Raw genomic sequence first — 110,073 nt, forward strand, 5'->3', positions numbered from 1 at the left:
AATATTTAGGAAATCTAGACACTTCCACATTTTTTTCCATGCTTCATTTAAACTTTGATCAGCAAGAGTCTGCTTTTATAAATTACCTACTGACATATTCATGAACTGGCTTGGGAAAAACGTACGGGTTTTGTTACAATGTATTTTAGGATCTTACATCCACCTCGGAGTCTGGAGCTATGGCATTTCTCCAAAATAGTTCACAGTTCCCGCAGTTAATACAGTACTGCAAAATGGCACTAAAGTGCATAAGTATCTGAATGTTTGTTGGGCTAAAAGGTGCTGTGCAAGCTTAAGCTACTGCTTTGCCATTATATACAAGATCATTTTTCTTTGGGGAGGGGCTACTAGTTCTGGAATGCCACTGATTTTAATTTTAATGGAGGATTGTCTACCTTTCAGCTTTCTAGAAGATGTAAATGCCCCCTTTCTGACTCTTCTGTTTGTCAAGAACACTAAAAGAGAAAATAGTACACTCTAAAAATGTGTTTCAAGATAATTTACGAGAAATTGTATTTAAAAAAAAAAAAAAGGAAGAATACAAGGTAATCCAGATGAAAAGTGGACGTGCTCTTTGTAACTAGCTATGGATCTTCTGCTCAAATGAACATGCTGTTCATTTTTATCAAAACATGAGTACTAAACTACCATAAATAAAATACATACAGTACAGAACAATTAAAACTTTTTTGTACAGTAGTCGTTACTTTTACATTAAACTTACCATCTTTTCAGATATGTTGAAAATTAGGACTCTTAAACATGATTATTTCAAAGTATCATTTTTAACAATCTTGCACAGGCCCGACAATCAAAACCACGAAGCTTTGATTTCAGATAGCTTGGCAGGTTTCACATACGTTGATAGGTAGGCTACTTTGAAATATGTTGGGTGTGTTTTTTACTTACGTGTTTTATTTTTATCAAAAGACAGTTTGATTATTTTTATTTAAATCTTTACATGAACTGGTTTTGTGCAATACCACTGCCAGTGTAGCTTGAGAAAACAAAATGCGTCTGGAACATTGACTATAGTCCAAGTGTTGTCTACCTCTTAAAAAAGTAAGATTCTAGGAAATCCAATGTGAGTGCATTGTAATACAGTAAGTCAGTCCTAGAATAATTTTAATATTAAACAGGTACCGTTTCTACCACTGGTGATTTGATGCACTCTTCGTGCAGTCTGCTCTTTTCTGGGAGGTTTAGTGAATTCTCAGCAGGGTGCTCTTGTACACGACCGTCGCCGTTCAAAGCTGAAACAAAGCCATCTTGAGAAGGACCTTTCAAGTATGAGTGAAATTCCACTTGAGGGTGACTTGGCCTACGCTCAGTGTATAAACTGTTACATGGAGCACTGCTATCACCTTCAGAAGATGAGCAGCAAACAATCACTGAGGGGTTTGCAGAAGGGTAATGAGGGCTGCTAAAAGTTTCCTCTGATTGCCGTGTGTAGTCAACAAACTGTTCTGAAGTCATGTTGTAAGGCACCAGAGAAAGACTACCGTTCTTGACAGCATCCCTTTCTGAATAAGTCTCACCGATCTGGTTAGCAGTGCCAGCAACGTGGTTCTCTATTTGGTAATACAGGTTTGAAGAGTTAGTATAGTATGAGGCATTTTTAGAGTGGTTTTCATGCACAGCAGTTCCATCAGAGTAGCAAAGGACAGAAGGAAGAGGCACCATATCAGCATGGGAGCCCATGCCTTCTACAAAATCATCTGCTTTTTCTTCCTCCTCATCTTCCTCCTCATCTTCCTCTTCTTCTTCATCATCATCTGATTCACTAGGGGCTAAACTCTGTGTGCTAGAATCTGTAACTCCACTACAGAAGCTACTCCCATCTTCCTCTTCCTCCTCTTCCCCTGGGCAGTCCAAGTCCTCGGCTGACTGAGAATGCATAACCGCAGCCGGAGGTTCTGTTTCAATCTCAAAATTTTCTGCAATTGAATATTCAACCGGATGGGGTCCTGGACTCACGGAACTAGTGTGTGCACTGATCTCACTGTGGCAGCCATTTAGTGCCGGAACTTGCTGCTCTCTGTTTTTCTCCAATTCAAGTTTCATTATTGTGTGCAAAAAGTGAGTCCGTACACGGATAGGGTTAAATTCAATTCTACCTGCTGTATTGCTACACCCTTCTTTAGTGCAACCGCATGGAAAAGACATACGATCCACCTTTTAAAAAAAAGAATACAGATTAACACTACGTAGCATAAGCCTGGCGATATGACAGAACCTAGACAGCCTAGAGAAATACAGTAGTGAGCTGGGGTTCACCTTGAGAAGTACTTGTAAGACTAGTCGAGGCTAACAATAATTCAGGGAGTTAGCCCTGGAATTGAGCACTACTGATAGGAACAGTAAGGGACGCATACATGCAACAACGCTGCCGAGTGGGAAAAGTATCTTTCTGTTCCACAGGTGAAAGCATTACGCAGTAGAACAAAAAATAGGTCGTTTTTCTATTTATGGATCTGCTACAGCTTTACTTCATGTTGTGCTCAAATCCAGGCAAAAGCATTACCAGAAAGAGTCTTAAAATTTGGTAAAAATAATGGAAACTAGAAACCTATTGAAACAAAATGAACTATATCTAAAAACCTTTATGAAGTTGCCAATGGGGACACCTGACCACAGAAAGTAGGAATAAAAACTCAAATACATTTTAAAAGATATTCCAGTCAATTGTAGATGCAATATTGTAGGCTCAACAGACTGTGGGCAGAACTTATATATCTAATAATAGCCATCTTAAATTTCTAAAAATGTGACTGAATCCACATGTCAGATAGTTCGATTAGATAGCTTAAGGTCTATGATTTTCATCTACACTATAATACCTAAACATCAAATATGAAGCAGAGGAGAACCATATAACACAATCTAGTACATTTTCCCCACATGTGAAGAGGAAAACAGGAACAGCAAAGAGAATATATTATTTAAAATAGCAGAGAAAGCTTAGCTTGGATTTAAGAGATGATGAAAAACACCTGCAGGAAGAAATCAACTCAGCTGTGTAACAGCGACTCAGGAGAATTAGTGGAAACATCTTTTAGGGAGCATTTTGGGACGTTTACAGCTGTACATAAGACACTATGTAAATGTACAATATGAAATACCTTTTCAGTCTGCAGAGGAAAAACTACCTGCTATATTAGCAGCTGTATTTTTTATTGCCTACATGCAAATTTATTACGCGTGCATTTTAAGTATCATGCATGTTAAATAAAGGACGGTACCAAAAAGTGTCATTTATTATTTCTCGTTGACTTTGGACTATAATTCACATTTGGACAGTATGTGAATTGTCTCTAAAATACACGATAACATCCCTTCTGAAATCTGCAGGCTACTGATTCTTCTGTTGTTAGCATCCGCATATTCAGATAGAGGCCAAAGAGGAATATGAGGAGCAGAACATTTGTGTAAGAACAACAAAAAAACCCTAAACAATGTATGTGCCTAAACCAATCATAAAATAAATAAAGATGTTTAAGGAGATTGTTTGTAATGCACACTATATACTCTTAAATCTGGGCCTTAAAAAACTGGTTTTGAGATCCACAAGTGTTATCATCTAATAATTAACTTAATTAATTTCCAGTAGTTATAACTTTAAGAACAAGAAGTACACGTGTGTGCATGCACATCCCCCTCCCCCTCCCCTTGAGAGTTAAATAACGACAATCATATAGACATTTACCTGACATTTTATGCCTGCAAGACTGCAAGTGCAAGTTTCTGGATCACAGAACACACGGCAGTCACAGCCACAATCCTCTCTGGACAGGCGGATGGCCCGCAGCTCGTGTTTTTCTTCCACATCAATCTTCTTCACTCCAGAAGCTCGCAGCAATGCCCTTCGCTTTTTTGTCGGCAGGGGTTGTAGAAAGAAGTACTCATCTACTTCAGTGTTGTCTAGATCAATATCATCGTCAGAAATGTCATCCAGTGTCAGCGTATTAGCTTCTTCAGATTCCACTGTACCATTCTTTGTCATCTGTTGCATAGAACAATTAACAAAGTCCTTAAACTATACTCACACCTATGTATGTATGTTATAGATGTAAATATGGGTCATGCATTATGAATGTGGAAAGCTGTATGTAAAAATGCTGCATGACTGCCGGTAAGTTCCAGAATATGATTACAGATGGGGTGAAAAGGCAGTTCTTTGACATTTAACATGCAAATTAAATACACATTTTTAGTTTTATGTTTGTCATGAAGCTAGTTTTTTCCCTGAGTTTCTAATTTCTTATCTGTTCCTTTTGTCCTTTACCGTTTGTAGGTTTGCCAGATCTCGTGCCTTTCTAAAATTCTAGTCTTTTCTATATTGTTTCATAAGATAATTTTTGAGCCCTTAATTGATTCTACTTCCTGTCTCTGGGCTCTTTGAAATTCTTCAATATCCCTTTTGAGATAGTAGTTATACTACCAACACTGTTTCAGATTACGATGCATCACAGATTTGTGAAATGGTGTATTTGATGTACTATTCGCTATCCTGTTCCTCTTTAGCCTGACAAGTTGTTTGACGTTTGTACAGCTGAGGTCACAAAGCAGCATTTCCACTTAATTGTTTGGGCAGACGCCTGCATTTGCTTCTTGAGTTGACAATTTTAAGCCTGGAAGTCACTTAATTTTGCCCCTTTCTACCTACATTACTTCATGTTTATTTGCAATGTATTTCACAGCACTGATGCATGTAGCTCTTCTGAAGTTCTTTCTAGTCCTCTTTGGTCCTGAAAATAACCCATTTAGCTTTGTGTTGTCATAGATTTTAGTACTTCACTAACCAGTCCAGATTATTCTTAAGTAGTTAATGAATGAATAAACTTAGAAAAAAGGAAATAAGTTGTTAACCTCTTGTGGAGGATCTTGAGAAAAGTTTTTAGAGGATTCGTGCTCCTTTCCTAGAGATATGAATTGTTGAGCCTCTGTAGATACAGGTATCCCAGCACTATATTATTACCTATGTATAGTCTAGCGCTCAAACCTTTCAAAAATTGTTTCAAAATTAAATGGCCACGAGCATCAAGCACAAACATCCAGTGCCACTTTCGTAAGAGCACACTTCTGTACCATACTCCTGTAACTCCTCTCATATAGAAAGGGGTGTCTATATTCAAGGAGAAAAGAAAAAAAATTTACTGCACTGAAGGAAGGTTAATTTTCCCATCCATGGTAGAGCTCACTGGTTATATCTGCCAGATAACACAACTACAGAGTTTATAAAAATTCTTCTACAGAGAAAATTGCTTGAGAATCAAAAGAATAGCAAATGTTAAAACAAAGTTCAGAGAGATGATGACATTCACTACAAAAAATGTATTTTCTCAATCTGAAGTTACTCAGACTGAGCATCATACTACATAGCAAACGTGAAGGAAGTGCATTTATATGATTTATTTTGTCATAATAAATCCTTTTTATTACTGTTCTATGAAATAATTTTGCTTAAAATGGAAAAACAAACAAACAAAAAAACCAGATTCCCAATGTTCACCCCGCTCTACATAATGTTCTCAATTGATGAGGTTGCTGATTTACACTAGCCGAGCACCTGGTCTCATACTTTTGTGAAAAAAACATGGTGCAGCCATGTGATAATTACACACCGGTGAAGTCTCAAGTCTCATTTGCATTAACAGTTTCATCATGGGCATCACCATGTCCTCAGAGAAATGGCCCCCAGTGAATGTTATTTGAATGTTTCTTACTTATAGAAAAATAGCCATTCAAATTCTTTCTCTGTTTTGCCTTATTTACTTGCAGAAAATTTCAGCTTGGCCTGTTATCCCAAATAAATTTTTAGACACCAGTTTTAAATACAGAGAAAATATTGAAGTGATAACTACCATTGCCTGTTTCTTGTGCGTTTCAACGTTTAGACATTTAACAACTACCACTGTAAAGGTAACTCCCCGTTTTTCTGCTACTAAATCCTGTCATCTCCATCTAGCTATGCTTCTTATGTGTAAGAAAGCCGTCCTGAATCTTACCCACCCCCCTATCTCTGCTTTTGTTACATTCCCAACTGTTTCATTTTCCCATTTATATTAACAGTTTGTCCTTTCCACAATCTTTTGGCTTGTAACTGTCACGGCATTACTGAATTACTCGACGGTGAACTCCTACTGACTGCTTCCTCTTTTTTGTAATTGCAGTTTTGTGTTTGTAACAACTGTGTAAGACAGTCACAGAAGAAAACACCCTACTTATTCCTGCCTTGTAAGGTCAGGTTAAAAGCAATACTCTTCCCTTTGAAGAAGAAGAGTCTCGGTGTCATGACTGGTAGTCCTTACATACAGTGTACGTGTACACATGACATTGCACAAAGAAGAATTCTCCTGAGATCAGTCATCATCCTTTCTTAGCAATTCAGCACCGTACTTAGTTCACACAGAGGTGTTCTGCCCCTTCCACAACTCCGCTTTATAGGCATTATTGTCTCCTTCTCTTTTCAATGTATTCTCAATCCTTCTCCATAACAGCAGCCTTCAGAGTTTAGTGCCTTCATTTTATTTCATGTTTCAGTTTATTTACCATGTCTGTTATCCCTGTAACATTCAAATCCCTTTACGTGCATATACTTCTAAGCTCTTTCTTCATCTTAAATGCAGGCATTTTCAAAATGTCCTCTCAAACTTCCTTCAGATTGTTTTCTTACTCTATTTTCTATTATTCATTTCACTTTACAGGGGCTAGGCAAAGGGGGGGTAATAGCTCCCTGATCAGTTCTGCCTGGCCCTGAGACAATGGAGCGATTATTTACACCAGGTATTTCAATGTATTAGTTCAGTAAGGTAGGAAAGAACACATTAGAAGTCATCCTTTTTCTGTATAATCTACAGTGAGAGACAGGTAAATCCAGAGAGTAATTAAATGCATCTTGAATTAGCTGACTGAAGCTAGTGGGAGGGAATACTCCACTGTACACGCAACTCAGCCTGAATGTTCAAATCCACAATGGCATCCCTGATTTTTTTTCTGTTTTTCATTTTTTCTTAGCTAGGTACAACTAAGCACAGTGTACTTATGTTTCTTTGTTTGCTTTTTTTTTGTATAATAGGAGAATGACCTACCTAAGAATTCTGATTTCTCTAGTTTTAAATACTAAAACCACTCCTTAAGCAGATCACCGTTATTTAATTGCCTATCAGAATGTAAGTGCGAAACAGGGGAAGGGGAAGAATTCTAATCCCTGCTTCTGTAATTATTTTAGTATTTTATTCAATTACTATTTAATAAAAATTAAGTTTCAGGGCTCTTACCCATGAGGTGAATGCTGTAACTGCTCAGCTTACAAAGGCACCTATAGGACCATACCAAACCTGTCATATATTTCTCCTCCTCCCCCTGCCAAGCTTAACTGCTTTGCTACGCAGCGGGAGAGCATTAAGGAATGGACTCCAGTCACGTGCTGAATACTGTATGCATCCAGCAGGCTGTAAAGCCAAGTGCCCGGGCATCACGTGGGATTAGACAGCAGTTTGCTTCTTCAAAGCACCTTAGCTCCCGCCTCCTTTGCTGGATGACTTCCTTGTTGTCTCCTCTGATTTCTTCCTCAATTTTGTCACACAAAGAACAAATGAATTAATGAAATGAAAGATCTGAACATTTCTCAAACAAGTAATTGGGTAACTACAAAGGCAGGAAGATTATCAAGAACCTTCAAATACATTTTCCAATACAAAACTTCAGGGGAACATTAAGTTCTCTTGATTGTCATAATATTGCTCATCTGAATTAAACTTGACACGTAGATGGGTAAAATTTCTCTCATAAAGCTAAAGGTTAATGTCATAGCAACAGAACAAGGCAAGAGCCAATGAATACGTGAAGCCTTTGGGTGAAATTCACTTCAACTCTGTAAAACGTGAAAAATTTAGATAAGACGCCTATGCCTGCCCTAGCTGGAAATTATTCCTTGGGATTTCCCACAAAGGAAACCAACTGTGTCCACAGACCCCGGAGCCCTAACATCATTAGGGTCATGCTCATCATTTTAATAGATCTTAATTTGAGGAGACATTACGAGTAAGCAATAAGGACTATTCCAGCTAATGTACTGTGCTTACTCATAATGTTTTCTCAAATTACAACGTATTAAAGTAAAGCCTACCTTGTACCTTTCATCTTGACAAGACGGCTTTTATGTCCAGATTGCCATTAGAATTTTCACACTCTGCTGCTAACAAGTGTTTATGTCACTGTCAGCAGTGTTTACACCAAAGTGCTGGTGCTAAATGGCTGAAGTGACTTGAAGATGATTTTAAAGTCTTTATCTGCTTTTAATTAAGAGAAGTTTCTTATCTGGCTCTTCACTTTTAGCAAGTAAAATAATAAACAGTACCTAATATTATGGAGAGTCAATTTCAATATATTCCTGTATTTCTATTTTTTTTTTAACAAATTCTACATGAGAGAATGCTTTCTACCTACAGACTTGCATATTTTAATCCAATGTGAAAAATTAAAAAGCCAGGGAAACTGAAATTAAAAACCACACTGAAAATGCTACTTTCTGTTTGCATAATGGTTTTCAAAAAGAAAAACCTTTTTGAGCAAACTTTGCGCTACTTCATTTTCTCATTTCTTCATTTTTCTGTGGAGATGTACAGTAATTTTGGTGCAAATCCGGATTAGTACATTTTCATTAAAGATCATAATTGCTGACATTGTCACCTTAGAACGCTACAGCGTTTCCTTTTTGTGTCCATTTAGAAACCATGGGAATGACCAAGCAGCTCTTCCATCTCTATAATGGGAAATCAGCAAGGCCCAGTTGTCTCAAGCAAATAAAACATGCTCAGTTCTTTACAGTGACTCTTCACTAATTCAAGGAGTCCTGGATTTGCTTTTGGGAGGGAAAGTTTTGTTTTTGTTTTTTACCCCAAGTGTATAATCAGGGATGCAACTAAGCTGAGTTTAATGGACTAGTTCAAAAAGGAAGTTTTCTGTTCCCTATGTTTTTATACGTGCTCTAGAGTGAAGAGAAATATTTTACTCTAGTAGAAGATTTAACACTAGTAAGATGTTACCATTTTTAAGCCACTCTCAGGATTCTGAAGACCTAACCACAATTTCTTAATATTTGAATTGAAACTTTGGAGTCAGCTTACCAGTCTCAGAACATGCTAGTAAACTATTCCCACATCAACTGCTGAGGATCAATGAAGAAAGAATCCCACCACTGCTGAATTAAGTGTAGGGGAAAGGACTTTTCTATTTGGTAAAAGGAAACAATTAAAATTTGGACAGAGGGAGGAATGCAAATCAGGCTTTCCTTATTCACTGAATACTTATGAAGAGATTTTGCAGGAGCTTAACAGTCACAGTAAAGATTATCATCCACTCAAACAATTGACTGGGGAGATGGAAGAACACACTGTATTTAGAAGAGGAGCAGAAAGTAGAGTCTATGTCCCAAAAAAAGAGTGGGCTGGAGTGAAGTAAGTTAATGAAGAAAGGAGATCCATCCCAGCCAAGAGGAGAATTATGAAAGCACAGAGTGCCACGCTCTGCTCCATACAGATGAAGGCTAAAAGGCCTCATCCAGTCTTTAGAGGTAAATAGGATCCGTGATTTTTCTTGATTTACTTTCTAGCTATAAAAAGAAAAGGAAAAGTGAAATATTTGCATGCCTTACTATTCTTTACTCACTCCACTGGGGATTCTTCTCTTTGAGCTGATTCCTGGAAGTCAGCCAAGGGATCTACACAGAGTCATTGGTTACACTGACACAGCTCAATTCACACTTGATGCTCTGAAGATCCTGTGATGCGAGACGTTTAGAGGCATAATCTCTACCTAGTCACTAACACTCCAGCCTTTGGCTTCCAACCTGTCCAAATATCTGTCTTTCATTCGTCTTTGTCCTGAGTGGTTTTATGTTTGTTTGTTTTCATTATGACAGTTCAAATTTTATGAACTATTTGAGAATCCATTTAGCTAGCCAAATAAAAAAACAATTAGGAGACTGAAAAAAGTAATTACAATAGTAAGGGTCATACACACTTCTTCAGGAGTTCAGACATAGAACTCATGAACATAGTTCATTTTATGGGAAAAATGCTGAAAGGCATTTCTTAAACTTGGAGGGTGCCAGTTTACTCTGGGCAACTGGAGTAGTATCTGAAACAGAGACAGAATATCACACAAGAATGGGCTATGGAGCATAGCAGTTCGGTTACAATTCTAAATATTGTTCACTTTTAATTACAGGATTCGCCTGAAAAAAGAGCCCCAAATACCTATAACACAAGCCATTACACAGGAAGTGTTTCATCCACTACAAAAACATAACAAAACCAGAAGTTTTGCCACCAGCTTTAAAGAGGCAGAAGGCACGCTTCCAAGAACACAATCCCCTTCTCCATTCTCCTCTACTCAAATACAGTTTCTTTCCTCTCCTATGCTACACTTAAAAAGACAGCTGTAAAACTGTAGCCAAGATTTGTTCTGACTAACTAAACTGATCTAGCCGGTTAATTTGTCTGACACATTTCTTCTTTAACACACACATCCTTTGGTGAAATATTAAAGACACACAATCATATAAATTGGTACACTGAAAAAAGAAAACATTTTTAGTATTACTGTTTCTTACTTTTTGCCAAATTTGCTCAAGTTGGCCAAGAAAATAAGCTGTTTCACTTTCTCTTAGGATGTTACCGTTCCCTTGTCTAATAGGGCACTGTGCAAGGGCTCACAAGACTCATTCTCTTCCTGGCACTTCCAGACTCCTGCTGGACACCCTGTTCAAGGCTAACTTCTACCACTCTCTGCCTTTGTTTTCCTCTCTGCAGACAACAGGGAGTAAACAACAACCTCCCTGTAAAGCACTCTGAGGTACACATCAATAAGAGCTACAACAGCACTTGGTAATACCGAACAAAAATATGTCTTCAGTAAAATAAAAAAGAAAAATGCCATTGTTTCGATTGAAAATGGAGTTGATAGAAAGGAAATGGTTTTGTTTAACAGACACATTGGGCCCATATAGCTCTGACACTCCTCATTTAAGTAAATACGGCAGGGATCAAAGTCTTGAAAAATTTTTACCTTTAATTTTAGCGAATTGAGTTTTTCCTCCCTTAGATGCTCTCTTAACATCTCTCGGTGAAGCCTCTCCTGTTCCATTGCAAACTCTCCAAGCGTGTATTGGCGCACACTGTTGTGGCGAGTAGACATTCCCAGCGTGCTTCCCCCTTGGCTGGGCACACTGGTGAAGCCTTGCCTTCTCGTGAAGTAATACACAGTAACACAGTTAAAATGGACATTTTTTGTTCTCTTCCGCTTCTCTCTTTTCAGGATTGAAGAAGCTAAAACAGATGCAGATGACAGTATGAATGATAACTTGCAGTCATACAGCAAATTTGTCAGTTGTGTAGTTCCATTTACCTTACAATACCTGACTACGTACCCACTAATGTTCCGAGGTGTGCAGTCTAAATGAGGACCTAACATTAGAAATATTTACCATATATGCAAACCTAGAAGCCATTACAAATTGCTACAATCATGAACACCATTGTCTACTTTAGAACAGAAATTCTTGGCCAGGACAGTTGTGTTTTCCCATAGCATTGTAAAAATGTTTTATCCTTTTACCAAGGAAGCAAATAAATCCCAGCAAAAGGAACTCCTTTCACAGTGTCACCTCAAAGGCAGTGATCCACTGACTTACTCCTCTTCAAACCCCTGTGAACAAAACAACGTTGCATATGACAGCAGTGAGGAGAACAGTGGACCCAGTCTCTCACAGTCTATATGCACTGTTACTATTCTGTCAGCAAGGCTTAGCTGTAGAGATCTGTAACTACATCGTTAAAGCACTGGATCACATTGGCAGAAAAGATTCCTCTCTCTTATAATCTAAAATATTAGTGTTAGAAAAACTATAAAGGCAATATGTTTAGTGTTTCAGACCGTCTTAGAAATTCATACCATCATCAACATCACAGAATAATATAGGAATCATGCCGATTAACAATCAGATCCACTTCCTTTTTCTTCACCTTCATCCTTCTTTCTGCTGCCATCCACTGAATACACGTGTGTGTATATATATGCTAATGCGTCAGATTTTGACAAAAAATTAAATCTAGTCTTTTCTAATTCTTTTCTGATTCCCCTCACACTCGTGCTCAGTTTTTCTTATACACATATGCAGCATCATATGAAATGGACTTGTTTAAAAACAAATGCCAAATTTTAACTGTTAAATATTGTTCTTTTTTCTACAAACATTTAGTAACTCCTTCCAATGATACTGATCTATTGTTTCTCACTGGTAACAGTGGTGAGCCTCTAGAGAAAAAAAAGACACACAAACAGAGAAAGATAAGAGACAGTCCTTAATTTTTAAAATGAGCAGCCTCATTTATTTAATTTATTGCAAAATGGCAAGAGGATGTTGAGAATGTAGATAAGAAGTCACTGCTTTGCGGTTTACAGGCAACAACTGGCCAGGTGTGAATGAGACACCTAACTGCCAGAATTCAGGCAGTAAAATGATTTAAAAGGTGCCTGACCACTCTTGAAAGACTTGGAACCATTCTATAAAAGCAGAGCAACATGATGTACACTGCTAATCTAAAATTGCACCGTCTCTAGAGATTGGAAGCACTTGGCCTTCAGCCTTGATTTCGTAACAGGTCTGGTTTATTGTCGCAGTTAAAACATAGTTCATTCTCTAATATTACTATGTAGTGAAATGTTAATCACCACAAACATAAAAACCCCAAACTTTTACATGAAGTAGTTCAGTCCAAAAAATAGCATAATCTACTTAATTATATGAAAAACAAGTATATTGGAAAATATAGTCCTGTAACCAAATTACAGACAGTATGCCCTACTGACATAATCATAAAACTATTTGGGGCTCAGTAAAACATTGAAATAGTATTATTTTTCCTAAATACTGATAAGCAACTAAAAGTATGGTTTATTATATAAATAACATGCACTTCTTCAGATATGCTGTAGGTATGTTAGATTATAAATATAAAACAGATAAATAAGCTTCAGGTCCTATATTCACTTACATGCTCTCAGTGAAGGGTGTTCCAAAAAAGGTGTAGGATGTACACAAAGGAATCAAAAGACAAATTCTGTTACATTAAGCATGTTTAAACTTACATCCAAGTTTAAGCAAATCTCATATAAACAGAGCCTGCCAAAAATATTTATAGGAAGCTTTTAGTGGGGGAAGAGGGTTATTTTGTTAGAAGAGACTAGTTGATAGGGGTGTGTCAATTTTGCATGATAATAAATATTGTTTTTATGTACTGTTCTTTTTCATATATGCCACAGTTTCAAAACAAAACTACCTTTAATAAAACCAAATTTTTAGAGTTTGGAAGACGGGGTAATTTTGATATTGTGACATTCTCTTTCAATTCAGCATGAAAGCAAATACTCTGAGTCAGAACCTTCACTGCCTATATGCTCTTACACACAGGAAAGTGCATATTAAAAATCCTGCTTCTGCTGAAGGAGGTATCTAAAACCATTCTGGGATGTATCCAATTTCTGATATGACAGTATTGATGTTATTTGGATCTCAACTGGATCTTGCCTCTATTTGGGAAGAAATATTGACAGCTACTGAAGGGCAAGCAGCTTTTTTACCAAGTAAGAGAACCAGCCACAAATGGAATGAGAGATAAAACTACAGTAAAATATTGAAGGAAAGAAAAGATAGAAGGTTAATCTTAAAAATATATATATATGCTTCATGAGGAAATAGAAAGTAATTGTGCCTGTAAATTGCACAAGCTAGCGAATGCCTTTGAATCTTCATCTGTAAGCTTCAGTATCTACCACATAAGGTCTACATTTATAGTATTTGTTTTAGACCTTAGCTATGGAACTCCTGACATGGCTGCTTACTGGCAGGAATACCAAATGCTGCAATAAAAGTGCTTCCATTTTTTTAAGTCTGTCAATCTCTTTATGGAAGAGATACTACTTTCATACTACTTTCTATACATAAAGAATCATACTACTTTCTATACATAAAGAAATCAACCTGAAGTTTTATTCACACACTACATACTAATATTAGTAGTTAAATGAAGCTAGGCAGAAGACTCTGCAATCTAATTACTTCCAGCTGAAAAAAAGAATGTAATCTATGATAAAACTAGATTATATGAATGAACTTTTCCACTATGTGGATTTTTGGGGAGGAGTGGGGGTGCCCATGTGTGTGCTGTCAAAATTTAGAACATGAATTTAATACATTGCCGTACGTTTATACCTAAAAGTTTGGTCAGCAGTCTCTCTCAGTAAGACTGTAGTTGTGATGAGCTGTCTTAAAGAACCCATTAATGCATTTCTTCAACTTTTTAATAGTTCTTATCACTTTTAGTAATTAAATTATCAATGCCACGCCATCAAAGTTGTTTGTTTGTGTTTTTTTAATATATCACTGACAAAAACTGTGTTAAAATAGAATTAAGCTGAACTTCAAGAAAATGCTGGCATACTGTAACTGCAACACGACCAGCACTATAAATCCAGCACTATACAACTGTATTGAAGACAGCAGGAGAGCCAACATACGTTTGTTGTAAATGTCATTAAAGTTCATGGTTTTATTTATTAACATTATAGTTCCGAGTCAGACAAATTCTATGATAATCTGTGTAAGTAAACAAGCATGTAAACATTCAGAGCCCTCACATTACACGTGATTATTTTTTTCTGAAACACATCCTATCTTTTGGGTTTGCTTTTGCCTCACCCAAGAGCTCATTCAAGGGAAGAGCTAAGGCTCTGTGAATAACTCTACAGTCATCTCTTCTATGTTACTGCTAGGAAGTAGTCAGAATATATTCATATTTATGAGGATGTGGTTTACAAGAACAGATCAGGCAGGAACTGCAAAAGATTACAGGATTTTATTTGATTACCCAAAAGCATAGATTAGAGATGTCAGTGAGGGGACTGGAGAATTGCGACCACCTCGGTAACCAATGACACGAAAGGAAGCACAGTCAGCACTGCAAAGGCACTATGTTCTTGCTCTACTATACTCCCTAACATCTCTGAGCAGAGGGCTGCCTTAATGTGACCTCAAAAAAAAATTATTAGATATTGAATGGAAATGTTGAACATTTTCCAACATCAGGGACAAAGTGCTCTGTAAGTCATTCAGTCCTTTTGCTTCAAGCCAACCAGAACTCAGATTCTCCGATCATCTTATCAAGAGTCAGGGGCAGGGGCATATGTCATTTTGCATGCACTGTACCTTAAATAGTACGTTCAAAACAGTTGTAATTACCACTAAGGACGCTGCTTAACTCAAGACAGAGCAGAAGGACATACAAAATACAAATCTTCTGATACATTGGAAAGCATGAACATATGCCCAGACAAAATTTACTGACATTAATAAATTAGTAAGCTCCTTTCAGAATGAGGGACACAGATTATGCAAGGCTGGCATGCCTCTCTGGAGTCAGTTTCAAAGGTTTTGCAGGGAAGCAAAAGCTCATAACCTAAAAATTTATCCACAGAGAGTGTAAACACCACACTTTTCCAGAAGAGATCTAGTAACGGCTTCCTTACTTGGCCAGTCTCAAAAAAGTATTCACATGCCATCTGCTTGTGTAACAAGTGATATCAGTGGATGCCACTATCATCTGTTCTGTGCAAAAAGGGTGATATTGACTCTAGGCAGAGTCTGCTAGGGAGAGAGGTGGGTTTTAGCAGCTGCTGGACACACACTGTCAACAGGAACCAGAAGATGGTTTTTGAAAATGAATGCCACCACCTTGGCTCTAGCAGTTCATGGCGAGTGAGGATGCCAGAGGAAATAGGAATATTCATCATCACCTAAAACTGTCCTATGGATCACACATGATCTTTAATACACTTATATACTACAAGTCTGATATATTCCATGGAAGGAAAAAAATATTCCATTCTCATGTATTTAAACAATTAATATAATTTTTAGTTCCATGTTTCAAGATTATATGGAATTAAATATTTTTGACAGATACATAAGTACTGTAATGCATAAAATATATCAATTATCAGAGGGAAGGATGATACTGTTAAGAACATAATTACCACTACAGAACTCTCTCTCAGAAAAGGTCACTATATCTGAACACGGCCTTCAGACATAGATATCTTCAAACAAGACTGTCAGAATTCCTCATCTGAAATAGTATCAACTGCTGAAATCTTGGTTTTTGGCATTTGACATTTGAGTGGCTCAGTTTCTGGGTTTAGCAGAGCACAGCCCAAGTTAATAACCTGCTTGCAACTGGCCTGCCTCCTCACGGAGTCAAGTCAGGTCCTGTAGGCTTATCAGCTCCTTGCCATGCAAAAGCAGCTGCTGCAGATTCAGGGCTGTATCTGGACGCAGCACAGCCCCATCCATGCAGCACTCGACCCGAGCTAACAGCCACAGCACAGGTCATCTGCACCACAGACCACTTATGGCAAAACTGGCAATTGTCTGTAAACAAAATTCCTAAAGGTGAGGCCAAAAGAATTAAAGGAAAACTTTTAAGAGCAAACAATTGTTTAACCTAAGCATGGTTAACCCATCCTGGAAACAACCTGCTCTGTGTGCTTACGCTTTTGCTATTTTTGTTCATGATGTGCCTGCACATGTACACAGCAGGATGCATTCATTAATCTTTTTCTCAGTTACTAACCTCTCTTCCTCATAACAATTCTCTTTATCCATAGCAGTTATAATTTATTTCATAACTATATAGGATATTTCTGCCATTTCTCTTTATGAACAATTCCTGGCTTATGCACTTCTCTAGTTATTGAACATACAAGGAATCTCTAAGGCTTCCAAAATTTAAGAACGCCTGTACGGCGAGCCAGAGACCTGCAGAATGGCGCAATGCCTAAGCGCTACGTATGAAGGTTTTTTACTACAGCCCTTCAGTTTTCAATATTTCAGTAAGGTCCTTTTTCAGTCACTGACTGTAGCACAGAATAGAGATAATTGTTCAGCAGTCATTCAAGAAATTGCGATTTCAGTGATTTATTCATAAGGCTGCACACCAACATGAAACAAGCTTTGCCTAATTCAAGACAACCTGTTTCTACACATTACCACCCCACCCCCACCCCCCCCCCCCTCCAAATTACACAGATTAAGGCTTGACTCTAAGGCTGTCTTACCCAACCTGTGGTTTACTAGACCCAGGAAGATCAACTGTCAAAAGATTAAAAACAGAATAAATACGCAAACATCATTATGGTTGTTCCCATAGGTGGTAAATTATACACATAGTTGAGGACCATCTCCTACATTGGGACACTAAGTCATAACTTTTATTACTATCATTTTTATTAAAATGGTTGCAATTTAAAATGGTAACATTTTATCTATCATAACAAAAAGTACAATTTTTATGGCCCAGTGGCTAACAGTAATGGCATACAAGATGGCTTACCAGAAATACTAAGTATTCCTCAGATTTTTTTTTTTTTAAGCTTAAAGGTACTTGATCAAGTGCATTAAATGGATTTTTCCAGACACAGTGTGTCCCGGATGTCTGCATGAAACAGGAGACCCCACTAATTCATTTTTCAAAGACACTCTAAAAATAAAACTTTAGAAAGTATCAATGTAAAAAAAAAATACAGCTATCATGAAAATAACAATAGCCTTAAAAAATAAAACTGTTATGTAAAATAGCTTCCATGGCTGCTGTTCTTTCTCACTTAGGCTGCTGTGTCACATAAATCTCCGTCACAATGACGATTAATGGGAGAAGAGCAAATACTACGAATAGCAGTTTGACGATAAAACTTCCCTGTCAGATTCATCCTGGCTAAAGTATGTTGTACAAAGCATTGATCTGTGCTGGAATTCCGTCACCAAACAAACACAGCAAGTAAGGAAATACCTTCTGGGTTTGGAAAAAGACTCCTCAATGAAGAAGGTAAGAAAAATGAGAGCCATTCAAGTCACATTAGGTTAGAGAATAAAGAAGGGCCTTTGTTCATCAACAGTTAATAAGAAAGAATGAAGCAATTTATATGGCAGAAAAGTTTAAACATATGTCTAGAGGAACGTGTGAATAGACACGGGTGAGGAAAGACATAGCAATGCACAGATTTGTAACAAATCAGTGTCAACATTTTCGTAATATATTTTAACGTAACTAGAACGCTATGGTTAGAGACTGTCTCCTTAGCGTTGTAGTTATATGGAAGAAGCCACCAAGTCTTGCTGCTCAGTTAGTTTCAAATAATGGTTGCCATCACCTTATTCCTACCAACAGGCTCATAATTGTAAGATTTTTTGCACTTACCTTCTGTATTGCAAATAAAAACTATTTTGCATTTTATGTATTATTGGGAGACTGAAGAATTTTATTACTAGCTCATCTACCACAGCTTATTCAAAGCTAAGTATCAGCAGCTCTCTAACTTCTGAAATTGTGTGCCCTTCTTTCCTCTCCCTACCCTACACCAAGGCATTTTCAAAGCATGAAGTGGAAAGCTAGAAGCAGAGGAGACTCCTACCGACCTCTGCACGTGGGGGTGAGCTGTTTATCTGCTAGTCCTTCCCACCCACGGGAACCAACCAAGCTAGGAAGTCCCCAGCCCACAGAGGCACAGGGAGAAGACACTGGCGGGTGCCACCTGCACCCAACATCCCCAGCCACTGCCTTCTCCCACAGCTGGTGTAAAGTTCTGAAGCTGCTTCTGGTGCCCCTTCCTTCTCCGCCTCAAGCTATATTTTCTGCTCTCTCCTGTGAGAATAACCATTATTTATCTATTTGTGAATTTGTGAAAAATGAAAGACACAACCCCCCCAACTCTTTCCACATTTGAAAAATTCAGGTTTTATCATATTTATTCATAATAGATTCTTATGTCTTGGTAACAGATGTCATCATGGGCCCATCCAACTCCCAAATCCCAAGAAAAGTAATTTTCCAAAGGGGAAAATCAATATTTACACTAGCAGCCCGGTGTATCCTTATGAGAATGATCCAAGTCTCATTTGTATATGAACAAATTATAACTGATGAAATAGGTAAGCAACAGAATTAATGTGCGGGCAGACTGAAACAAAATTTTCCTGAATTGCTCTCACATACATATAATGCATTTTACAGCTGCACTTGTCGTTCGCCTTTCAACATCCTCATTTTCCTCTCTGGGCAGTGGAGCTACAGCAGTGTGAAACCTATGAAAGACAGAGCATTTCCTTCTGCGCATTTAGCAGCCAAAACAGAATCCAAACTCCCCCACCTGGGAAGAGATCCCACTGCAGCTCTATTCATCTATGAAATCCAAAGCCTGCTTCCTAATTTTATAAAATCCTGATAGGAATGACATTTTAAGCCCATCATGTTTTTTGAATATTTTTTACTGAGACAACTGGTAGTTCTTTGATTACGAAACATAAATGATCTCAGTTCTGGCTGAACTCCAAGACATAAGCACTTTCTTCTGCTGTCTCAGCTATTCTCCTGATGTCAAAGACACATTAAAATAAATGTGAACCATATGGCTACCCTGCAGATTACTAGCACTCTTGCATCAATGAGGGCAAAGCAATTCATTGTCACCAGCACAGAAATATCTTAGGCACATGAAAATTTCAAAAGGCTGGAAAAAATGCATATGAAGCAGCCTTTTGGATTAAAGCTCTACCTTAGACCGGAGGAAATGCTGCGTTTCTTATACTCTACTACCCATTTGTCTGCTTTTTACATACTCTTAGTGCCATATAAACCACTATGGCAAGAAGGATTAACACCATTCTCCACCCGCTCCGTGACTTTCCCACGCAGTGTTTCATCCAGTCTTAACACCACAGAACAGCAAAACCTAATCCATCACGGTAATCCAGGTCAGAACATCACCTATAAAAGCCAGCTCGCTTTGCAATCTTCATAGAAAAAAGAAACTTGGGAAAAGGTCATATTCCAGAAATTGCTTCTATCTCTGTCTCCTACCTCTCCTTCTACCCCACTGCCTCCCAAAAGATATTTTTCTAAGAGTCTCTATACACTAAATTTACAAATTTTAAACCCTTAATGATGAAACACTTTTCCTACATGCTGGAAATCCACATTAAAAGGAAATGCTGTGACATACAATATACCCTCCCAAAGAAACATGTGGGCTTGAGGGCAGGGAGGTATTTTTTAAAATAAATTTGAACCTGGAAGTCTTGAAGGGAACTGCATACTCAGAACAGCGTAAATTGAGTAGTGGAAATTGGACAGGACAGGGACAAAGCTGTGGAACAAAATCATCTACCCTAGTAGCATTTCACTGCTCCGTCCTTCTGGTACCTTCCTCTTGGGTAAAGCCAAAGCTAAATTCACCTCACAGGAGGGGCTCGATGGGAATACTTGCCTAATGCTAGATTTATTTATGTCACATTTGAAAAGGTTTTTGAAAAATACTAGCTCACAGACAAGTTTGACATGAATAGGAGAGGTTTTTCACTTGTACTTTTGTTAAACATTTTACCTCATTGTCAGAGTTTTGTCTAAAATCTCACAGAAACATTAAATTCTTGGGATGCATGCTAAAAGCTGGAATTTTACTGCTAAAATTTCAGTGAAAGCTTTCAGTTTACCTCCTCAGCACCCTCTATCTCCAGAACGCTTTTCTGTGACATTCATCATACTAGTCCAGTTTCTCCCTTTTGCAAATATAATCAGCCTGCAGGGAGAAGTGGAGACGGTTAACTGCTCTCTGCCTCACCGTTTACTCTAAATGCCAGCTGCTGTTTCGTAGATGATTATTTCTGACCTTGGCCCCAGCTTCGAACAGTGCGAGGAGGAAAGCTGCTACCACGGATCCTTGCAGGAACACCCATGTGTAACAATTGTATTTGGTGAACTCTCCTAAGACACTACAGGCAATCCTTTGTCCCATCTTATGGGTGACTTCTGTGAATAGCCATTTGATACAAATACAACTACCCATTCAGCTATCCGTGACTTTGCATTTGCAAGCATATTTTGCGTATCTGTCATGAACATCTTCAACTAAAAAATTTTGTTTATATGTTATCTAAGCCAACAAAAACATCATGTAAGGCAAAAACTGTCCCTCTGTTTGTATAGTATATGAAATGCACTAATTTATAGGAGAGAACTTTTCAAAAATATAGAAATAGAATTAGTTGCACAAATCCTTCTAAAAACCAGTGGGAGCCTGCCTCCTAACCCCTCTTTACATTTTTTAAAAACTCCCTCTACAATAGTCGTTATTCCAGATGAAAGACAGCAGGCAAGATCCTGTCATGGCATACCCTGCCCTGTCATTCTGTATGAGTATTTGAGCGAAGACATTGCACTACATTTCACTGAATTTCTTTGCATTTCTTGGTTTTTACTGCCCAGATGCGCCAACTTATTTTAAAATCAAAAATGTGAATCTCTCAACCTGTTTGCATTTCATAATGTGAGTCAACAAATAACAATAAGAACGTATTCCTCATTAACAAGCAAATTCCAAGCCTGGCTGCAGGCAATATAAATAATTGCAAGATGCCATGAAAAAAGAACGCCTGTGTTCAGCTACACCTTCCAAGTGTTTTCGCATAATAAGCCAGCATCACCACTTCTAACTCATTTAGATTTCTATCATTAACCAGCAACTAAACACACAGCTTAAGCTCAAAGCTCAGGTAATGCCTTGTGCTACTGACCTCACATCAAATAAAACTTCATCCTTCACATAAAGATAATTTAAGAGAAGCTAGACCTTCCTAAGGATTTCAAAGGATTTGATACCTCATTCCAAGTTCTGCATGGCCACGTAGATGAGGCAATCTCAATATGTTAGCAACTCTAGAATATTCAAACAGTACTTTTAAGGGCATATTGAAAGAAGTGCCATGGGGATGTATTTGTATTTTCAAATTCCTCGTTATCTTTAATGGTAAAATCAAAAGATGGCGAGAGCATTTAGAGACTGAAGGGTTTTCTCAGAACCCTTACTGACCAGCCACATTCATAATGAACCTAAGGCATCCAATACTCTTAAAGACAGTCCCCTAATTAGCAGAATGACAGGACCTATGATTACGGCTGGCTGCAGGATAACCTTGCTAACGACAGTGATAATGTTAATGGCAAGATACAGATAATTGATGTGGGATATCAACCAGATTGTGCAACGGTTCTACCTCCTGTTGGTGAAGATCACCTTATCAGATGAGCTGGTGCTGGAGATTTCACCTGCCCCTGCAAGTGAAGAAGAGAAGCCTCTGCAATAAAAGCATTACTCTGAAAGTTTCAGCTACAGTACACTGAAGCTGAAATGGCAGAGCAAAGCAGCAGCTCCTCAAAGTATGTTTCTTAAGAGATGCATCTGTGATTAATGTGGTATGGGGAGTTTTTACCAGCACTGAAGTACAAAAGACAGGACTTGATGAGGTCTTCCCAGGTATTTCAATTGCATGCAATTCTGCAACCTAAATTTGGGTATTTTTCTTTATCAGAAAAATAGACCAAGCATTTAGGGGCACATACTTCCACAAGGCAGGAAGAATCCCCCACACCTCAGCTGGAGCATGGAACCCAGCATCCCTCAGCACACACAACTGCACTAACTGTCAGTGTGTTGTACTGACATCCTGAATGGCAATTCCAAAGACAATTTGCTGTGGAGCTGATGAAACACAGCAGCGGGGTGCCCTAGCTGAGCAGGGCAATTTCAAGGAGCTGAAATGGCACTGGGTGTGCTCCTGCCCTGTATTCCATGTACCTCTAAGGAAAAAGGGAACAAATACTCTTAGTCCTGACTAATACTGTATACGCATGCTTGGACTGCTACTTGAAGATGAACATCCCTCTTTCTGATATGGAGGAGGGGCCGTGAAATGGGACAGGTACATGGACTGGTTAGTAATACGCTTTGGCATCCATTAAGGTAAATCTGCGGTGTGACTAATGGCCTGCTGAATCAAACCAAAATGACCTCAATAGACTGAGAAAAGAAAGTAAAAAAGACAGTAGGGACTGTATCTGCCAGTGGTAATGAAGGCACTCCATCACCATTTGATAAGAAATTTAAAAATATGCAGAGGTATATACACAAATACCTCAACAAGAAAATACTACATTTATTTGGGTTTTTTGTTATGAACCTGGTAACAATTGTCTATGCTTTATGGACTGTAATTTCATTTCCTGACTCGGAAAAAGACACCTGTAACTTGGGCTAGGGATTTGTTGTTGTTGTTGTTGTCTTGATTTGTTTAAATGGATATATTGTTTAAGAAACTCTGTACTTATCCCTGTGTAGTAGTCAAAACGGATAGCACTTAGGGACATCTCAGTCATGTATTTTCTGCCACCACACTACAGGGTTAATAGCTGAGATCAAAGGTATCTTCTGGTGGTTCTGCCCCACCTGAATGATCCACAGCAGCTGTGTGCCTCATTTAGCTGGCAGGTTAAACTGACCTTAAGGCTAATGGAGCAGGATAGCTGACAGGTTCTTGTTTATCTGACCCAATACATATTGTTTCAAGGGTTGTGTAAATACTGAGATGCATCAGCTATTCTAGATAGATTTATACGCAAACTGCCTGCTTGCTGAAGCACTGAAAGAGCTGTAGCTACAAGTGATTAAAAAATTATCTCTGTCAGGTCAATTAGAAAGGAAAAATAAGACTTAGAGGGCCACATTAGGCTTTTTTTAAAAGCTCAGTTAAAGAATTAACATATAGATCTTGGTGTTCACTACAGGTCACCCACAACTCCCACATTTCCAGTCAGTAAAAGAGAGTTTATAGTGAACTTCAGATTTACTTATATGAAAACGGACCGGAAGGAAGACAGCACACAGGATCTGACAGTGTCTCGCAAAAGAGAAAAGAAAATGCTACAAAGTGCCAGGAAATGGCTTAGAAAGTTAACCTCCATCAAGGAGGTACTCAGGCATGTAACAGAGGCAAGGAATCTGGCCAGCCTTTCTTCTGCACTGGCTCTTTTCAGTCTGTTTACTGAAAAACTCTCACAGAACTCTTCCCTTCCATATGCCCTTAGAAGTCTGGATTCAAATATTCAACATAGGAAAGCTCTTATCTTTTATTTTGGGAGATGAATGTGTTTAAAGAATGAACAAAACACCTTTCAATGTACACTGTTAACACTTTCATTATTGTACAACACATCTGCATGTAGTTTTCAAGTGAGCATCACTGAGTAGCTCTGTAAGACACCTGTATTCATGAGATATGAACATGAACAATTTCCACATATTCTGCTTTGACAAGACAGGGCCAAGTACTTCAGTAGGATCAGTTCATTTTTTATCACTTCCTAGAACTCAAAATATGCTTTTTCAAATAATACTGTTTAAAAAAATCTAGAAGTTAAAAAAAAAAAATCTAAGTACATACAAAGAAAAGTGCTCCTGCCCTGAAGAGCATCCAACATCAGACACACAACTGATGTCAACCGATACAAACCAAAATGAAAACAAATCCTGTGCATACAAAAATTTCACCGATTTCCGATTAAAACATTCTTTCCAGAATCAAAGCACACAAAGACTCAAGAAAATGTGAGAAGAATAAAACAAAATAAAAATCCAACCTCAACAAAACCCCTGTTTTTCCTAGAGGTAGTCAGTTATCAAGTTAAAAACATCTTTCAGCATTTGTCAAGTATCTTTACTCCTTTTATTTTAAATAGAAACGTGATTAATTTTTATTGCAAACACATATTAACTTTTACTATCATACATCATCACTAAGACTCACCTTTTTACTGCAGAGTTGCTCTCATATATAACAGATGTTCCTAAGGCTAGCTAAGTGATTTTTCTAACACTGCTCAACTGGTAGATGTTGATTGTGTAAACAAGTAAGTATCGGATATGCTTTAATATTAAGAAAGAAGAAGAAGGTGCAAAATCTTACTTGCAGCATTTTAACAATAAATTAACAAAATCTAACTTCCCCATCAGGTGCAACATGGAGTGTCCTTGGTAAAGTTACAAAATAATGCGGCACACTGGAAGAGTCTGGATGCAAGATGCAAGTAATTAGGTAGAGAGAAAACCACCTTTCCATTCTATACTTCATCTGAGCATCAACATCCTCTAGTTTCTTACCAATAAAAAATTATCACCTTTATCAAGCTCCTACAAGTACACTGCATTACAGCAAGAGCAAAGCAGAACGTTAGACACTGAAAGATGCCACGTTGCAGTGGCATAGAAACTAGTCTCCAAAAGTCTTTCCTTGAGGACCTTGAGATTTGCCTATTCAAATGCAGCACCAAGGCCACCTGTTCAATTCTTTTCTTCCCAAACCAGCCTTATATAATACTGGGATTATTCTGTATTGAGTTCTTGGAATTTAGGCTGCTGCATCTATACTAAAGATAATACTTTTAAAAAAGTAGTATCAATGCACATGCAAACAATTTACTCTTTCTATTTCCGTATCACCAACTGATACATATATGTATTTAAGAAAATGTAGTATGTACAATTTCTCTATACGTCTGTGTGTGAGTGCGCACACAGACAAACATGTATTACTCTGACCACAAATATCTCAATTATATGGATCACTAATCATAACACTGAAATGCTACAGTCTCCCTTACAGATTTTATTAAAAAACTAAATTATTTATTGTGTCAATTACAATCAAAGCTTATTGTTACAGGCATGTATTACAACTTCCAAGTTTCTCCCCTGAATTATGAGCCTTCTTTGTATTATCTATGTATTCACAATAAAATTGCTGTCTTCTATGTGGATGACAATGACTGATGTAAAAGGACTGCTTTCAGTCTATGATGAATAATCATCTAAGTCCTTAAACAGATGCAAAAGTTAAAAGATCAGCATGCAGATAATATTGTCACCAAGCTATTTCTTAATACTACCAAAGAGATTTACTGGGTCACTTACACCTTTGTGGCATTTCAATAAAATAGGTCCCCTACTAGTACTGCATCTTAAATGTAATATACCACATCACGATTATTACATGTAAACACATTTGAAAAGTTGTGCCTGTGTAACCCTTTGCACAGAAGCATTCCATACTAGAGCAAAGAGGATTCGGGGCCTCACAGCCAAACCCTAGCTCAAACTGCACAACAGCATTTGGTAGACGAATCAGTTATAAGAACATTCATATCACATGCTGCAAACATGATTTCTAGGCACAATCTAAACCACATAGTTATAAAGATCACATTGTGTAGGGGCAGTGATGAGGAGCCTCGCCTACTCCTTGGCCCACAGTCTTAAGAAAACAGCTTTATAGCAACTAACTCCAGTGGAAAGATCTATATGCAACAGAGTTGAAGGAGGCAAACCCCTGCTTTTTAAAACATGCAGTCCGCTATTAAAACAGTATAACCACCTAAAACAAATATCATAAACTGTAAATTCATACTTCCTAGATATATATGCTGCATACAAAGCTTTGCTAACTTAAAACGAAATTCTCATCTGTACACAAAACCATTGCCTAGTACAGAGATACCCTCCCCTACATGAATGTCGTGGTTTAACCCCAGCCAGCAACTCAGCACCACGCAGCCGCTTCCCCCCTCCCCCCTCCCAGTGGGGTGAGGAGGAGGAAAGGGAAAAAAAGTAAAACTCGTGGGTTGGGATAAGAACAGTTTAATAACTAAAGTAAAATATAATACTAACAATAGTAATAATGAAATATAATAATAATAGTAATGAAAAGGAATATAACAAAAGGGGGGGGGGGAAACACTATTGCAATAATGTGTCCCATACCCAATGTTTCTCAATTCCAGATAAAAGAAAGCTTATTATTTTCTTTGGAGAACTCTGACCAATACAATACTGCAGATAGCTGACAGCTGTACTACACTTAGCTAAGGAAAATAAACAAACTTGCCTAAAGCACTTTCCCTCAGTACCTGTTTGAAATACCTTAAGCACAACTCCCAATGTTAACTACAAACAGCTACATAATTCAAAGGGCAAATAGGTAGGGGCTTCCAAATGACTTCAAATTTTTACAATGACAAATAGTTTTATACAGTTAACAAGAAGGCAAAAGGGTGCAAGTTTGCTAAGTCATTTTGAGTAAGTCACAAACTGAACACCATAGAGAGTCCATTTTATCATCTGTTCAATTTAAAATGTTTATCTAAGCATAAAATTTATTTTATTTTGAGGAACAGGAAGAATTCTTTAGATACACAACTTTAGTACTTACGGGTAAAATGATTAGAAGTGGATGGATTGACACTATCACCACTGTCAGCACTTTCACTACTAGAAATGTCATCATCTGATTCCCGCACAGAGGAACAAGGTGAGGAGCCGTCAACTTCTTCAAACTTCCTCTTTAAAATTCCACTCATCGCTGCAATGCTGTCACATGCACCTGTAACAGGAACAGAGGCAATGAGGCACTGAAACATCCAACTGCAGAATATGCAGTCATAACCTCCAAAGTAATTTTTACTTAGAAGTACCAATAAGTTGCCGCTTCTAGTCTTCAATAACCATTTAGTATGAAATTAGATACAATTAATTAGGAGACAGTGAAGCCATAGGAAAGAAAAAAACCATCATGTCACACTCTAATTTGACATGTATGGAGATGGTTATTTTACTAGAATAATGTGTAACAGATTGCTTTCAGGGAGTATTTTTCCCATTTTGATGTCAATAGCATCCCTGATTTCTAGGTTATGTTGTGAAATTTCAAACAAGGAAAAAAAGGGATTTTCTCTTCAAACACCCTCACTTGGTCCCTCCCTTGGCTGCCACAGGAAGAAGGAATGTTCACAATCAGGGATGAAACTAAATAAGAAATCATCCTGAACACTACAGTTCTCATTGCCAAATATACGTGATCTAATCAGTGTTCACGTCACCCCTATAAGAAATCCATCTGATAATTCCAATATTACAGACAGATAAAAGACAATGAAGTCACAAAGACCATATACCAATTTAGTTCTCAATAAATGCCCAGAATTCAGAAATTCCCCACTCCAGTCAGAGACACCAATTGCCTCCCAAACTCTCTCCTTCCCACATTAAGAAATGAGATGCCTAATATATTCCTGAGGTTGAGTTGAAGATTATAAAGCAAAGTATTCAAGCAGAAATTTAGCAGCAGAGGTAGAACTATAACATGAATTGCACGTAATTAAGGAGGAAGTGTACCCTTAACTGAGGAGAGATCAAGAACAGCTGGAGCTTGCTCAGAGGACATGCAGCTGCCACCATGCCGCCCGCAGCACTGCAGAGGCAAGCAGTGCTGATACTTATCCAGGCAAAAAGTTTATCTAGGACTGATGACATGCTTGACTTGCCAAGGAGGACACACAACCTAGCACTACGGGCTCACCACAGGGTTCTGCCAAATCCCACCGAAAGCAAGAAAAAAAAAAAAAAAAGAAATTTACATGCCTCACTGAAACAGAACTTTTTAAATCCCCACAGCTACCTTTAGAACTCATTAATTCCGAGCCAGCTGCATTCTGCTCCATCCAGGAAGTTGGACTAGATAACCTCCAGAGCCCTCTTCCAACCAACATTTCTATGGTTGTATGTTTAAAAAAACAATAAATCTGTCAGGAAGCTGACATATGCTGGGCTAAATGACTACTAGTAAAGAAGACAAGGTTAAGGCAGAGACTCCAGTACTGGCCATACTGTTTAACAATTAGCACATTTCAGAGTTTTGGCCCAGGCCACCTCGCACTCTCCTGGATAACGCAGGATGAAGCAGGTGCCAGCACCATTCCCAGCAGGCAGGCTGGATGAGGGCACCCAGGTTTTGGCAGAGGGCTGACAGCTTAGCCACTGTGGACAAGAACCGTACCCTGCCACTTGGCAGCAGAAGCCAGAGAACGCTGTCCTTAGCATGCATCTTTTTTATCTTTTTAATTAATATAGAGGTAGTCTCAGTGATGTAGCTGCTATGTTCCGACCCTGTAAGCACAGCACTTCAGTAGATCCTCTGGTATCTTCGCTCACACTTGGTCTAGTACCAAGTAGTTTCAATGTCTCCTATGCATCCTATAGCTCCCTTCAAGCCCCAACACCAGTCTCCTTCCTGGAAAAAACAAAGTAACAGTGTGAAGAGGTTTACAACCAACTTTTGGTCTGATATGAAGGTAGAACAGGATAAGGGTGGGTATATGAAGCTGAGAGCTACAGAAGAAAAAAAAGTAAAAATTTTAAAAATTGACGGGCTCACCAGGTTACAGGGTCTGTAGGACTAATTCAAAATCATAATTCAGCAAACATTGAAGTCTGTCTATAGGAAATCCTGGGACTGACGTGGCAAGAATATCATGGTTTCATCCCAGTGCAACAGAAAGTTAGTTCTAATTACTTGTTTTGCTTTGCTGACAAAGCATTTTACATTGTCTGCCAGCTCCTAAGCACAGCAGGAGGGAGTTACGCGCAGGTTTAAACTTGCCTTTGTAAGTCAAAACTAGAAATCACAGATACATTATACAACATTTTTATGATATTATTTAATTACAAGGACTAGAACAGAAGTTTTATAATAAGGGAGTTCATACACCTCTTAGGAAGCAAAAGCTCTGAGAAGTACATACATGATTGCACCAAGTTTAATATCCTGTCTCCAGCAGTAGTCAGTATTTAATGCTTCAGCGGAAAGCAATGGGATGAGAAATCCAGCCACAACCACTGCAGATACATGGCTCTGCTTCCTCATCCTTGCAGTCAATTTCCCCTAAGCATACGGCTGAAATGTTGCTATACGACAGTGCACAGCCTCTTATAAATTCATTTGACTTGCTCTCCTAAGGCAACAGGTTTCATCGAGTGGGGGAAAAAACCCACAGCAAAACACATCTCCTGAAACTATAGCCACAGACCCTTCAAAATCACAGCAGTTTCAGTCTTTACGATATTTTGGACAGTAAACAGCAGCAGAAATGCGCCAGTGTCTAGCAGCATGCTGTACTAGATAGAACTTCACACATACAGCTACTCCCCACAAAGTGGAAATAGCTGAAGAGAAGTCGCTGAGGTCTTCTCACTGTTCTATAGTGATATTTCCGTTTCAATCGCCAATAGAGATTATATTACAAGGGAGGTGCAGTGCATCTGCTGATCCTGTACGGAATTAGGAAATGCCTTTATACCTGGGGGGGTGTGCAGGGAGGGAATGGCGATGGAGATGTAAATGGAATGGCAGCATCGAGTTACTCATCCCAAAGCTGAGGAGTCTGTCCGACTGCTGCAGTTGCCGGAAAGCACCCAGCATGTTACTGCCTACGCTCTCAATCTCACAGCTGTCCAACCCTTAACAGCCTGCCTCTGGGGAACTCCTCAAAGCAGCATAGCCTCTTGCTGACACTATTCCACTTTTAATGTGGTAACTAAAGTGTTCATCAGGCAGAAGAAGGAAGAGAAAGTAAGCAAAAAACTGTGCAGGTCTGAAAATGCTTGTGCACTCAGTTACTATTTAAATGGATTCTTCTTCCCAGTTCTGAGTTAATGATTCCCAGAACAAGACATGGATTCCCATTAGAAGGTATCCAACTCTTGAGAGTAATGTACAGGGAGCACTGGTCCCTGATACAGCCATCTTGAGTCTGCCCTGGGAACTGGTGCCAGACTCCCCAGGGCCAGAAAACAAAAGCAGGGGGAGTGATGTGCAATCTCAACAGGTACACATTGCCATGTCGCAGCTACACGTGCTCAGCCTACCCCCTGCAAGGGCACAGGGACATACAAATGGTTGATTACTGCCTGTTGACTGAGAAACAGCTGCTTTCAATTGAGATACCAGTAACTTTTAAATTACTCCAGTGCCCTTGTCTTTGACCGGTCCTCAGATCAAAACACCTTTTCCTAGAGGGCTCTGCCCATCTATTATCAAACTGTCTTCTTCAAAGGCATGTGAGCTTTTTCAGGGTCTCACTTTCTCACTTTGAAGTCCCCCTAGCATAAAGGTCTCTTCTGCACATACCCAGCAGTTACAGAGATTTGAGATGCCTGAATAACTTCATGTCCAGGTCTCCCCGGGAGCCTGAAACTTGGTGTTCTTCCAAGCAACGTGTCTTAAGAACAAAAGGAAAAGGGAGTATGAGTGCAGAGCATGTTGAGAAGAAAAAGGGATGGAAAGGTTGGGCCAGGCCCAAACCCATCAGTGACTGTTTATGTACCTGAAGGCTGGTAAATACAGTACAGCACTTGGCAAACTACCTGTGCACACTCTCTTTGGACTATGAATCTTGGCATTATTTTCTATACAGTGAAATGGTCTCCACTTAAGCAAAGGACTAGGGTGCTCTCTGCTAAGCTATAGCTTAGAGGCAGCAATTACTGAACAACAGATTCAGCTCTCCAGCATCCTGGTGAGTTCCTTAGCTGTTAAATCACTGTGTAAATTACAGGAAACTCATTCAGCAGCAGATCTGTACAAGAACGATGTTTTAAGAGGAAGAGTGACCTATGCTCTGTTCTTGAAAGGGAAGGTTTATGCGCCTGCCTTCAGGAGCAGGCACTAGACTGTGACTGTGAAGCATAGGGAGCTTCGATAGCAAACAGCTCAGCTGTGGTGCCATGCTGAAGGGTAACCATCCAGACATTGGGGATTAAAACATTTAACTCTCAAGCATCTAACCTCTAATTGTCTTGCTTCTTATTTCATTAAGGGGACATGACTTAGGGACTAATCTGAAACCTTACTCAGAAGCAAAAGACCTGCGGTCCTCAATGACCACAGCCTATCCTTACTACAAGAAAAAAAAGTATTTCTGCTCAAAGAGAGTCGTTGGAAGGACAGCATATTTTACAGCCAACTCGACACTGCTAGGAAACACACGCTCCTCCCTACAGTATGTTACTGGACCTCTGCATCAGCAAACGAGCTCTGCTGGCACTGTAATTTTGCCTTGTCTTCAAACACAATGGGATTCTGATCAATTTTAAAACACTTTAAAAGGAAATGTTTGAAAAACAAAGCAGATGTATTAAATAATAGGATCTCTGGGGGAATGATAGCTTGGCCTGTTCATTTTCAAAATGCTTTTCCTGAACATTAATCCCTCTCCCCTTCAATAAAAGGCAATTGGATTCCTTTAATTTATCTTCTGGCCACCTTAAAATCAACTCAGCTCTCTTAACACCCTTAATTACATCTTTAAAACATGAAGTTTGCATATCACAGCTAACAATGTCAAGATTACAATTTAAATATTTAGTCAGAACCTCCCTCTAAGGAAATATACCTTATACTACACAATGCTTGCTTTTAACTGAGAAAGTATTAACACTTGGAATTAGAGTGACACAGTATTTAGTCGTGGCCTACACGCTTTCTTTCAAAAAATATTTCCAGCCATTATGACTTCAAATGCGGAGGAAGTGAAAGTGTCAACAATGAGACTGCCAAGGGGATGGTCAAAAGAAATGGCTACAACAATTTAAATGGCTAAATACATATAGGCTAAAAGTCAAGTCAAGGGTAAAGATATAAATTCATACTGCCTCTGGCAGGAATCAATTATGCTGGCTGTTCTGACCTCTAAATATGTTCTTCCGGAAAGGGGAACATGAAGAGCTTGCTCTTATTCTCTCACTTTTTGCCCATTTTCTCTCATCTCCTTTGCAAGTTTCATATGTACCTGCATATACAGTTAAACTTGGCAAAAATATTTAAAAAGTGAAAAGAGATAAACTGATTTACCTGTGTTAAAAAATAATGATAGTTTAAAAAAATCTTGCAACTACAGTGGTTGAAAAGCACTCTCGCTCCCAAGAACTTTAAGGGAAAGACTTGAAATTTTTAGTGGAGACACCTCTCAAATGTCAAAGATGAGCCTAAACACATGAAAATTTGCCTAAATTAGTCAGTTTTTGAGAATGACAATCTGGACTGAGTAACAGCACAACAGAAGAGGTAAAACTGCAGAGAGAAAAAAAGATGAGAAGGGATTGAAGTAAAAGGTTAGAAAAAAATTCCTTTCGTACAGAAGCTGGGCTCTGAGCCAAAAATACTGAGTTTCAGGTTTCCTTCACTGTTTAAGAGAAATATAAATGAAATAGCAAAGCCATGCACTGTCATGATCACTGGAGGCCGGTTATAAAGGAGGAGGTAAACAAAGCAGATATAAAAAAATGTGCGTGTCCTCGAAGTTTAGTGTTACCATGCAGCAGGTATTCATCTATGCTATGAATCTGAACACATAGCTAAGCATTTGCATTAGCTCAGCTCACTTTGAACAAGCCAGCACAATCAGCAGAAGCAGATCAGTTGTAGTAATATACCCAGCTTCTCAGCAGAACTAATTTGTGACGCAGAATGCTGCCCTAATACAGTTAGATCATTTGCAGTACCCTTGTGAAGTATATTCTTAGCTTCAACAGGCATCTCTGAAGTGTAAATATACATTGCTTTGGATATCAAAATAAATACACAGTAAATGGTCATATGATGGCAAAAATTATGCTATTTGCCAATTATTCATTGCTTAGCTCTGCAAATTTTGTTGCTCTTCTAACATAGGCTTTCTTTTGTCATACACTGGTAAAATTTACTTATCTATACACGTTTAATGTAGGTGTTTAATACGCCTTAACAAATATTATCAGTAAGAATTCACCGCATAGGTAGCATGAAAAATGGTCTTAGCTTATTATGCACCAAATCTTGAGATATTAAAGAACTACCTGTGCACAGCCAGCAACCATTTGCGTTTTAGTATTGCTGCAGCATTATACAACAGGCACGCTCAGCATGTTCCCTAATGGAGACTGTTTCAACTTTCCTCTCCTTAATTCAGCGTTCAAATTCCAGCTTGGCAGATGATTTTGTCCAACCCGATGCCTTTGTCTTGTCACATCCACCCAAGAAAAGGCACAGCTGCAGAAATACCTTCTCCTATGCCTATGCAAGCGCTGACACAGATCTGGGAGTTCCAGGAGCCTCCAGGTTTTCAGTGAGGGAGAACAGAGAAACTGGTGTGGAGCCCCTGACACTACAATAGTCAGATCATGTTCTTCCAACTTCAATAGCAAGTCATTTAAAGCTTATGGTATGAGCTTGGTTCTTTGCATCTGACAACTTACAAGCAACCAATCAGAAGATTTTGGATTGATGGCCTTTTTATTTTTTCCTTTTTCTTTTCTCTTTTTATAAACACCAAAAGCATAAAAATCTCCCCTAACATCTTAGTTTTATCTTTGTAGTAAATGTTAAAATTAGAAAGAACATCATTAATCCAATTCTCTAATACCCTCACAGGGCTGTGCGCATTTTTAAGACACCAAATAAATATTTGGCACAGCTATTAGTAGCAACTTAGTGACAGACTGGCATCTCTGGTAGCCCAAAACACCTCTTGAAGAGGTTACTCTGTGGCTTTTTTCTACTGGGAAGCTGAAAGAAAATGGTAGAAACTAAACAGCAGCTCAAAAATACCAGAAAACCTATTATTTTCTTTAGCAGAAATATTTGAGGAAGAGTGTCTGAAGCACGCCCCTATAAACAAAAACAATTTTGGTCAGCAGAAGCCAACATTCAATTGCCACCAATGAAATGAATACAGCTCCATGGCATGAGAGTAAAATCATGACTTCATTCAAGGCTTGGCCTCAAGTGAAGCCAAAATTAGTAAAAAGATGTTTAAGTGCATCTTTCCCCCTGGAGAATAGAGTCAATAAAACTATTCGTACTGGAAAATATAAATTATTAACATCTACCGGAAGGCTGTAATGTTTTGAAACTACTATCTTCAAAAATAGCTTTATAGCTATAATAATTCAAGCTTTCTATCCAAATCAAAGACAATGCACAACCAACATAAAATGTTACAATCTGCAGGTTTAATGCACATGCAAGACAGTCCTAAGCAGGCATTCACGCCCACAAAAAATGACACTTAAAAACAAGAGATGTAAAATTAATATTTGTTTCTATTATTTGCTTTTTAACTTTTCACCATACATGGTGTATCTATTCAACCAGGAAAACCAATATGTTTATTTTAAAAACCCTGGAGATTTTTAGCAATATTATTATTTCAACAATAAACACTGATGGGGGAAATTCCCCCAAAAAAACCCACAACATGCACAACAAATTACTGAATGCAGGAAATAGTGAATTTATACAATACAACAACTGCTAAGATTCCTCCTACCACTGACACATATGTAGAACGTTGACAATTCACCTTCTATTCCAAGAACAGCACAAGGTAAAAATAAACTACTCAGTTATCAGCCAGAAAATACAAGTAGAATTTAATTTCAAGTTTACAAAAAAAAAAAAAAATATTCTGAGAAACCAACAGAACTTGATTCTTTATGGATTTGCCTCTTCTGGATGGATTACCTGAGGCACAGTAGGGGGTTTGGTTCACTGATACTCTTCCCCAGGGTTGCGGTGTTTAAGCATTCCTCTGTGGTTACTTTGATAATCAGGGATTTAGCAAATTTTTTTTCCACTGGTGTGAACTAACAGTCTCTCTTTTCCATCTCACCACCCATGTGCACAACACCCAAAGAAGATCTACTACTTCTCTTTCAAGCTCAGCTGAAATAAGGTAACGGGTTAAAAAAAAAAACTAGTAAGGAAAATATGATAGACATATCGAACAATATGATAGGCAAACAGAAAGCATAACTGCATAAACCTAATTTCCTTAAGAAATCAGTCAAAAAGATCAGCTACACTAAGATTTCAAATTCCCACATGTAGTGACCACAGCATCACAGAATGAGATGGTTGATTTTTATGGAGAGACAAAACACGCGTAATCAATAAACTAGAACATTTCTCTGTAAGCCAGTAGTCTTCTCAGTAATTTCAGTAACTGACAACCTCAAAAAGGCAGGACTTTTAAAGCGCATATTCAATTACGGCCAATCTTTCCAATAGTAACTTCATACTTTTGGCCAGCAAAAATTACACATAGGTCCTTACTCACCTGTGTGTATGTACCTTTGTATACTCTCAACACAAAGGCACATGAAGGAAGGGTATATGGTGTTATCACAACATGAATGTGTAAAGCTACAGACCACAGTAAGACTGACCTAAAATTAGATCCCCCTTGTGTTAAAATTGAACATTAACTCTCTTCACTTCTTTGTAACACTAAAGAAAATCTGGAGTTTATGGCTGTAGTGACTTGGCATCATAACAAACATGTCTAAAAATCCCTTTCAGTTCACTTTATAATTCAAAGCTGAAAACTGTTCCAGAAGGCCGACAGAAGAGCTGCAGGTCTAATAATAAGTATGTACCCATCCAATTCCCAAGGCACTCTTGTCACCGAGACAGTGATGAATAGAAACTAAGCAGCTAGCCCATTCCCATAGCATTGCCTGCCTTGTAAGCACCTTATGACCGTTCAACAACATCTCAGCCAGAGGACTCTGCTGGGACAAAATTAATTATCTGCCCTACGCTCTCCTGAAAAGCACTGCTGCGAAGGTATGTGGCTTACACTTTCAACTCGAGGTATTTTTTTTTTTATTTGATATATTTTATGATATTTTGCTTTATCAAATCTCTGATTATTCTGTCTTTTCCAGGGGAGCTGAGATGAGAAGGTTAATACTTTGCAATTTTCACTTTTCCATTTCATTGTTAAAAGATGTTTGTTTAGAACTAAGAGCAGGTGCGGAGGGCATAATGGTAAACAACTGAGCAACTGAACTGAAAGCTACAAAGTTAAACCTTGAGCTACTCTGAAAGTGAATGGTTCAATAAAGACTCCGGTACTACAAGAGAGCAAAACAATGGCAACTCTGCAAGCACTCCAACTCCCCCTCAGAGTCATGGGGTTTCCCTCCCCCCCCCATAATAAAATACTTGAAGACAAAAATGTTTGCTTGAGAATAGTCTGCTCAGCTGTCACAGTTCATGTTGGAAGCAAGCAGTGCTATCATTTGTTGTCCACACTAAAAACAACGAATAAATACATTTTGTGGCTTTCAACATTTTTTTTTATTACCCTTTCACCCCCACACAAATAGCATTTACTAGAGATTGCTATTGCTTAGGAAGTACAACCGAAGACATCTGCAATCCAGCTTACTTTTTTAACATATTCATGCTACGTTAAAAGGAGACTTTGTTCAATTATAATAAAGAATCAGATCCCTATTCAAAAAAACCCAACCTCCTCCTGAAGCCAGCGCAATGTCAGCCTATTTCATCCTCCCAGAAGTACCAGCCAGCTGCTCCTCAGGTAGCAGATGCCCACAGGCACCGGAGAAGCCCTGGCCCCCACTCACAGGCAGCCCAGGGAGATGGGTTTGAAAAAGCAGCCCTCTTCCCCCAGCTGCAACCCCCAGCAGGGAGACATAAGCCCCGGTGCTGGTCTGTCAGCCTTTCCTTCCACAGCTCGCGTGGTTGTGCGACACTGGCTGCAGAGACACCACAGCAGTTCCTGCTGCTTTAAGCAGAGAGCACTTTTATTGCAGGGTGCTGCAGATCCCCAGGCCAGCTTTGGACCAGCTAGCTGAGGTACTGACACCAGAATAGCTGCAGCAGCACAGAGCTCAACACAGACCAATCTATCCTCATTTGCAGCACAGATGAAAACCATGACTTATTTATAGGCATGCACAGAAATGATCTACCGGTATGAAATAAATAAATGTAACATGACCCCAGATTCCTCTCGCCACCCTCGAAGGGGCAGCAAGCTAATGAAAGCTACAATTACCACGGAAGCTTATTTACTCTGCAGCCTTACCCTACATAACAGTATCACTTGATTGCATTTCCTCATCAAAACCCAAGGACTACACGGGATGGTGAAGCTACAATCGGTAAATGATGTTCTAGTTCCTGCCCACATCCCTCAGAAAGACTGATGAGGGTCAGGCTCCATACCATGTAGCCCATATTTCCTACTTCACGCTAGACAATAAAATAAATATGCAAATCCCTATTGCTTATGAAAGAGCAGGATCCTAACCAGCCCCAAACTCAATCAGGACATCAAGTCAAATATTTCATGAAATGATTTATGAAGTAGTAACCAAAAGCCATCTATCTTTTCATCAAAAAGCCTAAATACAAGTGGTCCAATGCATTTTGATGTTCAGTTTTAAGAAGCATCCTTACTTATATTTTTGCATTTAAACGTACAAAAATCTGAAAAACTCAAGCACCTCCTCTTCCTTTTATGTCTAATTTTGCTTTTGGACAACTTACACATTAAGTGAATTTTCCACCAAATTTTTATGGTGATAAGCATTTATGTTCCTTTTCCCATTTTCCCTACTTCATTGTGGGAAAAAAGATACGAAGTGATGGAGAGCTGAAGAAGAGGTCCTAGAAATGCAAACTTTTTTGGAGGGTGGGGGATAAGACTAGAGGAAGGGGAGTTGTTGGAGAGAATTATATGTAAATCTGAAAGAGGAAAAAGCCCACAATTTTCCAGATTTTTTTTTTTTGTTAGCAATTATTCACAACTCCCATTTATCACAGGTTTCATTAGAATACTGTATCGAGATTTGTGGAGAGACAGAGAAATTGAAGCCATACTATTTATCCCAGAGCTGTTTTAACTGAGTAAATATTTTTGGCTTGTGTGCATTTGTAAATGAGTCGTATCTGTCCTTTATCTACATTCAATCCCTTTTTCAGGGTCAAAAAAACCCTACAAAAGAGCAATGAAGCAACAGTGATCAAAACTCACCGGTAGGACTTCAAATGGCATTGACATTTTAAAGACATGATGGTGTTTGATGATGATTTACTGACAGAATGGCACGTTTATAATCCAGTTTTTCTCAGCATCATAACTGGTTCAGAGCAAGGACAAAGACAGATACTGACAGATGACATGTAAATTTATCTTTCAGACAGCTTTACCAATCTTGCAGTAGATTATACCTGCCTCGCTTCAGCCTGACCTTCCATCTGCTTGTTCAGGGGGAAAAACCCCTAAACTTCAAGGTTCATTTACTAGAAATACCTTTTAAGAGCAAGTAGGAGTTTTAGATGGCAGAATCATCTGTTGCTATTTCAGGGAAAATATTTAAGCTTTAGAATGAATTTCCAAACATTTACCATTATGTACCCTAAACCACGACTTACATATCTTCAATTAATATTAAACTTAAACTTTATTATTGAACTATTGCATCCGTCCAAATCAACGTGTTTTTCAACAAAAGCAAATTCCTCTTTCCAATAAACAAATGAGAACAAAAATCTAAGATACCTCACAAACATTGTGCATGCTCAAACCAAAACATTACACGCCAGACTCAGGCTTCTCAGATCCAGAAATAAATTAAGACTAGTAGAATTAACACTGAACTTCAGTAATACAGGAGATCAGAATCATGTCTCTGTCTCCAAAATGTCTGATGTATACAGAAAGATTTGGTTCTATTTATGATGCTTAAAGGAGCTCAACATCCAGCATTCAAATTACAGCACAAAATATTTATATAAACCATAGTTTCAATAAAGTTTAGATGGGGGAAAAAAGTGTATTTCAGAATTACCATAACTTGGCAGCAACATGGAACACCTGTTTACTTCAGGAATTCTTCGGATCTTTTTCTTTAAAGTTCTTTAAATAACTTAGTACTGGGAGCACTTTAGAACGTGAAGTGCCTGATCCACAGGAAAAACATTTGGGTTTTTGTTTCCTGCGTGCATATATGGAACTGGCAGGTGTATTTGAAATTTGTGATTCCATTATAACAGTGGGAATGCTGTTCCGTATAGATATTCCTATTGTCATTTTAGTGCACACTGTTAACTTTATCTACGTACGTACTTATTGTAAGTACCTAACTGCCTCATAAATCTAAACTTAAAACCTGCTGTACTCATTTTAGACAAATATGGTAATTATATGATAATTGCATGACTATATGCTGCTTTATTTTCTCCATTTAAATTAGTGTAGAGTGACACATTCAGTGTATCTCATCCAATCTGATGGTAAATACTGCAGGTGTTACTACGATTTTACCAGTGTTCTCTGTTAAACAAATTGCTAGTTACATGAGAAGTATGATGAAACAAATACTTTAATACATCCTTTCAGATCTATCGTCTAAAACACGAACAAGCCTGTTTTCAGAGAGGTACCAAGCTGTATCTGTTTTTTGATATAGAATTACTTTTTATAGGAGAAATGTTTTAATATAGCGATTGCAAAGCACCTTCACTTAGGTTTAAGTAATATTTGTAACTGGAAAATTTTGCACTTAAAAGACACACCAAATTTCTGAATCTAAGAGAGCGTGGGCTAAACAGCCCCCTGCCAAAGAAGAGCCATACGCAGCTATTTGCAAGGGTAATTTTTGTTCCGCACAGCATCCAGCAAGGGGCGGGTCCGCACCGCTCCCCCGGAGAGCCCCACAAGAGCGAGCAAGGTCCGAACCCCGGCGTTCCGCAACCGCACACCGTTTCAGCCGAGGCACAACAAAGCAAGCAGGCGGATTTCCGCCGCGGCCCCGCACACATACCGCGCTCCCACGGCCACCGCGGCGTGCCGCGCGCCCCGGCCGCCCCGCCCCGCCGCCCCCCCGCCGCCTCGCCACCGTACCTGGACGCAGCGCCGGCCGCGGGCGGCAGAAGAGCCCCCGCCGCGCCCGCCCCGCCCCTCATTTACATGGGCCCGCCCCCGCCGCAGGGCATGCCGGGCACAGCCCTCCGGGACGGCGGCCCGCATGGGCGGTCGCGGCCTGTTCCCACCCCCCCCACCCCCTCCCGCGGCCGGGGCCGTGGGCCCCCACGGGTGCCAGGCGGCAGCGCCCGCCTGTATCGCCGCCCCCCGCCCGAAAACGGGCGAGAGCTCGCCCGCCCGCCCGCCCGCCGCGGCGGTTTCCAAGGAGACCCACATCCCCTCCGGCTCTGCAGCCAGAGCCCGGGCTTCCTTTTCCTTTTTTTTTTTTTTTTTTTTTTTTTTAATTAAAGAGGGCAGGGACTGCGGGGGGGAAAGCGATGGGTCTAATTTAAGCACAGCTTGTTTCAACTCACCCACGTGAATTAGCATCACGCACAGACACAATAGTAAAACTGTATGAATATAATGCGAGCACATCTATACAACTGGTGTGCAGCGCCTGCCCATTAGCATTCATAATAGTTATGGGCAATTCACCCGAACATTTGCCCAGTGCCTGTAGCTGTACTGAGATTGATTACCCATATTTACACAGGAACAAAATAAATGTTCTTGAACTATTCAAATGGGTATTTATAAAGAACACTTCTCCATTGAAATCCTAAGTTCACATGAAAATGACATCCTGTTCTCTACGTTTTATTTTTTATTTCCCCAATCGCTTTTCAAGGGCTCAATCTCCCTACTGCTGAACTATTCTCCAAAAATCAACAGATCTATTTCTTTGAGGCATTGCCAGCATATCTAGTTCATAATTTGAGTGCTGGAGAAGAAAGAAAAACACTACTATAAAGAGATTTATGGATAAAAACTTTTACGTGGTTAATTTCTATGTTATGTGGTATGACAGAAATTAAATGTCTAGCCTCTGTAAGACAAACACAGGCCACTAAAATCTTTGGGGGCAATATTCAAAAAATAAAATATTATGTATAATTAACTAAGAACTACTATGAGAAATAAATACTTGCTTGAAAAATAACAACATATTTTGCATTAACATTAGAGTGAAATAAATGCAGAGGGTTATAATGTATCATTCCTGTGTGTATACAATTGCATTAAAAAAAATAACACAAAACACCACTTTCAAAATTATCCAAGAAAAATGTGGAGGAAAAAAAACAAATGTAAGTGCACTGTTAGATATGCTCCAATGTTACATTATTTTTAACCAAACACAGACACTACAAATTTCCTGAGAAAGAATTAGTCTCAAATACATAGATTGTTGTTACTAAATATTTTATGATATTGGTAAATGATCCATCTAGCATAAATTTAATTTTACTTGCTATCCAGTTTTTCATGCACAATTGAAGTTTGAATTGCACAGGAATAATAGTAAAACATTTTTACAATGAATCTGATCACAGAACTTACACAGTTTATTTAGCTTGGTATCAACATTGATGTGCATCCTTCCAATCCCACCTTACAAAATACAAAAACCCCTGGCTTTACTAATAATAAGGAAATAGCAAAAACCCCGCTTATATTTAAAATACTGAAGTGTGTGAAGAATCTATAAAACAACTGACCTGTTCAAATTGTTGTTTTTCCAATCCATGCACTGTTTTTATTAATTAGGAACCAAACCAGATTGATCATCATTTTATAACGTTTGACACATTCACTGTCCTCCGAGTTCCAGCAGAATCTTCTTAAATTTCCCAGCACTGTGTTTTATTGCTGGTACCATATGCTTTATTGTTCAGCCATAAGAGCTTCGCTCTGCACAAAGACTCATTACCTACTGCTTGCTGAGCAGCTTCAGGCTCACTGAGGCTGCCTGTGTGATCACATGGGAGTTTTGTCTGAGAAAGCCAGGCATGCCACTGATTTCACCGGCTATGGATATTTTTATCAGCTGAGGTCTACTATGAGGAAGGAATAACAATTTCTAAGGCTTCTTTAGCTCATTAAGACAGCAGTCATTATGGAAATCCCCTCAACTTTTTTTTTTATTATTATTATTATTACTCCCATTGTAACACAGGTTCAAGCAGAAATTCAAGAGAGTTGTTAAAAGTAATTTTTTCTTGCGGGGAGTGGCAAAAACCGTGCATTGTCTGCATTGCTCCACACACAGTGCACACTGAAATTAATATTCTGAAGAGGTAATATTTTGCCAACACTTAATCTGCCAGTGTTTATCCTTTACGTAGAGGATGAGCTTCTAAATGAAAATTTGTTCCTAAAAAGCAGCCCCTTGATTTAAATTTGTCTCATCAGTCAAGGGCATTATCCTGTAATCTTTGGTCATAAAATTAGTTTTGCTGGTTTCAGTGAGACTACTCAGGTGAATAAGAACTGGTCATTTGAGCAAGGATTAGTCTCAAATCCAAATGACAAATTATATAGTACAATGAATTCTAATCTCTTCTTGATAATAGTTAGTGCTACTCAGGGGTTTTTTGGGGGGTGGAGGCTGGTTTGGGTTTTGTTGGTTTTTTTAAACACAAAAATATAAATCTAAACATTTTGTATTGGTTAAAAAATTAATATTTACCTAAGAATTTTATACTGGAATAAGTGAATACCTACATTCAAAATTACAAAAGCACTTGCATAAAAAGATAAATATGTAATGATTTTTTTCACTGATACATTATCAGTATCAGGGATCCATTTTGGAATATTTGGAGATAGCTTAACTCCTACTGCAGAGTGAATTCCCAGAATATTCTAATTTAAAACTCCTAACATACAGCTAGTGATGATAAATGAACATCTCTTCTCCACCCTGAAAACTGGTACTGAACACATAATTAACCATAACATTAACACTGCAAAGATGCAGCTATTCTATGAAATAGTCAATTATCTCTGGAATAATTCACAGCATTTTGAAAATATAAGATGGCAAAAAGAAACTGTTTTCTCATTAACATTCCACAAATGAAATACCTACTTATTCTATTTAAGATCTCCCTTGTTAGAATAAATGACAGCTTGTTGCTCATTGTTGGCATTATTCTGGTCCTACGGAAGTCAGTGGCAGTTTTGCCATCAATTTGCATGGAAGAAGGGACAAGCGTGACGAACACAGATTCATGTGCTTTACTGTGTCGTCATGCAAATCAATGACAAAACTCCCCGTTTCTTTATTGTTCTCGGCATCTTGCTTGTATTATTAAGGTTTTCTAAGAGTTGATGTGCAGTCTCCATGATTACACTGAATTATAAAAGATGGGTAGTGAAGGATTCACCCACAACTAAAGCCAGTGATGAATATCTTCTAGACTCTCACATTACTTTTGTTTAATAGAACATTCCATTATCAAGAATGAGTGTGTTTTAAAGTGCCACCATTTTTATCTACCCAAAGACATGGACAGAGCAGATGGTTCGTGGCTGAGAACCTTCTACATCCCTTAAGCAGGAAACACTACTGCGTATACATTAATGAGAAGAAAGGAAAGCAGACTAGATGGGTTGCTAACGAACAGCTGGTTTAGCTACAGCTATGCTTATTTTTTCCCCTGGCGATATCATTGATGATGTCACGATGCTAGTGTAGGAAGACAAAAACAAAAGGCAGGCATTTTTGCTGCAGTAGCACTAGGGGGGGAAAAGAGAAACCAAATGTTTGGCAGATGGAAAGAACAAAAACTGATGAGGAAAAGAGTACTATTGTCACATTTTCTGGGTGTCGTTATATACACTATGGAGCACTTCTCAAATCCTGAAAGGAGATTAGAGGAAAACATGTTCAAGGACACAATACAGTTAAACCAGTTAGCAGGAAAGTGTTGTTTCTGCAGGAGACAATAGCAGCAAGCAGTCTTCATGCTGTAGGAAAGGCAGCCTCAGTTAATCAGTTCTTCAAGGTGGGGGGGGGGGGGGGGGGGGGGGGAGGGGCGGGGAGGGGAGGGGAGGAGGGAAGCTTCAATCCTCCATAGTGGAATTTGGGATTTCCTAATTCTAACTTGACATTTTCAGGTAGCTAAGTTATATTCCATCCCATACTCTCTTCTTACAGGTTTACTAAATAGAAGGAAGTCTTTGTCAGAGCCATTTTGTTGGATTTCTGCCTAAACATACTATTGAGGAAGTGCCTTTTTGCCACCATGAAAGGAGTTAAACATCACCCAAGAGCTTCACAGTAGCCAGAACCCAGATCTCCCTTGTCACTCCATAGTAGGAAGAGCTCCAAATGAGACAGTACTTTCCGGTACCCATCCTGTAACAGATGGGACTTCTTCAGGAGAATCCAAATTCACCTCTCTCTGAAACAATAGTGGGAGAATGATACACAAATGCTTAGCAGTCTCTTCCACCCAAGGGGGCTCTCTCTTCTCTAATAAAAGGTTCCTTGTGAATCCAAATGAAAACAGAATTGAGAACCTGCTGACAAATTGTAAATAAGGGTGAACTGTCAGATCCCACATCTGCTTTGTAGGAAAAGCAATTCACAAGAATATTCTTATGCTTTCCCATTCCAGAGAAGCTACAGCAAAAGGGAACTGCTAAGGAAATTTGGACTCTGAATCATCTCCATCATTAGTAAGGAATAATTACATAAAGCCTGGTTTATTCTACCCTATATGCATTTAAACTTGAGTACTTTTACACAGGTTATAGGCACTGAAATACAGATCTTGCACAGAATTAAAAAAACCAAAACAACAAAAAAAAACCCCAAAACCCACCACAACAACCACCCAAACCCAGCCATGTATCACAAAACAGACTAAGCCTATGATGTGAACTTCAAATCATTCCCACCTTATACAACTAAATTATTTTGTTAGGTATTGAACTTAATCTGCTGTTCAGTATCCTGTATCACAATTAGATGAATCAGATATGAATCAAAACAATTACTGGGACAGCACCGTTCAGTTTCATGAAACAAAAAGGGGCAACTTGCACTCAATGCCTTGTTATTCTAAAGGGCTGAATCCTGTACCTTGCAATAAAATGCAAGAGCTCCTGTTTCTCCAAGTACACCAGAAATGCAACAACTTCCACACCAGCTGAGAAAAAGAGGGTTTTGCTGAAACTCTCTTTTGCAGTCTAGTGCCAAAAAAGATCCGAAGTCCAGGATTTATGAAACGTGTTCAGTGGCCCATACATGCTCTACTCCAGCTCTTACAAACACCATGGTTCTCATGCCATGGTTTGCATTTTATGAGCTACAGCAGCAGCAACTGCAAATGCCTCGGCATTGGCTTTCAGGTTTGGAAGGAGATGGTTTGTGATGACCCCTTTGGTAAGATCTATAACCCTTGCCCATGCAAACTCCTGTAATTTGAGCTCAGGATGAGGCATAGCTGCAAACTTCCCACGGAACTCTGCCATTACAGAAGAAGTTCTACAGAATTAAAAATGCACATCTGTGAGAGAAAACAGTGTAATATTAATTAAAGCTCTCCATCTGAAGTTACTGTCAGTAACAGTGGTGTAGGATAATCTTAAGTATAAATTCTACATATTTATTTCCAGACCAAATATAATTTAATCAAATAAACTTCCTCCCCCTGGCCCCAAATGTCTTGCTTTCTCTGGATACATCGCAGCTAAACTATCTTCAAGCAGTACCACATTAACTACTCAGTTCCAAGTACTGGGGCTTGATGGATTTCAGTAGCCTGCCAGAAAGAATAACATTCTTTGGGTTCCTGAATTACACAAATATGAAAAAATTACTCATTCCTAAATGACATTTTCAACAAAGAAGTACAACCATATTTTGAAATAAGAGTCGAGTCAGTGAAATGCAGGAAAACAGACAAAATCTATTTGAAAGGTAAGAAGACATCCTCAGCTCAACAGATGGACGGAGAAAGCAGCTTATAACTGAAGGACAGGCCTGTGAGAAGCTGTTCTGATTTCTGGCACCTTAGCAATCTCATCTCCAAACTTCATACAGTGACCCCTGGCATGTCAATGTAAGGCTGCCAGTGCCACCCTTCACTCCTATTTCTGGCACATCTGCCCTGTCATGTCAATTTGAAGGACACCATGTATAGTTTCCTTTCTTTCTGACTCTTAAAAAGTATCTCCTTGACCAGGGGCAACTTCCTAAATCATGTAGTGCAAAGCAGGCACAGAGTAACAGTGAATTCTCTTTATACATACTATGAGGTATACAACAGCATACCACTTCCTAATGATTTTTAGCACAACAGCTCTTGAAAACAACCTCATTTTTAATGATACATTCTTACTACATCTTACAATACCTGCATTTTTCAAAGGTAAAACAAAGCTTCTCACCAGGCTGGTATCTCAGAGGAAAGTGCACTTCCTTTCAGAAAATACCACTGAATCGTGTAATGCACTAGAAGAGCTACTGTATGCAAACAAAAATACTCCTCTGTAGTAAACATACAGGGTTTCTTTCTCCTTTCACAACCTCTCTCAAAACGGCTGGTTAACTACCAAAAATCAAAGAACATATTAACTTTGGCAGGCAAATTAATGTACTGAGAGGTGTATAGCCAAGCGGCAAAAGAATCTCTTGACTGCTGTTGCATTAGATGATGTGAATAATCTAAGCAATTAACTTTGTGTTGCTGTAATACTTGATACAGCCATCGTCCAAAACACCAGCAGAGCATGGAGTTTCTCAAATAAAACAAAGTAAGTTCTATTTTAAAAAACAAACTGCTTGTTATCTTGTTAAAAAAAAAAAAAAAAAAAAAAAAAAAGACTTAGAGGGCGGCAGATACTTTGAGAGATGGCCTGTGCTGTCTTGTATGTGCTTCATAAACCAGCTTTGCTCCAGCCAGTTTCATGGCAGCTCAGACACAGCAACATGATCCATGCCGGGGAGTAATTCAGAACTACACAAAGCTATGCTTGGTGCGGTTAGAAACTGCAAGACATAAACGGAAGAAACAAAGGTGCTTTTTCATTTTTAATTAGCTGACATACTCCCTACTCCATCCCTTTTCCCTTGCTGGGTTACTAAGCACACCTTTTCTCATAGTATCATTTTCCAACTTACAAATTTCACTTGGCTGTTGACCAGCAAAAAGTTTAAAAGTAAATAAAATTATGAGATATTTGAAGCAAGCATGATAGCTAGTATTTTCTCTTTTTCTCCAACTATTTGGTTCTTCTAGTCCCCCTGATACCACAGTAAAACAAGAAGAAGTTTACTGAGTCAACACAGCTGAAACAGGAGTAAAATCCAGTAAGGAGGAAGCAGATGATCTTTCCTTACTGGACTTGTCATCAACAGAACTTTCTAAACCACCACTGTTGCTAAACCAGAAACATTGATTGCCTCATTCCTCACTTTCACAATTTCCATAGTGGAGCAGACAAGCTCTTTAGTTTTTATCTTCCACTGGAAGATGAATCTTTCACTGTTACAATCTTTGCATTTGTTCCTGTCTACCATAAACACAAGTACTTTAATTCGAGCAGAGATAGAAACAAAAATATAATAGACACACAGACAGATCTAAGCAGCAACGTAAACAATTTTTTACATTTTATAGCAGTTAGCAGTTTATGAAGCATCCCAGCTTACAACACATTTTCAATGCACTACTTAGAATAAATTAAATACTTTTAATCTTATAGACAAGAAGATATCTGAATTCTAAAATAAGGTGTCTGCCTTGAATTGCTAAACATCAGTTTAGGATCTCATTCCACAGGAAGTGAATCCAGTGCAACACTTCTTCCCACCTTTGTACATCCCACATACCACCTTAGATCTGTCATTTAAAGTTTAAAAGGACACCATATTCTGGGTTCTATGGTAACTTTTCACTGTTTCAAATAACCTTTAAAGCCTAGAAACTGATTCTCCTTTAATAATTCTGTCCATTTCCATTTGGCCAGCATTGATTTCTTTCCCTTATGTGTATTCAGCAGAGCTTGACAATAATTTTTATTTACTTCTTTGTTTGCGTACCAGCATCACTGATAACGTCAGCACAGCACTGGGAATTTTATTGCTTATGCTGAGTCTTCTCTACCAGCAGAACACAACACATTTTCCCCCCATATGTTCCATGACAACAGACTACATTAAGAAAGTAAAAGTATTTTGCAGGAGATTCCCCTCCTCATACCCTAAAAACACGGTAATGGTTTCACTTCCCCTGAAATCAGTGTTAAAGAAATTAAATGAAAAATCCTATCATATATTTTAGCATCCAAAATAAATTTCATAGCATATATACAAGATATATGAAAATCAAGTTAAAACCTGAACCACTATACTCTTACAGCAAACTTTTTACTATGTCGTTCTAATGTTCTAAAGCTTCAGGAAGTAAGGCCCTCCAATTCAGAAATATGCTTTCTAAGGAACGCTGACTGTCATTTCTTTCATATAGGAAGAAGATTGATTAGCAATATTTAAATAACCACATTCATATTAGCAAATCAGTAGACAGTTCTAGGATGCACTGGTATAAATCCATGACTTCAATGATCAAAATGGACTGCTGATTTACAATTTCATTACACAGTTTTCAACTAGCGTTCAAAGACACACTGCGTTTTCAGTCTAACTTGCCGAGGGTACAAATGATAACTGCAGTAGTCACATGCTCTGAAACCGTGCAAGGATCAACATTTCTGCAACATGCTCAAGTTTGGAAGTTCTTTCTAAGAGTTCTACCTAAAAGGCATCAGGACTAAATAAAGACTTTTATTAGAGCATTTTTATAGCCCAAATGTCTTTCAAGATTTCAGCATTTCAGAAACCTTAATGATTTTTTTTTTTTTTAATTAAACTGTTTGATACCTACCAGTTGCAGGACTTAATGTTCCAGTTAGATTTTTGTTCACAGTATTAAGTAGATACACGTATCACCCCGACTGAAGTACAATAGCCATGGGTTGAGTACGTCAGGCTACAGTCCCTAAAGACTGCAGTTTTTTCAGCCTCTTGTGTTGGTGCACTTTCAGTGGAGCAAAGTCTTTTTTTTTTTTCTTTTTTAAATCATTATTCGACATCTTTTCCAGTGAATAGATTAAAAAAACATAAATAAGACTTCCAACCAGGATTATATTCAAATACTTTGAATAAGGCTCACCAATTTATGGCCCAGACAAAACTTGGACTGTAGGGACCACTGATATCACCTGATAGGAAGCTGCATCACCTGACAGTTTCCTATGTTGCAGAAAAGCAGCGACTACTATCTCAGTGTGATTTTTGGCATCCCTGCAATGAATGTGGTTTCTCATCCAGATTTATCCCTTTGGCTCAGCATCTTTAAGCACTAAGGATAATATTGTCTCCATCACAATATTTTTCCTTTTAGAAACATGAGGACCCTGTTTATTTCTGCTATAATAAGCGGAGATCATACTAGTCTTGTCAGCTATTTAGAAAAAGCGTAGTCAATGTGTCTGTTTTGACCTTCCAGGTTACAGCAAAGGTGCAAGCTGACAGCACCAGCTGTCATTTGCTGTTCACAGCCTTTTAGCAGATCAACAGCTCCAAGCTCATAGAGGAACTCACCAGTTTTGTGACTGAAGAGCAAGAAGTCAAGGTCCTTGGCTGTCTCGTTCTATCTCCTGGGGTGGGCGGATTTCAGTGACGCTACAGCTGCTCTAGCTGCCTGCCTGGAACTGCTCTCCTTCTGCCCTAAGTTCGCTGTCAGTAGCAGTTATGTAAGTCTCCAGGATCGTAAATGCAGACTTCAGCCATTTAAGATTTCAAGAAGTATAAAGATTTGCCAGGGCCAACTGTTCTACTTTTCCAGAGCAAAAGATTGGATTGAGAGATAGGAGTGGCCCCATTTACATGCAGAAAACTTATTTTGTGTCATTTACAGTGGCAATGAGTTCATAACTGTGCATTGTGTATCCTGCAGTTTTCTTATCTTCAGTACTGTGAGAATTCCTGAAAAGTTGTCATATTTAGCTTGTAACATACTTAAAACAGCAAGTTGGTACATGCTCTGTGCTGATATTCTTTTCCTGCAGTTGCAAACAACTCTTAAAAAAATTACATCCATAATCATACTGGAACAGACCCAGATCAATAATTGCTAGCCTTGTTGTGACATTCAGTGTCTCAAGCAACGACATAGGCAGAGTTTACAGAGAAAAGCAGTATTTTTAAGTAGACAAGCTGAGATGACTAGGAAAACTGAACCCTTACGAGAACATGAGAAAGGGGTCATACACACAAAAGCCTGCCTATTTTTCTAACTGTAGAAGTTAATCTAATTAAAAAAATACTAATTTCCCCACAAACCTTGCCAGGTGGTTATCCTTAGATTATCATACCACAAAAATAACAGCATTAACAGCCTTAAAAGCTATATATAACCCGATATATAGCCTTAAAAGGCTCTCTGATATATAGCATTAGAAGCTAAATATCTTAAATGTCAAGCAGGAAACAAAGGTGGATTCAAAGACCTAGGATTGCAGAGAAAAAGAGGTATCACTTGTCATCTCATAACAGATATTTTTACATGCCAACTTAAAATTTTATATACGTAATGACAAAAGTGAGTTTTACAAAAGAATTTAAAAACCAATGAAATACATTTGCAGGAACTGCTCCAAACATTAGAAACAGTACAGGAGTTGAAAATTTTAAAAGTTACCAATTTTAATGAACCCCTGACAGGAAAGTGGAAAGGAAAAGACCAAGAACAACTCGCCTCTATTTCAAGAGGTAGAGGCAAAGAACATACATACATTTATGACAGTAAAAAAAGTGCGATGCTAAAGGGGATACAAAGAGATGCATCAGCAGGTCAAAGTAACATCACTTTTGAAGCAGAGTTAGATACACATGAGAACACGTTAAGAATGCATTTTTTAAGGCTAGGATTTTGTGATACTTGAGATGGAAAATGCTAAAAAGTCTGCATAAGATTTTTTTGCTTCACAGATGAATCCAGTTAACTATCCTGGAGGAGAGACAAACTGCTTACTGGAAAACAATCTTACAGTAAAAGTCTGAGAGATACACATCTATTTTTAGCATAGGCATCATAAATGAACTTTTTTTTATTAGCCAGAAAAAGTACAGATGGAAATGAAAAGGCCACTAAAAATATAACTGTATAGAAAGTTGTAGGATAGGGAAGGAAAAAAACAAAGCGCCTTTTCAAAAATAAACTGAGTAGCAATTAGAGGAATAGAAGAACCAAGAGTAGAAAGCACAGGCAAGCCAACATTTCAGAAGATGAAATATGGTTAAACTTTTGAAGATGTGTTGTGGAAGATGAGGCTGAAATGTTTATTTTGACATCTAGGAAATACATTTGTATCTAATGTATACATGCAGAAAATAAGGTACATGGGTCCTAAAGTAACTGAATGACAAAGTAAATGAATACCAGAAATACCACGCTGTGACACTGACTGCCAACTTATGCTAGGAACACAATTCTATCCATTAAAAAAGAAAAAGTAATAAAAAGCAATTCCCTCGCATCCAAACCCTCCAGCAAACTCAGAGGCAAAATTCACAAAGTGTAATGTGCACTGAGCAAAAAGTGGAAGATATGAGAGGTATCACTTTGCTACACAAAATCAGAGAATTTGGTGAATATATACTGATGACCTCAAGACTACTGTGGATGGGGGTGGGGAAAGCCAAACGCAAAATACTAGACAGGCTGACAGCTGAGTCAAATCTAGCCTGAACCAGAACTGGAGTGAAAATTCCTGCCTGTCCACACATCCAGTGTTTTATTCAATCTAAGCATACAAACCAGGTGACTCTGCTAGCGGTAGGAGCACTGGAACCCTCTATCCAACACCCAATCAGCCGCCAAAGCCAAATCTTCAGAAAACAAAGCCAAAAATTCAGAAGCCCACGTATACGTTAAATTTCAAATACAATGTAGGGGCATTTTTACTAGACAGTGGGTAACCAATGAGGACTCTCAAGCCATAGCCTGACTGTGTACAATTCAACAGTAGGAATAAAAACTAGCAACAAATAGCATGCATTCTTATTAGAGAAATACTACAAAGAAATTGCCAAGCATTATTAATTGCTACACAACTGTTATTTTCACTATACAGGTGTTATTAATACTTTAACTAATGGTTATATTTCAAAATTTTTCTCTGGATTCTAAAATGGAGAACCTGTCTAACTGCTAGCATTGGACTGGCAGCAGAGACCTGAAATCAGTTTCCATAAACAATTAAAACCCTGAAAGCCATTTTTAATGAGTAATTTTGTGAGACCTCGAGCAGGTTAACTATTCCATGCCTAGCTTCTCTGTATGAGAAAAAAGACAAAAAACCCCAAATATCTTATTGTTACTTATCCTATAATTACACTCTTAGTGATTAAAAGTAAAAGGTATGCTTCAAGACCACCAGTTAGAGAGAATCTGTCTCACTGAACAAGTCAAAATCATTGGAGAAAAATCAATCGGGAGTTATTGCACACTTTTGTCAATAACAATGTAAAAAAAAAAAAAAAAGGGAAAATTATAGTGGCAAGTCTGAAAATTTAAGCCTGATACAAACTTTACAATTCTAAGCAATAGCAGTAAGTGGATGGGAAAGTACTGTTTCTTCTGATACAGGGTAATATCCTGTCACTTGAACTTACCAAAAAAAAAAATTCTCAAGATAGGAAAAATTTAAACCATTTAGCATTATTTTAGTACATACAAAGCCATTAAAAGCCATTTATTTCTCTTCTCAAAGATAATCCCTACTAATTGCTCTAGTTGTGGAAAGACATTTTGTGGGAAAGGATAATGAAGACTACTTGTCAGATTGTTCATGTCATTATTTCGCTGCACAATCTGAACGGTATAGCCTGACCCATTCCCAGCACGATGAATATCAGCCTACAGAAAAGGACCCATGCGTAAGCCATTCTGACCTTTCTTCCTAGTTTCTTCTGACCTTTCTGACCTCATTAGACTGCTATAAACAAAATAAAGGAGCTGTTGGGTACTCTTGATGGATTAGAAATAACAAGAATGTGTCTAGGACTTAAGTACTAAACTGGACCACTGAATTATAATGCTTTTCAAACTGAAAATTATAATAGGGATGATGATGAAGAAACAGAGGTAGGGAGAAATAGATTGTTAAAATATTTACATGTGAATAATATGCTTTTTTGAAATTGTTCATCGGCATACTTAACCATTTATTCTGCTGTAATTTTAGATGTTTGGATTTTTAAGGCCCCATTTGAGTGAGAACAGATATTAAAAAACAGTGGTCCCAGCACACTTATTCTCATTAAGCATGAATATAACTTAAGCACCTTGCTGAAAGAGGGCTTTAATCTCTCCTGGCCAGATTTATTTAATGAATTCTTCAAATTCCCAAAGGAAGGAAACTCTAGAGCCTAGAATACAAGTCTGAAGTCCCTGTATCACATTTCAAACACTACATCGTATCAGTAACAAAATCTGTATCTTCACAGACAAAAGGGTAGAGATACTATGAATGTGCTTATTCTTTACATAATACACACCTTCTCCAGTGGAATCACTTAGGATTTTTAAACTGGCTCCCACTCCTGAAATGGACAACTCATGCATTTTTATAGCTTACATAAGAAGTACAGAATGTATAAATTAATTTTGCTCTCTAAATATTGGGTTTTGCCATCCCTAGTAAATAATTTTTTTTAGCTAATACTGGTATCTGAGCACAACTCTCAGAAAGGAAGCCACAGCCCCACAACTTACAATACAAGCCCCTAGTACTCAGAGAAATTTTGCAGCAGTTATTCTCAGAGTTGGAACACGGGACACGTGCCTTTTTATCTTTTTATTCTGTATTTCTAACTTCTAGGAGGAAAAGTACTATGAGGGAATTTATAGTCACATAAATATTCCAAGTTCCCATATATTGTGTTAAAAACTCTTGTACTGAACTGCTGGAAAATGTTTAAGGGAGAAGAATTTTTCTTTATATGCTTAACTACTAAAAGAAGACACTAGTAGATAGGCTGACCTCAGCCAAAGAGTTCAGGCTTTATTATGCTATGCATTAAACTGCAGGCACCATCACATAAAATTAAATTATGTCCTTTTTAAAAATAAGACTATGCCATTTGTTCCTGATACCCTCTGTTCAGTTGTCCTGCAGTTTTATAGATCCTGGCATGGGAAAACTGTTGCATTTGTGATAGCAAGGATCATCCCCTTCAGAAATTTATAGCCTTTGGTAAATCTCTGCATGTCTCACATCTCCCTGTGCTAAGCGAGTACACATGCTAGCACCAAGCCAGCACCACTGAAGAGGATGTATATACTGCATTTGTGCATTAACTCTCACTGGGGTTTATCCCCGCCAGCTAAAATGTCTTAAAGCAGCCACTGGATCCAGATACTGTGATACAGCACATAGAGCTAAGTTAGATGACACAGTGGTTAAAAACCAACTTAATCAGGTTTCTGCTACAGATTTCACAGTTGCTATATCTGGGCATCTGTTCCAGCACAATTAGATTAGTGATTTATGCTGTCTCTCCACTTCCCCCCATTTAAGACAGTGGATTGAGATTTAAATATGTACATTTTTCATCCCCATCACCATTCAGACCTTGTAAATGCAGAGTCATTTCAAGAGTTGTAGATGGGGTTTAGTCTGGTTTTTGTTTGGAGGTTTGTTTTGTTATGTGTTGTTTTTTTTCCCTTTATTGTTAGCCAGGAGATTGGGGTGGGGAGATAAACGGTAGACAGGAACCTTGTGTTTGGACATTTAAAAAAAAAAATTTAAAAAATTTAAAAAATCCATCAGAAGCAGAGTTGTTATCAGCTAGCAATTCCTCCCTCTTACATACAGTAAAGACAAAACTGGTTTCATCAAAATTGTATTTGTCATCTTACAGGTATGCAGAAATTTCTATCATTTGTCTGTCCTGTAACTGAAAGAGAAATTCAAGACCAGTAAGATACAGAGAGGGGAAACCACTCCAGAAATGGAAAAAAGGTTTTGCTTGATGCATCAAAGCGTATACCTTAATACACTTGCTCTTTTGAGGCTGTGATGACTGTTGACAACTCTGAGGAAGGCTGATCCACAGGAAGAAATTAAGTGGAGGCTGTTGTGACATTGTATGGGAAGGGAGGTGTAGAGGGGGTGTCCACAAAGCATGGAAAAGATAGGTAACTGCCTGAGGAAGAAGGCGCAGAAGTGACAAGACGCTCGAACTGGCAGACTGTAGTCTGTCATGAAACAACTGCAGAATAAGCACTTCTAAAGCTACTTTAAACTTAACTGGTTAACACAAAAGCCTTTGCAAAAATTTTCATTGTAATTCTGTGCAGATCCCACCTATCTGAGGTTAAATTATTAATTTTCCCAGCTTGTCCTTGTTTTGGAATTTGCTTATTCCTGTGAATTAGCTACAGCAGTTAACCTGCCATTTAAAAAGCACATAGAACAAAATTCTCCTTCACAAAAGGAAGGAGAAAAAATATCCAAAAAAATAGGTAACTGTTCTGTTATGTTATTTATGCTACTATCTCATGTATTAGATAGGTTACTTATGTTACTTACTAAATAAAGCCTGGAAAAGGAAACCTCTTTCAACTGATCTCTTACATAGTCCAGAAACCTAATTCTGAGTACCAGAGGGAGAAGTGGGGAGGGGGTGGGAACTCTTATCCTTCCTCCACGTCTCAAATCAGAACACTATGACAAAAGCTGGGCTTCACACTGCAGGATTACGATAGCAGATATAACCAGGAATTAATAGTAGGCAGTAAATGTCTTCCAGCATCTGATGATGACCCAGAATTTTAGGTACAATTGTATCAGCAAGTTTTGCAAGTTCAGTAACATTTAGGCATCTAAGAAATTAATTCCAGAAACCTGACACGTTTTCATGCTCACTGAAATAAATGAAGCAATTTGTTTATTAAAAAGGCAATTTTTAAACAAGTCTAAGATCCTTATCAAATCACATGGTAAGTCAAGAATCCCAGGCTCTCCTCTTATATGCATTATTGTGAGACTTAGAAAGGGAGAAAGCTGTCATCTTATCTAAATGTTTATTCATGGCAATGAATGAGAACACGAACTCCTATACCCAGTGGCTGTGCATTACTAGCAGGCAGGAGGACTAGGAGTCCAGACTGCTCCAAGAATCTGGGGCTCCTCTGGGGGGCTGCTTAAGGTCCTTTTCTTTATCCACAGATTTGGCAGTGAGTAAAAGGCTCACCTGGATATTACCTGTACAAAAGCAGATAATCTTTCTTCTTTGTGCATGTTTTGCAAATGACTCCAAAAGTTCAACTCACTGAGTGCGACAGAGATTTTCAATGTAAAAATGGTAGCATGGGGCCTACCTATCATGTGCAACGGTATTTCACAAACAATTCTACTGTTTGCATTTGGTCTAGGTTGCTTTGCAGGATTTTTTTTTCTTATTTCCATTTTCAACAAAACAATAAATGCTAAAATATGATAAGCAAGATCAGGGCAAGTATTATCTAGTAAACAGGTTATGCTAGACACTGTTTCCTTTACAGTACCTTTGAGCTCTAAAATATTACTCTTACCAAGAAAAGATTGAACAATGTCACACAACATTATTTTACAGAAATTTGATAAGAGTACACAACTGAATGACAAGCCTTCACTCTATTAAAAATGAAGCTTAGATTCCTAAATCATGCACTTTTAAGAAATCTTAATACATTTTTCCTTTTATGTACATATTAAAGATTTGAATTAAAATGAATTTTAATATAAAATTATGTTACAGTCTGTTGACAGAATAGAACTTGGTGCATTGGTTTTGGTGATTGCCAGCGTTATGCTCTGGAGGAACGATGCAAAGGATTCCATATGTTTGCACATCTATTAATTGCCTAACCGCTTTACAAATTTCTTATTGCTAGTGAGTCCTGGCCAAGCCTCCTCTGATCTCTAAAACCCATTAAGAGTTAATGAAGTCAAGGGGGGGGGGGGGGGGGGGGGGGGGGGGGGGGAGAATCACCAGAACCCTGAAGAGAAATTTACACACACAGCATTATCATGTAGATACTAAGCCGTATTTTCAAAAGTTTTTCTTCAATAATGACTACATGATTAAGCCTTATGTTGCAATATTTGTTTATAAACAGTAATTCAAAACCAGTTTAAGTTATTATTATACTGCAACACAAACATAACACACTTCTGAAGATTTTCCCAAAATTTTACGTATATATCCTATCCGTCTAGAGAAGGGCACAAGTTAACAGTAAGCTATTCAGCTTGCCTTAATGTAAATTACTTGGTACTTGAAAATTCCCCACAACCCCTCTCTCTGATGCAGCCACTAAAGGAATATTGGTCTATTACCTTTCTAAATCACATTTTTAATTGCACCCAGCAGTGGAACAACAGTAACACCAAGGATCATTTGGAAAGTTTTCCTGCAGCATTTACCAATCTAGCTTAATAGAGCACCTCATAAGTCAGCAGTACTGTTTTCTGGAGGTTTTTTTTCATTACAGTTCCACCTTACTGCATGCTAAGCACACAAATAAGAGGAACATACTTCACATCACTTGAGTAGAGCAAAAGAAAAATATTTCAATATCAGAAGTGTTATCCTTTCTTAAATGAATATTATGTGAAAATTCTAATGAATTCATCTTCACTTATGCACTAAAGATGAGGAAAGTTGGGCCAAGTGAGCCTTCATTAAGTGGTGTACGTCCTCCTCTTCACTGTAGAAACTCATCAGATAATCAAAATCAGACGCAACATGATAGATGGCTTAAGCTACTGAAAGAGAATCAACTGCCAGCTGCCTTCAGTCATGTGTGATAAGGATAATCCAGATCAAGTAAAAAGAAATCATATAAAAAGTTCATTTGAGTCAGGCTATAAAAACATTCAACAAGGTAAACAGGAAAAGGAGATCAGTAACTCTGTGGGCGTGGACTATTGCCCTACATGTGCATGTCCATATGATGCTGTACATAAGCAGCATACGACTACATTTAGACCCACAGTCATTCATGAAAAGCCAAATTTAATGTCTGCATCGATATCCTGGTTAACCCATAATCCAAACAGATCCTTCAGGATAAGAGTTAACTACACACGTGCTTTCTGATTTTTCCTTCGTCAGTACATGTAGCATTTAAAAATAACATTCTAGTAACAAACACCTAAAAGATAACAATTATACACATTTTCCAGTATCTGAGCAAAGCTTACAACAAATTATGAACACGTTATCCAAGAGAAGATGCTATCATCATTTTCTTGCTATTTATCAAACATTTTAAATTACTTTGTGATATTATTAAAATATACTGATTACACACAGTTCTCTGAACACATTTACTACATGAGATGTGTTGGCTAGCTCTTTGTAGCTGAATAAATTGTATCCATTACTTTCAGTCTTTGGAAAAAATAAATCGCATCATGACGTGACAAATTGAAATACAAGCTTTGAAAGTACCTCTTCAGATAACTTTGTGTTTCCTTTTCCAAAATATTAAACAGCTTATACTTTTGCAAGCAAGTGAAGAAAGATGCAAATCTGCAATAATTAATTCCGTTACAAACACAGGCAACAAGTTAGGAACATTTTTCCTGTATAAATCTAATTACATCGGAAGCTGCTGATGTATACTAATCCAATAGCTTTTAGCATGAATTTTAAGCATTTTTAAACACAAAGTTGCAGCTGGAAAACGGAATTTTTTACTAATGTTGTTCCAAAATTGCTAATAAAATCTCTGCAGAGATGTAAAATATAACGTCATGTTTTGTACCATCAAATGGTACAAAACTGAAATTGGGCCTGTGTAATTGTATAGATACGTGCACGTGAATAACTGCTACTGTACTACTGACCTTGTGATCTCAAAGAACGCCAGTTTCTCTCAGGAGATTTTTTTAGACCTCTGAAATCATGTTTTCAGTCTGTAGACATTTCCTTAATCTGTCCTTAAAAAAATGAAATTCATGTCTCATTACTGTTAAAATTATACCAACAAACTTTTAGAATTTCTATCAAAGTATTAGCGATGCCTTATGCACACTCACAGAATAAACAGAAAATTCAGTTTGCAATGAAATCAATTACCATATTAGGGGGGAAAAAGTCAGAACAGCATGAGTCATGTATGAGTAAGCCACAGAAGTTATTTTATCAAAATATTTAATTATTGCAAACAATTACTAACTTATAAAATATTTTATATTTCAGAAGAGCAGACCTGACTTCTTACTATAAATGATCATACAACCTTTGAGCACATAGCCAGTATGCACATTTGGTTTCTGGTACACATGAGCTACTTCTGCTCTGACACAACAGGGAGTCTGAAAACCTCCCTGTATTTCACTGAACAGAACAAAATTCAGCAACTGCAAGGACAATTAAACATTAATCCTGCTTACCAAGGCAGGTGACAGACTTGCCATCTGTTGAAGTCCTTAAAGCAAGGTTTGATATCTTTCTAAAAAGACATTTTTGGATATAGTTTTTGAAAAAAACATTTGATCCATACTGCACACTTGTGGACGTGGCTGTGGTAAAGGGAGAAGGGACTGGTGGCACAAGCCAGCGACAGCTCTAGCTTTGCCATTACAGATGCTTGTTTGCATCACTTTCCATTCTGGCCCCTAACACTTGTGATCCTGCTTTAAAACAATGTCAGAATCTTATGTTGGTTCAGTATTTCAGCTCAACTTGCAGAGGATCAGAAAGTAATATTCACTTCAAGATTTATGAATGGAGAATCTGGTTTCTACGGTTTGACGGATCATTTTTCACCTTCTTCTGTGGCACTGAAAATTGAGCACAGCTGGAGACAGGCTTACGGCCAGAAGCAGTAGAAAGACACTTCAAATGTGCCTGGAAGGTATTTTGTGCTCACAGCTAGTTCATAATGACATGATTATGAAGAACCTTTGGTGCAGACTCCAGTTAGACCTCTGGCAATTTTCATATCCTCCTTCAGCACAGGCCATGACTCTCTGGGCATACAACTCCTACACGCAGTCTTTGCTAAGATCTTGAGCATTAGTGGTACAATGCTTGCTATTGCATCATTCTCTAAGGCATGCTTAAGATTTTTTAGGATCAAAATAATTTGGGAAAACAAGGGTTTTGATCATGATACAGGAAGTTTAGGTGATAATTAAAGTCTGCATCATAAAGGCAAACTAGATCAACTCCCAAAAGCATTTAGTACTGGCTGTTTTACACAAGTAATTAATATTTCTTGCCAATACTACTGCTGCTGTTTGCATGTATCACAGTGTAGGCAGATGGACACAGTGCATACAACACGAGCTTTCTGGAGCAAGAAAGAAGGTAACAAACAAAAAATGTTTTATTTTTTGAGGTATACAAATGAGTTGGTAGCTAATCTGATAACACATGACTGAAGTGAGGGAGCATAGCACGTCATGCAGTATAGATCAAACTGAGCAGGCTGTATGAACTTCAGAGCAATAAACAGGACTACAAAAGACGCGTGGGCAGAGAAGAGAAAGTGGGAAATATAGGACAAATCAGGAGGTGGTTCCATTATCAGCTGCAGGATGCATATGATCTTGTATGTGTGAACAGTGAGGAAGGACTGCAAAATATGGGCAGCTATGGATCTGTATAGTCCCACCAAATATCATGACAGACTCTCATGACTATGAGAGAGCATTTCAGTAATTAGCAGGTGGTCCATAAAGTAATGAGGTAAAATACATTTGGTCCCAAACAAGTCTATATTTTAGCTTTTCTCTGTCCTTCATTTCTGTGAAACTAAAGATTCCTTCACACTACAAAGTACAATAAACAATTCAAAGTGGAACAGGGGTTTTATCTAAATAGCAACAGAGCCATCCAAATAAAAAAAAATTAAATGTAAATCCTTGCTCTGAGATTTTATAAATCTGTTTTAACAAAGTTTTCTGAAAATCCAGGCCTGGCTCATCTGCAAGCCAAAGTTCTAGACAAATCACAACATGTAACGACTTCATTAGGCACGTGCTGTAGCCCAACACTTACCCTTCTGTGTCAATCTCATTGTGAGAAATGTATATTTAAAATGCCAACTCAAGCTTTATTTCAAATGTCACACATTGTCCTCTCTTCTGGCTGCTCTTTTCTCTAACAATGTCTGAAGTACATTCTCATTTTTTGAGAAAATTTTCACCTCCTTAAAGACAACGACAAGCTGAATTTACTAAAGCCAAAAGCATTTTTGATGCTTACTCAAAGTCCAGTAGTTTGAGTAACTTTATTCATACAGTAGCCTACTGACTTGTAACATTAGTCAGCTAGATAGATTCACAAGAATGAGCCTTTCCACTGCAAGTCATTATAGACTATACACTGGTAGCTATATAAATAATACATTATTACAATGCACACTGTAATTAATTAAATATTATTACATTCTTCCTAAGAACATACAATTAGACATGACAGCAAAGGTAACAATTTCTACTAATTTTAAATAGTAGTGTAACAATGAAACAGTATCTCTGCTCTAAGATTTGTGTGTCCATTCCACACTAATCACTCAAAACTAGGAATACTACTTGAGTAAAACAATGTGTAAAAGATGAAAAACAGTAGTAGAAATCAATAGATGTGCTTCATTTAAAAAAAAAAAAAACCACACACACCACAGAAACTTTATCACTTTTTGGTAAAATGTAGGTCACCTATGGTTTCCATAGTAACCACTGCTGAACTATAGCTCTACAGATGACCACTGCCTATGGCTGCTTTCTTTGCTAGCAGGTGAAGTACAAATACAGCCATACCTCAGTTAAAATAAGAAAGAGCTAAAGAAGTGCTTGGAATTGCCATTAGTTTAGTTCCAAACATAACTCCTGCTTTAACATTTTCAAAAGTATCCCCTAATATCCTTGTGTAGATAATCTACTCAGCTAATCAGTTGGAAACACACAAAACCTAATTTTCAGTACTAAAAAATCTACTCTGTCTGCATCTCAAGCCTGGAGTCTCCAAAATGGAGACAATCAACTTTACAAGAAGTTGGAAATAAGAAAAATATTTATACAGAACAACCCACTAAACACCAGTAATACAGAAGTTCAGAAAGCACTCACATTACATTAAGCTGTCTTTGATAAGCACACAGCGAGTTCTGCAATGGTGTATTCAGAAAATTCATTGCAAGTGGGCGTTAGTGGGTTGGCATATTGTTATTCTGCACGCAAGCACACAGTGAAATCCAGTCATGTAACAAGGCTGGAGCCATGGAGAATAACAGTTAAAGCCTCACTTGGGAGGAAGTGGTATAGTCTTCAGTCAGTTTGATGGTGAAAATCCCTTTCTCACCAATATTACTCTGGGACGTACAAAGTTGACAATGAATTCATTAAAATACAAAAGAATCCATGTTACAAAAAAACTCTAATTGGCTTTGATAGTGAACTGAGAAATAACAGGACAGGTCAATGACCTTGACAATTGCTAACTGATTTTCCCCTTTAGAACAGAGTCATTTCACTATTACATGAGTTCGGACTAAACCAGCTACTTATCTGGCTTTTTACAGGTACTATGAAAACCCTGAAATATAAGCTTCGAGGTCTGGATGCTACCCACACCCCTTAATGCTATTAGTGCTACAAATACATTGCGGTAGGGTAGTATTCACATACACAATCAAAACACAAAAAATACTACATATTTAGTGAACAGAAGAATGATAATCAATACTGTTGAATAGCATCAATGAAGAATCATGTCCCCTCACTTGCTTTAAACTCTTGCAAGCTCAAAACCACTGGTAGATAAACATAAGACACCACAGCAAGATTGCTGGGAAGCCAAACAGACAAGCTGTCATAGAAAAGAGAAAGTTTGAGAAAGCTGTCTGGTTTCCATCAGAGCTTTAGCAAAAAATCAAACAATCTGTGTAACTGTTTTTACTTCACTGATTTGGCAAATTCAAAAGAAATAATAGTTTGCATATATTCTCCTAACTGGAGCTGCTGAAAATGTCACTACAGTATTTGGGGGGGGAGGGGGAGGGGGCTTGATACTCGGTTTCTTTGTATTCCTTTAAGGATCAGGATCTTCAATATACTTCATGCTTGGTGCACACCAGTGGACTGCCATGAGCACCAGGACATCTCAGCAAACAGCAAGACTATAATACATGTGGAAGATGAAGCTGGTCTACAGAGGAAGAAAGCAAAAAGCCAATATAGCCTCCAGCAGGCAGAATACTTTTCTTTTTCCCTAATGTTTCAAATTTCTTTAATATTTTGCTCACAGCTCAGTAATTTCTATGGATCCATTCCTCCCTGCAGTTCTACATTTACTCTATATGCTTGCTGTCTTATAAGACTGTAAATTATCCAAGGAAGTTTGTCTGTATTTTCTGTATGCAGATACAGGCCTTCATCCTAAGCAGGTCCAAGTCTAGGCCCAATAGGGCCAAAAAGCCCTGGTACTATAGTAATGACATAATAAAAATCAGAATATAAAACTCTTGATCACTGAAGGCTGATAATACTGAAAACACACATAAGAAGATAGAATTGCATCTTTCTTGTAAGCATTAGAACAGAGTTTCATCATGAAGCACCAAGAAAAAACAAAACTCCTAAGTTCATCTGCTTGTTAATTCTGCTTCGCAAGCACAACTGCTAGTCTATTAAAAAAAACCAAAACCCAACCAAATCAAACAAAAAACACACAGAAGGCTGTTCCCAGCTCACTGCTAGAGACTTAAGATCTCTTACAGCATGGTCACACAAACAACAGAGATTTGGAAGCTGTATCAACTGATAAGGAAGAAACCTTTGAGCAGGAACAAGCCACTGGATGGAAGAAACTTCTAAAAGAAGACCCACTATCAGTAGAAACTGCACCTTTATATCGCTGTCCTTCCGGTGTTAACACCCCTCAGTTGTGCCTACTGCTAAATCAATTGCTTGTGTGAGCAAAGAACAGCAGAGCAGCATTCCACAAGGAGAAAAACACTACCCAATGGCTCGTGTGTTGAGGGTGGTACATACTGAAATTAGTTATAGAATTTACAGTAATGGACAATAAGACAATATAATTTGTTAAAAGCACTAATTCTAACTTGGCTTTAAATTTCAAAACATCTTTAAAGCCATCTTTAAAGACTGGTAGTAAAAGCTGTAAACCAGTATAAAATGCAGAATATGTACTAAACACATGAAACAAAACATGGCACCAGATAAGAAGAGAGGATATTGTAACAGTCTTTCTGAAGCTTCATTTGCTTTGTAAGAGCACATAAAGCAAATTCAAAGAAAGCTGCTGAAGGGCCATTGGGACTCACTAGGAATAAAAGCTAGTGTTAGGATAGAGCAGTCTTGAGAAAGCAAGCATGAAGAAAATTTTTCAGACAAAAATGAAGCTATTAGAAGTTATAAACTGGTAACAGAAAAATCCATTTTTCCCTCCTTTGTGATTTATCCATGATTTCCCTACAGAAGCTAATGGAATGGTATCAGGCCATCCACAGCTTTCACTGGTATCCAAATGTTGTCATAATGCTTCATGTCTGAAGAGCAGGACAGCTACTTTTAGTACCCAAGACATCTTAAGGTTTTTACCCTTAGAAACACATTTTAAAATTAGTTATTATTTGCCAAAGACCATGGAGCAAGTCTTCACTAAAATAAAGCCCATCTATGTCCCAACGTTATGGTTTCTCCAGAAAAGGATGTTGGGTAAGACTAGTTCAAATCCAAGCTAGAAGTTAGCTGAAAAGAAAAACTTCTGAAAGGATTTTAAAGTCTGCAGGCTTAGGTACATTCCTCTTTGTCAATAAAGCCATGGTCATCATGATGTTGTGTTTCTAAAATTGCATGCACATGTCACAGGTGAGAAAAAAGAAACTCCACATTCTATGTCTATAAATTAGACTGTAAAGTTATTAAGATTATTTTGCATATTGTAATAGCATCTAGAGACATCAACGGCTATAAAAAGTCCAAAACTAGTGGCTAAGACTCAATCTGGTATACTACTCCAATTGTGAATCTAATTTTTATTCTGCATCACAAATCAAGGACAAAATCCAACCACCATGTTTAATTTTTAGCAAATCTCACAGACAAGAGCCAATCAGCAAATATCATTTCATACATCATGTTAGTGTCATTTTGAACTAGGGATCCCAGACTTGCCTGCAAAAGACAGTTCCAGACCCGCTGACAGTACATACTCCTGAATATGGACCAGGATTTATACATACATTCTTAGTGCAAGGTGCTTTTCTCTAACTAATAAACACAGAACAGATCCGGAAGTGCTACAGAATCCCAATCAACATTTCCCAGTAATTTCCTAATGTGTTTTTGAAATATGTTCCACACACACCAACGTAGTGAAAGAGGATGAGTCACTTTCACTGACTAAGAATTTGCAAACTGCTGGAGCATTAAATTCCTTTGATTTTGCTAAACTGGCTCATTCTCATTCTGTTCATTAGCCCTCCCTCTTTTCCCAGTTATGAGCCAGCCAATCTGTAGACCTTTCTGCAAACTGACATATTTACCAAGTAAAATCTGTTACCACTGCTTTCTTGCTCTTACTGAAAAACACCCTGTTGCTTGTCAAGATCCTCTTATCTCAGGGAACCTCCTTCTCTCTTTTCCTTCATACGTGACAGTCAACAAGCCGTCTTCCCACCCTGATCAGCTCTTTATTAGCTCCTCTTTATTTCCCCAGTAACCACTAATTGTTCCCCTGTGCATTCTGACCCCTGTCTCTGTTCTCTTATAATCCAGCAAGTCATGTTCCTGTTCCTCTCACTCCTCTTTTTTTTGACTTCCACCTGATGAAATTCTGTCATTAATTCCCAAGTACCATTTTGCTGATGACTTGCAAAAATTGCCAAAGAATCTCAGAAAACAACCCAGTGTGTTGCTTTGAGCCATATCTTGATAAGTACATTTCTTTAAGGGTTAACATGGGAATGTAAATATCTACATGATTTGAAAAATAGGAATGTCTTAAATTGTAAGTATAAATTATCATTAATTTTCCAGAAAGTTATTTGGCAACTGTAATAGGGCTATTTTCTCATCTGTTGTATCTGAAAAATTAGTGTATGTAGAGTCTGCCACAAACAGGTATCCACATTTAGGCAGCAATTCAATTACAATACTGATTAGTGAAAAGCATCTTGATGTTTTCACTCTACTCCTTTGATGGAAAAATACTGTACAGTCCAAAAAAATCTTTTAGCACTTTATTCTTTACCAACCAAAAATCATGGTTGTCATAGAAACTGTAAAAACTGAAGTCAGTCATGACATGACAACAACAGGATAATGGAAAATGTCTGCTGGCTCAGGTTTTCATGCTGGAAATGCTTCAGTGAATTTAACTAGGGAGTCAAGCAGTTCCCCAAATCTAACAAAGAATCTTATAACAACAGGTATGATTACTGTTTTTAATAATCCGGTCAGAGTCTGGAAAGTAACAGTATTTATTACTCCTGCTCTACACATTGGCTACATTAACAGCAGACAGACTCTACCCAGAACATTCAGTACAAGCCTCCACTTAAGGGGACTGAATTTCTTTGATCACACGTCTGAGATACCCTGGAGGGACTTTTGGTCAGTGTTCTCGGCATTTCCGAGATCCCATTTTTGGCACTTTAAACTGAGGCAAATCACTTTAAAAATCTATATTGCCACTAGTTTCTGTCTCTTACATATGCTATTCAGAAAAAGACTGCAGGCCTCTGCCCCAACCCAAGGTGGTCCAGCTCCACGCCAAACATTATTTCAGGTTCTTTCCCTACAGCATGAAACTCAGTAAAAGAAAACTCTACTGTTGACTAACAAAGGCTACAAGAGCCTTTCACTCTCCATCTCCCAGAGCCAAATCACAGACCAACTCCACACACCAGAGTTCTTTCTGCCTTTTACTGGAACCACTTCACACTTCATAATTACTAACTGACAGGACTGGCTTACTGCAACCATTTGCCCTTTAAGCAGAGACCATCCTGCTGAAAAGAAAATAATCATAATACACAGGAATATTGTTGGGTTGGCCTCACTGTGGGTGAGCAAACTGAGTAGCTTAACCATGAATAATACGAAAAGCAGCAAAGTATTCAGATCTTTAAAAAAAAAAAAATCTCAGAAGCCTTGAATTTAGTTTTATGGAGAAATTCAAGAGACTTTTTTTGGTTTTCAGCTAGTTTCCTTAAGATATATTTTCACTCTGTAGCTTTAATTTATTCTTTCAAATAACTATGTACACATATTTTGAATAGAGAGCAAACAGGTACTGGTGTTCCCGATGCTTTCCTAGAATTATCTTAAATATAAAACTCTGTTTTATCATGATTGCATCTAGCAGTTTCCAGATCTGTTAAACAACTTCACTGACGACCCCCCCACCCTGCTTAAGAATTGTATTTAATGGCAGGGATGGGCACAGTTGGTCTGTAACATGCTTCAGTCATCCACAGAAAGTTAACTGACATAAATTAGAGAAACTTTCCAGTTGCACCTGAGATAAAGTTTGGGCCAGCACAAATTCACCTGTCAACCCCCCTAACCATGAGTTTAGAAAAAAGTTCAGCTTTAAAACAAAGTGAAATTGTGATTCCAGTAAAATGACTAGCAAAGAATCCATAAGTGAAATAGTAAACTTTCTTCAAGGAACAAAGAAACAACCACAAATCACATCTCCTTAACAAGAACAGCATGAATTAATTTGTTTACTGCATATATCATGCAGGCTTCTTACTAGAAAAGAAGTGCCTGATTCACACAAATCCCTAAACCTTAGAGGGAGAGAGACAGATACATTTCTTCAGTCACCATGATTGGGACCTTACTCAACAATATGTGTAAAACCCTGTAGCTTCTCACTCTTTTCAGTTCTGTAGCATTCTGTCACAAGCTTTACAATTAAAATATCACTCAACATTTCTGTATGCCATTACCACGCTTAACTGCACTTGTACATATATACGTACACAAACACATATATATGCTTTTTCAAATTACATATATATAAACATATATAGTTATGCTTTTTTCAAGCTATAAATACATGCACACATGTGTACACACACAGAGACCTATATCTTTATGTCCTGGTTTCGGCTAGGACAGAGTTAATTTTCTTCCTAGTAGCTGGTATAGTGCTGTGTTTTGGATTTAGTAGGAAAATAATGTTGATAACACACTGATGTTTTTAGTTGTTGCTAAGTGGTGTTTATACTAAGTCAAGGATTTTTCAGCTTCTCGTGCCCAGCCAGCAAGAAGGCTGGAGGGGCACAAGAAGCTGGGAGGGGACACCATCAGGACAGCTGACCCAAACTGGCCAAAGAGCTATTCCATACCATATGACATCATGCCCAGTATATAAACTGGGGGGAGTTAACTGGGAGGGGGGATCACGGCTCGGGAACTAACTGGGCATCGGTCAACGAGTGGTGAGCAATTGCATTGTGCACCACTTGCTTTGTATAGTTTAATTCTTTTAGTATTGCTATTGTCATATTATTATTATTATCCTTATCATTGTTTTTCATTCCTTTCTGTCCTATTAAACTGTCTTTATCTCAATTCACGAGGTTTTTTTTTCCTGATTCTCTCCCCCATCCCAGGGGTGGGGGGGCAGTGAGCGAGCGGCTGCGTGGTGCTTAGCTGCCGGCTGGGGTTAAACCACGACACTTTATTTATTGAAAAAGGCACATTCATTTCCATGGATGCCATTGAGGAAATGAAAAGCAATATAATGCTACTGTAATCATTTACCTGATTTGGATATGCCCAACATTTATTTTTGAATATAACATGCTACCACAGGAAAAGAAGTATAAAGATTAATGTAAAATGTTGAGTATTAATTATTAACAAGTCTTAATCTACATGCAGCTTATAAAATACTGTTATAATATTATATTCCACTATCACAAAGAATTACTGTGCACTGACAGGGATTACTGGAGCTCATGGCATAGTAGAGGATTTTTTAGATTGCTGTTGTGTGTCTCAGCAGTCCCTTGAAGAAGCAATGAATCTGCACATGTATTGATAAAGAAGTGAGAAGAATTTATATGAACCCTTTTAGATTCTTCTGAACAGCAGAGTGGCTTTGGGCACACAGTAGGAGCCCACACTTCAGGGAACATGTGTAGAGAATAAACACATTACTGCATGAAGTGGGCTGAGGAGGAAAGAATTGTACACTGATCTCAGATGAGGCTAGAGCAAACATGTCTTACATATTCCAAAAGCCTGCTGTTATGCATATAACATATGCTAGTGAGGACAGAGTTGTCTGCAACAGCCAGGCGTGTTTTCTTGTTTTGCCCCATATTCAAACATGATGCAACCCAATCCTGCAACTTTCTCACACAAATAATGTTTATTGCAAATATTCTTATTGATTTCCATTTTACATCTAGAGATTTTGGACTGTTAATAAATTTATCATTTGGATTTTGCAGACGTTGATGAGTAATAAAAAATAACAACCACAACCGAGGACAGGAATCTGAAAACCACTACTACCAGAATCTGATTGAAAAGAAATGAGTTCTGATACAAAATATGCAATTCCAGATCCTCTGAAAAACCTTTAGTAAGCAGTAATCTGTTGCAGTAATCACTCTAATAAACCCATTCTCCCCAGAAAAAAGTATACTTACAAAAAACAACGGATGCTAGTAAATTTGGGAAAATAAAACTATTATCTAGGAATTGCCAAAATTTCTTTGAGGTAACAAACAGAAAAATAGCCAGAAGTTCCTCAGCTAATTTACATGAAATACTACATTTTCTTGGGCTATAGGTCTGATTCTTCACCACCCTATATAAACACCACTGTAAAAAGAAGTAGATGAAGTAGATGTGGCTTCTATTTTGATGCCACTAAATTGTACAAGATTCAACTATGGAGAGCCAAGCTCCTTAAATCCAATCTTTGTTGTTTATTTCTGCTTTATGGAAACACTTGAACTGGTTTATTTACTTTGTGATTTATCAAGTCTGCTGTCACAGCAGTCACGGGTGTTTTGGGTTTTTTTTCCCCCCACAAAAATCTTACAAAGTACTTACCTAGACAGCTGCATTAGAAAAGTACTGCCATTGCCTACAGAAACATGAGCAAATAGGTTGTGGCTTTGTCAAGAATGAAACAATGAAAACGAAAAAAAACCCCAAAACCCACATAAAAATGGAAAACAAATGAAAGCTAAGCAAAATAAATGTATCTGCATCATGCCCTGAAGCCTATTCAGTACACAAAAGCACTGGCAGACTGCCAAGTGGAAGAAATTCCAGGCTGAAAATCCCATCACTAAATTTGGAGAGTTCAAGTTCCAAGAGCCAACGGCAAGAGCCTCAAACACAATCAAAGCAGGGTAATGAGTTGGGGAGGGGGAGGGAGTGGGACATCTCACATCTACCTGTGCCTCAAATCATCCCAGTCTTTGTTCTTCCCACTAGCACTCTAAATTCAGCAAGAAGCCTACAGAAAACCTGGGCTCTTCAAAACTACTCAGTGGTGGCTGCCATCTGCACTCACAGAGGTGAGGCAGCAAACCTGAAAGTATCAAATCAGAACACGGGATGTACGCACACATTTGGCAGTGGAAAGTGGCAAATAGATCCCAGAGCTAGCAGAGACTTGAGCTAGGAAATTGGTGAAGCAAAACACAGTTCCCTACAGACTTATCAGAACAAGCCCAAAAGGAGCCTAGTCGAGGTTTCACAGCACTGTACAAACTGCTTCTGGACACATGCTTGCTGCTACCACTCTCTGCTTACCAGTGAACTCTGTTCTGGAACAAGAACAAGCAGTGCTACTGCAGCTCTCTCTGAATCTCTGATGCACATAAGGCATAAAACCACAAAAGAATTCAGGTTGGAAAGGACTTCAGCAGGTCTCTAGTCCAACCTCCTGCTCAAAGCAAGGTCAGCTAAGATATCAGACCAGGCTGCTCACAGCTTTAGCCAGTCAGGTCTTGAGAACCTGCAGGGACAGAGGCTACACAGCCTCTCTGGGCAACCTGTTCCAGTGCCTGGCTGTCCTCACAGTGAAAAGTTTCTCCTTACATTCAGTCAGAACATCTCTCGTTTCAATCTACATCCATTGTGTCTCACCCTCCCATCACAGACCACTGGGAAGAGCCTGCCTACATTCTGCATAAGCTCCTCATACTGCACAGTTTCTACTGGGTCCTCCCACAGCCTTCCCTTCTCCAGGCTGAACAAGGTCAGGTCCCTCAGCCTCTCCTCACAGGGTGAATGTTCCAGCCCCCTCATGGCCTTGGTGACCCTATGCTGAACTTGCTCCACTTTATCAATGTCTTTCTTGCATTGGGGGTGCCAAACCCAGACACAGTGTTCTAGGTACAGTCTAATGAGTGCTGAGCTGAAGAAGACAGTCACTTCCCTTGCTTTGCTAGCTGTGCTTCTGTTCATGCAGCCCAGGAGGCTGTTGCACTTCTTGGCTGCCAGGGCACACTGCTGGCTCACCTTCACCTTGCTGTCTGTCTACCAGGACCCTCAGTGCCTTTTCTGCAGAGCTGCTCCCCAGCTGGTTAGCTCCCAGCCTGTATCATTGCAAGGGGCTCTTCCTTCCCAGGTACACAACTCTGCATTTGTCTTGGCTGAATTTTGTGTGTCTTCTGTCAGCCCATTCCTCCAGCCTGCCTAGGTCCCTCTGAATGGGGGCTTTTCCCTTAAAGGCATCAACTATTCCCCTCAATGTGGTTCTCTGCAAACTTGACGCAAGTCACTCTGTCACCTCCTTCAGGTGATCAATGAAGATGTTACACAGGACAGGTTTCAGGACAGACTCCTATGGTGCCCCCTCGAGGTAGAGTACAACCCCTTCACCACCACCCTCAGCTGAACATCCAAGTCCTCAGTGTGCTTTTGAAAAGTCCACTCAAAGAGAAGGCAGTACAGAAGTGTCCTTTACCCAGAGGAGCTTTTTTCCTTTTCAGGTAAGGAACTACACTAACCCTATTGCCAGCTGTAATTCACAAATAGCTCTAGCCGAGCTTTATTAGACAGACAATTAAAAAAAAATATGGACATACCCTTCTAGCTGCTACATATGAATTGTCAAATAAAGTCCAGATCACTTACTGCTACTCATTTACACACATGGTTTACTGCAGATAGGAGACTTTATGTAGATTCCACAAATTATGTGAGTTTAGTAACTGGTAACCTCAACCTGAGAAGCCAAATGAAAAATATGCTGTAAATTAACTATTCATGTTCAGCTAGTTGAGTGGGAACAAGAAAAGGATTTCTGTTCAAGTGTCTTGTGGAAACATCAAATATGAATCTAACATCTCAGGGAGAATGACACATTTCTTCTTGTTTACTCCTGTAATGAGTGGAAGAAAAGGACTGCGGGCTGTGTGGTTGCATTGGCTCAGGTGGCAGGATGAATGATCAGAGGGATCAGCTATTCTGTCACATATTGTGCACGCTACTCTCAACTCTGAACAGACAGGGTCAAGCAGAAGCACTGGCCTTCAAGCTTTGTTACTGCCAATTCTCCCTCTTCCCCCAAATCATCACCCAAAATGGAAGATGTTCTCCTATATACTTAAAACATTTCACACTATCTAGATGTAAATGATACAGTATGAAAGTGGTGTTTCCTCTGAAACTCACTGACGTACAAATTTTTTTTACATAAACAACTACCAGAGGAAATAGTTGTTTCTCAAAAAAGAAGTACTTCCTCACAGTGTCAACATTTAAATGTAATAAACAGAAAAATGCTTCAAAATAAAAACAGATAGCCTACAGTGTATTTCATCCATGTAAGATGAACCTTTCTCAGCTTGTATAAAAAGGAGTATCATGCCTTACACACCACTTTAGTACTTACGAGTAAAATGATTAGAAGTGGATGGATGGACATTACTTCCACTGTCAGCACTTTCACTGCTAGAAATGTCGTCATCTGATTCCCACACACAGGAACAAGGTGAGGTGCCATCAACTTCTTCAAACTTCCTCTTTAAAATTCCACTCATCACTGCAATGCTGTCACATGCACCTGTAACAGGAACAGAGGCAATGAGGCACTGAAACACCTGCCTGCTGTCCAGGTCTTCAAATTCATTTATCATGGAGGAGTTCATATATCAATCAGATACTACTACCTGTAGCTAAATGGCTCCTTACCAAGAGTTTTAAACAACTTTTCCATGAAGGAGTCAAAAATACTTACCATCAGTTTATTCATCATCTCATTGACTTTCTTACAGGCAGTCTTTTCATCTTAAGACAGAAGGTAAATGCTACCTGTATTCTACCAGCACAGACAAAAGTCTATAAGCAAATCTCATGCATTTAAAAAAAAAAAAAACAAAACAGTTATGCAGTGAATTTGGGCCAAGCATAAAGTATATATAATCCAATATAATTCAGCAGAAATGCACCTTTATACAACACTTAAAAGCTTACTTGGCACCAAGAAACATTACACGACAAAAATCAGCGTTCACTAATAAATATAGTTCAGAAAGAAAATAGTCTCTTTTTATTTATTTTAAAAGTCTGATTTATGTAATACTCAGTACTATCAAATGCCCACATTCTCAGTTAGATTTGAGAGCATGAGATACTTAGCATCTTTTCAGGCCAGGCCCTGCAAACACAGTTCTGGCTCATTTTGTCATTTTAATTTATGCAGAAGTTTCTTGCAGAGCTTTTGTGAAATTCATATATGAGTACTGGCACACATGTAGACTATTCCCATTCACACAAATAAAGTATCAAAGGACTGAATCTATCCTTATGAACTTGGCTTCCTAATAACACTGCCCAACAAAGCCAGAGTCATGTTGAACATTCCTTATTGTTTCCCTTTCATATATCGCAGCTGATCATCTTATCTCCATTTATGGAACACCAAGCAGAAAATGATCAAAATATTTTTTAAAGTAATTCCTAGATCATTTTAATGCATCTGATAGGCTGAAACAGTTTTTTCTCTATCTTTAATTAAAAAAAGTTCTTAAAGTTTACTGTCACCATCGTTACTGATTACATCCTACTGAAGACTGAAAATTAATCTAAGATCTTAATTTAAAAGTTACAGATAATATCTACTCTCTGACTACACTAATCAGTGGAACGTTGCTGTAAATAGCTAGTGAAAAAAGGCTGCTGTTTGATGCTTTCAAGTGTATGGTATAAAAAATTCTCGTTCTTCAGATTGCCACTTGCCTTCAGCTTGTAAGCTGCCAATTGAATTCATTTTGTAACAAAGTTGATTTCCTCCAGTAAGTTTCATTCTACCTTTATGGATGTGTCTAGAGAAAAGATTTCAGTATAGATGTGGAATTATGACATAATGCTAAGAACAGATGCTGCATAAGATGATCTTCAGCACCGAACTTGTTTGTATGCAGAGCACACTAAAAATTAAATAACTAGTATCTTAGGTTTTAATACTGTCAGTCACACAGACAGCTTTAAATGCATATGCCTGTCATGATGTTCTCAGCTTGTTTTACTATTTATGAAAAAAAATGTTTTCCTGAAAGGGACTTCTTCAGGCTAAAGACATGACTTAAACAGAATGGTGCTTAGATCTCAACCTTTGCCCTTTTGTCCAAAAATGAATCACTGTAAACTGCAAAGAAAGCACAGTATTTTTATTCTGAGGACAAGGAAAGGAGCACTTAGCATCACTTTGTAATAACCTTTGCAAAAATGTAATAATACAGAAAATTGTTAAGCATCAACCTTTAATAAAATCACATTTACCCCCCAAAGAGAGAGAGAGAGAGAGAGAGAGAGAGAGAGAGAGAGAGAGAGAGAGAGAGAGAGAGAGAGAGAGAGAGAGAGAGAGAGAGAAGAACAACACACACACGCTGAAAACCCACAATAATAGAGGGGGGGCAGAATCCCCCAAAAAACAGGTTCAGAAATAACTCCACTGAACTGCCCCCCACGTCCTCACTATATCTCTTGCCAACCACCTTTTCCATTGCCTCCTGCAGTGCTTACAGCACTGAAATTGTGAAATCACCATTATTTCCATGGCAACAGTCTGCAATATCAAAACCACAGGATTATAGTTTGACTGCAGAAGAGGGTAAAGAAGCAGCTGGAGTGTGAGAAAGAAAATGCTTACACTCAAACATCTCAGTGAAGAGAGTGAGAAATGGGCTGACAAAGAGTTTATCATACAAGTGAGACCTAGGTCAAATCCACATCCGAGCCCATTGAAATTGTGGCTACAGGAGTCATGAAGCTCCAGGTCTAAAGAACCTCAGTCATAACTGCACTGATTGCAGCCATTAGGGTTGCCTTGCATCACTAGTGTGCAGATTGTCAGAGAGCAAGAACTAATTTCATAGCCTGAGATGATTTCCAGACAAAAGCCCTTTTGTCAGACATTGTCTTCTGCAAGTATACTACACAGTGACCAGATCACTAACATGCATCTTGCCATCAGTAAAGTCGTTGCAGATAGTGAGAGTCTCAATGGCCAGAACCGTTTACAGCTAGTAGCAGAAACAAGTATTTTTCACACCAAAGGGTTTTAAATTTGCTTGCATTTAGCATACCCTACATTTGCACCAAGTGTCACAACCTGGTAGCAGCAAAGCCATTTCATTAAGAAGATTTATGTAATGAACCATAACAAGTGATTCCCAGGATCCTTGGAAGTGGCATACAGGTTAGCTCTACACCCAGCTAGCCGACCAAGATAAGCCAGGAGGTATGGGAATACTGCAGAACCTGAGTATCACCACAACACATAAAGAAGGCATAGCTATCCATTACATATATTTAGTATCACTGTTGCCCAGTTTTTGTTCTGAATCTCTTCCAGGAAGATCATCAAGAAAGCTGTTTGACAAAGTAGTTGTGATAAAACTTAGGTGTTGCCACTTGCCTGAAATCTGTTGATTCTAGTCTCTCTGCTATCAAGTCTCCCCAGGAAAATGCTACGCAGGGGAAAGGAGACACTTCCATTACTCAAGAGCTTGGCTATCACAGAGATAGATTAAAGAGTATCTAAAACTGTTTGTACAAACTATGTACCAGCAGGAGATCCCATTAGAATAACATCTGTATAAACAGCTGCCACTCCATAAGCCAATATTCTTCAGAAAGAGGCACATCTGCACAGCAGCACGAGGCATGTTCTATCTGATACATTTAACCCGCTCCTTGTTTACATAAGCATCCTGTAGTACCTGAGTGAGATCCACATCTCCAGGAACTAGGAGATAATAAGCATGGTGACACACAACCCAATACTGTTTATGAAAGCATTATTTTGCACTCTCTGTTGATGATGTGATATATCCTAGTGCAAGACAGAGACCAACAGGAATAAGCAACAGTCAAACTTCTAACAGCAATGAGGCCACAGAGTTTGTGATATCTCTAAAGGTTCCCTAAGTCCAGAATCAGGGAACCAGGACAGGGTACTCAAACTGAATTGGTGTTCTTTTTCCCGCACCATAGCTACAACTGAATCTGTAATTTCAGATTTTGGGGAATCAAACTGAAGCAACTGTAGTCACAAAGAAATCTGAATCCAACCTCATCTGAACTGAAGACTCTACAGGTTTAGGGGACAAGGCACCAAAGACTTACACAAGTCAAATTTTCAATACATGAATGGAAAGTAAAACTATAAATAAACCCTGTATCTGATAACAGGAATCATAAGGGTAATATAACTACACAGTGGTACAATTTTGCTAACACAGAAGTCACTTATGGCATGCAAGACAGTACATCATATAGGATGGGAATAATCTCAAACACACAGAAGTACCATAGCAATATGTATATTCTGAAGAAAAATGAGCAAATGTGCGTATTTCTGCATAGAATCCACTACACAAAAGTTCATGACTGACCATAGGAACCAAGCAACATCACACGACTAAGAAAAACAAATGCACAGAGTGGTAAGTCATTATTCTTGCACTTCCAATAAGACACCAGTGAGGTCCAGCCTTCACAGGCAAACACTGAAAAACAACCACCAGCTACAGTTAAGAGATCTGCTACATCAAACTTGTCAGTTTAGGTGAAAAAGGGAGAAAGTTGCCTTGAAAATTTCAATTAGAAACAGATCTTTCTGGATAATTATTAAATAGCTGTCTAGTAGCTAAGATTGATTTGGAGCAGCATCCTGCTGATTCACACAACTGAGCAACAAGCAGGCACTGGAAGCTTTCCTGTTTGTTGATATATCCTTCACAACAAAAAATCCTTGCACAGCAATGTGAGACATCATCCTTTGCCATGCTCCTCACCATGCTAACGTGGCATTAATCCACAGCAAAGCAAAACAGAGTTGAAGCAGAGGGAACAGTATTAAAGCAAGGAAAACCAGCTACGCACATTGTTGTGAGCTCTAGGTCAAACACCAATTGCCTGACACAGTTAAGGATTCTTCAAGGAAATGGCAACTTGACACAGCAGAAGCATATGACAGATGTGGGCTGCAAGAGGGATGTGTCTTTCTTAAACACTCCTCCATCCATTTTTTCCTCCTTTCTTTCCTATTTTTCCTCCACCCTGAAGAAACTACTCCTATAAAGAGATCATTTAACCAGTTCTCTAGCTGCAGGTACGCTGGCTGGCGAAGCAAGTCCTCAAAGCTCCATGGCAACAGGGTTTGCCTTGCTATGATGCCAGGTAATTGGCAGGCACCATACATTTAAAAAGTTCACAGGCAACATGTTATTACTAGAAGACAAAAATCCCATATAAGTGTGGGGGATATATTTAAAATAGTCACAACACTACCTGGAACCTACAAAGTAAAATAATGTAAAAGCCTGGCTGGACTGATTCTCTCTTGTACTTGAAAAGGATGGAAATTTAGAAAACGATGGTAACAATCTCATTGCAGCAGTCCTTTAGAAAGCAGGTATCTCCAAATCCCAGTGAAAAGCTCCAAAAAAGTGGTGTTAGAATTACTGAGTGAGTGGAGGGGAGGGGTGACAGTGCTCCCAGGAGAAGCTGCTTCTTATGATGTTATCCCCATAGCATACACTGCCAAACTTGCTCTACAAAACCTAACTTTAAGTTGCCATATCCTCAGTGTTTCACTGACACCCATGGACAGAAAAAGTAAAACAAAAAAATAATCCACAAAACAAAAAGCGCCAGGACTACATTGGATAGGCACTACAGGGAGAGGTAAAAGCATTTCTTCTCACTTGCACTTCAGCTATTGCTTTGAAACATGCCAAAAGATACTAGTAAAACAGACAACAAGCTGCAATATGGAAATAGGGAATTGACAAAATCTTTGTGCAGTGACAAAGACAAATCCAATGACATTTTCATCTAGTCAAAATCTTCAAATAAATGACTGTTTTGCAAAATTCAGCACTACAGTATACAGCTCATAAAACCATCACATGGGAAATTGAACAAGTATGGAACACACCTGTGAAAACATAAACATCAAGTATGTATCATATGCAGTAAGCATAACAAAACAGATATGAAATAATAAAATAGGACCCTGCCTTAGATTATATATCCTCATGATTTAGAGAAAAGCCTCACTATAGGAATCAGTTATCGACTAAAGCTCAGGAAAAACAAGAGAAAAAGTCCAAGAACACACTGGGGGGGAGGGGGTGTGTGTGTGTGTGTGATTAATTGCTTCTTTCATTCATTTATAAAACCTTATTTTGTACTAATTCCTTCTTGAGATCTGATCACACACCATGATGAAATCTACCTGGATAAAAATTCTTATCTGAAAATAAAAACAAAAATAAAAAAGGCAGGCATCAAACAAAGACTTGACCTATGAGTCACACTGCATTTTGCCTTGTCTCAAATGTATCAACTGGAAGTACAGAAAAAATTAGGCAGTCTGTAGACAAATGGTAGACAAATACAGATTTGCTTCCGCACAAAACACACTTCTATGCAAATGACTGCAAACTGAACAGGAGGATGCAGAAAACAGATGTTACACATAAAACATTAGTGCAAAGTACTCATCACAAACAACTCCCACCCACTGGCCAGTCAGCATGTACTATAACATGCTAGGGAGACTTGGCAAATAATTTTACAGTGAAATCATGAATATTGATGCTCGCAAGCAGCGATGTCTGGGTTATTTGTTGTGATTAATATTCTTTTTGAATTTAGGTCTTTTTCTTAGCTTGCAAACAAAGCTTGATGGGTTTTTTTAAAGACATTTTTCTTACCTGCTGAATAAACGTCAGCAGCAGAGATGGACGTGAACTAATGAAGGTGTTTGCTTGGTTCCACATAATTGCTCTTAATTCTTTTGCTCTTTGTGTAACTGACAGTTCTAAACGGGGGGACAAGAAGGGGGAGCTGTTGGAAGAGTCAAAACCAAAACCATCTACAGTGACAACATCACTCACACAAAGAATATTATTTGCTTGTGAAAATGACTATTCATGTAAAGGACTGCATTAATGCAGACAAAAATCCATTTGCATGAATGCTTGCAAACAGTGAACAACAGAGGTACATGAACATGAATCAAACAGCTGTTCAGAATCCAAATTAATGTTTGCAATACATGTTTTGCTGTATTTGGCAGCTCTAATCGCAAGCACCAGTTGCCAGAGGTAGGCTCTGATAGTTTCACTACTACAATCTGTAAAAATTAAAAACACATAGCAAGCTAATTCCACTTAAAAGAGACTGCACAGGGAATACCATTAATATAATTTTACTCATAAATTTGCACTTACAGCAGTGGTCAAGTTACACAGACGTAAACTAGGAAAAGTTTTTCTCTGCTTGTTTGCTTCAGTCTAGTTAAATCCATAGCACTAAGTAAATCCTGCAGGATAAGGCTGCACAATTCAGCCTGGGGAATCTGTTCTGGCATTGCAAGCCAAACGCTGCCAAGTCTGCTCTTTGCAGGGTTTCTATACCATCACTTTACAGCACTCCTGATTTCACACTTGAGTACTAATCCACTAATCTTCTAGACTGCCTACACATTGTTGTACACTCTAACACACGCCAACTAGCTCCACTGGCAATGAATTTAGAATGCAGAAAGGATGTTGGCATATGCTCACCTTCTGTCTCTACACACAGTAGAGATGCAATGGTGGCAGATCTGGCTCCCTTAGTCCTCCAGAAGCATCTCATAAGGTCGTACGTGCACCAAGCACGTCAATATCCCCCTCTCCATCATCCAAATATAAAACTCCCGCATACAGCAGCAGTGAAACGGCCTTCTGATGCCTGAGTTCAATTCTTAGCTACATCAACTGATGTCAACAGTTAAACGAAACGCTCGTATAATTCGGCCAACAGAAGAAAATTCTAGGCTAGTCTCCTAAGTCTTCTCTCAGTATGCTCCCCAGAGAGCAAAATGAGATGAGTAAGAGGCAGTGATAATTCAACCAGGCGTCCAGGAGCTTTGCATTCAGGTCTCCAATGACAAAGGCGCAACCTGGTAGAAGGGGATTCAGAGGCATTCAGCGAGAGGGCTTTCCTGTCAAGATGAGATTTGCCCACAAAAGCTGTTTAGTTTGAGTTTGTGTTTCATTTATAACAATTTTCTAAGCTTGCTGCATCAAGAACTGCTTCTACAAAAGAGAAAGATGCATAAATGACACTGAGTCCTAGAGGCAAACAGGAGGAGATTCAGGAGAAAGTCCTGCTGAAGCTAGGTCACAAACTCAGGTTCATAATGCCTAACCTCCATCTAAGTCATCTAGGACACTTTTAGCAGGGCCTGTCATGAAGTCCTTTTCAAAGTCTTCAGGTCACACTGCTGTAGGCCTGGTATTGGCCACTTCTCTTCTAGGTTTTAAGCTTTGATGATGAAATTCCATCAATTTAAATCTCTTCACCCAAAATCTCTGTGGAAGATTTTTCTCTTGCCTCTGTTTGAAGAAAAAAAATACAGTGCAATGTATTTGAGCTCCACTACAGAAGTATCTGTATCCCAGAAGAAATTTTTAAGTTTGTCTGTGGGCTCCCAGAAAAGACTTACTACTTTTTAGACTGTATTGCAGGACTGCTTGCAGCAGAGCTCCAGCCAGGAGATGTCACAACTCTTCATAAAATTGAAATGTGAAAACAGAAAAACACTGCCACCAGTCCTACTAACTTCTACAAATACTGCCTTTTAGAGAAGAGTGAACATGCAGGTGATGGGAAGAACTGGTCCATCTGCTATATGGGAGACGGCATATTAACAAGACGTCTTTGTTGCACCTCTTTGCAAAAGGACAGACAACATTTGGCTTGCTTAGCCCCTCCCCAGCAACTGGAGTGAGGTTCTGAGACTGGCAGTAGTGTTTTCAGCATGTTTTTGGCACAGCAGCTTTCCATTATGCTGCTCCCAGGTACAAGAATGGCAGTAGGGTCCAGCTCTGTAGCAGAGACTGGAAATGCCATCAACTTACAGAGTGCTGGAAATAAGTGGTCTTTAATATAAGTTTTGCCCAGATTAGCCCAGGTGGTAATACTAATTGTCACACTGCAATGTGTGTTCGTACTATTTCCGTACTGATCTTCCATACTGTTCTTTCATGAACATCAATCTTGTGCACTTCCTGCAGAAGAACTGCACAACATGGTGGGATATCTCTTGTATCTCAGTATGCCTGCCAAAGTACAGCATGGTCAAGACTGGTATATGCGAAAGGGGCCTTCACACCTCTACAGCCCTGATACATGCCACTTAGCTCCCTGTTGCATGCTATTTAACACACAGCCTGGCTGCTCATTCAGCATTGCCATCAAAGCCAGCAGAGAGAGCATGAATTCAACAGCTCTCCCCTTCTGCCCCATGATCTCTGCATCTTGACACAGGGTTAGCCATTCTCTCCTCTGAAATCTGTAGTGTTTAACAGACTTTCAAAAAACAAACCAACCAACCCCACCCAAACCAGAACATCCGAACTCCAAGAAGTGCAGTATGAACTTGTGAAACAAAAATGGACTTGAACATACTTGCAAAAGTAACTCTGAACTAGGTCTTCCCCTTTTATCTGAAAAAAGACAGGAGCAAACTCTTCCAGCTTAACAGTTTATGTATGGAGGGGTGTGTGCGTGTCTCTGAGGGGGGACAGGGGAGTGTAGACGCAAATTTTAGATAACAAAGGACCAAATCCTTCATACCTTGCTCTTGCCATAATTATTGACAATAATGGTACTACTTACATGTGACAAGGTCAAAAATGTCTAATTTTAGGAGATTAGAGTTTAGAAACAAGATAAATGGATAGTTTGGGGGTTTTTTTGGAGAGTGACAAATGTGGTAAGATAGTCTGTCTTCACCTATGTGGTCTGATATTAGCTGTATAGCACAGAACTCTCTTTCTTCAGGCATGAAGAAAAATGCTGAAAATTGCTGGAAAAACCTAGCCCGGCAGAAACCTTAGCTCATCTGCCTGTAACTTGTTATAAAAAAACCAAAGCAAAACAGCGGTACCTTCTCTATGTTATCATCACTATCTTCCACAACCTAGACATAATGACAGGCAATGTGCAACAAACTTTCTCATTACTATTTTCAGCAGATGAGAACTTCTGCTTCTATATCCAGAAATCAAAGGATTCATGTCAAATTGGCACAAGTTGACTACCGCTGTAAAACACACAGATGCTTCTTCCAGCAATTTATCACATCTTTACTTCCTCAAATACTGTTTAGATTTACTTATTATCTCCACAGAATCTTAAATTACATACTATAGGAAAGGGGGGTTTACAATTAAAACAGCCCAGATTTGCTCATTTTAGTACAAAACAAATTATTCTCAATAAGACCTGCTATGATTAAATTTTATTGTCCTCACAGAAAAGTTTCTATAATCCATTTAATAATCTGCCTTATTAATATGTTAATAGTCTCTTATAGAATGAAAGATACCAGATCCTTTCCTCTTACTCATTTCAATTAATCAAAACCAAGTGTTCAACTTTTACTTTAAATGACCTTTGGTACTTGTGTTGTCAGCTAAAAATGGATTTTAGTATTAATTTGCAGAGGATTAATTATTTGTATGCGTAACAATAACTTGTAATATTTTAATGTTGTCTTTAAGACACTGCAGAACAGGAAAAATGCCTTGTTCAAAAATGGAAAATTAATCAGCAATTTTGATCTACGCTACAACAAATCATATATATACTAACAAAATAAAAGAATAAAAGAGGTATATCTAGCCCACCATGCAGCACTGAGGAAATGTTTGTCATTTGTTCTGTTTTCTGGGCACAAGCAGGAAGCCATCCGATGGAAATGAAGGAGAGATCAAAAAAATACATGTGGTGTTTTTCATATATACTGAATATCAGCTAACAACAAAAGAAGTTGTGGTATGTGGAGGGAATAAATAATAAAGAACTGGATTAAAAGAAAAGTACTGGCTACACTTTCTTAATTGGAAAGAATTAATTCTTTAAAGGATGAAATTTCTTAGTAATGCTAAGTAATGTAATGCTATTTCTTGCTTACAACAAGTTCTTTAGTAATTTAGGTTTTGGCTTTTGTTTAAGGTAATTTAATATTTGACTTACAATGGTTTGTGTGATATTTCAGTCACCTACACATACAACTGATAAGGAAGCATTCCCTAAAGATTCTGCAATAAATAAAAGAAAAAGACATTCTGTTATTTACAAATTGTTAACTTACAAAGGCAGGGCTTCAGCATACTCTTTCTACCATAGACTTCCCTGGGAATAAGCCTGTATCCTCAAATATTACACAACACATACTCGCACCACCACCATGAACTTTTTTTCCCAGCCTACCTCCCACTCACATGCTCCCTTCTCAGTAGGGTCTCCAACCAAGGCTAACGAGCTTATCTCATTTCCACCGAGCTGGTGAGTGCTGGCAGCAGCTGATAGGGAATACTGGACAGAAAATGCAAATCTGTAGTTCATGTAGAATACCTGAATCATTAGGGAACTTTAAAACTAGTGACAACACAGTAGTTTTATTCAGTATCTTTCATGCTGTCATTATTAAGCGGTAGATATTTTTAGCCACCAAAAGCCAAATCCATCTGCAGCAGCAGCGTTTCCAAGGAGACAGAATAATTTAAATACATGTGGAACTAGATCTCTGTTTTCATCAACTCCTCTCTGTTACTGGAGCTGTTTTGAGTCAGATTTCTCATTTGATGGGGGAAAAGTGATTTGAATACATAGATTTAATGTTGTAATTTAACAGTTGTGCTTACGCTTTCAGATACATACCCATTCCCTACAAATAACAAAATGTTAGGATGCCACTCATCTATTTTTCAGTCAGTATTATTCACCAGTGTTCACATGCCAGTATAAAAAAAAAAATACAGTTCAGTCTTTTCGAATAATTTTGTGAATCGCTGACATTTGCTGCAAGTTATTAATTTTTTTGATTGATTGTTTAGCAAACATATCAGGCTCCATTCTCTGAAGAAACAGCTAGGAGAAAAGGACACCACTCAAGATGCTCGCAGCTGTTCAGGTGTATAAATAAATGGACAGAGGACAAAGCTTCTTCCAGTCCTCTTCAGTACTCAGTAAGAGTTCTATTGACTTTATCCAGTTTGCCTTTAGTAACATCACTTTTTAATAATTTTGGGTCTGCTCTAAGGGAATTCACTCGGTGTATACAACAAAAATGGATACACGCATTTACTGATTTTAATCTCTCAAATCTATTAAAACTAAATTCCAGCATTTTAACTTTATAAATATATTTTATGACTATATACACTCTCAAATCAATGATAATCACAATTCATTTATTTCAATGAAGATTTCTGCTTCAAACCAGCAAAACGGGGTCCTGTAGTATAACAATTATTTGCTACACGTAAAATGTGTCAATAGAGAGCTGACACTTTGAAATCTTTGCCCCAGTGAGGCCAATATAAAAATCTCCAATTCTGTCAGTGGGGCCAGGACTTCTGCCTGTAGTCCTATATCCTCAAATAATGTGGCTTGATAAACAACTCCATTTTCTGTACCAAGTAAGTTATTTGCTACTTACCATCTCCAGCGTCTGTAAACTAACAGCTGCTGATAACATGTAAACTCAGCAGAACAGGTTTCATACAAGCTATTTCAAGAGTGTATTAAAACTGGTATGTAACTGCTGTAGGTACCACAAGATTTATCTGTCTTGTACACATTATTTAATTATATGCAGCATGTTTTTTTCTTTATGACAAAGATAATTTTATGACTGAATTATAAACCACATTCATTCCAAACCTAAAAATGATGCAAAAATCCACAAAAACCCTTTAAGGGTTGCTCTGAGGAGCCATTCTTACTGTACTTTCAGCACTAAATAAAACACATACAGTTTTAGAAGCAGTTCATTTGTAAGCCCTTTTCCTATCCAAACTCAAAGAAAACATTTTTAGATCTTCCAGCACTATTTTCCTGCTGGTAGCATACAGTGTATTTTCAACAGCGAGTATTTCCATCACACAAAAGACCTCTCTTCCTACAGCTTACTGAACAACTTCAGCATCAATGAGATGCAATGCCTATACTGTCACATGAGAAAGTTGTCAGATAGCATCAGGCATGCCTATGATTTCACTGTCTATGGATCTCACATCGGTTGAAACCTCCTAGGCAGGAGAAATAACAACCTGAAAAGCTGCTTCAAATTCATTAGTGAAGAACAAACAACATGCTTGCACATGCATTTTTTTTATACCCAAGAAATGTTGTGGCAAGGATCAAGAATAGCTATTCAGAACAGGAATTTTTTTCACCCTTACCTGTAATCGGGTTTCTGTGTTTCAGCTCCGTCAGTGCAGACTGAAAGGTTTACTCCTCCTTTTTGCATCCATCAGACAGCAGTCATCCAATAACTGAAGTCATCCTGGCATCCTCTGGAACATGCTCTCTCCCTTATTTCCCACTCCCCACCCCCATCTGCATGCTAGCAAAATAGGAAAACAGCAAGAAGAAAACAAAACAAAAAAGCACCATCTAAAAACCAGCTTTAATGAGCTACTTAGTAATCAGCGAGGACACTCTGTAGTGGAAGGTAATGACATGACAAAATTTAAAGACAAGAAAAAAAATAAGTCTATTAATAACCTTCAGCTCCACTAGTGAATAGCAATTCTCCCTTTCAGCTCCTTTTTGTAAGGAAAAAAACAAGCAAACAGCTGTAGGAACACAGTTATTGCCTGTATACATTCTTTGAGACTGACTCAGCTATCCAGCTCTTCAGCAAAGAGTGCTGCTGTGTATTTAGGAAATTTTGTGATTACCAAAAAAACAGTGGTGCTTTTATACAAAGCAAGAATCTGAAATCTCAATGCAAATTAGAATAATTCAGAGATGGATGCCAGTAATTTCCTACTAAATACATCTTCCTTCTGTTTGAGGCAGTATTTATAAAATACCTGAAAGAGAATAATTACTAGATGCTTTCTTGAAGTTCTACCTGTATAATAGGTGCATGTGCATTTATTTCACTGTATTTATAATACAGTAGCCAAAACCCAATGTGCTGTGTGAACTTTGTCCACACAGAACTTTCTACCTAAATAAGAATTAAAAAGCAGAAAATGACTGGGTGAACAATTTTCAATTCGTGTGCCTCAAATATACTATTAAGTCTATTTGTAGCCTCATAAATCTAGTTGAAAAAATGTTTTCCAAGATCACGGAATTTTTATTTTCTATATATCCATATAAATCAGGTATCAGCTCAGCTGAAGACAACAGCATCAGATTTATTTTATGACAGTTTAATTAAAATCAAAATCAAGAATGAGTCTTCAGTCTTAGCTAAGGCAACGTTTACTGCCACATCAAAGCATTTGTACTCAGGATTTCCACTTGAAAGGAAAATGTTAAGCAGCAGAAGCTGACAAATACCTTTGTGTTTACAAATTTCAATCTTCAGCTATAGCTTTTCAATAAAATTAACTGTGAATTCCTTTAAATAAGAGCATCTATCCTCTTCACTGAATTATTGATCTTCAACCACAGCAAGACTATACCAATTAGCATACTTCCACTATAAAGTAATAGCTGTTTTAGGTTCTGAAAAAATTAGCTGTCAGTCGTATTATAACAAACTGCCAGTGGATCCCGTGTATAACATTCAGATTCTGTCTTAACAAGTAAAGTAGGTGTCTTTTTAACCAAATTACCTCAGTTTAACATAAAACCTCTTCCTAGATGCCTAGAAAAATGGAAATCCATTCCTGCAAGCATTAAAAAACTAAAATAACTATTAGGTTTCAAATCCAGACAATCAATACAATTTTCTTTACTAGGAAGGAACTGTGGGGAACACTGAGAAAAACCTAAACAGACATTTTGCCCTGATAAGCGACTGGCTGGAAGACATCTTCAACTTTATTTTCTTTTTTATCTGCAGAAAGAAATTTGGAGTTGAGCACCAAGGCCTCACCTCTCAACCAGCCTGACTGCTGAGGGAAATGCACGGACATACAGAATTGTAGTGTCATAACTGGATTTAATAAAAATCTTTTCAATACAGATGCAAGGTGCAACACTGTTCCAGCCCTGAAGCACTATTAGAATAACTAATCAGAGAAATGAGCAGTACAAAAAAGTAAATCGGAATGTCTTGCAAAATCTACCATGAAAAAAGGAGGTTATTAACAACAAAAAACCCAACACCTCTAAAATAGTCCCAGAATGAAGCAACTCTAATACAGACAGGCAGTGTTTCTAAAATAAAACACAAATAGCCTTGCTACAAAAAATTATCATTAAGTAGGCTGATGTTTCCCCCGCATTTTACAAGCGCTGCACACACAAGCCTCCTCAGCAGAGTGGTGTCTGTGCAATCTCTGTAACCTACACTTGCCAGTTTCTTCAGAATTCTACATAACCTCAGACAGTCCTCGTGAAATTTGCCCCGATTTGCACATAAAAAATTGAAATCATTTACCTGATAAATGCATTTTAAATATATGATATTCACTTCTGCTAGTATGTCAGGGCGCTGAGGACATTCCCCTGTGCAGGGTGGGGGGGTTTGGCTGCCTGGGCACAAGGCCAACTTACAGACAGCGCAGCTGGTGGCCTTGAAACAGAGAGGGAGCAGCAGCCCCGCTGTGGGCCTGCCCACCCTTTGCCAGGACGCTGCTTTTAAATTCAGCCTCTTGCCCTTGGCCCCTGCCCGAGCTATGCTACCACTCTGCGGCAGCCGTGCCTGGACCTGGCCAGGCACCTGCTTGACCCAGACCCCAAGAGGCTCACCACAGACCTGACTGCCTGCCTCAGGGGCATCTCAGACCTGCCTCTCCACTACAGACTGGACCACCGGGCTTCTGACTCAGCCTGGCGGCCAGCCCCAGGCCTAACGCGCTTGGTACTGCCGGGCTGCCTTCGGCTTCTGGCTCACCTGCCCCTTCCAAACTGCCTGCTGCCCTGGCCACTCCCCGGCACGGTGCCTGAACCCAACTGTCCCTTTCCAGAGCCAGCACCTGCAAAGTCTTAACAATGCTTTCCGGCTCCAAAGTGCTATTATTGGACTAATTAATCACATATACACAGAGATGGAGAAAGGGAAATTGGGTCCTTTCTGAATCCAGGTTTGTACCTAGTCCCTGCTGTCACTCAAGTGATGAGTGGGTGTGCTTATATTCGTTCAGCTATTTCAGCCTTTTTTCTTTTTTTTTTTTTAACTTCTCTATACTTAATACTCCTTACAACATACATTAAGTTTTTTCTCCAGAGCTATTACATTGGACAAAAGGAAGACTTCATCAGGAAGCAGTTTCCTGCAACAACTTTCTTCACTTCTCCTTTCCCTGATTATGTCTGTTGCTACTAAAATATTTGCTTCCATTTTCTCTGACTTTATAAAGAGTGAAGCTTCTTTTGGCAATCCCATTATGGAAGGATAATATGCTACAGGATCACCTCCTTCCTGAAAAAAGCTTCAGAGAAAAAATTTAGAAAGTATATATAAATTACATCTCAGTAATCCTCTCTGCCTTACTATATAATGGTACTGACTGAGTAAGTTAAAAGAATGTAAGTTGAAATCAGAAACTGCAAGGCTGCCAGCGTCCTTTCACTAAATCTAGATAGCTATACTGTCAGGACTGAAGGCAGCTCCTGACTTGGTTTGGTTCATTACAAACCATTCATGGATCCCGGTTCAGGTTTCACTTGCAGCTCACAGTTCTTTGTAACACCCAGGCTTACCAGTCAAGATTTTTACTTCCCACTCCAGAGTTTTTGATCAGCTATGGTGGACACAGAGTTGAAAGGTGCTGCGCAAACTCACAGGAGACAAGCAAAATTACACTCATATAGTACAAGTTACTTATGATGATGATTAAGCCATACACACTTCCACACTCAGGGATGCTGGAAAAAAACAAATAAAACCCGTGTTTATCTTAACACTTTAGAAAACCGTGATTGTAAAGATGAACTGACACAGCTTAGTAAATAATTAGAACCTCAAACAAATCTCTGGTATTTCATAACATACACTGCTAGAACTAAACATGATCATTCCCACCATATGTGCTTTCAGCCTCTTCCTTTAGCACAGCTAATTGCTCCACTCCCCTCCCTTGGTAGGCTCTATCAGTAGTCCAGTTACCTTTCTCTTTAGGCCTTATGGGTTTTTTTACTTTTTTTTTTAAATAAAAAAATACTTGCAGCTGTTCTATTTTATCAGATTATTTTCCTCTCTCTCTCTCCTTTATTCTACCCCATATCTGGTCCATACTTGCTTCTTTAGTGCACATACCAGTTTCCTTCCTAGAACCATGAAGGATTTACTTAGAGGAGTTAAAATTCTTTAAAGCTAAATCAATAGTAAAAACTGTTTGCAGCAGTGTTCGATATCAAAGAGGATCCTTGATTTGTTAAGTTCTGCATCCTGTTTTCTGTTAGTGCCCTTTATTTCACATTTGGGGGGGGGGGGGGAATGTATACAGTGAGATGGGGATGAGAGCTCATCAGTAACTGTAGTTCCCTATGGTTCCCATGTACACTCACTTCAAGACTAGATCACTTTTTCTTTCTGCAATCTAGTATAGGACGTGCTGATTTCCCGCCCGATCTCATGTTTAGGATACTGGGTAGCACCTTCTGCACCATTTTAGTTTCTTCTGAAATGCAAATCTTCACAAGTAGGAGAGAAGGAAAGGGAAACCATGGCCGGGGGCAAAAGGTACTTGCAGATTTACGTATCTCAAAGAACTCTGATTACTGGTAAGTAACATCTCTTTTGATCTCCACTCGATACTCCACACAGGCATTCATACAGTGCGTGACTCTCAGCAGCTATCCTCAGGCTATGTAACTTTGTGATAGTTGATCACATAGTCCTTCATTAGAAACCAATTACTGTAGATCTCTTCTGTCAAGTGCGAGATCAGCTCTAACATACTGCTTAATGAAAACATAGGTGGAGCTTGATATTTAGAGAAAGATACAGGCAGACATTTAAGACTGTTACCAGTTTGTTCACCAGGCTACTGACTGCAGGATCAGGCATTTGCCTAAGAACAATAGCGGCTACTGTCTGGCTCAGGAGCAAAAGAGCTATCACCTCACCTATTAATGCTGGAAGAGGTCAGATCTCCTATAGCGTAATTGCTCTCCTGAAAGATTGCTACTAGGACGTCAGAACGAATTCCTCACACATGGTCTAGAGATAAGGATCATTCACCATTCTGCTAGTAAGATCCCAGGAAGGTATGTCACATTCCACACATTAGATCTACTAGATCTCCTGAATGTATAGAGACATTGCAACACCTTGTTTCTCAGCATCCTACATGTCTGTGGAAAGATCCTTGAAGAGGGAGGGACCAGGCTTGTAAGGCAGCAACAAGACTAGCTGCATTTCACAGCCACTGCCAATTCCATGCGGCAGCTTAGCATCCAGTGTCATTAAGAAATGTGCCAGCATGGTCCCCAAGCAGAGTAAACACTGATAGAAAAAAAAGAAGAAAGTGATGAATGAACTATGTATGACTAAGTGGCATGCACTCAGGGCTGCTGCCTGGAAAAATCCTGCATGGTCAAAAGAACCGGAACCCACTGATGTTCGATTATGAAATCCAGGTTTCCTTAAATTTGAAGCTGTTGCCATTGCAAGGAAATTACTTATGATTTATGACTGAAAACAAATGGAGAATTGGGGTTTTTCTCTCTCACAAATGGACAGATGCCACCATCTACTAGCCTTAGAAATCCCCCAAGGCATGTAGGATTTCAGTAGTCCGAGGTTTAAACAGTGACAAGCTATCAAATAGGATGTGTGTGATACAGTTTCCACGAGTCTCTGAAAAAAAAACAGAAGTCTGCAGTCAGAAATAGCAACATATTAAAATGCAGAAGCCATACAACAAGCTATATTGGCTTCAATGCCCTACTGACTGCATTTAATGAAGCCTGAAGGGATGACTATTTGGGTTGGAGAAGAAGCTGGATAATTACGGGCAATGCACAGTGAAAACACATCACCCTATGGTTTGAAAATCGAAACTGCTTCAGGAAAGAAGAATAGGATTACTTTACCACAGCATTCATACATTTTTACTCTCTAATAGAACCTAGAAGACTCTGCCGTCTCTGAAGCAGCTGGGCCAAACAGTCTTTGTTCCAGTTCGGAACAGTAACAAACCAAGCCCTTTTTATATGGCACACAAGGATGCTAGAAAGTAACCATACTGGTCAGTGAATCTGACACTTGAATACGTTACTTTAGGAGGAATTATCTATCAAGGAGCTGTAAAAACGATTCTAAGATGGTCAGGGAAAGGCGGGGGGGAGAAAGAAAAAAAAAAAAGTACTACACTGCTTGTTATGCAGCTGAAGGCCGAAAGCAGAGTGCGTTAGTTCCTTCCTTAGTTTTAAGAGAAACAGTACTGCAGCACCTCTGTTGTAATAGGTAAGTTTTTCTTTACTCCTTGATAAACAAAACCAAGCAAAACCAAAACAAATTCTTCTTTCCTCTTAAAAAAAAAAAAAAAAAAAGCTTGTGTAAAAAAACCCCAGAAACCTCCATGAAAATAGTGCCAGGTGGGAACAAGTCTCAGCGCAAAACTGAGAAACATATTCAAGGCAGACTAATTTTCACCTCTTAGAAATGCAAGTTACATAAATTTCAACTTCCTCAGACTCCCACCCACTTACCAACATCCATTTATATTCCTTCAATCAAGAGTACAGTCATCTGCCTTCAGTGAAATCAAAAGTGGTACAATAAATGACACAAAAGAGAGAAAAGGTAAGCAAAGAACTTCTGCACAAGAGTATACATGGATTTCCATTAATTAATCTGTGACTATCTTATAAAGCAGCTTTCTAGCATGGAAATAATTTCCAATTTCACTTATTTACATACCAACAACTTAATCAGGTAAGTTCTTCCCAAAATCAGGAATCGACTTCTCATAACTAAATAACAGTACACAAGCCTAAAACATCAGACTTCAAAAACAAGTTTCTTTTGAACCATAATCTAGACTTCATGACTGAAAGGCAAAATTAAGCAAACCTGAACAAGTTTACTAACCCAGTTTTTATTAGCTGTAAAAAAAATTCTTGGTTTTCAGCCATATCTGCTCCAGAGAGGAGCATAATCCTGGCACAGCACAGTAAGAAAAAAGATGAGGTACTACCCCTTTTGGAAGGAACACAGACTGACAGCTAGGTCAGGGAGGAATACCACTTTTCACTGCTATGACAGGCGCCTTATGAGATTTTACTTAGTCACCACAGCTGAGTACCTGAAAGATTAATAAGGGTTCTTTTACTTTCTGCTTATTTTGCAGGTTAGACAAGCTGCTTCTTTTATTTATATTCCTTCCTCCTCTACTAATGCACTGACTTGATGAAACCTTTAAGCTGATTTTGAGTCAATCCAGTTCTGACCTAGCTGGCAATTATGCATACAGGTGCCTAAAAAAAAAAAATACTTCCACGTGTCCCAGGTTGCCTGGGGATTTTAATTCTTTTATTAATAATTACTTTGATAAATACCAAAGACCATACACAGAAAGTATAAGATATATTCCACACACACACACACCCCTTAGGACCGTGAATAAGGGATTTTATCAATGAAGGAACTACAACATCAGTCTTTAATACTTATATTTCTGTCATAGGATCAAAGTTCCTATTCAAAAGCAAGCGTGGTTTACATGGAATGCTTGTGGTAATTGATTCCCACAGATGTGTGGCTGAACCTGCATTTAGAGAAAATGCTTGAAATTTGATTTGAGAGATCACATGTGCATGTGTGTGTATTCAAACATTCTTGGAAGTTTATTAATAACAAACAGATATAAATATTTTTCCTTTTTTGACAGTCTTTAGTAGTTCTTTCAGAAATCTTCACTGCAGAGAGTACTACAGCATAATAAAAAGTCCAAAAACATAAACGTGTGAACCCAAATATTCTGAGCCTAGGCAGCTATACTGCAGTTAGTTACAAACATCTAATTCGGACAGGAAAGGTGAAAAAACATTAAGAACAGCAATAATACCAAATTACATTTCCTCCAAACATTTGATGCTGACCCCAAGTCAGCATTGTGGGCATCTCTCATTTTTCAAAGAATAAAATTAAAAATCAACTTAATTTAGATTTGATAAATTATGCCCTGTGTGCTACCATCCTGATTTCAACCATATGCACAGTGTCCTGGCCCTCTTAATTTGTTTTTTCCCTACAACTGTCTGCTCTCTCCACCCAGCCCAGCTTCATGCATGATTCTACAGCTACCCTGTCCTCAGCCTCACATATTGGTCGCATTCACTTAAAAGCAGCCTTATACTCAGGCACAGTTAATATTGGGGGATTGCCCACAATCAGTCCACAGACATTACTAGAGAGCTCACGAGACTACACTAATATCTGAAAGTCACCCTTCTTCTGTATCAGATTTTGGATTTTCTGCACATCCATATGCCAACCAGTGATCAAAGAGAAGGGACCAAATGGTGAATCTGGTCTTCAAGTACATTATACAAGCATAAAACATGTATTTTTTTCATAACCTAATTTCTGGTTAAAAAACCTAATATTGCTTTACATTTCTACCAATACAATTACTACATTTTTAAACTCACTTGTGCAAAATTTAATTCCAGAAGTCACTGAAGGAGCTCCTCCTTTACCCCATGCATACTTTTAAGAAAGGCCGTGCACCGTTGCTATTGATAGTACTCACAGTTTTTCCTCAGTGCTGCTGATCCACCGCTCACCAAAAGAGACAGGGAAAGAGAGCATCTGAGGAAATCGTGTCCAGTCCGTAAGTACATGTAACTGACCAGTACTTACCAGCCTTTCAATACTACTGCTTTCTTGGAGCCATTCTTTCGCCTGTTCCATTTATGTTTTTTCTAGTATGTATTTTTTTAAAAACCATAATTGGCTCTTGAAGGTAAAATTCACTATTGTACATGCAACAAACATAAGAACTTATGCATCACGTAGGTACTGGGTAAAGATCTTTAATCTTAACAGATGATAAGTACAGCATTAAATTAAGCTATTGAATGAAAAGTAAGCAAATATAAAGCTTGTAAGCAGCAGAGCTGTTAAAAAAAGAGGAGGGGAAAAATCCTAAAGAAATGATAAGAAAGATCAGGTGCCTTTTCAGAAATTCAGCAGGTGCCTGATTTGTCATGCTCCTTGCAACAAGAAAGGTCATTATTTACCTTTTTGCTCTGTCATAGCAAAGGTGGAGTTCAAAATGTTGGTACATAGTTTTGCTGATAAACTAAAATGTACTTGTTCCCCAAGTCATGTGAACTTCAGTGACACCAAAGAAAATAGTGTTTTGCAAACAATCCACCTGTGTCTTCACATACAGATTTGCAAAAGAGTTCTAGAAGAGAACACTCACTTGGGAAGGAACAGAAGTCTAGTCCCTATTTCCAAAACAATCTTGTGAACAAGAAAGCCCAGATATCCCTCCGCACAACTGAATGACCCAATATTAGGTTAGAGCGTTATGACCCTTTTCATCCAATATCACCCAAAAGAAAAGATAGATCCCTGCTTAGCACTATCTTACCCAAATTATTTTATAGCTTGTCAATTATGGTACATTTCTGGAAGATGCAGGTGTGGATTTGAACACTTTCAGGCTGAGGAAAGAACAGTAACCAAGTCTCTCACTTGGGAAGTACTCTCAACCATAATAAACAAGTACATGTCTATCATTGGCAAAAGAGAAAATCCTATTACGTTAAGAGACCACCCATAGAAGAGGAATCAGTGCTTTGGATTCTCAGTGCACGCACCTGCCTGTACTCTAAAGAAGCTCAGAAATTCAGACATCCTGCTGTGCTAGTATTTCAGCAAGGCGCAAACCCCCGTGAAATGCAGGATGACTGAATTCCTCTTTGCATATTTTGCAGAGACACAAGCTCTATTTTCTATGCTAAAAACACAGTATGTATTACTTTAAAAGTTGCAGCTGCAGAGAACCATCAAATTGATTTCCTGAGTTGCAAATGCCTTTTTAATCACCTTCAGTGCAGCAGTAGGCCTGCAAGAAAACGCTTAGCAGAATCAAGAACTTCAAAGGAACCATACCAACACAATGTCACAGTTGGCAATGAAAAGCAGGACAGTAGAAAGCAAGCACCGAGAATTATTTTGAACAAATTTCTCAAGACATGTCAAACAAGGGAAGATAAAAATTTTGTCACTAGGCAGAGAGATCTCTTTTCAGACAGATCAACTTCTGAAGAGAGGTCCTGGAAGAATCTCAAAGTTGTCATTAAAAACAAAAATCAGCATTTCTTATACATAAATTGTTAAGCCTCAGTTAGGAACAATTTTTAAGACAGTGACAGAATCTGCTTTATTTTGCATCATTGTGAACAGATAATAATTCTAGTGAAGTTAATGAGCAACTGAAGCTGGACAACGGGCTTTCACTCAATGTTCAGAGACATGAAGTCAGAGAGTCACATGCAATGAGAAGTCACTCTAGCTCTCCTTTATTTAGAGCTTGTTATATGTGTTTATATTCAGTATGCCTGTGTAAGGGAGAGGTGTATGTTAGACAATGGTCTATTTTAATCTCTACAGTCTTCCTACTGTATCTCTTATGGACCTTCTTACACAAGCTCGATCAGAATTTGTCTTAAAATCTGGCCAGTCAGGTAGCTGTGTCCCATGATGAGAGATGCAGTGCTTAAATGTCATTGCATGATGTAACTGGAGGGACACCGCGGTGGAAGAAATATGCCTTTGTCTGATGATCAGATAGTTTCTATCTGACAGTTAAGTGGAATGAACAAACAAAGATGGCACCAAAGATGGTCCTCTTATACAGCTACAACAATAGGGAAAATACTGACGGCCAGCCATCATTCAATCACATCAGTATTTCTGCTACATACTGAATATGTAGCAATATAGTGTTAAGCATGAGTCAAAAAGCGTGTATCTGTAACCAAACTAACTTCTCTTCTCTATTAGCACAAGTATTAACACTTCCCTTAGGGTACCAGGGAATAGTGCTAAAAAAGACCTCACCTGTAAATAGATTAGATAAAAGGGTAACATGTAAAAGTTTTTACCATTCACTAAGTGCTATGGATTAAAATATAAAAGGAAAAGTTCAGTACGAACTGGAAGATACAGGAGAGCCATTTCAAATATTTGCATTTATCAAGTGGATGGCTATTTTTGCTATTTTAACCTACTAATGTATAGTTCTCACTGAATGCTTTTGCATACAAGACAGAAAAAAACCATTTTGCAACAATTTAAAATTTAGATGAATGCTGATGACTCTATACAGACTGAAAAGATACATTCCCTAATCATCTATCACTAAAACTAGGCTAAATATTATTAATTTAAATCTGCTTTAAAATTTAAAAAAAGATCTAATACTGAGATGCAAGTAATACAAGATATTCTAATAAACATATTTCATTCCAGTGACATGATATGGCAAGAGAACGAGAAGATTTTCTTACAGAAAACCAGACAATTTTAGCTACATTCATGGGGTTTTCCTCCACTTCGACTGACATTTACAGACTTGATCTTTTACATCCCGTAAGGAAAACAACAGTTTTGCAAATAAAGTGAATGTGTTTGTGTTACAATATATCACTATGAAAACTGTAATTTTTCCTCATCTTAATAGGAATTTTAGTCACACCCAGGCTCAGCAGCAGTATCAGGTAGAGTGTTTGATCAGTAATATACCAGATAAGATATATTCTTGTATGATATACAAGAAAGCTAGATAATGATCAACACAGGGGCTACTCTAAGTCTTTAAATTACTTTTATTAAGCACAAAACGTGTTGGGTTTTTTTTAAATAAGCATTTTTATCAGACTACTCCTAAAACCAAGACTGAATTAATTACTTTTAATCATCAGTTATTCTTAAATTTAATCCACACTGCATTCTGGAAACAAAAGGGAGGTACTGCAATCATCAAAGAACTTCTCAGGAGAACAACAGTTCAGCATGATCATGCACTGACATCTAGTGAATACTTGCAGTTAAGAAATTCTGTTGCTTATCTTCTCATTGCCCATGCAAGACAAATGTTACTAATATATTCATGCTGACAAGATGTTTCACATATGGACTATGCTTCCCTTCTTCTAATTAGAGAGACGTTAGGATGTGCAGTATTTCTTGTACACAAGCATGAGAACACACACACAGCACGCAGTATCTGACCTGCTCGAAAACGTGTATGTCCCTGTAAATGAGTCACTACCTTGTTTTACATTTCATCCATAATGACAGCCTAGTGACTAGTGCACGGTATGTCAACGAGACCAACCAAATAAACAAGTTCTTAGAGACGAGATGTATTTTGCAAACCTCCATCTCCGCTCGGGGAGTCAGCTGGCTCCACACACAGCACAATTGTTTTGTTTCCATTATGTAGCAGATGGTGATGGAGATGATCTGAAAAGCCCTTAAACGTGAACGACACATGCTGAGAAACAGTGGAGACTGCAACCAGAGGATTTATAGCTGAGAACAATCTGGGGTCAGTGATTATGTCATTGCATTGTCACTCCTCCTAATGCATCTCAACAGAGATGCAGAAGCTAGCTGTTTGACCTATTCATCCAGCTTCATGCAGAATCACCAGCCCCACATCCTCTCCATATACAACAGAAAATATCTGACGTGGCAACTCACAACTCTCGTTATTCTTTAATTGCATTTAAGGGATCCCTTCTCCTAAACTTTGCACATTTCTCAAGCATAAAGCCCAAGCTAGCAACTATCTTTTCTCTTGAATTCTCAGGGAGCACTGGACAAATTATTCAGGGCAAAACTCCACTGCCCAGTATTACAAGCAAAGCCAGAAAAATAAATATCAAAATAAACCTTCAAGCTCTTACAAACGGGTTGAGGTTGTGTTGGGAGGTGGGTGAGGAGATGGTATGCAATACACTGCCAGATGCTATCAGTCGCTGTAAATCTTTGCAGGCCCATGTTCAAAATTCCAGTTTTCACACCTCGATTTTCTTGAATTCCCAAACATAAGGATGCTCCAGAATCACATAAAGCATTCTGAATGATACACTACTGCAGGCTATAAGCTTTTTTTCAACATGAGCACTGAACTGACTTGAAAGTTGTTCTTCATGAGAAGGGTGACACAGAGGTCCAAACTACCTGCACCTACCGTCTTCAATCCATCTCCTAGAAGGCTACTGTGGGGGGAGGGGGAGAGTGGGGAAAAAAAAAATTAGTAATTTCAGAACTTCTAGGTTCACTTGAAAAAACTGATATGCATCCAGGGTATTCATGCCTAGGTATGGGTGTTAAGCTCAATTTCTCTCTCATGTATATGTAAGTTATTTTGTCACAGCTATTACATACACAGGTGATAGCACTAGTGAAAAATCTTTTACAAACAGCTGTTTGGATGAAGTTATTACCTAAATACTAGGTTGCCCAACTCCTGTACTCTTCTCCAGCAGAATTGCAAGTCTGCGGATGAGTAGCTTCAGTTGCAGAGATCAATGCGGTGTTTTTTTGTTTTCATGATTCCATAATAATCCTACATGTGTGTGGTGACAGTGGCAGGGCGAGACAGGTCTCCCAGCCCAAACCACACGAAGACCAGCAGGCCACTGGCAGCAGACTACTTTCCAAATTTGTTTTTAATGCATCTCTAAATGGCCTTTCAGATGTCATGAAGATATCTTTCTTAGTTGTACTATTCAGATGCTTTTACAACATAAACAGTAATTGCTTAGTTTACCTATGCTGTTTCAGTAACTACATCATTCCTATTTTCTTTTTTACCAGTTACCAAAAAAAGAAAACCCTGTATTGGGTTTGCGTGGCAAGGTTTTGGTAGCCGGGGGGCTACAGGGGTGGCTTCTGTAAGAAGCTGCTAGAAGCTTCCCCTATGTCCGATAGAGCCAATGCCAGTGGGTCCAGGACGGACCCACCGCTGGCCAAGGCCGAGCCCATCAGCGACGGTGGTAGCGCCTCTGTGATAGCGTATTTAAGAAAGGGAAAAGAAGTTACAGGGGAGCAGCAGTTGTAGCCAGAGAGAGGAGTGAGAAGATGTGAGAGGAACAACTCCGCAGACACCAAGGTCAGGGAAGAAGGAGGGGGAGGAGGTGCTCCAGGCACCAGAGCAGAGAGAGAGATTCCCCTGCAGCCCATGGTGAAGACCATGGTGAGGCAGGCTGTCCCCCTGCAGCCCATGGAGGTCCACGGTGGAGCAGATATCCACCCGCAGCCCGTGGAGGACCCCACACCGGAGCCGGTGGATGCCTGAAGGACACTGTGACCCTGTGGGAAGCCCATGCTGGAGCAGGCTCCTGGCAGGACCTGTGGCCCCATGGAGAGAGGAGCCCACACTGGAGCAGGTTTGCTGGCAGGACTTGTGACCCTGTTGGGGACCCATGCTGGAGCAGTCTGTTCCTGAGGGACTGCACCCTGTGGATGGGACCCACGCTGGAGCAGTTCGTGAAGAACTGCAGCCCATGGGAAGGGCTCACGTTGGAGAAGTTCGTGAAGGACTGTCTCCCGTGGGAGGGATCCCGCACTGGAGCAGGGGAAGAGTGTGAGTCCTCCTCCCCCTGAGGAGGAAGGAGTGGCAGAAATAACGTGTGACGAACTGACCCAAACCCCCATTCCCCGTCCCCCTGCGCTGCTCGGGGGGGAGGAGGTAGCAAAAACAAGGAGTAAAGTTAAGCCTGGGAAGAAGGGAGGGGTGGGGGGAAGGTGTTTTAAGATTTGGTTTTATTTCTCATTATCCTGCTCTAATTTGACTAGCAATAAATTAAACTAATTTTTCCCCAAGTCAAGTCTGTTTTGCCCGTGATGGTAATTGGTGAGTGATCTCCCTGTCCTTATCTCGACCCACGAGCCTTTCGTTTTATTTTCTCCCCTGTCCAGTTGAGGAGGGGGAGTGATAGAGCGGCTTTGGTGGGCACCTGGCATCCAGCCAGGGTCAACCCGCCAAAACAAAACCCAAACTAAACTAACAGGGGTGTTATTTGGCTTCTTTTTTGGAACGAGTGCTCAAAAACAACAGCAACACAAAAAACCTATCTAACTTAGAAAAAAAGACCCATGCCCTAAGCACAGTTACTTTATCAAGGCTTCTCCTATAACTATTTGGTTCAGGATACATACCAAACATCCCATACCAGCCATGTATTCATCTGAGAAGGTGAGACAGACACACACACAAAACCACACAAGATTATTGCCACTGTTAACAAATTTTAGTTTGTGAATCAGGTACAGTATTTTGAGATTCTTTAGTTAAACGTGTAAGTCCATTCAAAAAGTATTTTATGAATGCATCTTGGCAACAAGTCCAAGCCAAAGTAAACATTAGCAGAAGCCAATGTAAATCCTGAGCAACTTTAACTCTTATTACTTTTTATACGCATACACAATGTTCACAAATATATACAAATTTATATGCATATACAATGGCCTCCTGTTTGTCAAGACTCCGCCTGGAAGACGACATGTTTTCCATGCTATCACTACAGTAAACCTTCACAAATTTTCCACCATCTCTTATACTATGTCAAAAATTAGAACAGGTAACTGTATTCTTGTCAAATAGGAATTCACATTTACGTGTAATCTTACAGGCAAAACACAGATTATTAAGGGGAGGGATGCGAGGGGGGGACAGCAGGGTGCCTGATGAGCTTTCATGGATCAAAATTTCTTCTTTAATAAAGAAAATTTATACCCCCTCAAACCATATACAGTATTCTGCTTTGCAGAGCAAAAATCCTCGTTGCCATGGGAACTGCAAAAAAAGCCAGTCATGACATAGCAAGGCTATAACAGAAACATGTCTGCTGGGAAATTACCAGTAGTCCAGGTTTTTGTATCAAAAATGCTTGGGTATTTTCAACCTGAAAGCAAAACGCTTCCTCAAATCTTACTTCCAAACTCTCCTTCCACAAATATTTTGCAAATTTTCACTAAAACCTGCTCATATATATCTATATATTGTTTATACAAAATAACGTAAGCAAATTAGTGTTTAAGATGTACTATAGACAATGCAAGAATACCAACTTGTATATATATCTTTTCCAGATATACTTGGTACAAAGTGCACACTAATGATTTACATTGCTCAGTCCATCTACACATAGGACAATAAACAGATCTGTCAAAAAAAAAAAAGACTAAAGCACTTGATGAGAAGCACACAAAAAAAAAAAAGAGTATTGCATAAGACAGACTGTATAAAGCAAGATTTACAACACAATTGTTCAAAACAATATTTCAAGGTTAGTTATACATGCAATTTGCCCTTTATATCTGTGTTCTCACCAGGTAACAAAAATTAACGTTTGATTACTAAAATAGAATATCACGCCTTTTGAGAAGGCTGTTGGCACTTCAAAGCAAAGTAAAAAAATCAGTGTCAAACCCAGAGTCACGCAATTCCCACTTGAACACAAACAGTTCCCAGAAGCATGAATAAAAAAACCAACATGCTGATCAAAGGATCCACGTAATAACACGGAATTCATACTATCAAACATACCCTTTTCAGCACCCCATTATAATCTTACAGAGGTGCTAGATTTATTTTCCTGTCAAATATGTATATGATATAAAGTGTCTCGAGACCACCACATGAAAAGTACTACATAGAAATGCTGTTAAAATGATGTGGCCTCTAGGCCATATGCTGATTTGTAACACAACAATGAAGTTGGGAAGAACCCTGAAGAAAACAGTTTTGCAGAACAGTATCTGCAAAAATTGCTTTTGCACGTCAAAGCAGTCTCAATATATATTTGAAATACATTTTTCTTTTAACATAACTACTTAAGTATCAGATTATGACAAACTACTTTAAAAAGAAACCTTGGAAACTAAGTGCAAGTCTTATCTGCAGACTGGCTCATGGTTCCAGATGGCTCTGCGGAACAGTTAATGAGGAAATACATGCTTTTTTATCTGTTCTTAAATACATACTTTTTTATCTGTTCTAACAACAGTGGCTTATCAGACAGCACATTATACAGAACGTAGTAACACTGAACCTAATTAGTTTTGAGTAACTCTTCATTTCATCCCCCTCCCCAGAGCGCAGATTAGGGCAGCTACCTACAATTTAGCCATGGCCACTCTGCTTTTCGACCTAGCCTGCACACCCTGGCACAGAACTGCACAGGTCTTGCAAAATGCTTGGACAAATCATCAAATAACTGAGGATATTCAGAGTAATGGAAGGCACTTCCAATGGAGAGTGTACTCACCTGGGAAATACAACAGGCTTTTTTTTTTACCTGTCAAAGCCATACAGTAAACAGGATAATGGTGGTTGGGGGTGGGGTGTGATACCTGCATCTTTAGTATGGCTTGCAAAAATTACAAATGTATTTAACATGGGCTCAAGAAGTCAAGTAATTTACAAGAAAGTGAAACAGTTAAGTGTGTGATACTTTTAAAGGTAAACTTTTATATTCAGAATAGTGTGGCATTATTCATTTGCCAAGTTTTTAGAATTAGCAAAAATACAAGTGTCTTTTCCTCAGAGGTGACTGGTGAGAAAAAGGATTGTGGAGTAAGAAAGTAACTTATATAATACAACAAAGTATACTACAAATAGTAAAAAACACAGGAAAATATTTAATCTTCTAGATCATTTTATCTGCATATATCAGTCCTTCACTTAACACTACATCTATTTGATGAGTCATTATTTCAGTAATACAGATGCTCTGCATTTCTCAGATTCATACAAACATTAGGCAGACATCTTCGCTGCCAGGGATATCAAACTCTTTGTCCTCTGGCTCACTGTTTCTCTAAATTAGTCACCACCAACCACCTGTAGAAGATTGCCCTATTTATATTTAGCTATTTAGAAAAGAAACCAAACCACAGTTCAGCCCCATTCATCCCCCTCTCCACTTTGAACAAATACATCGATGTATTACATCAGTGCTGTAACATCTGTCTGTGGTTAAAGCAAGCTGCTACTTGTACTGCTGTCCTATCAGTGTGACAAATACCAAATCAGGCTGTATTCTGATCTGTAGCCTCTCTACAATGCCATTTGTTTCCAAAGTACAACAATTTACAATAGTGGATGTGTTGTAACAACACAATTACAACCTCCTGCAGTTGCTTATTTCCACCCCCACCCCCCTGCCATTGCTATGCAATCACAAAGGCAGGAAATAATTCTAAATTGTCATTAGAATGACCTGACAGAATCCAAAATCTAAACAGTAAGGCACAAGACATATAACAATGATAAACTCACAGTAAGGTAAGTGCAAACACTTCTATTACGCAAGTAAGGGTCCCCACAGAGTGCAAAAGCCAGCCTACATTCAAGTGCTTTATATTCCAGAAATCTGAGACTACCTAACTCAAGTTACAAATAGATTTCTCTAGGTTCAACCAAACTTAAACAGAACTTTCTGCAGTATGTAGTGTATTTCATGATAAAAGCTAGATTAGATCTAAAGAGTTCCATCTAAGATATCCAAGAACATTTTAATGTAAAGGATGCTTAGTCACAAAGATAAATAGAAACAATCTCTCTGAGTTTTCTGGTTTTCCCGCCCTTTATTGCATTCTCTATCTTAAACCAATGACAGGTAAGATTTTTAGTGACTCGCCCTCAACTAGTGAGGTATGTTGCAGGGCCAGCCTGAACCATGCTTCATAAAATAAACACAAAAATAACATATTAAAACAAAAAACACAGATAAGAACATACAGAAATATGAAATAAGGCATACAGAAAGGGCAGACCTTTCCATATAGTCAATTTTTAAAAGTGGTATTTTAGAGATTACTATAGCTTGCTTTCCTCTGACAAAACTGAACAGCTCAGAAGTCATCCTGGAGTCACACTAGGGTATGCCACTCTAGCATCTTTGCCCTTGTGTCTTTATTTACTTTACCACTTCCCAGAATAAATATATTAAAATTTACAAACTTCTTAAAGCTTTATCTTTTCCACACATACTATGTAAAAAAAGCCATTCTCCAATTTGCACACTGATGAAACAAAGGCAACAAATGTGGATGTGCAATCATTTGTGGTGGACTATAGTTAACAAACCTTCCCCCAGTAAAACACGTCCTCATTCAGAACACTGCAAAATCAGGTGGGTACGATTCACCGGTATAAGTGAAAGAACATGGGAAACTGAGCACATCTTTCATCCTGAAGCAACCTGTTTATTCTTTTTTAGCTCTACTAGTCTGTATGAGCCACTGCCCCTGCCCAGACCAGTTCGTCTTTCCTGTCTACTTAGACGAGAAGGTGTTTCAGGCAAAGAAAGGACCAGTGGTATCTGTTGCTCCAGAGTTTGCTGCGCTACGCAGATTTAGAACATTGTTTCTCACATAGGACTAGCACAGTCTTGCAGCAGCAGAGGATTTATCCAGAACCAGAGTACGCAGAAACCCCGTGAAATGTTTTGCATTTATTCCGCTGTCCCAGTGGACAGCTGTAGCTATGCCAGCTATCACCAGACGCCCTCACACTGCTCTGCCACCACCTGTGCAGTGGGGCGGGCAGGCTTGGACACCCACCTGCACGTCAGCACTCCCATTCCCCAGTCTGGCACAGCACGGCAGACCCACTTCCACCGTGGGGCTCTGAGCCACTCGGCGCAGCTGGGAGCAAAGGTGCTGGGGCACCTGTGGTGCCTGGGGACAGCTAAAACCCACGGAGCCCTAAAGGGGTGCTGCAGGCCACCTCGCCTCACCCCTGTACGCCTCAGGTGCCAGAAACACCAGGCAGGGCAGACGGTTTTGTAGGCGAGGATCCAGTAAATCTCTGATGTACAGATAACTGCTCTCTCTGGGCAACTTGCAAACCCATGTACTAGGCGAGTTTGTTCTCTTCCTCACTAAGAAACCCACAGCTCCTGGGCGCACCTTTCCTCCAACAACGGGTGCACCTTTCCTCCACAGCCCCCTCTGCAGTTAGAAACACCCAACGCGCTCACGGGTCCTCACCTGAAAAACTGGTATTTCAGCTAATCCTGCCACCACCTAGGTTAATCGGTCCTGCGCTAGCAGTTATGAATAACACAAGTAACGGGAACGCCTGGTCCCCTGCCCTCCACCGCCAGCCGAGAGCCCTGCAAACGGCGCTTCCCGAGCTCTGGGGCTAGGTGACGCCGACCGCCTCCCGAAGGCCGCTGCCTCCGCCGCGCCGCCCTCACCTGCCGCCGGGCCGGGGCCGCCCTCACAAGCCGTTGGGCTGGCGCCGCCGTTGCTCGTCACCTTCACCAGCCGTTGGGCCGGAGCCGCCGCGCGCCCAGCCCGGGCCGCTCGCAGACGTGCCGCGCGGCCCCCGCCTCCCGCCCGGAGCTCGCTGTCTCCCCCGGGAAATCGGCAGCCCTCGGCCTGCCGGCGGCACGCCTCGGACGCCGCGCCCTCACCGCCCGCCACCGGTCCGCCTTCCCCCGCGCTCCCCTTACCTGTCCCCGGCGGCTGCAGACGCGAGCGGGTCCCTAGGCATCCGATGGCCGCCAGGCTCAGAGCGGGCGCTCGCTACCTGCCCGCCCAGGAGGCAGCCCCCGCCCGCCGCTCCATGCCGCACCGCGCCCGCCGTCCGAGCGGAGGATGGGGCGGCGCTGGCCGAGGCGCACCGCGCGGAGCCGCCGGCGAGCGGCGCTCTGCTGCAACGCGGCGGGGCGGGCGGGCGGGCGGCCGCCTCGCAGCACTCGGCGGCGGGAGCTGCGAGCCGGCGGCAGCGGAGGCGAGCCAAGGAGCCGCCGCCCGGTCTGTACGGCTCGCCTCACCGGGGGGGCCTCGGGAGACCCAGCCTCACGGAGCGCTCGCTGCGGCTTCATAAACAGCAGGAAGGGACAGGCTAACAGGGCCACTTGAGCGCTCATTTCTCGTGTACCTCAGTCCGGCCACCGGTGCCGCATGGGGGGGGGGGGGGAGTGGGAGTCCTTCTGTAACCGCGTGCGTAAAATGCAGGAGATTGCTGTGGTGAATAAACCTGTGCATGATTGGTTTTCAACGTGCTGGCAGGTGTTTTCAGTAGATCTACAGATATGTAAAAAAAAAAGGGGGAACCCAAACAAAAACATATCTGCTTGTCAGTTTTGAGGTAATTATTTTTTTATTTGTACTAGTCTTCTGTTAAGTATAAATCCCTGCAAGAAGCACACTGTTTTCAGAATGGTCTCATTCATACAAATATATTACGTCTATCTGCATTTTCTTCAATACCTTTCCCACAAAACCAACAAAACAGTCATAACTTTGGTCCTTAAATTACAGAATTTCAGATTCTCTCATCTCTTCGTATCTTAGACCCTACCCTGACAACTGTTTTTTCATAGGCAGAGATAAAAAAATCTAATTGCAACACTGCAGCCTAAGAGCTTGCTACATTAGTATAGCAATACTCATTTTTGGAGTAAACAATCTCAACAGACCATTAGTGGTTGAAAACCGTGGAGAGAAGAGATAAGGGCACCATCCTACTGCTCCATTTGGAAGTGTTTCTCCTGGGGTCCACACCCAAAGCTAGGACTTACACATCACACACAATTGGGTATGTCTGGTTTTCCTGATACTCTACAGAGATGTATGTCTGTGCTTCTATGATGATTATTAGAGTTTGTGCATGTTTTCCTTAGGTTTTAATTTGTTCAGTGTATCCTACCTTCAAGGCATTACTTTACATTTACAACAGAGAAAATGTCTTTTTAGAAATATCACTCAAATGTGATTGCTACCTAAAAATCTGGCTCTCCTGCTTTCAGTGTCGCAAATGCTATTTTATTCAGAACCAATTCTAGCATGTTTTACAGGATCAGAGATGACTTTGCAACAATGTAAATGAAATCTCATTTTAATGCATTGAGAAGATAGTCATATGTCATAGTCAAAAGAAAGCTGAATGACAATTTCTTGTCCCTCAATTTTTCAGGAAACTGCTTTGTGTCTCGAAGTATAGGAAGCCCTGCTAGGGGAAAAAGAAATACTTTGATACTAGGCATTTTTTCAACATACTTGCAAGCATCTCATGAGGGATTCTGTAAAGTGGAGATAGATTAGGTAATTTGCATGACAAGACTGACACAATAAATACTTATTTATAGTATGTCTCCCAAACTTCGCAGTTCCACTGCCGACACTCTTGCAATGCCTGTTCTACACCTGCCTCCTGTATTCTGGTATCAGCCCTTCCATGGGCATGTACGCATCACTCGATGTGTATGCCAGGTCCCTGGCAGTGAAAAGTACTGTCTGTAAATTCACCATAGAAGTTAAAATTATAGTATTTTTCACATTATAATTGCATTCGGCACCCTAAGATTAAAAAAAACCCTACGAATTTGATGCTTTACCAAAACTTCCAGCAAAGTTTCTCCTGACTTCAACCCCTCATGTCTTAATGCAAAATAATAAATTATAAATATTTTACAAATTATGTAGTAAACAAAATTTTTCTTATAACACAAAGATAATTCTTCACTTCAAATGTAAAATATCATTGAAGTTATACATACTGGTTTGCAGCCTTGATAGCTAGGATAGTTTCTTTAACATCTGTTTTTCTAGTTGTCTCGGAATACCTGACATGAAAAAGGGGTTTAAGCATCATGTGCACATAAACATTACCCTACTACAGAATAGTTTTAAATAGGATTAATAACCTGAAGAGTGTAAGCACAAATCATATTAAAGATCTTTCTGAAAGCATATGGCTTTAATTTTTTACTTTTCACAAATCTATTATTATAATGAGTTTTAATCACTACTCCTTATTTCTAACACTTTATAAATCCACATTTTATTTTCATAGCACCTCTTGATAGCCAATAGTTTTTAGTGATGAAAACAAAGACAGAACAATTAAATACAATAAAAAATGAAGTCTTTATTCTTTTGGCTCAACTGTAATGTGGTTTACTGTTCTTTATGGTAATAGCATTTTCCTGCATGCAGTTCACCGACACACAAGTCAATATTTTTGCAAAAGGAGGAGTCAACATCGAATTTTTGCTTGTGTAAGAAACACAAAATGTCCTGATGTGATCAATTATACAAGTTTGCTATTTAATTCCTGTGGAAAAAAAAACATTGTGGATCCCATATTATATTTAGAACAGTTCTAGTGCAGCATGAATCAACAAGAATAAGAATAGTCTATGTAAACAAACACTGGTAAAGATTTCATGAATAAAAAGACTACCTTGAAACTTCTGATGCAGGCAGTGCTAGAATTTTAAACAAATCTTCCCCACCACATTTCAATTACAAGTTATATCTATTTGGAAGCAAGTGCATTTTGGACTCAGTTTGAAACTTATTTCACATTAAAATGTGTGCAAAAATACAGTACTAATAAAAAAGCAGAAACCTAAAGCTACCCCATTCTTTCCTTTGTTTCTTATTTTGTGAAGTTCTTGAATTAAAAAGTGCTATGGATAGAAAGTAACAAAAGTGACAGTGACATCAACCTGAAGATAATTCTCATTTCTTATTTTATGTACAAAACGCTGAAAAATAAAATAAAATGGTATTTTTTACAATATTTATATTTTCTTAGAAAATTCTATCCATGTATTTTTCAACAGATTAAGCAGTTTGCAACATATCCTGTACAGTCTGACTATACACCGTACAGTAGTCACTTAAAATTTTAGAATGCAAAGCAAGAAGCTCTTAAATAGCTGCAAACTATTGCTTGATGTCATGAAAGAATGATGACCGATTGAACAATTTGTTTCACTTAACCACTGAGATATGGCTTCCCATATTAGACTTTTAACAGTGGAAGGAGTAAAATTACAGCAGCAAAGGCAAGATAAACATGCATCAGTGATAGCTTCCAAACTATCTATAATGGTACAGAATACTTCGTATTAGCTGTTGAAAGCTTGCAAACTACACTTACTGTGGTACATATTTGATGCAATAAATATTGTGCACAGGTCATTATTTGTTTGCTCAAACATGCACCACGGGATAAAATAACTATTTACATAGACGGTACTTTTTTAATCAACACATACAATGTCAACCTTGCTGAGAGCAGAAGATGGCTAAATGATACTGCAGGGTGAAGCAGAACAACTTCATAATCCTTAAGTTTTGTGGGTTTTTGGTAAATTCAATTTC

At 38.8% G+C, this 110,073-nt stretch overlaps 1 protein-coding gene across 2 annotated transcripts; it reads right to left on the minus strand.

Moving 5' to 3' along the window:
• Positions 1-697: 697 nt before the first annotated feature.
• On the minus strand, positions 698-106,459 carry CSRNP3 (cysteine and serine rich nuclear protein 3). Of its 2 annotated transcripts, XM_050900388.1 has the most exons (6): positions 106,407-106,459; positions 73,372-73,542; positions 27,212-27,382; positions 11,074-11,333; positions 3,707-4,003; positions 698-2,175 (listed from the first exon to the last, which is right to left on the minus strand). In XM_050900388.1, the coding sequence occupies exons 2-6, from the start codon at positions 73,517-73,519 to the stop codon at positions 1,132-1,134; spliced, it is 1,920 nt and encodes a 639-aa protein (XP_050756345.1). In that variant the 5' UTR covers positions 73,520-73,542; positions 106,407-106,459; the 3' UTR covers positions 698-1,131. The 2 variants fall into 2 exon arrangements, with proteins under 2 accessions (XP_050756345.1, XP_050756346.1); XM_050900389.1 differs by lacking the exon at positions 73,372-73,542.
• Between the last annotated feature and the right edge of the window lie 3,614 nt (positions 106,460-110,073).

Source organism: Gymnogyps californianus, chromosome 7, assembly GCF_018139145.2.
Source record: "Gymnogyps californianus isolate 813 chromosome 7, ASM1813914v2, whole genome shotgun sequence".
Lineage (NCBI taxonomy): Eukaryota > Metazoa > Chordata > Aves > Accipitriformes > Cathartidae > Gymnogyps > Gymnogyps californianus.

Bases quoted from the DNA above. Each gene is read 5' to 3' on its own strand.
- CSRNP3 (XM_050900388.1), bottom strand. From the start codon at position 73,519: ATGAGTGGAATTTTAAAGAGGAAGTTTGAAGAAGTTGATGGCACCTCA. The intron at 27,383-73,371 runs GTAAGTACTAAA...TTCCTGTTACAG, and splicing joins CACTTCTAATCATTTTACTC to GTGCATGTGACAGCATTGCA. The intron at 2,176-3,706 runs GTAAATGTCTAT...TTTTTTTAAAAG, and splicing joins TTGCAGGCATAAAATGTCAG to GTGGATCGTATGTCTTTTCC.